General features: G+C 44.8%; 1 protein-coding gene across 3 annotated transcripts; it reads right to left on the bottom strand.

Moving 5' to 3' along the window:
- Nucleotides 1-18,803: 18,803 nt before the first annotated feature.
- LOC132829551 (ubiquitin carboxyl-terminal hydrolase 2-like) lies at nucleotides 18,804-114,667 on the bottom strand. Of its 3 annotated transcripts, none has more exons than XM_060846792.1 (13): nucleotides 114,393-114,667; nucleotides 77,208-77,953; nucleotides 41,372-41,422; nucleotides 38,477-38,600; nucleotides 37,831-37,942; nucleotides 37,527-37,637; nucleotides 36,462-36,526; nucleotides 36,199-36,302; nucleotides 34,124-34,204; nucleotides 28,572-28,650; nucleotides 24,869-24,976; nucleotides 23,681-23,801; nucleotides 18,804-22,831 (listed from the first exon to the last, which is right to left on the bottom strand). In XM_060846792.1, the coding sequence occupies exons 2-13, from the start codon at nucleotides 77,910-77,912 to the stop codon at nucleotides 22,744-22,746; spliced, it is 1,749 nt and encodes a 582-aa protein (XP_060702775.1). In that variant the 5' UTR covers nucleotides 77,913-77,953; nucleotides 114,393-114,667; the 3' UTR covers nucleotides 18,804-22,743. The 3 variants fall into 3 exon arrangements, with proteins under 3 accessions (XP_060702775.1, XP_060702776.1, XP_060702777.1); XM_060846793.1 differs by lacking the exon at nucleotides 114,393-114,667 and adding an exon at nucleotides 106,670-106,706; XM_060846794.1 differs by lacking the exons at nucleotides 77,208-77,953; nucleotides 114,393-114,667 and adding an exon at nucleotides 48,489-48,661.
- Nucleotides 114,668-121,896: the final 7,229 nt, after the last annotated feature.

Raw genomic sequence — 121,896 nt, forward strand, 5'->3', positions numbered from 1 at the left:
CAGGAAAGCCCAAGGCAATAAGCTCATGAGGTTAGGTAACAGCACAGAGCAGGAATCAGTTGTGGGTCTTTCCAGTTCTTGAGCTTCAGTACAATACCAGGGAAAGGATTTTCCATGAATGAATTTCAAGAAGATCTTTCTAAATTAATAGTGTGTTGTGGGCATCACTGGCTGGGCCAGCATTTACTGCCAAACTCTAGTTGCCCCTTGAAGGTGGTAGTGAGTTGCCTTCTTGAACTGTTGCAGTCCACCTGCTGTGGGTTCACCCACAATGTCTGTGAGGGAGGGCATTCCAGGACTTTGACCCAGTGACAGTGAAGGAACGGTGATATATTTCCAAGCCAGGATAGTGAGGGGCTTGGAAGAGAACTTGAAGGGGGTGGTGTTCCCGTGTATCTGCTGCCCTTGTCCTTCTAGATGGAAGTGGTCGTGGGCTTGGAAGGTGCTGTCTGAGGATCTTTGGTGAACTTCTATGTGCATCTTGTAGATAGTGTACACTGCTGTTACTGAGCGTTGGAGGTGGAGGAAGTGGATGCTTGTGCCAATCAAGTGGGCTGCTTTGTTGTGGGTGTGTCATATTTCTTGAGAGTTCCTGCAGCTGCCCTGATCCAGACAAGTGGGGGGAGAGTATTGCATCATACTTCCCAACTTGGGCCTTGTGCAGGGTAACCTTGATCATCCGAACGACATGGGTGGGCAGTATTTTATTCGGATAATCAAATGTGCGGATAACACAGTTTACCCAAACATCAGGACCTTGCAATCTTATTCGGATAATCTGAAATTCGGATAATCAAGGTAGCCTTGTAGATGGTGGACAGGCTCTGGGGAGTCAGGCGGTGAGTTACTCACTGCAGTATTCCTACCCTTGGTCTCACAACATAGCCACTATGCTTATGTGGTGAGTTCAGTTGAGTTTCTGATCAATGGTAACCCCCAGAATGTTGATAGTGGGGTTTCAATAATGGTAACACAATTGAATGTCATGGGGTGGTAGTTAGATTTTCTCCTATTGAAGATGGTCATAGCCTGGCATATTTGTGGCATGAAAGTTACTTGCCATTTGTCAGCCCAAACCTGGATATTGTCCATATCTTGTTCCATTTGAACAGGGATTGCTTCAGTATCTGAGGACACACAAATAGAGCTGAACATTGTTCACCAATGATTGCACATCTCCCATTCCTACCCAATGATGGAGGGAAGGTCATTGATGAAGCAGCTGAAGATGGTTAGGGCCTAGGACACTATCCTGAGGAACTCCTGCAGAGATGTCCTGGAACTGAGATGACTGACCTCCAATAACCACAACCATCTTCCTATGTGCCAGGTATGACTCCAACCATGAGAGAGTTTGCCCCCTGATACCCGTTGATCCCAGTTTTGCCTGAGCTCCTTGATACCATACTCAGCCAAGTGCAGCCTTGATCCAAAGGGCTGTCTCGCCCTCCCCTCTGGAATTCAGCTCTTTTGTCCATGTTTGAACCAAGGTTGGAATGAGGTCAGGATGGCCCTGGCAGAACCCAAACTGGGCATCACTGAGCAGGTTATTACTGAGCAGGTGCTGCGTGATAGCCCTGTTGATGACCCCTTTCATCATTTTACTGATGACTGACAGCCAACTGATGGGGTAGTAATTGGCTGGGTTGGATTTACCCTGCTTTTTATATCCAGGACATGTCTGTGCAATGTTCCACATTGTTGGGTAGATACCAGAATTATAACTGTACTGGAACAGCTTGGCTAGGGGAGCACAAACCTTCAGTGCTGTTGCTGGAATGTTGTCAGGGCCCATAGCCTTTGCAATATCCAGTGCCTCCAACCATTTCCTGATATCACCCAGAATGAATTGAATTGGCTGAAGATTGGCATCTGTGATGCTGGGGATTACTGGAGAAGGCCGAGATGGATCATCCAATTGGTACTTCTGGCTGAAGATTACTGTGAAAGCTTCAGCCTTATCTTCTACACTGATGTGCTGGGCTGTTCCATCAAACAAAGAACAAAGAATATTACAGCACAGGAACAGGCCCTTCAGCCCTCCCATCCTGTGCCGATCCAGATCCTCTACCTAAACCTCTTGCCTATTTTCTAAAGATCTGTATCCCTCTGATCCCTGCCCATTCATATATCTGTCTAGATACATCTTAAATTACATTATCGTGCCTGCCTCTACCACCTCCACTGGCAACACATACCAGGTCCCCACCACCCTCTATGTGAACAGCTTTCCATGCATATTTCCCTTCAACCTTTCCTCTCTCACCTTGAAGTTGTGACCCCTAGTCATTGAGTCCCCCACCCTAGGAAAATGCTTCTTGCTATTCCCTCAGTCTATACCTCTCATGATTTTGTAGGCCTGAACCAGGTCCCCCCTCTTTCCAATGGAAATAATCCTAATCTACTTAACCTCTCCTCATAGCTAACACCTTCCATACCAGGCAACATCCTGGTGAACCTCCTCTGCACCCTCTCTATTGCATCCACATCCTTTTGGTAGTGTGGCGACCAGAACTGTATGCAGTATTCCAAATGTGGTCAAACCAAAGTCTTATACATTTGTAACATGATCTGTCAGCTCAATACCCCACCTGATGAACAAAAGTATGCTGTATGCCTTCTTGACCACTCTGTTGACCTGCGTTGCCATCTTCAGGGAACAATGGCCCTGAACACCCAGATTACTCTGTACATAGATTTTCCTCAGGACTTTTCTATTTACCGTATAGTTCGCTCTGGAATTGCATCTTCCAAAATGCATCACCTCGCCTTTGTCCGAATTGAACTCCATCTGCTATTCCTCTGCCCAACTCTCCAATCTAGCTATATTCTGCTGTATTCTCTGACAGTCCCCTAGACTATCTGCAAACTTGCTAATGAGGCAACCTACACCTTCCTCCAAATCACTTATGCATATCACAAACAACAGTGGTCCCAGCACGGATCCCTGTGGGACACCACTGCTCACAGGTCTCCATTTTGAGAAGCTCCTTTGCACTACTACTCTCTGTCTTCTGTTGCCTAGCCAGGTCTCTATCTATCTAGCTAAAACACCCTGGACCTCATGTGACTTTACCTTCTTCATCAGCCTACCATGAGGAACCTTATCAAATACCTTACTAAAGTCCATGTATATGACATCTACATCCTTGCCCTCATCAATCGGCTTTGTCACCTCTTCAAAGAATCCTATTAGATTTGTATGGCATGACCTTCCATGCACAAAACCATGCTGCCTCTCACCGATAAGCCCATTTTCTTCCAAATGGGTATATATATCTTATCCCTTAGTATATTCTGCAGTAGCTTCACTACCACTGACGTCAGGCTCTCAGGTTTATAATTACCTGGATTATCCCTGCTACCCTTAAACAAGGGACAGTATTAGCAATTCTCCAGTCCTCTGGGACCTGCCCCGTTTTCAAGGATGCTGAAAAAATATCCGTTAAAGCCCTAGCTATTTCCTCCATTGCTTCCTTCGGTAACCTGGATTAGATCCCATCTGGTCCTGGAGATTTGTCCACCTTAATGCCTTTTAGAATACACATTTCCTCCTTCCTTATGCTGACTTGACCGAGATCAAAGATCTATCCCTAACCTCGATACCCATCATGTCCCTCTCCTCAGTGAATACTGATGCAAAGTGCTCATTAAAAATCACACTCATTTCTCTGACTCCACACATATCTTTCCTCTTTGTCCATGTGTGGGCCAACCCTTTTCCTAGTTACCTTCTTGTTCCTTATATATGAATAAAAGGCTTTGGGGTTTCCTTAACCCTGCTCACTAAGGATATCTTATGACCTCGTGTAGCCCTCTTAATTCCTTGTTTCAGATTGTTCCTACATTCCCAATATTCTTCCAAAGCTTCGTCTGACTTAGGTCACTTAGACCTTATGTATGCTTCCTTTTTCCTCTTAGCTAGTCTCAATTTCACCTGTCACCCATGGTTCCCTAATCTTCCCATTTCTATCCCTGATTTTCACAGGGACATGTCTGTCCTGCTCTCTCATCAACCTCACTTTAAAAGCCTCTATCAAATGTGGATTTCCCTTCAAACAGCTCCTCCTAATCCACATTCCCCAGTTCCTGCCAAATTTTGGGATAGTTGGTCTTTCCCCATTTTAGCACTCTTCCTTTAGGACCACTCTCGTCTTTGTCCACGAGTATCCTAAATCTTATGGAATTGTGATCACTATTCCCAAAGTAATCCCTCTACTGAAATTTCAACCACCTGGGTGGGCTCATTTCCTAACACCAAGTCCATTACGGCCTCTTCACGGGTTGGACTACTTCCATACTGCGCTAGAAAACCCTCCTGGATGCTCCTTACAAATTCTGCTCCATTGAATCCTCTAACACTAGGTGAATCCCAGTCAATGTTTGAGGATGAGGATATTTGTGGAGCCTCCTCCTCCTCCAGTGAGTTGTTTAATTATCCACCACCATTTCATGACTGGATGTAACAGGACTGCAGAGCTTAGATCTGATCAGTTGGTTGTGGGATCACTTAGCTCTGTCTATCACTTACTGCTGATGTTGTTTGACATGTAAGTGGTCCTCATTTTCAGGTATGCCTTGTGCTGCTCCTAGCATGACTTAAATTGCTAGATCAATTAGTGGGTGGCACAGTGGTTAGCACTGCTGCCTCACAGCACCAGAGGCGTGGGTTCAATTCCCGCCTCTGGTGACTGACTGTGTGGAGTTTGCACGTTCTCCCCGTGTCTGCGTGGGTTTCCTCTGGGTGCTCCAGTTTCCTCCCATGATCCAAAAATGTGCAGGTCAGGTGAATTGGCCATGCTAAATTGCCCCTAGTGTTAGTGGTAAATGTAGGGGAATGGGTCTGGGTGGGTTGTGCTTTGGCGGGTCGGCGTGGACTTGTTGGGCCGAAGGGCCTGTTTCCACACTGTAAGTAATCTAATCAGTTTGAAGTCTGTCCCATTTAACACAGTGATGGTGTCACACAACACGATGGAGGGAATTCTCAATGTGAAGGTGGGACTTTGTCTCCACAAGGACTGTGCGGTGGTCACTCTTACCGATACTGTCATGGACAGATACACCTGCAGCTGGCAGATTGGTGAGGATGAGGTCAGGTCTGTGTTTCCCTCTTGTTGGTTCCCCCACCACCTGCTGCAGACCCAGTTATGACCTTTAGGACCCGACCACTGCTGTTGAGCCCCTCTTGGTGATGGGCATTGAAATCCCCACCCAGAGTACACTTTGTCCCCTTGCCATCCTCTAAGTGTTGTTTAACATGGAAGAGTATCAACTCATCGGCTGAGGGAGGACAGTACGTGGTAAGCTTCAGGAAGTTTCCTTGTCCATGTTTAACTTGAAACCATGAGACTTCATGGAGTCCAGAGTCATTGCTGAGGACTCCCAGGCCACTCCCTCCTGACTCTATCCCATGGTGCTGCCCCCCCTGCTGGGTCTGTCCTGCCAGGGGGACAGGACATATCCAGGTATGGTGATGGTGACTAGGGCACAGTCATACTCATGGAATTATACCTTCCAGAAAATATCAGGCTGTTACTGGATGAGCCTGAGAGACAGCTCCCCCAGTTTGAGCACTAGCCCCTCGCTGTTAGTAAAGAGGATTTTGAAAGAATATCAGGGCTGTTTCTGCCATTGTCTTTTCCAGTGCATAGGTCAATGCCTGGTGATCCATCCAGTTTCATTTCTTTAAGACTTTGTAGCAATTGGTACAACTGGTGGGTGGCACAGTGGTTAGCACAGCTGCCTCACGGCACCAGAGACCAGGGTTCAATTCCTGCCTCAGGCGACTGACTGTGTAGAGTTTACACATTCTCCCCGTGTCTGTGTGGGTTTCCTCCGGGTGCTCCGGTTTCCTCCCACAGTCCAAAAGTGTGCAGGTCAGGTAAATTGCCCATAGTGTTAGGTGAAGGGGTAAATGTAGGGGAATGGGTCTGGGTGGGTTGTGCTTTGGAGGGTCGGTGTGGACTTGTTGGGCCAAAAGGCCTGTTTCCATACTGTAGGGAATCTAATCAGGAAACTGAATGGCTGGTTAGGCCATTTCAGGGGGGCAACTGACAGTCAACCACTTTTCAGTGGGTCACATGTTGGCCAGACCAGGTGATGATGGCAGATTTCGTACCCTGAAGGATATTAGTGAACCAGGTGGGTTTTTCCAACAATTGACAATGATCTCATGGTCATCATTAGATTCTTAAATTCAATTTTTTTTAAAGATCAGGAATTAAGTTCCGCCATCTGCCATGGACTTTCTGGATTAATGGTCTAGCAATAATACCACTAGGCTATTTGTTTGAGACGTTTCTTCATTTGTCTGGGTTAGAGGTGCAGCAGTTAGCAGTATTAGAATCATCCTGGCAGGAATATAAATGCTGGATATTCGAACATCTTGTCATTCTAATGGTTGCAAACAATCTCTTACCAGGATTATCAGACCAGAAATGCTCGGCAAACACCTTGTCATACAGTCATAGAGACGTACAGCATAGAAACAGACCCTTCGGTCCAACCCATCCATGCCGACCAGATATCCTAACCCAATTGAGTCCCACCTGCCAGCACCTGGCCCATATCCCTCCAAACCCTTCCTATTCCTATACCCATCCAAATGCCTTTTAAATGTTGCAATTGTACCAGTCTCCACCACTTCCTCTGGCAGCTCATTCCATACATATATCACCCTCTGCGTGACAAAGTTACCCCTAAGGTCTCTTTTATATCTTTCCCCTCTCACCCGAAACCTATGCCCTCTAGTTCTGGACTCCCCGACCCCAGGGAAGAAATTTTGTCTATTTATCCTAAGCATGCCCCTCATAATTTTATAAACCTCTATAAGGTTCCCTCAGCCTCCGACGCTCCAAGGAAAACAGCCCCAGCCTGTTCAGCCTCTCCCTGTAGCTCAAGTCCTCCAACCCTGGCAACATCCTTGTAAATCTTTTCTGAACCCTTTCAGAAAGTTTCACAACATCTTTCCGACAGGAAGGAGACCAGAATTGCATGCAATATTCCAATAGTGGCCTAACCATTGTCCTGTACAGCTGCAACATGACCTCCCAACTCCTGTACTCAATACTCTGACCAATAAAGGAAAGCATACCAAATGCCTTCTTCACTATCCTATCTACCTGCGATTCCACTTCCAAGTAGCTATGAAACTGCACTCCAAGGTCTCTTTATTCAGCAACACTACCTTGGACCTTACCATTAAGTATATAAGTCCTGCTAAGATTTGCTTTCCCAAAATGCAGCACCTCACATTTATCAGAATTAAACTCCATCTGCCACTTCTCAGCCCATTGGCCCATCTGGTCAAGATCCTGTTGTAATCTGAGGTAACCTTCTTCCCTGTCCATTATACCTCCAATTTTGGTGTCATCACCAAACTTACTAACTATACCTCTTGTGCTCACATCCAAATCATTTATATAAATGATGAAAAGTAGTGGACCCAGCACTAATCCTTGTGGCACTCCACTGGTCACAGGCCTCCAGTCTGAAAAACAACCCTCCACCACCACCCTCTGCCTTCTACCTTTGAGCCAGTTCTGTATCCAACTGGCGAGTTCTCCCTGTATTCTGTGTGATCTAACCTTGTTAATCAGAATCCCCTGGGGAACCTTATTGAATGCCTTACTGAAGTCCATATAGATCACATCTACCGCTCTGCCCTCATCAATCTTCTTTGTTACTTCGACAAAAAACTCAATCAATTTTGTGAGACATGATTTCCTATCCATGCCCAAAGCTTACATAAGGTGGAGGAAGCTAGGGTCAAGCTCAGCTCTAGAGGATTACAGGCAGGCAGGAAAGGAGTTCAAAAATGGTCTGAGGAGAACCAGGAGGGGGCACGAGAAAGGCTTGGCAGAACGGATTAGGGAGAACACAAAGGCATTTTCTCTTATTCCTCACATAAGTGTAATGGTCAAAGAAAGAGTAGGGCTGATCAGGGATAGCATAGGGAACTTGTGTGTGGAATCTGAGGAGGTGGGGGAAGCCCTAAATTAGTTTTTTGCTTCTGTCTTCACAAAAGAAACAAACTTTGTAGTAAATGAAACCTTTGAAGAGCAGGTGTGCATGCTGGGATGGATAGAGATAGAGGAAGCTGATGTGCTGAAAATGTTGTCAAACATTAAGATTGACAAGTCGCCAGGCCTGGACCAGATTTGTCCTCGGCTGCTTTGGGAAGCGAGAAATGTGATTGCTTCACCACTTGCGAAGATCTTTGCATCCTCGCTCTCCACCGGAGTCGTACCTGAGGACTGGAGGGAGGCAAATGTAATTCCTCTCTTCAAGAAAGGAAATAGGGAAATCCCCGGCAATTACAGACAAGTCAGTCTCACGTCTGTCGTCTGCAAGGTGTTAGATAGGATTCTGACGGATAGGATTTATGATCATCCGGAAGAGCATGGCTTGATTAAATGCAGTCAACCCGGCTTTGTGAGGGGCAGGTCATGCCTCACAAACCTTATCGAGTTCTTTGAGGATCTGACTAGAAGAGTTGATGAGGGTCGAGCTGTGGATGTGGTGTAAATGGACTTCAGCAAGGCATTTGATAAGGTTCCCCATGGTAGGCTTATTCAGAAGGTCAGGAGGAATGGGATTCAGGGGAACATAGCTGTCTAGATACGGAATTGGCTGGCCAACAGAAGACAGCGAGTGGTAGTAGAAGGAAAATATTCTGCCTGGAAGTCAGTGGTAAGTGGTGTTCCACAGGGCTCTGTCCTTGGGCCTCTACTTTTTGTAAGTTTTATTAATGACTTGGATGAGGGGATTGAAGGATGGGTTGGCAAGTTTGCAGATGACACAAAGGTTGGAGGTGTCATTGACAGTATTGAGGGCTGCAGCTGCACATTGACAGGATGCAGAGATGGGCTGAGAGGTGGCCGATGGAGTTCAACCTGGATAAATGCGAGGTGATGCATTTTGGAAGGTCAAATTTGAAAGCTAAGTACAGGATTAAGGATAGGATTCTTAGCAGTGTGGAGGTACAGAGGGATCTTGGTATGCAGGTACATAGATCCCTTAAAATGGCCACCCAAGTGGACAGGGTTGTTAATGAAAGCCAAAACACCATATGCTTTCTTAACAGGGGGATTGAGTTTAAGAGTCGTGAGATCTTGTTGCAGCTCTATAAAACTTTGGTTAGACCGCACTTTGAATACTGCGTCCAGTTCTGGTTGCCCTATTATAGGCAAGATGTGGATGCTTTGGAGAGGGCTCAGAGCAGGTTTACCAAGATGCTGCCTGGACTGGAGGGCTTATCTTATGAAGAGAGGTTGACTGAGCTCAGACTTTTTTCATTGGAGAAAAGGAGAAGAGGGCTCCTAATTGAGGTATACAAGATAACGAGAGGCATAGACAGTCTCTGGCTATCGACTCTATTTCCCAGGGCAGAAATGCTAACCCGAGGGATCATAGTTTTAAGCTGGCTGGAGGAAAGTATAGAGGGGACGTCAGAGGCAGGTTCTTTACACAGAGAGCTGAGAGAGTATGGAATGCATTGCCAGCAGCAGTTGTGGAGGCAAGGTCATAGGGGACATTTAAGAGGCTGCTGGACATGCATATGGTCACAGAAATCGGAGGGTGCATACTTGAGGATCAATGGTCAGCACAACATCGTGGGCTGAAGGGCCTGTTCTGTGCTGTACTGTTCTATGTTCCCATGCACAAAGCCATGTTGACTATCCCTAATCAGTCCTTGCCTTTCTGAATACCTGTACATCCTGTCCCTCAGGATTCCCTCCAACAACTTGCCCACCACCAACGTCAGGCTCACTGGTTTATAATTCCCTGGCTTGTCCTTACCACCTTTCTTAAACAGTGGCACCACGTTAGCCAACCTCCAGTCTTCCAGCACCTCATCTGTGACTATTGATGGTACAAATATCTTAGCAAGAGGCTCAGCAATCACTCCCCTAGCTTCCCACAGAGTTCCCGGGTACACCTGATCCAGTTCTGGGGATTTATCCACTTTTATGCGTTTCAAGACATCCAGCACTTCCTCCTCTGTAATATGGACATTTTTCAAGATGTCACTATCTGTTTCCCAAATTCTTTATCTTCCTTGTCCTTTTCCACAGTAAATACTGATGCAAAATACTTGTTTAGTATCTGCCCCATCTCCTGCAGCTCTACACAAAGGCCGCCTTGCTGATCTCTGAGGGGCTCCATTCTCTTCCTAGTTACCCTTCTGTGCTGAAGGAGAAGTTTAGGAATCATGTCATAAAGTTCAAAATCACCTCAAATAAAGGCAAAATACTGCAAATGATGGGAGTCTGAAATGAACCCAGGAAATGCTTGAGAAACTCAACAGTTTGGCAGCATTTGTGGAGAGAGGAACAAGGTTAATGTTTCAGGTTTCAAGTGACTTCTCATTATTTGGCATGTTTTTACAAGTGGCACTGATTTGACTTTACATTTGGTTGTTGGTCTGTGTGTAGCTCCAGTCTGACTCTTAGTCATAGAGATGTACAGCACAGAAACAGACCCTTCAGTCCAACTCATCCATGTCCTAAACTAATCCAGTCCCATTTTTCAGCACTTGGCCCATATCCTTCTAAACCCTTCCTATTCATATACCCATCCAAATGCCTCTTAAATGCTGTAATTGTACCAGCCTCCACCACATCCTCTGGCAGCTCATTCCATACACGCACCACCCTCTGTGTGAAAACATTGCCCCTTAGGTCCCTTTTATATCTTTCTCCTCTCACCCTAAACCTATGCCCTCTAGTTCTGGACTCTCCGACCCCAGGGAAAAGACTTTGTCTATTTACCCTATCCATGCCCCTCATAATTTTATAAACCTCTATATGGTCACCCCTCAGCCTCCGATGCTCCAGGGAAAACAGCCCCAGCATGTTCAGCTTCTCCCTGTAGCTCAAATCCTTCAAACCTGGCAACATCCTTGTAAATCTTTTCTGAACCCTTTCAAGTTTCACAACATCTTTTCGATAGGAAGGAGACCAGAATTACATGCAGTATTCCAACAGTGGCCTAACCAATGTCCTGTACAGCCGCAACATGACCTCCCAACTCCTGTACTCAATACTCTGACCAATAAAGGAAAGCATACCAAACACCACCTTCACTATCCTATCTACCTGTGACTCCACTTTCAAGGAGCTATGAAGCTGCACTCCAAGGTCTCTTTCATGAGACTCCATCACCACACGGACACATCATAAACCAAGAACCTGTAAGCCCCAGAAAGGGAAGGTGACAATATCAAGGGCAATGATGCTTGCTGATGTCATAGGTCCCTATCCAATAATATCTTGACCATTCCCCTGGCCTGTGTCCAAAAGTGTTGATGTGAATGAGTTGTTCAGTGATGTTTGGGACAGAGTGCATTAATTGGGGGTGGGGGGAGAAAGGGAGCAGTGCATTTGGACGGCCAGGGATTAGGGACCTTGCAGCTGTGTCCTGTCCGGTTTGTGTGTCATATTTCTATTTGAAAACCCTCACATTGATGGTTTTGTGGCTGCCTCTTTCACAGGCAGACACACAAGTCACCCACTCTGGTTGTCTCATAGCTGTTTTCTTCTTCATGAGATGCTTCTGATTTCCAGCATGATAGAAGGTGACAGTGAGAGCTCCTTGACCTGCGACTTTCAGCCTCCACTGCTCCTGATGTTCAAGGCCTCACAGACAGTATTCATCAGGAGATTGACAGAAGGCATCATCAAGCTGACCTGCTCAGCCATAACCTGCTCAATGGCACACAGTTTGGGTTCTGCCAGGGCCACTCAGCTCCTGCCCTCATTACAGCCTTGGTTCAAACATGGACAGAAGAGCTGGATTCCAGAGGTGGGGGGGAAGAGGGACAGCCCTTGACATCAAGGCTGCAGTCAACCGAGTGGGGCATCAACGAGCTCTGGCAAAACAGGAATGAATCGGTATCAAGGGGCAAGAGTTGGAGTCATACCCAGCACATCGGAAGATGGTTGTAGTTGTTGGAGGTCAGTCATTTCAGCCCAGGACATCTCTGCACGAGGTTTTCAAAGGTAGTGACCTCGGCCCAACCATCTTCAGCTGCTTCATCAATGACCTTGCCTCCATTTAAAGGGCAAGTGGGATGTTCACCAACGATTGCAAAATATTCAGCACCATTTGCGACTCCTCAGATACTGAAGCAGTCCATGTTCAAATACAACAAGATCTGGATAATATCCAGGTTTGGGCTGACAAGTGGCAAGTCACATTCATGCCACACAAATGTCAGGTTATTATCATTACCAGTAAGGGTCAATCTAACCACTGCCCCTTGACAGTTAATGGTGTTATCATCACTGAATCTCCCACTATCAACATCCATGGGGTTACTATTGCCCAGAAATTCACCTGGACTTGCCACATAAACACAGTGGTTACAAAAGTTAGTCAGAGGCTAGGAATATTATGGCAAATAACTCACCTCCTGACTCCCAAATCCTGTCCAACTACAAGGCACATGTCAGGAGTATGACAGAATACTCCCCACTTACCTGGATGAGCACAGCTCCAACAACACCATCCAAGACAAAGCAGCCCACATGATTAGCCCACCTCCACAAACATCCACTCCCTCCACCACCAATCCTCAGTACAGCAGTATGTAATACCTACATGTGCAGACCCTCAGACAGCATCTTCCAAGCTGACAACCACTTCCACCCAGAATGACAAGAGCAGCAGATACATGGGAACACCACCAGCTGCAAGTTTGCCTTCAAGCCACTCGCCATCCTGACCTGGATATATATTGCCATTCCTTCACTGTTGAATTCTCTCTCTGATGACATTTTGGGTCAACCAACAGCAGGTGGACTGCAGCAGTTCAAGGCAGTTCAGTCCCACCTTCTCAAGGGGCAACTTGAGATGGGCAATAAACGCTGCCCCAGCCAGCTATGCCCACATCCCACAAATAAATATTGTTTAAAAATCCAAAGCCCTTTCCTGATACTCTTCCTATAAACCCCACAAGCTCTTCATCTCCCCAGGTCCCCACCCACCTACATAAGCATGCTCCTGCCCCTGACAATATGAGGTGACAATGTTAAATGTGGTCATATACTGTCTCCCCCGCGAAGCTTGCGTGCTCCTAACTATGGACAACAGCCTCTCACACAAACCCCTTCCTGTCCATGCTTTACAGATACAGCCACATTTACAGATACTGTTTTTCCCTCCCCCTCTACCCCCAAACTGCAGTCCCAGTGCTGAAGAATAATTTGCCAAGTCTCCTTCCCATGGTAACACACCCTTGGCAAACTCCCCACTCTTTACTTCCTATGGTTGGCCTCACCAATGACTGACACTTCTGAGAACCTTAACCAGACAAGCTGGATAGGAGTTGCTCAGACTGTTGACTGGTCACTGTACATGTCCCCAACTGGAATGGCCATTTCCACAGCCTTAGGACTAACCGTGACCCATTCTTGCAGAAACACAGAACCGTGACTGAGAACACCCCGAGCAGACATTGACTGGTATGGAAAGCTGCCCTGTTGAGACTCCCTGTTAGATTGTAGCTCTATGAATGAGGACTACTCATGGCTGCTCACTTGTATACGTGCAGTGTGTTTGTGTTGGCACTTGGGGCAGATGACATACCACACAGCTGTGCAGTAAGACGTGCACCACATTATCCAAGTTGTGTGACTGTGCTGTAGTGACCTAGCCATTTCTTCACCATCCTCCTACCCGCGATTCCTCCTCAATCCCTACTTGCCATTCTCTCCCAGTTATTTGCCACCTTTTTCAAAACTTGCCCCTTTCATCACTTCCTCCCATTTCTTAGCACAAGATTCTCACTGGAGGGAGATGAATAAGAATCCTTGAGGCATTGAGATTTCAGTTTCGTGCTATTCATACCTGACCTGTTCAGTGGATTAGCTTTCACATATTTCCCAGTCTCTTGATCCTCTTGTTCTGCAGACTGTATTGCATTGTCAGGCTGGTAGGCTGGGTTAACAAAATCGATCTGAAAGCAAGTGTTTAATTCAATTCATTTCAAAATGTACCATTGTTTTGGTCTTTATGTGCATTGTGGTATTCCAGAAGGTCCCAGGGGTGATGGTGGGGTAACACAACTCTGATTAGGAGTTACAAGTCAGCTTTGTCAGATTATGGATAGAATGAATTAGTGGGGGGGGGGGGGGGGGGTGTATGTTGTGGCCAGTATTTGATTTGCGCAAACGCTGAAGATAAGACAGAAATGGACTTGTCTGTGGACAAATCAATGTTGAACATCTTGTAGCCTGCAGTCTCTCTGGATGGATGTTTTAAAAGTTGGGAGGCTGAGGGGAGACGTGATAGAGGTTTATAAATCATGAGGGGCACGGATAGGGTAAATAGACAAGTTATTTTCACTGGGGTGGGGAGGAGTCCAAAACTAGAAGGGCATAGATTTAGGGTGAGAGGGAAAAGATTTAAAAAGGACCTAAGGGGCAACCTTTTCACACAGAGGGTGGTACGTATATGGAATGAGCTGCCAGAGGAAGTGATGGAGGCTGGTATTACTACACTTAAGAGCTATCTGGATGGGTATATGAATAGGAAAGGTTGAGAAGAATATGGGCCAAGTGCTGGCAAATGGGACTAGATTAGGTTGAGATATGTGGTCGGCATGGAGGAGTTGTATCGAAGGGTCTGTTTTCGTGCTGTACAGCTCTATGACTCTATGACCCTTGGGTATTGGGTTCAGGAATGGGGTAAACAAAGGCTGGCTGTAGGGTTGGACCTGCAAATGTAGAGGAAAATGACAAAGGGGCAATGAAAGATTTGACAGAGAGCAATACAACTTCAAGCAGGACCTGAGATATTTAGCTGGATTTTTAATCTCCACTGAGGCAGGAACAGAGGTTTAACAGCAGGGATTTTCAGGCTGCCAGTCAGCCTGTGTACCGGTTCCTGGTTCCATCACAACTCCTGGATCATCCCCCCCAAAGCAAGATTTGAGTGATGGTGAGGAAATGTGTTGGGGGGGGGTGCAGCAGGGCTAGCCGTCTGGACATGGCAGCTGTTATGTTGAGCTAATTAATGTAAAGTTTCCAGCTGGTGACCGATTCTTAGTGTGGCTTCATCTAATCTATCAATTAAGACATTTTTGAAGGGATTCCACACTTTAAATACCTGAGATAATGAGCCAACATCCGATTCAACTCTTACCTTACTCTCCTCTCTCCTGTGGTCTTCCAAGCTGATTTCTGTGAACTCCATTTTCTCCATCATTTGAAGAAACCCCACACTGATGACAAAAATCATCTAAAGAATTTCACTGAAAATTGGTTGCATTTTCCTAGCAAGACTTCAGTGTGTCCAAAGAAAGAATATTTAATTTTACAATTCAACTTCAAGATAATCTTACTCTATGTCGTACTTCGTTATAATTGCTACATGTAAAAAAAAGTTTGTTTTGCTGTCACCTCCCCTTTATCTGCTCCCTCTGCAACCCCCATAAATATTCAAGTTTCTGTATCTCAATCTTCATTACTCTCTCCATCTCACATCCTGTCAACTGCTTCTGTCTCTATCCGAGTCTCTCCGTGCTCTCTCCTTTTAGATCTTCCTGCTGTCTTGCTCCCTGTATCTGTTCAGCTGTATTCCATTTTTTCCAAGTCTCTGCTTTTTTCTCCCTCACTCAGTTTGTCTTGCACCTGACCTTCTCTTCCCGTGTAATCATCCCCTCCCCATCTCTTCCTCTTTCCTCACCACATACACACATCTGATTTTCTCCTCTACCTTCCATTAAATTTTAATTATTACTCACAGGTTCTCAAGCAGTTTAAAATCCTGGATCAGGTGCTCCTTAGCTGGCATCAGTTCAAAGACGACAATTCAACACATTTAATGATAAAAACTAAAAGATTCTAGCTAATGATAGGAAGATTCTCATGTTTGAAGTTCAGTGTGTAAATTACTCGAACTCTGCGTTCTGAGAGTTTAAGTCAAACAGCTGCCTTACTTGATCTCTATTCCAGTCACATGTGACACCACAGCCACATTCTTTGGGATTTATCGTTCTCTGTGTGAATAGCTTGGAGTTTTTCTTTAATCTGAGTGGAGTGTGATTTGAGTCACTAGAGCAGGAGTGTAAAAGAATCAGACCATTCAGAACTCAGCACAGTTCCAGCACTTAAATGATTCAGTCCTACAACATGATTTGACATGATGAACTCCAGTATTTATACAAAAAAGTGTGGTCACCTTTCTAAAACGTTCACAATATACCCTGAAACTACAATCAAATGTTTACCCTCACCAGAAGCATGATGGGACATGGAGTGAAGTGGGATTTGTTTGGACAACAAAAAGCAGGGGATTAGACTAGCTACAGGGAGGCCAAGTGGATAGGAGGGAGAACAAAAGGAGGAGAGAGCAAATGGAGTGAGGGAGAAGCACCAGGGATTTGACAGAGAGATTGACTCACTTAACTAACCCCATTTTAAAGTCTCTGCCAGGCTGAACCCTGAACAATTCCTGACCTTCCGAAGAACAAATTTACTTCCCAATTCTGAAAGGATGCCCAGCATCCACAAGACCAGAGATTTAGGCATGGTCAAACATGCCTAAATCTCAAGCATTCTTAATCCAGCCTTTTCTATTAAACGAAGCTCCTTCCTAGTGATTCTTTATTGTATGAACATTCCTAAGATAAACACATGCCTTGATCCCAGCAGAGGTATTACAAAGCATTGAGAACGTAGAGCTGTGATGTATTATTTCAGTCTCAATTGTAATATTTAAATATTACAAATGTTGGAAAATACAAATAATGTCTCCACGGATTCTCTAGTTTCATTGTCACCTCCTTTCCTTTTTGAATTGTCTGTTACATGAAATCACCATCATGCTAATTGATCACCTTCAGGCCAACTATAATTTTGGGGGGGGAAGATTTGGTGGGTGGTGCCCCTTTCTGCCACTAATGTTCCCATTTATCCAGACTGGGGACTGGTACCAATGCACACTTGCTAGTCTGTACCAATGACTGATTTTTCCAATAGCAGCTGCTCAAAAGCAGGAGAGTAACACACCAGGCGTTACCTGTACTGTGTCCCAGCCCATTGTAGGCATGGGATTCTCAATGGAGTATCAACACATTTTACTCAATGTATTCATACGTGTTTATGACAAATATCTGACATGGGCAGGACCTAGACCTAGGCACTGCCAACATAGCACAAGACCATAAGAAATGTATTTAATTTCAACCGTTCACATCAGAGCTAGAAATTTTCATTCTTTCATCAGGAATGGAGTACAGGCTGTGGCAGTGAATCTCAACAGGTACACACCAGGGGTGCTTCGAGTAACAATTATTCATCCTTGTACTGAGAATAGACATTGTCGAATAGCCAGTAAAAAATTCCCAATCTTTTCTAAACAGTCAGGATTAAATGCTATTATGTAAACATTCCTCTACCTCAGCTGATGTTTTAACTGGGAGTAATTCCAAGGTTTCTGTTTAATTAACATATATTCAAGTTACAAAACTGGCTTCTGCATTAATTGCAGTAAAGTCAATCTTCCTCTCCCCATGTATCTAGAGTACTCTTTCCACCTCTGTGGATAGACACGCTTGGGACTCTGTCCGTGTCTGTTGTATATAGACATGATTCTGGGGTTGGGGTAGTTCTATGGACATTCAGATACAGGAATACAAATCTAAAATTAGTCAGGCAAAAAAAGATCAAAAGACAGATTAATCTTTCAGAGCTCAGGCCTGTACCCAAAACATTAATGCTCATTTGCAGAAACTGATGGTGCTCAGATTATTTGCTGCATTTTTGATTTGTTTCTACAAACAGAAAATAGGAATAGATTTGGAGTAGATCATCTGAAAAATGTACAAGGATCTGCATAATTTCAGACAAGTTCCAGTGTTCAATTTATAGTCCCCACAAAGCAATCAGCTCAGAAAATGTTCATACTTAGTGATGCTGTTACAGTTGACTTATGTGCTACCAAGGGAACCAAGTTAGAGAATATCATAGAATCCTAACTGCTGAAAGGTCATTTGGCCCCTCAAGTCTACACTGATCTTCTTAAGTACATTCCTCCCTGACCCAACAACCCCCATAACCCTACACTTCCCAGGCCAATCCACCTAACCTGGACCTCTTTGGACTGTGGTAGGAAACAGGAGCACATAATGAAAACCCACGCAGACAAGGTATTTGGTTGAAATTGTTACTAGAACGTCCCACAGTACATTACTACCCTCAGGGGAGGGGGACAGATATTTATTGCCACTAAACTTGGAGATATCTGGTCTCCTTTGACAGAGACTGATTTCAGAGACCAGCCACCAGGCTCCAGTTCGCGAACTGGAAATCTGTAAAGCAGAGTCATATGATTTATTCTATTAACCCTCTGGTGCTTTTGAAAACAAACGTTTGTGGAAAAACAGCAAGTATTTAATAAAACATTACTTCAGTTATTTTATTGATATAACCAAACTGAGTTTGCCCAAGAACTGCTCAGAAAGCCCATTGAACTCCAGCCAATACCTGCTTAAAACACTGACCCACTATCTGAGCCCTGGTTGGTTCGTTTCAGTCCATACTGACTGGGATTTGTTTTGAGGTCCAGTACAGAACACCATGACAGAAAGGTTGTAATTCAGAGTTGTTGTTACCTTCAGAGGGAAGGCAGTTCAAACCAGATTTTCATTAAGAGTACAGTATATGACGACTATAACAGCAGCAACTGTCACATGGTTAGTCATCATGTGATGATTTATATCATTAATACAAGCCTCCAGCAATACCTCCCACGACAGCTGGCTATCAAAGCTAAACCAAAAGGAATGGCAAGAAACATTTTAATATTCACAGTGTTTTTATTCTTTCAAAAGTAGTTTCTTAAAAAAAAAGGTGCATGCATACACCCTTCAGTGAGCCCCGGTGATGCATTGAACCCACTGAGTAGCTCTGCAGAAAGCGCCGGTCCCGCAGCAATAAGAAAGTGCAGTCAGTTTTTGATTTTGTATTTGTTTCCCCCCCACCTCCCCCGAACATTCCAGTTAAAAAAAAAAGAGATAAAACAATACAAGAAATTAATACCAACAGTTGAGGAGGAGGAGTGTGGGCAGAGTGCAAGGAACCTCCAGCTCCAGAGAACTTGCAGCAGTTTCACAATATTGAGTAACCCATGCTCACAGCATCATTACAAACTCCACACTGTAGCCCCAGGTTCTTCCTATCCTTTCTCCATCCCCACTGTGCCACAGACTAAAGAGCTTGTTATTCTGTAACCAACCAGGGCAGAGAGAGTTTCCATCACCCTTCCTCCACAGGCAGGAGGGAGGCTGTGAAATTCTCCTGTCTGAGGAGGCTGGTCCTGACAGAGTTTAAGCTGGTGAAAGCATTTAATTGAATATAAACAAATCAAACTCACTTTGTTTAAACAGGGACAATCCCAGTGTGCACAGGTCCCTTGGGATTCTGTCCCAAGAGAACTTTTGAATGTCACTACACCAGGCGTATTGTGATATTTCAACTAACAACTCATCCCATCCCTAACATTGAGAAAGTGGTCGACCAAAACTGGCTTTGCCAGCAGCACTCACAACTCACGCAAGAATTTCAAAAATCCCTCTTGCAATTGTTCTGCTTATTGAATACTGTCACAAGCATTATCACTGAAGAGTCAGAATTCCCTCGACCTGATTAACAAGCCTGCACTTGAGTGGAGAACTTACCCAGCCTTTGTTCTCTAAATGATAATTTCACAATTAAAAAGAACCCAGGGCATTTGATCAAAGGACAAGTTGGTCACAAGAACAAAACTGGAAGTATTTAGTCCAAAACAAAAATGGGCCTGTTTTCCAAACCCAGATGAACTTAGGGGGAAGAAACAGATCAGAGTAAGGGAGATTTTAAAAAAAACTGTAGAGAAAATCAAGTGAGAATTCCACGCTTAGAGTTCAGCATGGCCTCGTCCTCTACTAGCAGAGAGAACAACATTCCTTTTATAAATTAGGCAATACTTCAAACAGGATTTCAGGCTGGACAAAAAGATCAAAGACCATTGCTTTGTACTTGCTCACCAGGCTGTCATTTCAAGGCATAGATTTATATATATTTCTCTTGTGCGTGTATACACACAGGTGTTATTCTATATATATACACACTATAGATATCTATTTAGTTAAAACCTCTTATGTACAACTCCTCACAGTACATAATAAAATATATCCATTGTTTGTTTACACAGTAAACAAGATCTATCCATAAACCCACAGCATATCAAAATAGAACAGTCATCACGTCTCCATGCATTAGTTTAGAATTTAAAATTAACATGTTAAAATTAGAGTTTTTTTTAAGACAAAATTAAAAAGCCCTATAGAACAATGGGTTCTGAGAGTACAGGTGTGAAAAAGACAGACTACGTTTATGATACATGTGTCAAGTCCATCTTGGGATGGTGAGCATCTGAACAATCAGCAGAGTATTACACTGCACTGGGGAATGCAGCATTACTAATTGGAGGGTAATACAAAGGGAGCAGAATGAACAGGAACAGGTCAGACAGGAGAATACACAGGAAAAGCTGGTCAGAGAAGCCAGGGCACTGCGTCAGATGGTCACTGTTTGAGGATCAGCTTTACTCAGCTATATTTATTTATGAAGTAAGGCAATTAAAAGGATGTAAAGACTTGGAGTGAGATGAAAGGAGGTACACTTGCTAACAGATGGTAGAGACTCCATCATCTGTCTGCATTTTTCCCTCAAAACCCCATATTTTATGAAATAATGATATTAAAGAGAGCCATTGGCTCAGAGGGTGATGCCAGAAAGTACAATGGACAGTGTGCGCATTTCAGAAATCATCCAGTTACATGTCGAGCAGAGAGAGAATACCAAATAAACCCAAATAACAGGAGGTTTGAAAATGTTCTGGGTAACATTCTCTACAATCCTTTAAATCACGAACTAATCAGGTGATTTTGTATCTCAGATCAAAGACAAAGACATATTTCCAACGTCAAAGCAGGGAGGATCTGGAGGCAAAATTAACAGTGGACAAATAGCAGGATCTTATTATTTGAACCTACAAAATGACCTAATTGATGTTTTCAGCTGGAAACCATTTTGTTATGGCAGACATCACAGGTTTGTTAGATGTACATACTACTCACCTCCTGCAATGTCACCACAGTAAATATATCTGCAGAACCTTTTATATTTTAAAGTAAACAACTGCTGTGCTAATAACACCCAATAGGAAGTTGAACCTCTTACCCCAGTATCCCCTTCTCCAGAGCTTGGCTCTACATGAAGAATAGACCAGAGTCGTCGTGTACTGGGGCAAGATGGGGGTTGGGATCCTAACAATGGCTGAAAGGGTTCACTTTATGATCAAGCAATCTACCTGTTTTAGTTGTGAAGCTGAAAAGGCCAAATTATTTAAAGATTACTATTAATACTGTCTCTCTCTCCAAGTTTAATTCCTTTCTCCTGAACATTTAAAAAAAGGTACATGTAAAGTGAGGAAGCAAATGAGAAATGACCTGGAGAAGTTGCAGTGCCCTTGAAGAAACAATGATAGAGGCAGGAAGATAGGAGGGAAACAAAAAAAAAAAAAAGGAAAAGTTAGAATGAATCAAGACAAGACAATGGAACACTACTCCTAACTTATCACTTTCCAGAGCATCAGCTGTAGGTCTGAGTCGCCTGAGCTCTACTGACCAACTCCATGGTGTTCAGAATACCCCAGAAACAGATTTTGTCAGGGATTTTAAAAAGTCTAGCACTGCAAACACAACGTGGTAGTTACCACTTGTTATCCTGGTGTTTCTAGGTTCTAAGAAGAGACCCTTCTCTAGTCAGGTTATAAAAAGGATTCTGTGCCAGTAACAAGTTAGGACTTATTAGCTGCACAATGTCTTCCCATTTAATTGTTTAACAAATAGGGATCACTTAGACATATCTCTGCAATTCAGATGAAGCTGATTAATTCCAGCAAGTAAAATGTGACTTGTCAGTCCTCAAGAACAGCATACAAATTCAGGCGATCAACACTAATTCAGAGCTGGCTAGATTCCTTAAATCTGAAATAACATTGCAAATTTTAAAATATTTAAAATTGCAGGTTCCTCATTGAAGGGAGCAGTTAGGGAAATTAAAAACGTCTTTGGACAGTGATGTTCAACCAGATGTGCCAAAGGAATTCAGGCAAGTCACTGCAACTAAACCAAAAAGTTAAATTAACACTTAAATAAAAATCCCCCCGAACCAGATTCCCTGGTTTGTAACTGAGGATCTGAAACAGCAACAGATCATCTCTATCCCTCTATGCAACAAAATTGTGGTTTTAATGTTTCAAAAGTCTTGCAAGAAAAATTCTGCAATTGAAAATAAACATACTCCAAGACAGTGTTGAGGAGAGATGCTGATGTGGAACCTGCAGCTCCAACAACTTACTGTTGTAGGCAGTATTTCATCAGCAAAATGTGGATCTAACCCAGATTCACTCTGCAGCAGATGCTGGTGTGTACTTTGGAAAATATCTGTCAATGACTTCAGGGTTGGTGACCCCTGAATTTCTGAAAAAGAGCCCTTTGTGTTGCCCCTCCCCCCCTTTGCCCCTCTTGGTCCTGGTGCAGTCAGTCATTCTGGTCATTGATTGGTTGAATTCCAAGTCAAGGACTTTGTGTTGCACCATGAGGACATATGTGATGATCATTTGAAAATGTCGGCATTGCTGAGACAGTTTAAGCTGCTTTGTTTTTCCCCTGTTCTCATGACCAAAAACTTATATCCGTGAGGAAGGACAGGAGAGTTCATAAAATAGCACATAGGCATCACTTGTCCGTATCTGGTTTGATGACATTGGAGTTACTCTGCAAAGAAAAAAAAGGAACATTTACGAATTATGCCTCATTCTCTTACCTTCCCACGCTTTCATTTGGGACTGCTCATTAAATGGTGCAATCCTACATTTCTTTGACTGTACAAGTAGCAGCAGGATTTTACTCCTGCCGTGTGTCAGAGACGTGCAAGCAGGGTCAGGAGCCCTGGCTGATCTTTACCACAGCTAGGGATAATTTTTATGAAGCATTATTTAACAGAATTGCTTCCTCCCTCTGCTTTCATTTGTTAAGTTGCTTGGGTTTCAGGGTCACCGCGGGCTAACAAACATGTTGGTGTAATTTGCAGTGCACCATCATATGTCCATGCAAATTAGCAGGAGTAGACGATGGTGGCCCTGAAGCCTAGTCTGCCATTCAGTACAATCACAGTTGTTCTGATAATGGGTGTAACATCAATTTCTAGCTGACCCTTAGACTCTTGACTAATAATAAAAAAAGGAAGAGACAACTCGCCTCTTAAAAATATTCAGTGACGCTGTCTTCATTACTCTCTAGGAAAGAGACTGGCATAGATTCACAAGCCTCTAAAGTCTCTTTCATCTCCCCCCAAACCTCGCCCCCCTGGTGCTACTCTCCTACAAGAGGAAACATCCTTTCAACATCCACCAAGTCAGGTCCCTTCAGAATCTTTTGCGTTTCAGTAAGATCACCTTGGATTCTTCTAAGTACCAACCTTTCCCGATAGCATGAGGGCCTATCCTAGGAATCAGGTGACTGAACGTTCTTGGAATGCTTCAATGCAGAATTTGTCCTTTCATGAACACGTGCGATTTTACGGAATTAATACTTTGGGTTACAGGCAGCATTGCTGGAACTCACCTGGAGTCGTTATAGTTGTACCACTCAACAGATTGTGGGTTCTTGCAGTATGCAGTGTAGTGTCCACCCATGGTGGTGCCCGAGTGATTGGACACAGCATAGAGATTGTAAACTGCATGAGCTGCCAAAAAAAAAAACATTTTCAGTGTATTTTAAATCATCGCTCTCATAACAAAAAGTTACTATGAGAGAGAAGCCTTACTAATTTTCTGTTTGTGTCAGAATATTCCATGACGCAGCAATGATGGACTGTGTACAGTTAAATCCTTTCCTTTAATGCTCTTGATTAAACTTTTATCCTTTTTCCATCTACATATGGAATGAAGTGGAACACTTCAGAGTCTAACCTTTCTCACCACTTATTTGAAATTTTAATCTCAATGTCTTTTTGCCTCTCTAACAAAACAAAAAGTCCATTTCAAAGAAACACATTTAAAGTCAACAATTTTTACTTTAAATCAATATGTTGTTCAGGGACAGAGGGAGATAGAGAACCAGCAGTATTGCAAGAAAATGTAACTCTATCCTAAATCATTGAATTTTCAACTTCTAAGACCACGAATGTTGAGCATACCGTTGACTGACTTGATTACAAAAGCAACAAACTCAAACAGAAGACAGACTCATACTAATATTGCACGCTTCACGATTACTGAACAGCACAAAGACATCCCATTTCTCTCTCCACCCCTTTGGCTCACAAGCTCATTCCTGATGAAGGGCTTTTGCCTGAAAGGTCAATTCTCCTGCCCCTCGGATGCTGACCTGCTGGGCTTTGCAACGTCAAGGTGCTTTTACAGCTAATGCAGTCCTTTCAGGATCTAGCCACTGTTGTAGTGTGGAAAGCATGTCAACCTATTGGTGTTTTGTGGATTAAAAGATAAATATTGGTCAAGATACGGGGGGGGGGGGGCAAAGAGGAGTTCCTGAGCTCCTCTTCAAAAGTAGTGCCATGGTTTAACATCTCACCTGTAAGATGGTGCTATCAACAGTACACCATTCTTTCAGCATTGCTCAGAGAAGATAGCCTTTGTTTTTGGGACTGGCACCTGAAATCTTAACAATCAGGATCACAAAGTGACTGAGCCATGGCCGAGATGCTGGAGGATGGCGCTGTAGTGTACCAGGACCACAAAGAGCATGTTGGATACAGATTCTGTACATACTAAGTACCTCTACAATACTCACCAGAGTTTTCAGATGAGAACTCTTGAAGGTCAAGGTCTTTCAGAGGAAAATTTACAAAAGTAGTGAGCTTACTGGTGCGGATCCGAGCTTCAGAGAATCGCTTCAAATCTGCAAGATGTTGAGTCAAGGTTCACAGAATTTTTTTCCCCTTCTTGTAAACAATCACAGGTTCTGTGTTTCATTCAGATATCAAATTGAAGAACAAAAAAGGAAAAATGACCACAGAAATCAGGAATTGCTGCATGGAATTTTGAGCAGGCTCATATCCCTCAGGTTACTTCGTAAACAATTCTGCTCAGGGATCAGGCTGGGAGTGATAGCATTTTTAAAAATTCATTCACAGGATGGGGGCATCACTGGCTTGGCCAGCATTTACTGCCCACCCCTAATAGCCCAGAGGGTAGTTAAGACACAACCACATTACTGCAGGTCTGGAGTCACACGCAGACCAGAGCAGGTAAAGATGACACAGTTTCTTTCTCTGAAGGATATCGATGAACCAGTTGGGTGTTTCTGACAATCAACAGTGGATTTGTGGTTATTTTTAGACTCTTAATTCCAGTTTTTATTCAATTCAAATTTCCACCATTTGCCATGGCAGGATCGGAACCCAATAGCCCAGAATATTACCCGAGTCTCTGGATTAAATGTGAAATGATAATACCATTAGGTCATTGCCAACCTCCTTCATTGGAATCAGGGAAATGTCAGGCCCAGTTTAAATTTGCTTTTGAATGACTGAATTGTGATCGGAAATCCACATTCCCATCTTTTCCTGATGACTTTTTAGCCCCTTGCTTAATAAGGATTGAACCAGCTCAACCTTTAAAAAATATCCAGAAGATTTTGCTTCTGCTACTTTTCAGGAAGAGAGTTCCAAAGACACAACCTTCCAAAATACTTTTGTCATCTCGACTGTTTTGAATGGGAATGCCCTCTTTTTAAAAAAACAGTAACTGCTCGTTCTAGATTGTCTCCACGTTTACTCGCCATTACAGCTATATCTCAACTAAGTCATCTCTTTATCCTTTTAAACTCAAGTAGATACAAATCCAGCCTGTATAAGCTTTTCTCAGAAGGCAACCCATCCATTTCAGTTACTAGTCTAATAAACCTTCTCTGAGCTGTTTCTAACAAACTTCATACATTTGTATTCAAATCTCCTTGCAATAAGTAATAACATTCTAGTAGCTTTCCTGATTAATTGTTATAGCTGCATACTAGCCTTTGCAATTCATGCACTAGGACACAGAGATCCATTTTTAGATCGCTCAGATGCAATCTTTCACCACTTTTAAAAATATTCTTTCTACCAAATGGACTAGAGTCAGAGATGTACAGCATGGAAACAGACCAGTCAGTCCAACTCTGCCGTGCCGACCAAATATCCTAACATAACCTAGTTCCATTTGCCAGCATTTGGCCCATACCCCTCCTATTCATATACCCATCCAGATGCCTTTTAAAATGTTGCAATTTTACTAGCCTCCACCACTTCTTCTGGCAGCTTATTCCACACATACATTACCCTTTATGTGAAAACGTTGCCCCTTTAGATCCCTTTTATATATCTTTCCCCTCTCACCCTAAACCTATGCCTCCTAGTTCTGGACTCCCCCACCCCAGGGAAAAGACTTGTCTATTTATCCTATCCATGCCCCTCATGATTTTGTAAACCTCTATAAGGTCACCCCTCATCCTCTGACGCTCCAGGGAAAACAGCCCCAGCCTGTTCAGCCTCTCCCTATAGCTCAAATCTTCCAACTCTGGCAACATCCTTGTAAATCTTTTCTGAACCCTTTCAAGTTTCACAACATCTTTCCGATAGGAAGGAGACCAGAACTGTACAATATTCCAACAGTGGCCTAACCAATGTCCTGTACAGCCGCAACATGACCTCCCAATCCCTGCACTCAATACTCTGACCAATAAAGGAAAGCATACCAGATGCTTTCAAGCTATGAACCTGCACCCCAAGGTCTCTTTGTTCAGCAACACTCCCCAGGACCTTACCATTAAGTGTATAAGTCCTGATTTGCCTTTCCAACTTTCCACCTCACATTTATCTGAATTAAACTCCATCAGCCACTCCTCAGCCCATTGGCCCATCTGGTCCAGATCCCATTGTAATCGGAGGTAACCCTTTTCACTGTCCATTACACCTCCAATTTTGGGGTCATCTGCAAACTTACTGACTATACCTATGTTCACATCTAAAGTTATTTATATAACGACGAAGTATTTCATATTTTTCCATATTAAACTCTATTTGCCCACAACCAACAAATTATCCTTTTGCAGCTTCATGGCCTCTTCACTATTTGCTTTCCTATATATCTTTGAGTCATCAATAAATTTGGCAACCATACTTTCTGTCCCTTCCTGAAGAAGGCCTTATGCCCGAAACGTTGAATCTCCTGTTCCTTGGATGCTGCCTGACCGGCTACGCTTTTCCAGCAACACATTTTCAGCTTCGTTTCTATCCCTTCATCCAAGTAATTTAAAACCATGAATAGCTGAGGCCTTGTGGTACACTGCTTGTTATTGTGCCAACTAGCAGTTATTCCTGCTCTCTGCATCCTATTACTGAGCCAGCCTTCTATTCATGAGATTAAGATTCTTCCAGCATATTGTCACGCAGACTCTACATTCCTTCCACTAATTGTTTTGTTGTACAGGACTTAATTGTTCACCATGCAAACTTAATGTTGAAACTGAGCACAAAGCCACCCACTGGCATAATGGCTACATTGATCAGAAGTGTTTTTTTTAAAACTTCTGTTGCACAAATTCATGGAAGTGGTGATACTTGCTCATGTAAAATGCTCTGTTGACTTCAAATTACCCTAGAAGGGTTGGGGAATCTTAAACTATTTAGTAATATGTGTTGCTAGCTATTTTGTGCTATTACTTTGCAGGAGCAACATGAATAGAGTTTGCCATTAACAGGATACTGTCAAGCTAAATAAGACATTCTATTACCACACAAATGAGCAATGTGGTTTAAAGCAGTTGTGTGCTTTTGTGATGCCAGGTATAATTGGAGATACATCTCAGAAACTGGCACATCATGTCAAATGACACAGCCTTTCAACCATTTGCAACAAGCAACAATGGTACTGACTGACCCCAACTAGCTCACAAACTCTGCACTATCCCAAACTACATGTAACTCTTCAATTGAAGAACATTTGCTCGATAATTATGAAGGTAAAGAATTAGACTTGCAATCTAGGATTGCCAGTCGATTTGCAATGTGGCACATTTGTCAGTACTGGAAAATACATAATAATACACAAGATCCTGTTCTTTGAAGAAAGAAAAAACATAAACACACTGCACTGGTTTCTACTTAATTGCTGGTTCATTTCTCAGGGCGCAGCCTTGACCAGAACCAGTCAACCTGCCTGGTTTAAAATTTAAACAAAGCTTGGCTACTGGCTGTCATTAACATCGATGATGCATTCTCAATGCCAATGCTGCTACCAAAGTCCACTTGCCAAATAATCAGCATGCCTTTCAACAGTGTAAGTGTTGGCTTCCCTTTGAATGGATATTGTTGTGAAATGTTCTGGTGAGTGCATGATTAAAAAGCTTTGACAACATGAATAATTTTCCAGCAATTCCCTCAATTCCACAATATACATACTAAACAAACATCAAGGTCGTGATTCGAGGTTTCTCAGAGAGCACAGAAGGATACGAAGCACAAGGATCTTTGGGAACTTCTGGATTGTGAATTTCTTGGTACATTTTCTTCGTGTTTTACACCTGTAGCAGGTCTGGAACACAGAATGCACACAGTTACAGGTAAAAAAAAATCGAAAGCCCACACCACAGAAACTCAGCACAATTCAGGAACGTCTTGCCAAATGGAAATCTATGCTGAAATAAAAGGAGGAACCACATGTTGGGTGTAGACAGCAGAGATCAAGTGAATCCCAGAGAAGAGTTCAAGGACAGTAGGAGTATATACTTGACAGGAAAATCAGGAGGGCAAAAAAAGGGACATGGGATAGCTTTGGCAAACAGGGTTAAAGAGAATCCAAAGGGATTCTATAACTACATTAAAGGACAAAAGGGTAACTAGGGAGAGAATTGGGCTCCTTAAAACAAAAAAAAAAATCAGCAAAGCCAACTATGTGTGGAACTACAGAAGATAGGGAGATATTAAATAATTTTGCAATAATGTTTACCGTGGAAGATTTAGAACTTGGGGAATAAATAGCAACATCGTGAAAAATATCCATATTACAGAGGAGGTGGTACTGGATGTCTTAAAATGCATAAGATGGATAAATCCCCAGGACCTGATCAGGTGTACCCTAGAACTCTGTGGGAAGCTAGGATTACTGGGCCCCTTGCTGAGATACTTGGATCATCAATAGTCACAGAAGACTAGAGGGGTGCCAGAAGACTGGCATTAACATGGTGCCAGTGTTTTAAAAAGATAGTATGGAAAAGCCAGGGAACTATAGACCTGTGAGCCAGATATCGCTGGTGGACAAGTTGTTGGATGGAATCCTGAGGGACAGGATGTACATTTATTTGGAAAGGCAAGGACTGATTACAGATTGTCAACTTGGCTGTGTGTGCAGGAAATGGTGTCTCACAAACTTGATTGAGTTTTCTGAAGTAGTAATAAAGGATTGATGAGGGCAGAGCGGTGGCTGTGATCTATATGGACTTCAGTAAGGCTTTTGACAAGGTTCCTCCTGGTAGACTGGTTAGACCACAGAATACAGGGAACTAGCCATATAGATACAGAACTGGCTCAAAGGTGGGAAACAGACAATCGTAGTGAAGGGTTGCTTTTCAGACTGGAGGCCTGTGGCCAGTGGTGTGCCACGAGGATCAGTGCTGGGTCCACTGCTTTTTGTCATTTATATAAATAATTTGGATATGAACATAGGAGGTACAGTTAGCAAATGACACCAAACAGGAGGTGTAGTGCACAAAGAAGGTTACCTCTGATTACAATGGGATCTTGATCAGATGGGCCAATGGGCTGAGGAGTTGCAGATGGAGTTTTATTTAGATAAATATGAAATGCTGCATTTTGGGAAAGCAAATCAGAGCAGAACGTATACATTTAATGGTAAGGTCCTCGGGAGTGTTGCTGAACAAAGAGACCTTGGAATGCAGGTTCATAGTTCCTTGAAAGTGGAGTCGCTGGTGGATAGGATAGTGAAGTTGGTGTTTGAGATGCTTTCCTTTATCGAGTACAGGAGTTGGAGGGTCATATTGCGTCTGTACAGGGTACTAATTAGGCTACTATTGGAATAGTCCACTCAGTTCTGGTCTCCTTCCTAGCGGAAGGATGTTTGAACATTTTCAAGTTTCACAAAAAGATTTACAAGGATGTTGCCAGGGTTGGAGGATTTGAGCTATAGGAAGAGGTTGAATAGGCCGGGGCTGTTTTCCCTGGAGTAGAGAGTGTGGTGCTAGAAAAGCACAGCAAGTCAGGTAGCATCTGAGGAGCAGGAGAATCGATGTTTCGGGCACTCTTGACTCTGATCTCCAGAATCTTACATCCTCGCTTTCTATTTTCTCTGGGAATGGAGGCTGATGGATGACCTCAGAGGTTTATTAAAACAGGAGGGGTATGGATGGGATAAATAGCCAAGGTCTTCTCGGTGATGGGGGGGGGGCTTCCAAAACTAAACGGAATTGGTTTAGGCGGAGAGAGGAAAATTTTAAAAGGGACTTAAGGGACAACTTTTAATTTCCCCAGAAGGTGGTACGTGTATGGAAAGAGCTGCCAGAGGAAGTGGTGGATGTTCGTACAATCTCAACATTTAGAAGGAATGTGGTTGTGCATATGAATAGGAAGGGTTTGGAGGGATATGGACGAAATACTGGCAAATGGGGCTATAGATTAGGTTAGGATATCTGGTCGGCATGGACGAGTTGGACCCAAGGATCTATTTCCGTGCTGTACAGCTCAATGACTCTGTGGACCTTTGGTACAGGGTGAGAGCATTCAGCCTTGTTCTGCTACTTCATTAGATAAATGGGTGGTGTTTCAACTCCACATCCCTTGATCAGAGTCTTGAAATACCTCAAGTAGCTTTGTGGGGGTGAGTTTAAATTTCTGTATGCAGCAATCCCTTTTATACATATCCCCAGCTCAAAAATGTTAAAATCATCCTTAAAATTGCCATAGAAGAGGAAATACTTTTCTCAAACAATACTAACGTTTTAAACATTTCAATTAGATCATTCTTTAAAATCTTCTCAACAATTACGCACAAGCTTATCCTCTGGAATCTGTCTTCATAATTGACCCTTCTAAATCTGAGATCACTAAATTACCATTAGCTTTCTCGAAAGCAATTCAGTTAAGGGCTTGTCAGAAACAACAGACTGGGGAAAGAGTCAAATTAGTCAACGTTGCAGTCCATGAATGGTGTTCAGAAAGCTGTGCTCTGATAGGTGCCTCACTACGTGCCTATCAGAGCAAAAAAAAATTTTTTTAAAAATCAGTCCTACAGAGGGAAAAAGTGAAGTAAGGGTCCATGGAGGTGCAGCACACATTGAACAGAACATGCAAGAAGGGAAAACATTTCTCAAGGAGTTTACTGTTGATTAAACTCATTCACAGATTTACTTTTATGTTTTGTTCTTGGAATGTGGGCAAAGCCCATTTTTATTGTCAATCCCAAGTTGGCTTCCAGAAGGTAACTAACTGTTTTCCTGAACAGTTGCAGTCGACATGGTCCGGCTAACGCGGTGTTTGCAGAGAGAGAAGTTTCAGAACTTTGGGCGGCACGGTGGCACAGTGGTTGGCACTGCTGCCTCACAGCGCCAGAGACCTGGGTTCAATTCCCGACTCAGGCGACTGACTGTGTGGAGTTTGCACGTTCTCCCCGTGTCTGCGTGGGTTTCCTCCGGGTGCTCCGGTTTCCTCCCACAGTCCAAAGATGTGCGGGTCAGGTGAATTGGCCATGCTAAATTGCCCGTAGTGTTAGGTAAGGGGTAAATGTAGGGGTATGGGTGGGTTGCGCTTCGGCGGGTCGGTGTGGACTTGTTGGGCTGAAGGGCCTGTTTCCACACTGTAAGTAATCTTAATCTTAGTAATCTTAGAGACAAAATTACACGTGATACTGCTGGGTGACATCAAAGTTACCTTTTGTCAAAGACAGCTGGCATGTTCCAAAGCAAGTTTGAACACTAATGCTGGTTTCTGTTGGTCACCCACATACCAAGTCCTGTAACATTCTTCAGCAACTAAAAGATTGTTGGTGGTTTTTAAAGTGAATAGTGTTAATCCGGTCAATCATGTAACTGGTGCTTTGATCTCTACTTTTCCTGGGATTGAGCGATTTAATTCTTTTTTTAAAATAAGGAAACAAAGCAGGTTTAAATTTAATCTTAAAAAAAAACCTTTCATTCAGTGAATAAAGCTTTCACCTTGCCAAATTTCAAAGGATTTACTGCACTGGTGCACATTCTGGATGTCAGGCTACCCCTTCACTGAAAACCAAGTTCATTCTTGTTTCAGCCATCAAGATATTCAGCAGAATTTATTTGCAACTTTATTCTACAGTCTACAAATGTTGAGACTTTCCACAAGGGAATCATTCTGATCACCTTGAATAGAACAGAATCCCTCCAGTGTGGGAACAGGCTATTCTGCCCATTGAAACCACAGTGGCCTTCCAAACAGCATCCCATCCAGACCCATATTCCGTCTCTATTTTCCATGTCCAATCCACAGAACCTGCACATCTTTGGAAAGGGCTGACCACTAAGTCAAAGCGGTTGTTTGTAGGTAGGTATATGTTCAGTATTCAGTGAGTTTAGCTTTCAGATCAATCCTATTTCTTAAGGCTGAAGACAAGGCAAATGACAAAGCTGATGTATTGACATCTTCAACCATCAGTGCCAAATGGACGATCCATACCAACTCCTTCCAGTGGCCCCCAGCATCACAGACATCAATCTTCAGTGCAACTGGATTCACTCCACGTGATAAAGAAACAGCTCAAGATACTGGATACAAACAAAGTCATGGGCCTGGATAATATTCCAATAATTGTACTGAAAAACTGTGCTCCAGAATAAACTATGACCTCAGCCAAGCTGTTCCAGTACAGTTACAACACTGGCATCTACTTGGCAATATGGAAAAAAAATTGTCCAGTGCATGCAAAGCAGGACAAATCCCTCCCAGCTCATTACCATCCTGCCAGTCTCCTACCTCTCAGAAGCAAAGCAAATGGAATGGAGACAGTGTTATCAAGTGGCATTGGTTTAGCAATAACCTGCTCACTGATGCTCCGGTTCTAAACAGGGCCACTCAGCTCATGATTTCATTACAGCCTTAGTCCAAAAGATATGAACTACAGAGAGACACAGCCCTTGACATCAAAGCTCTGTTTGAGTGCGTGTGGCATCAAAGGCCCAAGCAGGACAAAGGTCAATGGGTATCAGGGAAAATCTCTCATGGTTGGAGACATACCTAGCACAGAGAAAGACGGTTGTGATAGATGATTAACCTCTATCATGGTCACAGGACATCTCTGCTGGAGATCCCCAGGATAGTGTCCTAGTTCCAACCATAGGATTCATACAGTGCGGAAACATGCCACTCAGCCCATCGAGTGCACATCAATCCCCTGAAGAGCATCTCACCAAGACTCATCCCCTCTGTGTGACTGTTTCCCTGGCCAATCCACCTAGCCTATACATCCCTGAACACTACAGGCAATTTAGCATGGCCAACCCATTTAAGCTGTACATCTTTGGACTGTGGGAGGAAACCCATGTAGACACGGGGAGAGCGTGCAAACTCCATACAGACGGAAACAGTCTGCCCGAGGCTGGAATCGAACCAGAGTCCCTGGCACTGAGGTGGCAGTGCTAACCACTGAGCCATCGTGCTACAGGGATCAGTGCTCAGGCCATAAATATTTACAACGTATTGGTGACTTGAATGAGGAAAGTGAATGCATTATAGCCAAGTTTACGAATGCTCCATCATAAAAGACAGGTGGGGATGTTCACTGATAATTTCACAACATTCTGCACCATTCATGACTGAAGTAGCCTGTGTCCATGCGGGGTCGGAGTTGGAGTTGGGGTCGGGGTCGGAACATGGCTTCTGACTTTTGCACCAGTGCGAGGAAATTACCACAAAAAGAGAGACAGTTGTTTTTAAAACTGCCACCATGTGTATTAGTAATAAGCATTTTCCACACAAGTATTGACAGATCTTTCAAGTGACCATCAAAACAGAAAACATCAACTTACTGGCTTTTCATCGCCATCCAGAACATCCTCTTTTGTGAAGAGTCTTATACAATCCATTAGTGAAACTTCACCATAACCTTTCTGTAGAAGCAGTAATAGCTAGGAATTAATAAGCAACACCAAACATTTGAACTGTTATAACAATAAGACATTTGTTAAGACCATAAGAAATAGGAGTGGAAGTAAGGCCATTCAGCCCATCGAGTCCACTCCTCCATTCAATCATGGCTGATGGGCATTTCAACGCCATTTACCCACACTCTCCCCGTACCCCTAAATTCTTGACCTCTCAAGGAATTAATCAACCTCTGCCGTGAAGATATTTAACACCCTGGCCTCCACCGAGCTCCGTGGCAATGAATTCCACAGTGCCACCACTCTGGCTGAAGAAATGTCTCCTCATTTCTGTTTTAAATTGACCCCCTCTAATTCTAACACTTGTTTTTGGAAACCAACTTATTTTTGAGATGGAGTTGGGTATGGAGGGAGATGGATCACACTGGCCTTTGCATCCAGATCCTTGCCCTTAATTTCAATGGATCTACAAGGAACATACACAAAACATTTTTAGCTAAGAAACAAAAAAAAACCTGGCAAAGCAGCAGAGCTTAAGGTACTGCAGCATGCTATTAAAAGAAATGTTGTGATGGCAACAGAAAAATCTAATTAGTCATAACACTATTATTCCCTTTTACACTGAAGGAATTGGCAGCTCTAAAACATTAAAGCAAGGCTAAAGCCGTTAAAACAGATCTGCAACCTCCAAACAAGATTATTAAAAGCTAACAAAAGAATATATAATGAATGCTGGAAATCTGAAGTGGAAGAAAACAAAGTGCTGGAAATACTCAGCAAGCCTGGTATTAACTACTGACAGAGAAATTAGAGCAAACATTTCAAGTCAAGGTCCCTTCCAGGTCAAAAAAGAATCTGTTCTGAAGAAATAATGTCCTTTTCCTGAAACGTTCACTTTGTCTCTTTCCACAGGGGTTTGCTGGTAATAGGAGGCATTTCAGCACCTGCTCCCATAACACAAACTCCCAAATTAAAAATTTCCTACAGCTGGAGTTCACTCCTATTTTTGGGTCATTACCAGAAATGGTCGGCACAGTTTATATTAGATTTCAGAAATTATAACTAAAAGTTCAGGGCAGGTTTAAATCCCAACAGGTTCATTACAGAAATTCTAAATAAAAACCGGCCCCAGTACAAATGAGCATGAATTTACTCAAATGTCATAGGTAACCAGCTGATTCGTTATAACTGAAAAAGGAACACATGCTTCTGACCTGTTTTGGCTGATGTAGGATTCCGGTCCAACACAACATTTTGGGAAAGGAGGTGGACAGAGGTTTGTGGAGTGTATTTTCAGGATGGTCATCTGGGACTAATGGTGTGCTTGGACCACAAATATTTACAATATTAAATGAGTTGAATGAGGAAAGTGAGTGCATTATAGCCAGGTTTACAAACGATACCAAAAATAGCTCGGAATGCAAGGGTGAGGATCACACAAAGTCTGTAGTGGGATACAGTTGGGTTAAACGAGCAGGCAATACCTCGGTAAATGGATTATAATGTAGGGAAATGTGAGTCATGCACTTTGACAGGAAGAATCGAGGTGATGAACATTATTTAAACAGAGGAAGATTGCAGAAAGCTATAGAAGAGGGATTTCAGAATCCTTGTTCATGAATCATAAAATGCCAGCATCCAAGTTTAACAGGTGAAAATCGGCTACTAGACTTTATCTCAACTGGAATGGAGTTGGAAGTTGGAAGACTTTGCTAAAACTGTACAAATTAGTTAGACCACAGCTGGAATAATGAAGTGTTTTGGGGGCCCCCATTTATGGAGAACTGCACTGGCGTTGGAGTTGGTCTAGAGAAGAATCACGAGGCTGAGATGAGTTAGGAAGCAGAGGTTGATTGAAGTAGATTGGGCCTGTACTCATGGGATTTATGAGAATGAGAGGCACCTTATTGAAACATACAGAGGAGCTGGTGTTTACACTGTAGAAATACAGGAGTAAATCAAGATGGCTGCTGATATCAGCTGTAATTTTGGTAACGTACCTTTGAAATGGGCAGTGACAAATCCCAGAAGGGGTCAAACACTGTGGAACAATACCCACATTCACTGCAGGTCAGGGAACTTTTCAACTGGCCCACAAAATGATCTGAAAGGAAAGAGAAGAGAGAAAAAAATAAATCGGTTAGGTTGCAATTGATGTGGAAAAATAAATTAGGTATGCTCAATTTTCCCTGATATTGTAATTCTGATCTGCACAATTGCATGTGGCTGCGTTCATGTGAAAACCCAAATGTATTGCACTCACCCACAATCCAACTGTCCTCTCTCTCCAGGTATTTCTTCCACATTCTTCTCCCCTTTTCATTGTCCCTGGAAGTGGGGATGAAAATTTAAAATCAAGCGTCAACCCAAGACACCAACATAAAAATGATTTCAGCTTGTTGTGTAACAAAATACCACCCGCAATTGGAGATTTTCCTAATGCGTTAATTAATTGGAAATACTTGCCAACGCCAAACTTGAAAATGACTTTTTCAAATTAACAAGGCGCCACACAAAGTCAGTCAGGAACACTGACATATAGCAGAATGTGTGGGCGAAAGTCTGATCCAAGCAACACCTCAGTTCTACATTTCCGCACAACAATAGAACCCTTCCAGACATTAGCTACAATAATCAGGGTTACAAAGGCAGAGGACAATCACAGTCATTTGTCAGCAGTTTAAAAAAAAATCACAAAGTTGATTTAAGAACATTGTTGGGCAATGACTGGACACAGGTTGAGCTAAACTATGGGGTACATTTGGGGCACCACTGGCTCAGTGGTTAGCACCGCTGCCTCAGCACCAGAGACCCGGGTTCAATTCCAGTCTCTGGCCTCTGTGTGGAGTTTGCACATTCTCCCCTTGTCTGCGTGGGTTTCCTCCCACAGTCCAAAGATGTGCAGTTCAGGTGAATTGGCCATGCTAAATTGTTCACAGTATTAGGTGCATTAGTCAGAGGGAAATATAAGGTAGGGGAATGGGTCTGGGTGGATTACTCTTCAGAGGGTCAGTGTGGACTTGGAGGGCTGAAGGGTCTGTTTCCACACTGTAGGGATTCGAATGCTAATTCTCTGAAGGAGAGTGGGAATAAGCTCATGTGAGCCATTAACACCAATGAATAATCGGTTCTTGTGATGTAAATTCTAAGAAAGTTGAAACGTCAGGGAAATAAAACGGCCGCATCTCTCACAGTCAGAGTCAAAAAGTAAGATTGTAAACTTGAAACCTGCATTGAATGAAAACACTCTGTTCAAACCAAACTGCTTGAAGCAGTGTGCACACCAGCAACTCTGACTGATAAGCACCAGCAGATTGTTAACACTTACAGAAGATGGTCCAAGTCCTCCACGATAGCCTTGGAACGCACTGACACTCTGTTCACTTCGTTATGAAGCCCATCCAGCAAGAAACGCAAAAACTCCTGGGCATCCTGTTGACTAAGTGAGCAACAAAATTTCAAAAGGTCAGATAATGACTAACCAATAATCCTACATTTACACAGCTTTCACCATCACCCAGGACTTTCGATACAAGGGAGTGAATAAGTCCTGGGGTGGGGTCTGCTGGTACCAGGAACCACACCAATAGCTTTCAGTCTCAATTATTTTTGATATTTTGGACAGGACTTACTTGTATCCGACAAATCGTGGAGCGTATTTTTGAATTTGTGTTTTGAACTCTGATGGACTGATGGGATCATTGCTGGAGGATGTCCACATGGCCTGGAGAAGTTTTGCAAATTCTACAGGGGCAAAAATTGACAAATGAACTTTAGTGGTCTTGGTCAATGCAGGTTGAGAAACATGTTATTTTCATTATCATAAAGTCATTCAGCACATTATTAATTACACTGCCTTGGTAATTAATTCCTGTTGTAGTGGTTAGTTGACAGAGGTTAAAAGGTTGATCAGACATACACTTTTCTAGCCAGATACTCATTCTCTATCCACACACAAGCCTAGAGTTCTTAATTAATATATAATCCGTTCCCTACTTCCATTTGGTCTCAGACATTCCTGCCAGACCCTACTAGATAATGGTGAAAAATTAGTGCCATTTTATAACAGTATTCCAGATGATGTAAACATGGTGATATATTGGAGAGATCACACAAAAACTAAGAACATTTTATTGTCTTTGGTGGAAGGTTGGGGGCGTTGGTGATGGTGGTGGGTTGGGGGGGGGGGCGGTGGATACGGGGATGGAAGCACTGGATTCACTGTTAGAGACCGAATGACCTGGCCATAGCTCTTGATCAATAGCTGTGAGCACTGACCCTCCATGAGTGCGGTGTTGGTGCGGCCCCGGTTATTCAGATCTCGCCGATACGTGTTCTGAATACAATAATCTCTCAGCTCCCAGGTGTTGCTCAAACACTGCAGGATGGAGTTCATGAAACACTACAGCAACAACAAAAGGAGAGAGAAACAGGAATGTTAACAACCATACTTCAAGCAAACGAGACAAGGGGAGCAGATGAAATTCAGAAACTGGTAGGAATGCAAGTAACCGGAGACCAGCGCTTGTGTGTAGCAGAAAGTGGAGGCTCCTGACTATCTAACAAAGCAACAAGCCTGTAGCTGTCAAAACTACCATAGTTTTCACACTTACAGACAGATTAACAACTCTAAAAACAAAAGCCAAACTGGCTCTTTCAAACAGCAGTGTTTATGGTCTGCAGTTGACTTGATTTATTGTTGGTAAAAACAATGACTGCAGATGCTGGAAACCAGATTCTGGATTTAGTGGTGCTGGAAGAGCACAGCAGTTCAGGCAGCATCCAAGGAGCAGTAAAATCGACGTTTCGGCCAAAAGCCCTTCATCAGGAATAAAGGCAGTGAGCCTGAAGCGTGGAGAGATAAGCTAGAGGAGGGTGGAGGTGGGGAAAAAGTAGCATAGAGTACAATGGGTGAGTGGGGGGAGGGGATGAAGGTGATAGGTCGGGGGCAGGTGGAGTGGATAGGTGGAAAGGATGTTAGGCAGGTAGGACAAGTCATGGGGACAGTGCTGAGCTGCAAGTTTGGAACTAGGGTGAGGTGTTGGGGGAGGGGGGGGGTAGAAAGGGGAAATGAGGAAACTGTTGAAGCCCACATTGATGCCCTGGGGTTGAAGTGTTCTGAGGCAGAAGATGAGGCGTTCTTCCTCCAGGCGTCTGGTGGTGAGGGAGCGGCGGTGAAGGAGGCCCAGGACCTGCATGTCCTCGGCAGAGTGGGAGGGGAAGTTAAAATGTTGGGCCACGGGGCGGTGTGGTTGATTGGTGCGGGTGTCCCAGAGATGTTCCCTAAAGTGCTCTGCTGGGAGGCATCCAGTCTCCCCAATGTAGAGGAGAGCGCATCGGGAGCGACAGATACAATAAGTGATATTAGTGGATGTGCAGGTAAAACTTTGATGAATGTGGAAGGCTCCTTTAGGGCCTTGGATGGAGGTGAGGGAGGTGGTGTGGACACAGGTTTTGCAGTTCCTGCGGTGGCAGGGGAAGGTGCCAGGATGGGAGGATGGGTTGAAGGGGGGTGTGGACCTGACCAGGTTGTCACGGAGGGAACGGTCTTTGCGGAAGGTGGAAAGGGGTGGGGAGGGAAATATATCCCTGGTGGTGGGGTCTTTTTGGAGGTGGCGGAAATGTCGGCGGATGATTTGGTTTATGCGAAGGTTGGTAGGGTGGAAGGCGAGCACCAGGGGCGTTCTGTCCTTGTTACGGTTGGAGGGGTGGGGTCTGAGGGTGGAGGTGTGGGATGCGGACAAGATGCATTGGAGGGCATCTTTAACCACGTGGGAAGGGAAATTGCAGTCTCTAAAGAAGGAGGCCATCTGGTGTGTTCTGTGGTGGAACTGGTCCTCCTGGGAGCAGATACAGCGGAGGCGGAGGAATTGGGAATACAGGATGGCATTTTTGCAAGAGGTAGGGTGGGAAGAGGTGTAATCCAGATAGCTGTGGGAGTCGGTGGGTTTGTAAAAAATGTCAGTGTCAAGTTGGTGGTCATTAATGGAGATAGATTTATTGTTGTCATGTACCAAAATACAGTGAACAAGTGTTGTTCTGCAAACCCTACAGGCAGAGTGCTGCTGAATTAAGGAGGCAGAACAATACTGCTGGAATAAATTCCAGGGATTAGGAACATGTGCCCCTCTCTCACATTATCGTGTTGCTGTGCCTTCTCTCAATTCCCTATCTCCTATCCTTTGGAATCAGCCCAGTGACTTGGCTAAAACGACTATCTGCTGAATCAAAAGATCTTAACAAATGGACAGAGCTCCAGCTGGGAATTCTGGACTCCTCGCACCCAAATGAATTCTGGGAGCTCAAAGTCATGGACGCAGTTAAGGTTCCTTCAGGCAGAACCCGAGACAATATCAACTGTGCTGTGACCGACTTTCCTTCACTCTTTCTACAACTTCGAGCCCATCTGTCCCCGAGGACTTGCTTTGGTTAAACACAGATTAAAACGAACAGACCTCACAGCTCAGCTTGTTTATAAAACAAGTGTAAAGCCAGGTGTCTCGAATGGAGGTGTATGTTTGCAAATCCCATACCACTATTCCCACAACACAGGAACACCCATAAGCTGTTTAACCAACACACACTGTTTTGGGTTTGACTCTCTTGTACTTTCACTGCCTCCATCAAAACAACAGCACTGTTGAGAGAATACTTCAACTGCACATCAATTTCTGATACAATGTGCTTCACTCCATTTCATAACCATAATAATAAATCTTAAATGCACAACCAGCAGATATACTTCCCAGCATCTACTTTATGTTAACTTGGTAGCATAGAGTGGATCAATGACCAATTCTGTGTCCCATGAGAGGGGACAGAAATCTACCAAAGCTCCTGTTCCTGATCACTTCAGTAACCCTGGCTGGAAAACAAGAGTATTTCAGAACAAGATTATTTAGGTTGTGGTGCCCTCATAGTGCAATAGCCCATCAACATGTACTCTCTGTTCCCACTCTTGACCATTTTTTGGGCGGGGGGGGGGGGGTGTGAGAAGGCAAATTGAGGTCAGACAAGCCCTACACCACTCTATAACAACATTCAACCCTAAATGGCACAAAGCCCCTTTAAACCACACAACAAAATACTTGTAAGACTCTTCTTAACTAAATGCCAATTCATGAAGATTATCTACAAGTGGAGGTAAATTGATCTTTGAAAAGTGAGACTCACAGTGTTGCCCAGATTTCGAAGGCCCACAAGACCCTGGTTGGTTTTAGAATTCTGAAAAAAAAGAAAAAAAATTAAACAAGAGTTCTAAATATTGATATATAAATCATTTTCTAGAGTTGGTGTGGACTTTTGAATTAGTTGAAACTAAACCCTGGGGCACAGCTGGAGTACACATGAGCAACGCTACTTCGCCCAGCTCCAAATCACACAGAGGAAACTTCAGGGAGCATACTTTGACATGGATCATGGAGAATTGTACCTACCTTCCCCCTCACACACACACAAAACCAAATCAGGATCTAGTGGTATTGTTGCTAGACTGTTAATCCAGAGACTCAGGTAATGTTCTGGGGACCCAGGTTTGAATTCTGCCAAGGCAGATGGTGGAATTGGAACTAAGAATCTAATGATGACCATGAATCCATCATCAATTGTTGGAAAAACTCATCTGGTTCACAAATGTCCTTTAGGGAAGGAAGCTGCTATCCTTACCTGGTCTGGCCTACTTGGGACTCCAGACCCACAGCAATGGGGTTGACCCTTAATTGTCCCCTGGATGATTAGCGATGGGTAATCATTGCTGACCTAGCCAGTGACACTCATCTGTAAGTGAATTATTTTTTTAAAAACTAACAAGGATTTGACTCCTCTCATTGTCCAGGGCTCTCTGTCTGGAAAGGTATATCCAGGAGATTTTAAATGGTCAGCAAGCAATCATTCCTCCTGTATTAACTTACACTGGATATAACTATCCAGCAACTCCACTGTTAAAAGAGATTTATTAGTAATGATCACAGCATGGAACAATGCCCAAAATTGCTTTTCAATTCATTTCTGAAGCCCAAGCATTATTTTGCTAGTTTTTCCATACACAGTTATTTTTCAGATGTTCCTAAGTTTCTCATGGTATTGCTAGAAGGTTGAAGAATTCTGCATTCATTCTGTGTTCTGTGGATACAAAGATTCCACTTGAGACAGTAGATGGAGCCTTTACTTTATTGATATCACCCCAAAAAAAAGAGACAGTGGCAGTGTCCCTGAGCCAAGAGATTTGGGATCAACTCCCACCTCGTGGAGAGGTATGGTATAAGACAGCTGTCCAGGCTGATTAAAAAAAATGTGCAAAAACACCTCCAACCATGCAGCACCCCCTCAGTACTGCACAGAGTGACAGACTAAATTGTGCACTCAGGCCTCTGCAGTGATAACCAACCCATGATGAAACTAACTGGAGGGGAGAATGATCTATTTTTCCTACCACCAGGAAAAGGGAGGTGGCGACATAATGGTCATATCACTGAGCTAACTAACACCAGTTGAAATTTAAACTCAATTAAAATTTGGAATTGAAAGTTAAATCAGTAATTGTGGCCACTACCAATTGTCATTAAAACTATAGAGTTCCTGCTGTCCTTTTGGGGTGGAAACCCGCTATCCTTAGCTGCAATGCAACAGCACTCTTAATTGGATGGTCAAAGCAACACGAAGCTCTGTCACAGACACCAACATCGCAGAAAGGGATTTTTAAAATCCCAACAAAAGCCATCTATCTGAAGTGTCAACAACTTGTACAACCACAACTGACTACAAATGGAGAATGCAGCCCAGTCCCAATCACTCCAAACCAGTTCCCAAGATTCCAAAGCATGAGCTTCCCAGTATTGGGAAATGTAGGAGCTATAGCACATAATCCAGGAAACTGGAATCAGTAGCCCAGGAATGAAAGACTGAGAAACTACTGAAACATCTCAGGAAGCAGCTCCCAGCAGGAGGCGATATTGCGTCTGCTCCCTTTAATTCCATTTATGATCTTCTGTTCAAAATGTAAGCACTAACACTGTTGTCTCATACCCCCCCGCCAAATTGGAAATTTTAAACACACCTCTATAACCAGACAAGTAAAACTCCACTGTTTCAATGAAATAAGCTCCAGAAATCCCAGGTTTCAAAACAGGAACCTTCACATTGCAACCCTCTGTCCCCAAGCGTTCTAATCTCTCAACAGGCTACTGCCACCTAATTGTTTGTGCATCTTGGCATCTCACTCTGCAGCCTTTCTTTCAAATAACAATCATTCACAGGCTGTAAACAAGCGGGCCATCATAGTCGAGCCAAATCTCTCTCCACCCAGTTTCTGCAGCAGAGGCCACTGCGGGGAGTTCAGGGGAAAACAAAAGCCCTGCCAGTGTATTCACTCTCCCTACCCTGGAATGCTGCAACTAACTGTAACTGGGACAGCTTACACTGGCCCACACCTGCTTTCAACCCAATTTCAAACCCAGCACAGTCCAAATTAGGCCATTCACATTCTTGCCTGAACTGTATGAAAAAACACAATGACTAAACTCAGGTTGTGAGAAGAGAAAAAAACAAAATCACTGAAAAAAATTAAAAATTTGCATTTCTAGATATTTTTCTAGTTAAGTTGTTCTTGATGTTATTACACATCTTGGAACAGTTCAGACTTGAGCCCAGGCCTCCTTGTAGCATTTATAATTTATACCCCTGTGCCACAAGAACACCTCCCCCCCCCCCCCGGCTTTGTACTTGTATTGGGATCTTCATGGCCCCAAGATGTCAGAAAGCATTTTATTGCCAACTATGTACTTTTGAAGTCACTTTTATAATGTTGCAAATGCAGTCTATTTGTACAGCAAGATCCCATAAACAGCAAGGAGGCCACATAGGCTGTTTTATTGATGCTAGTAGAGGATAAATATTGGCCAGGACAATCAGGAAACTCTCTTTCTCTTCTTGAAGCTGTGACAGGATCTATTCCTGGCCCAGAGAGCACAAGGGTCTTTGCTTTAAACGGTTCATCTGAAAGAAAACCATGCCAACATTGCTGCATTCCCTCAGTACTACACTGGAATATCAGCCTTAAACTTTGTACCAAAGATCTTCACTTGATGTGATTTTGATTCAGCTGAGTGCACTACTAAAACAAGCAACATTTTAAGCCTTAACTGCTCCAGCAGGCTCTCTCTGCCTGACATAGTTTATGATAATTCTGATTTTGAAAGCCTCGCTATTTTGAATCCTGTTACTGGGGACCCTTCCTGGCATATTTCAGCAACTTGAAAGTAATATTCCACAACACATCCTGACATCTCAGTGCTTTGTAAAAATGATGCAGAGGCAAAAGTATCTTTTCAGAAGTTATATTAGTGTGATGGAATTTATTGTTGAGTGAACACTTTTGGAGAGAGTTGACTTGAGCCATTGACAGTGAAGGGTCTTTTGCAATTAAAAAGCACTGGGCTCATCTTAATCCTGTTCCTAAATGAACATAAAACAGCACAGAACACTGGGTTATACAAAGATGTACAGATCAAGCTATGGCTCAGTGTCAATAGTCTGACCTGAAATGCAAGGTCATGGGTTCTAATCCCACTCCAGAAATGCAAACACGAAACCTTGACTGATGCTCACTACAATCTAGGAGGGGTCTTCACTGTCAGAGCGGACCAACCTTTGCATGAGACATTAAATCAAAACCATGGATCTCACTACATTTTACATCCAATCCATTTGATCATCTACCTATGTTAAGTCTGTATAATTTCTTCAGTTGCATCCTCTCTCCTTTCAGGTATGGTGTGTGCCTGTCCACAGTTACACCGGTCAACGTACTGCAGTGCTTTACAACTGCCTTCTGTAGTGATTCACCAACATCCTCCCCTGTTCTTAATACCCACCATTGGCAAATGCTGGAAACTGTTGTAAGTTGATACTCAATCTTTTAGGCCACACTACAACATATCCTTCCTCAACCATCATGTCCTCTGGTAGATCTTGAACCAGGAACACCCAGCTCAGAGGCAAATACACTACACACAAGAGCTTCAAATTTAGTTTTATTAATTTTCAAATAAATCTTGCAGTAACCATTCTTTACTCACATCCACCGGCACTATAAACCCAACTTGTATGTGAATCAAAGATCAGACCAAGCACACCGTTAATCTTCCTGCAGTTTCTTGCATTTCATTCAGTTTTTATCCAAACTGGGACTATTCTACAACTACAGCATTGTTGTATAAAGGAGAGTGACAATGAAAACCTCAGAGAAACATCAATTTTATTTCTCATTTAAAATGACGCCCGAGAACAACACTGCAGTTTGAATCCCCATTTGCTCTCCATCCTATCAACTGACATCCTTTAGTCCTTTCTCACTCTAGTTTACATAACTTCCTCTTAGTGCACCAGTTATTCATCTCAGAGAGCCCCTTTGATAAGGAGTTCCACATTCTCTTCCACTTTCAAGAGGAAAAAAAAGGTGGGTAGTACAATTTCTAGGAGCTCACTGAGCTGAACCGTCTGGAGAGACAATGAGCATTTCCAGCATCGTTTCCTGGTGATATTTAACTGGTTTGCATGGACTGGGGTCATGGCAGCCTGGGGAAATCAGACTGAATAGAAATAACCAGGAGGCAAAATTAGATAGGAATTTGAGGGAGTTGACGATGGAGGCAGCCAGTCAGTAATGTACAGAGTCTGTCCGAAGTCAGGAGTCCAGGCTGATCAACAACATTTCACAGCAAGAATCGGGATTGGAAAATTGTCAGGTGCACAGAAACAAATTTGCTGGGGCAGTCACTGGCTCATTTCAGGGCAATGGGGGAAGTGGGTGGAAGAGGATTCACACCCAGAGTTTTGGATTGAAACAGGGTCTCAGTGACCAGATTTGTTCAGTTAAACTTAAATCAGAGTCTTATACTACTGCTTGCTTTTTTTAAAAAAGCCAATACCCATTCCTCTCTCTAAAGGCCAGATAGCTGAGCAGGCGGAGGACAGAAATAGCCGCGTTCATGTCGAGTGCCATCCCGCTGAGAATAGCGACAAACGTCGGGCCTTTTGCGATGATTAGCGGCTGGAATGACGTCTCAGAGACAGTGACGTGAGGTGGCTGTTGCCCTGACTCCCAGCTCCCTCTGATATCACACCAGACAGCTCCAGGGACGTTTGCTTCCCCTGCAGACTGCCGAGTAAAGGCAAATTAAATCAGCTCTTAAACACGACGGTGGAAGGGTTCTTATTTAGATCAGTGTGCAAAACAGAGATTTGCAAACCTAGCCACTTATAACACTCACATTTACAATCGCTCTGATTTATCTAAGCTATTAGACCAAGGCATTGCCCTCATTGGCTGATACACAAGATCCTGCAGAATTACCCCAAGAAAAACTGGGAACTACTCCCTGGCTGAAAATGTGTTGCTGGAAAAGCGCAGCAGGTCAGGCAGCATCCAAGGAGCAGGAGAATCGACGTTTCAGGCATGAGCCCTTCTTCAGGAATCTGCAAGGATGCCTTCCTTGAAGAAGCTCTCTTCCTCCCTCTACAGAGAATAGCCTGACCTGCTGCGCTTTTCCAGCAACACCTTTTTCAGCTCTGATCTCCAGTCCTCACTTTCTTCTCGAAGATAACTCCTCCCTGGCGCCTTGCCAACAATCACACCTCAAATCATCAACAGAAATCGATTTATCTCGTTAGTGTTACATTGTCATTCTGGGTTAATGTGTGCAAATCAATCACTGTGTTTCCTGCATTACAATAAATACGTACACTGCAAAATATCCCGAGCTCATGAAATTCCTGTGTGAATGTCTTCCATTTTCATTTATTTGGGATGGAACTGGCAAAGACTGATGGAGATTCTGCTGCATCTCCTTTCAGAGACTCATGCTGAAGTGTGTAGTGTGGATGGGATCAGCACTGACAGCTCACGGTTTAAATGCTTTGCCTTGCCATCTGGACTAACTGAAGATCCAGGTGAGGACCTGCATCCAGCGAGTATCCGGTTTGTCAAGTAGGACCTCGAACAATACCCTGACCCAGCCCTCAAACAAGCTGAAAACAATCACTTATACATTTGCTCAAATTACCAGCCCAGACAGAAATGTGATTAGCAATCCTGCAGATGAATCCGGCTGTAAGATCAAGGGGTACCGGCAAACTGCCACTTTTGAGGCTCACAGCTTCTCAAAGCCTCAGAGACCCCTTACAAAAATTTGAACTTCACAAAAAAAAGGTGCAGCGTGAGTGGGGGGGAAGATGAATGAAAAACAGGAGAGATAGAGAACCGAAGGAAACAGACGAAACAAGAGGTTACAGAACAGGAGAGAACCAGGCGAACATGATGGAGATGGAGAAAGGGAAAGGGGGTGTTTACATTAATAAAGAGGTCAGGAAATTTGGATCCAAGACAAAAGTGTATTGGTTCCCCCCTCACTGTAAGAGAAAGTGAGGACTGCAGATGCTGGAGATCAGAGCTGGAAAAGCACACCAGGTCAGGCAGCATCCAAGGAACAGGAGAATCGACGTTTCGGGCCAGAGCCCTTCTCCAGACCTGCCTGATCTGCTGCGCTTTTCCAGCAACACATTTTCAGCCCCCCCTCACTGAGCTGCAATCATGGATTTAGTTACTCGGGATTCAAAGGTTCATGTCATTATTAATCTGGTTTACCAATAGAAAAAAAATGATATTCCGGCTGGTCCGTGGAATTAGCCCCGAGGTCTCCTGAAGGTAGAGTGTGGCCCACGCCAAAGCAGCAGCCCCCCCTCCCTCCCTCCGCACATTAATTCCTAGCAGCTGGGACAGACACTGGCAGAGGAAGCTCTCTCTCACACACACACACGATTCACTCCCACACTGGTATTATACAGAACTCCAAATGAATACTGCCACCCCCTCCTGAAGGCGGATGATGGAAATTGCCCCAATTAGTATCACAGGCATTTCACGATGACACACGCAGAGGGTCCACAGATTAGCTCCTTTTGTAAAATTAAAGTACAGTTGATTGATTGAAGTCGACACAGGTCCCTCCCCGCTTCCCTGAGTTCACTTGTAGCCCAGAGTTGTTAGTAAATTCAGGGCAGACACAGATGAGCAATCCGAGAGCGGGAGATAGGGGTTTTAAAGCTGTACATTATGAAACATTTCATCACAACCCTCCACCTCTTCTCTCCGACCCCCTACTTCAGCCAGTAACCCTGTCATCCTTCCCCAGTGTCCCCTCTCCCAGATAGGGTCACAGCCTAACTCACCAAAGGCAGAGTCAGGGGCTAGTCAGCTCGGGCCGGGCCGAGCGGCCGGCCGGAATCTCCTTACCTTCGCCTGGTTGATGAGGAGCCCCACGAAGGTAGAGACGATCATGGAGCCCGACACGCTGGGAGTCTTCCTACGCAGCTCCTTGTTAAACAGAGTGAGGAGCGGCTCCTCAGTGACCGTCACCGTGTAAGACTGCCTCATGCTGGGCATAGCTCCTGGGGGCTGGTACAACACTCGACTGGCCGGCTCCGAGCCCGGCCCCGAGCTGCTTTTATAACCAAGCCAGAGCTGCCTCAAACGTCAGGTCCCGCGTGTGCGAGGGGAAGGAGGAGTTTAGTTTGTGTTTAACACACTCTGCTCCAGCACCTCCCTCACCACAAGCCATCTACTCCAAACACACCCTTACACTGCCTGGACAGAGTCACTCCAGTGTGAGGACTCAATCATTCAAATATAATGTGAACATTTCCTCCCCAAATAACATCTCGGATACATTTCCTGACACTGATATTGTCAATAATAGTTTCTAACTTCAATCACCACCTGTAAGGGCGACCACTAACCCTGGTTACTCACCCTACGTTAACTTTAATGATTATCTCCAAGTCATGAATGTCACTAGACATTGTCACATCACCCACTGTACTATTGACAAGGGGGGACCTTGTAACTCCAACAATATTTTGTGATATGGTTTATCATTAGTTGAAGCAAAATATAAAAGATAAAGATTTACATTTATATAGCACAATACCCATTTTTTGATAATGTCCACCATAGGAGGGTGTTAGCAAAATTAAAGCACCTCCTAAAGGGAGATTTTTTTCCTATCTACATCCCCCAGAACATTTTACAGATTCTCACTTTATTCTCACATTGGCAGTTTATGACTAATGGGGTATTACAAGGAACATGGTAGCTCAGTGGTTAGCATTGCTGCCTCACAGCACCAGGGACCCAGATTTGATTCTACCTCCGGTGACTGTGTGGAGTTTGCACATTAGTGGGCGGCACGGTGGCACAGTGGTTAGCACTGCTGCCTCACAGCGCCTGAGACCCGGGTTCAATTCCTGACTCAGGCGACTGACTGTGTGGAGTTTGCACGTTCTCCCCGTGTCTGCGTGGGTTTCCTCCGGGTGCTCCGGTTTCCTCCCACAGTCCAAAGATGTGCAGGTTAGGTGAATTGGCCATGCTAAATTGCCCATGGTGTTAGGTAAGGGGTAAATGTTGGGGTGTGGGTGGGTTGCGCTTCGGCGGGTCGGTGTGGACTTGTTGGGCCGAAGGGCCTGTTTCCACATTGTAAGTAATCTAATCTAATTTCTCTCCATGTCTGTGTGGGTTTCCTCCCACAGTCCAAAGGTGAACTGGCCATGTTAAATTATCCATAATGTTAGGTGCATTAGTCAGAGGGAAGTGGGTCTGGGTGGGTTACTCTTCGGAAGATCGGTATGGACTTGTTGGGCCGAAGGGCCTGTTTCCACACTGTAGGGAATCTAATCTACCCGAGTCCCAGCTGTTCACAATATATGTCAATTTGGAGGTGGGATCATATGCAATATTTCCAAATTTTCAAATGATACAAAGCTATGTGGGAAAGTGTGTTATGAGGAAGATGGAAATGAGCTTCAGGAGTAAGTGGACTTTCGCTAGAGGGTTGAAGAATGACAGGTGATTTCATGAAACATACAAAATACTTAAAGGAAGAAACAAAGTTGGTGCAGGTAAGATATTTCCCTTGGTTGAGGATTCCAGAACCAGGGACAACTTTAAAAATGAGGAGAATGCCATTTATGACTGAGATGAGATGACATTTTTTTACTTAGAGGGTTGTGAATCTTTGGAATTCTATCCTCCTGACGGCTATGGAGGCTCAGTCTTTGAATATGCTTAAAGATGAGGTAAATAGATTTCTGATTACAAATGGAGTAAAGAGTTACGGGATACTGGGGGTAAAAGGCATGAGTATTCGATCAGCCATGAGTAATGGACGCCAGAACACATCCACTGTGCCTAATTTTATTCCAAACTGCTTAAGAGCCAAAATAAAACTTAAAATGTGATGATTCCAGCTTTGTAGGAAACACAGCAGTCAATCTGCACATAGCACGATCCACTAAATTACTCTGGCTGAGGAGTAAAGAACAGCGAGGTCACCACGGGGAGCTCTACCTCACATAATACCATGAAATGTTTATCTCTACCTCAGAGGATGGATGGGGCAGCTGATTCAGATCTCATCAGAGAGATAACACTTCTGACAGTACAGCAGTACTGCATAGCTGGTGTCAACCTGAAACATGAGTTCAAGTCCCTGGGGTAGCTCCTGAACCTGCAATCTTCTGATTTAAAAGTTTTTCTTTATTTGAATGAACATTAGGCTTTAAAACTAAACCACTGAAATCCAGGGCCCTATTGGCAAAACAGTAACAGAAAAAACCGGAAACATTCAGCAGGTCAGCCGGTCAGTTAATGTTTCTAGTTTAAGAGTTCTGCGGAAGTCTTAGAAATATGGAACTGACTAGGTGAGTTTCAATGTCTCCATGGAAACTGCCTGACCGCTTAACTGTTCCAAATTCTTCGGTATCTGTGTTTTGATTTCCAGTAGTTATAGTGTGTTGTTTCACTTGGTGACAATACAGTGACACAGCTGCTGCCTGTCTTGACACTGTGCACTTTCTGCCCTGAGCTGAGTTTCATGTATGAGCCAATACAAGGAACTTCAAATCTTCCACACTTCAGATACCACATCCCCTCATTTAAGAGATTGCAGCCTAAAAGGTTGTTTTTATTAATTCACAGGATCTAAGTGTCACTGAGGTTTTGCCCATCCCTAATTGCCCAGAGCACAGTTGAGAGGCAACTACATTGTTGTAGGTTGGCTTCACAGAATGGGTGAAGATGTCAGATCTCCCTCTCTAAAACACATTGGTGAATAAGATGGGTTTTACAATTATCAGCAATGGTCACAGGATTGCCATTAGGTGTTTTTTTAAATTGATAAACAAATTGCTACAAGTAGCAGCTCAGGAATGTAAAAAAGCAGAAAGAGCACTGGGCTTCATTTCTAAGGAGTCAGAGTCAGAAAAGCAATGCAATCATATTAAATTCTTCCCGAAGCTCAGTACTTGCAGCACTGTACACAATTCTAGTATCCACATTAGAGGCGTTATTGCACTGAAAACCATGGAACATCAGGGCAGGAAACTTTGCTGCAGCTGTACAGGGCTTCAGTGAGCCCTCTCCTTATTTGAAAAAAAGATATAATTACGTAAGAAGTGATTTAGAGAAGAATGCCTCGGCTCCTTCCTGGAATGAAGGGTGTATTGTATGAAGATTAGTTAGGCAACTTGGGTGTGGACCCATTGGAGATGAAAGACAGATGATCTTTTGAAATGTATCAATCAGGGGAGAGTCGATTGTGGAGAAAACAGGAGGATGTCTCATTTTATGGGAGAGGTAGAACTAGGGAACACGGTTTAAAAACAGGTTTTCTTTTGCAGATAGAGGTGAAGAGATTACTTTTCCCTCAGAGGTTGTTAGTCTGTGGAATTCTGTTCCTCAGAAAGCCGTGGAGACGGTGTCACTGAAGCTATTCAAGGCAGTCAGATTAAATTGTTGATAAACGAGGGAGTCACCGATAATTGGGCATGGATATGAAAGTGGAACTGATGCCACAATTGGTTTAGTTATCATCTTTTATCAAATGACAGAGCAATCTCAAATGGCCAAATGACCTGCTGCTCTGAAATTCTAGATTCCTGTGGTATATCTTGATTTATCTGAAGGACATCCCAGTGAGTGAGTGACATTTGATATTTAAGACTCAGAGATATACAGCATGGAAACACACCCTTTGGTCTTACACAGCCATGCTGACCAGATATCCTAACCCAATCTAGTCCCATTTGCCAGCACTTGGCCCATATCCCTCTAGGTCTTTCCTATTTATATACCCATCCAAATGCCTTTTAAATGTTGCAATTGTACCAGCCTTCACCACTCCCTCTGGCAGCTCATTCCATACACGTACCACCCTCTGCATGAAAAACTTGCCCCTTAGGCCACTTTTAATTTTTTTCCCTCTCATCCTAAACCAATGCCCTCTAGTTCTAGACTCCCTCACCCCAGGGAAAGGATCTTGTCTATTTATCCTATCCACACCCCTCATGATTTTATAAACCTTCTATAAACCCCTCAGCCTCCGACGCTCCAGGGAAAACAGCCCCAGCCTGTTCAGCCTCTCCCTGTAGCTCAAATCCTCCAACCCTGGCAACATCCTTGCAAATCTTTTCTGAACCCTTTCAAGTTTCACAACATTTTTCCAATAGGAAGGAGACCAGAATTGCACACAATATTCCAACAGTGGCCTAACCAATGTCCTGTACAGCTGCAACATGACCTCCCAACTCCTGTACTCAATACTCTTGCAAACCAGTTTTCTTTTGAATCCAGTCAATTCACTAAAACAAGCAAAGTCATCATTTCTCCTGTGGAAGCAGAGTCTATTTATTTAACACAGAAGTGACTAAGAAAGCAAATTTTTGGTAACTTTTCACAAACACAGTACACCTTAAAGTGCCATACAGCTAATGAAGTACTTTCAGAAGTGTGGTCATTGTTATCACGTAGGAAACAATGAAAGCCAGTTTGCACAGAGCATTATTTGTGATTCTGTCAGGTTAGGGCTGGCACACCACAGAAGGCTGCTTTTCTTGTAAAATACCTTTTACATCCACCCAAACAAGTAAATGGAGCTCAAAGTTTGTGAGAAGATTTGTAGCTCGGGTGCTTGTTGTTGTGGTTCTGTTCGCCGAGCTGGGAATTTGTGTTGCAGACGTTTCGTCCCCTGTCTAGGTGACATCCTCAGTGCTTGGGAGCCTCCAGTGAAGAGCTTCTGTGATCTTTCCTCCGGCATTTGTAGTGGTTTAAATCTGCCGCTTCCGGTTGTCAGTTCCAGCTGTCCGCTGCAGTGGTCGGTATATTGGGTCCATGTGCTTATTGATTGAATCTGTGGATGAGTGTCATGCCTCTAGGAATTCCCTGGCTGTTCTCTGTTTGGCTTGTCCTATAATAGTAGTATTGTCCCAGTCAAATTCATGTTGCTTGTCATCTGCGTGTGTGGCTACTAAGGATAGCTGGTCGTGTCATTTCGTGGCTAGTTGGTGTTCATGGATGCGGATCATTAGCTGTCTTCCTGTTTGTCCTATGTAGTGTTTTGTGCAGTCTTTGCATGGGATTTTGTACACTACATTGGTTTTGCTCATGCTGGGTATCGGGTCCTTCGTTCTGGTGAGTTGTTGTCTGAGAGTGGCTGTTGGTTTGTGTGCTGTTATGAGTCCTAGTGGTCGCAGCAGTCTGGCTGTCAGTTCGGAAATGCTCCTGATGTATGGTAGTGTGGCTAGTCCTTTGGGTTGTGGCATGTCCTCGTTCCATTGTCAACGAAGGACCCGATACCCAGCATGAGCAAAACCAATGTAGTGTACAAAATCCCATGCAAGGACTGCACAAAACACTACATAGGACAAACAGGAAGACAGCTAACGATCCGCATCCATGAACACCAACTAGCCACGAAACGACACGACCAGCTATCCTTAGTAGCCACACACGCAGATGACAATAAACATAAATGGAGCCTCCGTTTAATGTCTCAAGAGTACTGTACCTCCTCAGTACAGCACTGGGAGTGCCAACAAAGACTAAAGGCTCAATTCTCTGGTATGGACTTGAAAGTCATAACTTCCAGATTCAGAAATTCCAATGCATTTATTGCATAAGCAAGTCCAGATTTAAATACAAGGCTCATTTTGGTTCTTTATCTCATTCCAAGGTCCTCTCCCACATTGCAACATTAACAGATTGGCTAACACACCAATGATAATTGAATTGGCAAATCATTATCATATAAAGAGAAATTTTACAATTAAACCCATAAAGAAATAAAATGCCAGAAACAATTTGCTGAGACAAATAAATTCAGCAGCTGAACTCTGGGTCAAAATCCTGGAACTCCCTTCCTAACAGCTCTGGGCATGTTCCTGATAGCAAGTGCTTTCAGGAACATTAGTGACTGCAGTGGTACAGGAGGCAGTTCACCCCCACCTTCTGTAGATCAATCAGAGAAGGGCAATAAATACCAGCCCAGCCAACAACATCCCACCTCACGAATTAATGGTGAATAATCCTCTCTGACCGCTGCTGGCCTCAAGAGTTTATTGTCCCTGAGCCGAGAGGCTGGGAGTAATTACTGGCAGGTATTACCAACTTCTGTCAGGTCACTTCTAAACCTGCTGTGCTTCAGTAAAACCAGTCCCAGCATTTCTTTATAATTCAAACCTTCCATACCCGGCAACATCCTGATAAATCTCTTCTGAACCCTCTCCAGCTTGATAATATCCTTCCTGTAACTGGGCGACTGGAACTGGACACAGTATTCTAGGAAGGGCCTCACCAACATCCTGTAAAACCTCAACATGATTCCCAACTCCTATAGTCAAAGGACTGAGCAATGAAGGTAAGTATGTCCAAAGGCCTTTTTAACCATCCCGTCTATATGTGATGCAAACTTCAAAGAATTCAGTACCGGAACCCCTGATCCCTCTGTTGAGTTGGTTTTCCTGCCTTTGAATCACATGATCACAGCATTAAACCTCAATCCAACCCACCCAGGGAGTGGGTTTGCCAACCAGCAGATACTCGTGTCTTATGGGCGTGCGCAACCTCCCCCTATCACGGCTTGTGAGAGCCCGAACAAACTCTCCTGTCATATAGGATTAGATTCTGCTGCTGAGATACATGTTATGACCCATATTTATGTGCAGCCTTTCAGATTGTTCTTCAACTGGAAAAAATTCCCTTGTTTTCCTGGGGCAGATAGCAGAATTACAAAATCTATAGCCAGCGTCAGTGACAGAAACGGTTACTTGGATAATGGGCTCAAGCAAGTTCTGATCAGGATGACAGGCAAGTTCCTGAACCAAACCTGGTCTCTGATCCCACCCCTTACTCAGTGTGGTTTCATAGATCTATTAACCTATAAATAATAGTACAAATGCTGCCAAGTCTATTGTAACGCATTATGGCATTTGTTAATATTTCTGACATTGGTCTCCAACCATTTGGGGAAGGTTCCTGCCACTGCTGTTTCCCTCTATTGAAAAATTCAGAATGATCTTACTTAAAAGATATTGTTACTTCAAAATTCTGTTGGGAAGGGGGATAGAACTGGGCAAGCAGAATGGCTGTAACTTACCAACCAATAGGAGGAGCACTCAGCCAATAGGAGGAGCAATCAACAATGGCTTGGAATTACAGAATGAAATAAGCAAACACTATCAGGAACATTAACTGTCCAGCACAGGACCAACCACATGCTCAGCAGTTTAGAATTATCACCCCACTGGCTACCAGAAACTAAAAAGTTAAAACAAAGAGCCTCTGCTCCAATATCTTCAAAGTTTTGTGGCCAATGATTTCTAAAGCTATACTATGGTGATCTTCAGCTGAGGTCAACAAGGCTAATATCTCATGAGTACAGGTTGGGAAACTAGCAGAATGCATTCTCTACATTTCTTTAATGCCTTTGCCTACTTTTTTCACTCACAGTACACTAATCCAAACAGGAATGCTCACAGCTTCAATCTAATCCCATGCTCAGTCTCTGCACTAGTGAGACAGGAAAGTCATGTTCTGAGGTCACACGATGACTGTAGGAAACTGATCTTGAGAACAGCAAATTCACTCCAAGATAAACCACAAATAATTACTGTAATTAGACTTGGAAGCTTGACCTCACAGCTGAGCATAAAGTGACAGGTCCCCGAGAGGAGAAATTTGCTTATTTTGACCTTGTTCCCAGTGGAATCAGATTCCTCCCTGTACACTGCTCATTCTTTTAATGGTGTGTCTCGATGACAGCTCCAATACAATCTCCCTGCACCATGGTGCTAGACAAGCTTCTGAATCTAAAGATTGTGGATTTCAACCCATAACCAGGCTTACATTCACAGTGCAGTACTGAGCGAACCCTGTGTAGTAGCACTCTGAGTGGGTCAATATTGACAGAAAGTGCTGTCTTATTAAAGAATCAGTACAGATGCAGTGCTGTCTTCTTGGAGGATCAATACTGAGGTGGTGCTGCACTGTCAGACGCACTGACGTTTTGGATGTGATGTGAATTGGTGCCTTCTCAAACGAATACAAAAGTCCCTCTCTGACTCTATTTGAAGATGGGCGAAAGTGAGGACTACAGATGCTGGAGATCAGAGTCAAGATTAGAGTGATGCTGGAAAAACACAGAGGTCAGGCAGCATCCGAGGAGCAGGAAAATCGACATTTCAGGCAAAAGCCTTTCATCATTTGTTGATTTTCCTGCTCCTTGGATGCTGTGTTTTTCCAGCACCACTCTAATCTTGACTCTATTTGAAGATGATCAAGAATCAAATTGCCTAGTCAATGCTTAGTAGTTGTTTCTGGAAGCTTACTGTGTGCAACCTGACTGCTATGTTTCCTGCATTATAATTATGGCAGCTACGTTTCACTTAGTGAATGTAGTGTCACCAAAGTGCTGGAAGTCTGTAGGACTATTCACTCATGAGAGACCACTGGTGGTGGTTTAACCTGATGACCCCCTTGCCTCCAGTGTGGGGAGAGGTTGAGAAAGAAAGTCCTTCACGGTAACCTTAACCATTGTGGGATCTAAACCCATATTCTTGGCGTCACTCTGCATCACAAACCCAGCCATCCAGCCAACTAAGCTAATGACTCCCACAGTTATCTCTGAATCATAAGGTGTTGGCTTAAAATCCCACTCCAGGGACAAAAATCAAGGATTGCATTCGAGTGCAGAACTGTGGAAGTCATAGGTTCCATCTTTTGGATGAGATGTTAAATTGAGATCCTATCCTTCTGTTTAAGTGGGATATGTTAAAGATTCCATGGCACTATTTCTGACAAGATCAGGTGACCTATCCAAAATTCTGGTCAATATTGGGCTCTCAATCAACATCACAAAAAAACAATGATATAGTCATTATCATGTTACTGTTTGTGGGAACATGTTGAGTGCAAATTATCTGCTGTATTTCTATTTTACACTCATGACTATATTTCTAAACAAAAGTACTTCTTTAGCTGTAAAGTGCCTGAAAGAGGAAATGTGTTATATAAATGCAAGTCTTTTCTTCAACTTTCCCTGGTTAATGCAAGGTCATTGCACTCCCGAATTTCAAACCAGTTCTGTGTTGAGTTGAATGTTGAACTTGTCATTGCTTTATTGTATAGGGCAGGTTTGAAACGTATTTTTGGATGTGGAGTAGGCTGGCAGTGTGCCACTCACAAAAGTTAGTATTTTAAACATTTATATTGATTTATTTAAAAATTTTATATTATACTAGCAACACTGACCTCGATATCCTGATGCCCTGCTAGGCTACTACAAGGGCCAGTCAAGGACAAAGTATCCTGGTGAGAGACTGGAATTATGTATAAACCCAGAAAGGGGACTGACCTTAAAAGGACATTAGTGAACCAGTTGATTATAATAATGATCCAATGGTAGCATTATTCCTCTTACTGAATCCAGCATATTTTACAGATTTTTTAAAAAATCTAACCACAAATTCCCAAGCTGCCCTGGTGGAACCTGAAATCCCATTTAGTTGATGATAAATGTTCAGCTCCCACCTCCTCTGGATTACAGCTCCAGCCCCTGCACAGCTTCAGTCTCAGCGGCACTGCCAACAGCAACAGCCCAGCTGGCATTCAGGAGCACAACGAGATTGGCAAGAAGTAGAATGGAAAATCCCAATCTCCCTGTCATCACCATGTCAACACCACGTGCCTCTCAGATAATGATGCAGATTGGTATCAGTCGTCTATGAGGGGAGGGGGACAGAGCTTGGGAGGGAGGCACAGCAAGAAAAACAGATTAGAGAGGGGGAGAGAGGGAGAGAGATACTTATGATACAAAGAGAGATGTGGGAGGAAATCAGGATGGGGCAACATGCTGACTCAGTGGTTCGCACAGCTGCCTCACACCACCAGGGACCTGGGTTCAAGCCCAGCTTTGGGCAACTGTCTGTGTGGAGTTTCTATGTTCTTCTCGGCTCTGCGTGGGTTTTCTCCAGATGCTCTGGTTTCCTTCCACAGTCCAAAGATGTGCAGGTTAGAGTGGATTGGCCAAGTTAAATTGTCCATAGTGTCCAGGGGTGTGTAGGTGTAGATGGGATAGCCATGGAAAACACAGGATTATAAGAAAAAGGTGGAAGGTTGAGTCTGGGTGAGATGCTCTTTGAGGATTGGTGTGGACTCAATGGGCTGAATGGCCTGCTTCCACACTGTAGGGATTCTATGATTCTGTATCAAAAGAAAAAGAGATGGGACCAATAGGCTACCAAAACATGTTACAGCCAATGCCCACAGCAACATTAAATAATGACTGTATAATAATCTGTCTTGTGGGTTGTTAATTGAGGGATAAATATAAACCAGAATAGCAAAGATATCTCCCCTGCTTTTCTTTCAATATTGTTATTAAATCACTTCCATTGACCTGAGAGAATAGACAAGGCCTCAGTTTAGCTTCTCACCAGAAAGATAGAATTACTGACTGAAAGCTTGACTTTTGGGCTGGAGTGGAACTTAAAGCCAGAAAATTTGCAATTAAAAGTGAGAGTGCTACCACTATACGTGTGTGAGAGAGAGAGAGAGAGAGAGTGAGAGAGAGAGACAGTGTGTGTGTGAGTGGGAGAGAGAAAGTGAGTGAGTGAGAGAGACAGACAGAATGAGTGAGAGAGAGACAGTGTGAGAGAGAAAGTGAGTGAGAGAGAGAGACTGACTGTTTTTGTGTGTGAGAGAGAGAAACTTTCTTGAGCAGTCATGCTACATGATTCAAAACATAATCTAAATAGAGAACAAACATTTGACATTTCTGTAAGAATGCACAGTGCTGACCCCTGAAAAGACTGCCAGCATGAAAAACCTCAATAAACCTTCATTTCAGTTCCAACTGTGTGAAGGTAATACAGACAGAGGTGAACTTAGGATAGTGCGAGGCTAATTACAGAATCTCAAAGCATCAAAAAGCAAAATACTGCAGATGCTGGAAATCTGAAATAAACGCAAAACATGCTGGAGAAACTCAGCAGGTCTGTTTTTCTGTCCGTAAATGATGCCAGAGTTAATGTTGAGTCCAATGTGACTCCAGTTCAAATCCTGTCCATACTTGAATTGAAACATTAAGTCTGTTTCTCTGTCCACAGATGCTACCAGACTTGCTGAGTTTCTCCAGCATTCATTAATTAAGTCACACAGTATGTTTAGACCATAAGATATAGGAGCAGAATTAGGCCATTTAGCCCATCAAGCCTACTCCACTATTCAATCATGTTCTGTGATATGCTGAAGAGAATCTTAGAAACCTCCATTCAGCCCGAGGCCATACCCAACCCTGTGAAGAGTATCCCAGCCCAAACCACACACCTCCCCCCGTCCCCAACCTATCCCTGTAACCCTGCATTTTCTCAGGCAAATCCACCTAACCTGCACATCTTTGAACTATGGGAGGAAACCAGAGCATCTGGGCAATAGTTAGAACCTCCTTTCTTGGAGGTGGTTATTGCCCGGCAATTGTGTGACATAGGTTTTACCTGCCACTTTGCAGCCCAACCATGAATGTTGTCCAGTTCTTTCTGTAGGACACAGACTGCTTCTGAGGAGTCATAAATGTCACTATACACTCCCATCATCAGCGACCGTCTGTACCTCTGACCTTCTGATGGAGGGACAGTCAGTGATGGAGTAGCTGAAAGTGGTTGAGTCTAGAATCTGCTGCAATGTCCTTGGGCAGGAGATAAAATTATTCTTAAAGAAATAGTCGAGGAAAGCAGTTGGTGTTCTAATCTCTCTCTATTTTTAGAAACACACTTTTCAGTGGGATAGTAAATAAAAGGATTGGTTTGAATTACAATCAGAGAATTTTTAGCAAGTTAAATTGCAAAACTCCCACTGGAACCACATGAATTCAGCTTAAAATCCTTACAGTTGTTTCAGTAAGCAAGCACCATAACTTTGAAGAATCAGATTACTTTGTACTGCATTCCTGTTCTCCAATTGTTTCCAGAACAACAAGAGTCAACTTTGGTTTGTCTGAGACTGGATGGCATGTTGAATTAGTGGTTTACGTCAGTTGCAGCCAGCTGAGAGAATTAGTGCAGGAACACAGAGGCAGGTGACTGATTACACCAATGATTCACAGGAGTGCAGGATCAAATGCTTTGCTGAAGGAACAGGCACACAAGGGCAGCCTGCAAGGAGAAAATCTATGAAAGGCAATCTGGGACAAAGGGGAACAATCGAGAGAGAAGTAAAAACAGAGGCACAGAGAGAGAGACAGACAGACACACACACACACACACACAGAGTGACAGGGACAGATACAGAGAGAGAGAGAGAGACAGAGACAGCGGGAGAGGAGAGAGGAGACAAAAAGTTGCAAAGAGATGGAAATTAAGAGAAAAGGACAGAGGTAGAGAGACAGGGAAAGATAGACGTAGCGGTATGGAAAATAAAAACCATTTGACTTTCATGACCCACAGACTCTGAACACACTTTAGTTAATGGCTACTTCTTAAAGGCTAGTCACTATTATAATGCAGAAAGTATGGCAGATAATATTCATACAACAATCTCCCATAAGCAGTAATGTGATAATGACTTGATAATTTTATTTTTTGGTTATATCGATTGGTAACTAACTTCCTTGTCCTTTTTCAAAATAGCTCCTTTACATTTACAAAACCAGACAGATTTTTTGGGGGGAAGGGAGGGGTAGGAATGAGAACGAGAGATTGAGGTGGATAAAGACAAACAGATGGGGGGATGAAGAAGAAAGACAAATATGGAGAGAAGGAGGGAAGGCAGAGACACACAGAAAGTGGAGAAAGAGAGTAACTGAGTGGAGACAGGGAGCTGCAATAGGAAGAGATGATACATGCAGGGGGTGAAGTGAAGGAAGACAGCCAGCGTGCGAGAAAGTATCTACATAGAACCGTCTTTGTGAGATAGTTGACTGACACTGGATTTTGAATCAGTTACTGTTGAATTGGTTTGCAGGGGAATGTAGCAGATAATTCATACAGAAATTATGAAAGGAAAGTTTATTAAAGGTAACATCTCAAGGTAGTAACATTATGAAAGACAGATACTGGAATTCTCTATTTCATCATAATGTGTGCAACATTGGTACCAAACTATCAGCAGAATATTGAGGGTCAGACGGAGTTTGTGAAACTGCCATTTATGTGGAAACCCAAATCAAAAATCGTCTTAAAATTGTTTACTTTGTTTGCACAGTGCAGATTACATTGCAATATGAGTAAGTGTTTAAAATAGATGAGGCAGATAGATTCTTTCCAGCAGTTGAAAGAAATACAAGAAAGCTGCTGATTTGATTAAATATACAAGATTTAGAATAGAAGAGACAAGATTTCACACAGAGGTGTGAGGTTGTGAAATTCACTCTAATGATCAGACAGAAACTATGTTAACATTTGAGATTAGATTTTGGGGAGAGTTGAGAGAAAATGAATTATGGGAATTAGGTAGGGCAACATGATGACATTTATTTGCTTATGGACTGAAATGACTGAATGGCCTGTTTCCTTGATGCTTTGATGCATAACTGCAGGATAACTATGAAGAATCAATTTCTCCAAGTCAGGAGGATTGGATGCAAAGCTACATTGCAGTGTACTGTCCTGTATCAGCAGCTCAGTGGAGTATTCTATCAGGGCATTCTAGAGTCATAAAGCAGCAAAGGGCAGGGTTACTGTTGAACCCAGCAAAACAAGTCACCATGGAATGATTAAAAGGAGGCCATTCAATCCAACGTTCCTTTACTAGATCTTTAAAAAAGTCATCCACTCTGTCTTTCTCTAAATTCTTCTTTTTTGAATATTTATTAGTTCCCAATGAATCTACTTACTTTTTTTCAGGCAGCAATTTAACATCATAACAATTTAGTATGTTTTAAAAATTCTTTTCGCCTACCTCCTGGTACTTTTGTCAATCACCTTAAACCTGTTTCTGCCTGGTTACTGACCAGCCTGTCACTGAAAACAGTTTCTTCTCATTACCTCTGTCAAACCTCCTGAGTTTATATTTAGCTCAATCAAATCTTCCCACAATGTTGTCTGTTTTAAGGAAACCATTCACAGCTTCTGTAATTCCTCTTCAGTACTTACAACATTGAAACGTGTTTTAATAAACAGGACAAATATTCTCTTCTTTCCCCTAGTGATATATTCAGGAGATTGAAGGCTTTGTGATGTGGTGGTGGTATCCAAACCTCTGAATCAGGATTTGGAGATGCCGGTGTTGGACTGGGGTGTACAAAGTTAAAAATCACACCACACCAGGTTATAGTCCAACAGGTTTAATTGGAAGCACACTAGCTTTCGGAGCGATGCTCCTTCATCAGGTGATAGTGACAGTCAGACAATCACCTGATGAAGGAGCGTCGCTCCGAAAGCTAGTGTGCTTCCAATTAAACCTGTTGGACTATAACCTGGTGTGATGTGATTTTTAACTCTGAACCAGGAAGTCTGGGTTCAAGTCCTGCCTGTTCTAGTCATATGATATCTCTGAACAGGTTGATTAGAAGACATCTATGTTCAGGGGATTCGATTATAAGGGATGTCAGTGATTAAAAGGAACCGTTGGCACAAAAGGGGTCATCATTTCTCCCTTATCCCCCGCATCCTAAATTGCAGCTTCATGCACGTGGTTACTGGTTTATTATTCTCTTATTGAAAATAAGCATTTACATTAATTACAAAATATATCCTAAAACAAGAAGTTACAAATAAAAATAATAATAAAAATATAATTTGAATGCTATGCTGCCACTGTGTGGTGTGTCACACAAAGTTTAAACAGTAAGTATTGACAACTTATTACAAAGTGTAAGGATCACAGCTCAGGTCAGCTTTGTTCTTAACTGGAGGAAGGAATTACAACAGATTCTGCAGGGTGGAATGACTGTGCATATAACCATTGGGAATACACAACTGAGGAAGCATTGCACAAATCAAAGAGAGAACCACAGGTGCCCAAGGAGAACAGAAGCCATACTCAATGTTACTTGTTCAGTACTTTACACTGGGACCATATGTACAATGAGTTCACTGTAGCTCGCTTCGCTTACTGTGCTTCGCTGACAGCCCCATTGTCTGGAGCACTGTGCTGGGAGGGCCACACTGTAAACAATACCATGTGAGAACACAGTGTTACACAATGTAAACTTTGGCAGGGTCTCCTAAAAAACAGACACTAAAACTTTGTATCACCTTCTCCCATCAAAAGCTTGGACAAGTCTCAGGATTTCATCTTGTGTCTGCCCTCATTTGGAAACACCAAGCAAGAGACAGCCAGCAGTTCAGAATCTCATCTGTAAGACTTGAGGGAAGGGTGTTGACAGTGCCATCTTCGAAACAGACACTGCTGAAATGTTCACCAGCTTACACCTGGAAGGCAGAGGCCAACATAACCACGTATTACATAACTGTGTAATTTGTGTATTCTCACCTTCTGACTTACAGGGTGTGGCTTCAAGTCCCACTCCAGAACCTGAACACAAAATCCAGTGACAATCTCAGTGCAGTATTGAGAGAGTGCTACACTGTCAGAGGGTCAGTGCTGAGGGAGTCCTGCAATGATGGTTGGGTGGTACTGATGGAATGTCACATTGTTGGAGGTGCTGTCTCTTGGATGGGATATAAAACCAAGTCCCCCTCTGCCCATGAGGTCGATTGCATTATTTTGAAGACCAGAAGGTGAATTCTCCTTACCAGTAAGACCATAAAAGAGAAAAGGAGTAAGCCATTTGGTCCCTCACACTTGCTCCACCATCCAATAGCATCACGACTGATCCTCAAATCCACCTGCCTGCATTTTCCCCCATAACCCTCAATTCCTCTACTGATCAAGAACTAATCATCTCAGCTTTAAATGTACACAAGGGCTGTGCCTCCACACGCTCTCTATGACAAGGAGTTCCAAAGACTCTCAATCCTCGGAGAAGAAATTCCTCCCCATCTCAGTCTGACCCCAATATTCTGACACTATATGCCCTGGTTCTAGACTCTCCCTGAGGGGAAACATCCTCTCAGCGTTGACCCTGTCAAGCCCCTGAAGAATCCAATATATTTCAATGAGATCACCTCCCGTTCTTCTCAACTCCAGTGAGTCCCAGCTTGCTCAGCTTTTGCTCATAAGACAATTCTCCCAAAGAGGAGATCATCCCTGTGAACCTGCTCTGAACTGCCACGTAGATGTTCTTCTATATTGAAACCAGAACTGATCAGTTGCAAAGAATTCCCTACTCTTATACTCCAACCCCCCCTGAAATGAGGGCCAATATTCCATGACCCTTCCTGATTACCTGCTGCCCGTTTGCTGGGTTTTGTGCACAAACCCCCACCAAACCCCCACCCCACCCCCCGCCAAGTCCCTTCGTGTTGCAAATTTCTGCAGTTTTTTTCCTCATTAGGATATGTTGTTCTTCTTTTCTCCCTTCAAACATGAACAACTTCACATTTTCCCACATTACACTTTGTTTGCCAACCTTTTTGCCCATTTGCTGAACCTATCAATATCTCTCGAAGCTGTTTGTACCCTCTCACAAACTTGCCTTTCCACCCATTTTTGTGTCATCTGCAAATGCGTCACTTCCTTTCTCCAAGTGATTAATATATATTGTAAACAGTTGCAGTCCCAACACTGATCCCCGTGTAACCCCACTGGTTACAGGTTACCAATACCTCACTTGTTGCTTCAGGTCCATTAGCCAATTCTCTGTCCATGCCAAAGATACCTCCAACTTTATCTGATGACTTAACATTTTTTGAAAACCTTGTCAAACTCCTGGCCATTATTTTTCCAATCATCACTGAATTCATATTACTTGTTCATAAGCATGTTAGATGTGGGATCTTGCTGTGCATACAATTTACAAGACTGTGAAAACTTTTTTAACATAGTGACCTGTCAATCTGATAAAACAAGTACTATGGAGTGGAGTAAGAGAATCTCTTGCAGAGACAGTTGAAGGAACAACAATGGATGGGACGAAGGGATATAGATGAATGTGAGGGAGAAAAGACCTTTCCTCATATCAATAGTCTTGGTGCCCATCCTCACTTTGCATCAGTCAACCTCCTGCTTCCTCAAACTGTGAGACTGAGCTCTGGGGAGGTGTCCGACGGAGCTTCAAGCTGCTGAAGCTTCTCCCTCCTCATGGTACTCCTCTCTGGTCAGGTCAATAGATCTTTCTGTAAAAATTACATCTACAGTTCCTCCAAAACAACTCATTCCCCTACAATCCTCCGCCCTCACCTCAAACCATTATGCCTTCATCACCATCCTCCCATCCTCCTAGGCCCTTACCCTATCATTCATCTCAGTCCTTACTCCTCCCAATCTCTGACCATCCAAATGCCACACTCCCACCCAACTCCTTAGCCCAAACCTTCCCATGCTCCCACAAGCAACCCTTACCCCGTACACATCCCCAAACCATACACCTTCTCAACCCCCAGCTCAAACCTCAGTCACTGAAACCCTGATGGAAAGGTTAAAGCTCTTGATTGACCAAAGGCTCTTTGGAAAGCAACACTTCCATTATTCAAAGAATCACTTCAGCACTGGACATTCTTGAGCCAAGGTCACACTGAAGCCATGTGACTACTTATCACGTCCACTATGTCAGAGCAAAGTTATCCAACTGTCAAGTGATAGTAAAATTCCATTCCATGAGGGGCTGGTTTGGGAACAGGAAAGATTCCTGGAATCTTGCCATTCAAGCAGGAAGCGAGTGCAGATTAGCCTCCTCCTCTCCTCTCAGGCTCACCTTCTTTAGCCAATGTGAAGAGATGTAAACTCTGTTGAGGCTACAACAGATCAATAACCATTAATCATTAGGAGACCTTGACAGCCAGGACCTGAACACTAGGTGTACAGTGAGAGCTACCTGAGAGACTGTATAAGGACCTCCTCATTGATAGCTAACATAGGGATTTTACTGCATTGTCTCTTCTCCCAATAAACACCTTTCACAGAATCCTCATGTTCCCGGGACTTATTTCCACCCTGGCTAAGGTATTGCATCTCTCTCTTTCTTGGCTGAGGTCAGAACGTTGTGGGATCGAATCCTGCTACAAAGACTGGAGTACATCATTAAAGCTGATCCCCTAATGTAGTTTAGAGGAAATGGCATGTTGTAGGGTGTCTACCTGCCTCGTTCAACTCATATCCACCTGCCTGTCTTCCGACATAGCCAAACACTTGCTGCAAGCTTGATTTATTTATATTCATCCATGGAATATGGGCATCACTAATTAGGATGGTATTTATTTCCCAGCCCTAATTACTCTGGAAAAGGTGATGGAAAGCTAAAATAAAACATAGAACTGAAGATGTTGGAAATCTGAAACAAAAACAGAAAGTGCTGGAGAAACTCAGCAGATCTGGCAGCATCTGTGGAGAGGGAAACAGTGAACATTTTGAATTCAGTGACTCTTTGTTAGAATGGTGCTGGTGTGCTGTCTGCGTTCACTGCAGTGAGGTATTGGGACATCCCCAACGCTGTGAGGGAAGGAGTACGCCTCAACAACTGACTTCCCTCGCTGAGTAAAGTGGAGAAATAGCCTACTTGCAATTTACTGCGTTCGACTAGACCTCATCTGGTGCCTCTCATCTGTGGCAGGAGCAAGGCATTCTGTACCTTATACTGTGCTCACAGTCTGTAACTAATGGTCTACTAACTGCAATGTATTCAGTCTGCGATGATGAAATATAGACTGGTCCCTTGGACCCTGTACAAGATGGAGAAGATACCAAGCATTTGTGATGGCAAGGAGGGGTCCGTCTACCTTGGGTACACTGTTATGTTTTTGTCTTCAAGTACAGAACAGCATGTACCAAGGCTGAGCACTGACTCATTATACTGAGTGTAGGCCAGGTAACCAGGAGACCACTGCATGCCTTCATTACCTCAAAGTGTAGGGAGAAAAATAATTCTGCTATAAATAAGATGGAAATATACAGAGCAGGCATATATTACAGGAGAAAGACTTCATAATTAGCAAATAACAATGGGGCCTTTGACAGCAGTTTTAAGTAGATTAGCTTGAGGGAACCATGGCAATCCAAATTCATTTCAGAAAGGCATCTTCACCCTTTTCTACTTACTCCTTTCCCTGTTCCCAACCTCCAACCATGAAGGTGCTGACTCTCATTGGGGTACAGGGTACCCCCACCATACACACACTCACTGGGGTACAAGGTCCCTCTCCACCCCACACACACACACACTCTCACTGGGATATAGGGTCTCTCTCTCACACTCACACACACACTTATTGGGGTACCCCCACCACACACATACACACTCACTGGGGTACAAGGTCCCTCCCCAGCACACACACACACACACTCTCAGTGGGATATAGGGTCACACACACACACACACACACACACACACACTCCAAATGGTCATTCTTCATCCGTGTGCACAGACAATGAGCGTCCATCCACGGTTGAAATTGCAGCAGATATTGTACTGTCAAACCCAGTCTGACCCTTCCTTCTTTATCCAATGGTGCATAAGAGCAATAACCTTGGCATGGCTTCAACAAAAAGATTAAGGTTACAAACTGTAAAATACACAGAATACCTTATTCCGTTTCTATTCTCGCCAACGGAATCATTACCAATCACTAAGCAACTTCTAAATCACCCCCACCCATGTTACCCTTCATGATCTCCCAGGGTACTGACATCTACATGCTTCCCAAAGACACGTATTCCAGTCATAATCAGCCAAATCACTTCACCACATCTCAACCCTTCCACTGTCAATGGTTTCACCCTCTTTGCCCAATATCCAGTCTTGAATGAACTGCTATCAAACATTGTAAGAATGAAGCCATTGTCTATGATGCCGGCCCACTCTCCCAGGACCATTCTCAATTTTCTGTTTAACACTGAACTGTTTTCTATCGCAAAACTCTCTGGAAACTGCTCACTTAGATGTTGGTAACATTGCCCATCATTCTACAGCCACCTCCCATGTGATTTCAACAAATATTTTACATAAATCACAGTTCATTCAAAGATTCTGGTGACGGGATCATCACGTCACACTCAACCTCTGACAGTGCAGCTTATTACGGGCCCACTGACACTGCAGCATTCACTCACTACTACACTGGAGCATCAGCCTTGAATGCATCTTGTTTGTACCATCGTCTTACCCACAGGTGGCAGCACTGCACATTGTGCCCCACTGATATTTATGAACATATTCATGTGAATTCTTCAACCTTGATCTCAATATTTTTCCCAATGTGAAATGTTGCACATTACCTTTCAGAGCACATTACTTCTCATCACAATGAGACATGGCATTAAGCCAGAATGGGTCAGGAGCTGGTCTCAGAACATAGATGTAGGAGCAAAATGAGGCCATTCAGCCGATCCAGTCAGCTCTGTCTTCGATCAATCTGATGCGTTTCCTAATTCCATCCTCCTGCCTTCTCCCTGTAACCCTTGATCCTCTTACTCATCAAGAACCTTTCTATCTCTCTCTTAAATACACTCAATGACTTGGCCTCCACAGCGCTCTGCAGCAATGAGTTCCACAGATTCATCACTCTCTGCCTGAAGAAATTCCTTCTTCTCTCAGTTCTAAAGGATCATCCCTTTACTGTGAGGCTGTGCCCTTGGGTCCTAGTAGAAATATCATCTCCTCATTCACTTTATCCAGACCACTCAGTATTCTGTAAACTTCAATCAGAGTCATCCTCAATCTCTCCTCAAATCACACGAATCATTCACGTAACCCAGCTCTGAAACTAGTACATCCTTTCTTAAATACGGACCCCAAAACTGCTCACAATATTCCAAATGTGGTCTGATTACTGTCTTATACAGCCTCTTATATTCTAGCCCTTTTGAAATAAATGCAATTACCTTCCTAACCACCAACCAAACTGCAGGTTAACCTAAAGAGAATCCTGAACCAGAACTCCCAGGTCACTTTGCATTTCAGATTTTGAAAATAGACAATGGCTCTATTCTTCCAGCCAGAATGCATAACCTCAGCTTTGCTACATTATATTTCATCTGCCACTTCTTTATCCACTCTCCTAACATATCACTGTCCTTCTGCAGCCTCCCCCTTAACACTACCTACCCCTCCACCTACCTTGTGTCATCACCATAATTAGCAACAACATCCTCAGTTCCTTCATCCAGATCGTTAACTTATAACGAGAATAGTTACTGACCCCTGTGGTACATCACCAGTCACTAGCTGCCATCCCCTTTATCCACCTTCTCTGCCTTCTGCCAGTCAGTTAATCCTCTATCCAAGACAATACTTGCTCCTAACATCCTGGGCTCTTACCTTCTTTAGCAGCCTCCTGTGCAGCACCATGACAAAGGCCTTCTGAAAATCCAAATAGATCATGTCCATGAGCTCTCCTTAGTCTAATATGCTTGTTATCTCCACAAAGATTCTAACAGATTTATCAGCCATGATCTCTCCTTGATGAAGACCTGTTTTACCTTGCACTTGCAAGTTCTCCCGATCTCATCCTTAATAATGGACTCTAAAATCTTACAATGACCAAGGTCAGATTAACTGGCCGACAATCGCCTCTCTTCTCAAACATGGGTGTTATATTAATCATTTTCCAGTCCTCTGGAACCCTCCTTGCCTCCAGTGATTCCTGGAATATCACCACTAATGTCTCCACAATCTCCTCAGCTATCTCTTTCAGAACTCTGGGGTGTAGTCCATCTGGTCCGTGTGATTTATTAACCTTTAGACTTTGTAGCTTCTCCTTAGTGATGGCCACCACACTCATCTCTGCCCCCTTACTCTCAAAGTCCTTTTATGTTGTTGGTGAAACCTGATGTACAGCACGTATTCAGCTCCTGTGCCATTCCTTTGGTCAGTTTTGGCCAGTTTTGCCTCTCTCTTACCTTTCAGATATCTAAAATAACTTTTGCAATCTTCTATTATGAGCTAACTTATTCTTAAATGTCATCTTCTTCCCACCCTCACCCCAATGCTCTTTAAGTTATCTTCTGCTGGTTTTTAATGGCTTCCCAATCCTCTAGCTTCCCACAAATCTTCACCAGATTGTCTTCCTGACTTTATGCCTTCTCCGATTTCCCATGTCAGCCACGGTTCCTTCATTCTCCCCTCAGAAAGTTACTTCTTCCTTGGGATGAATGTCTGTTGTTCCTCATGAATTACCTCCAGAAACTCCTGCCATTGCTGCTCCACCACCTTCCCTGCTGGGCTCCCCTTCCAATCAACTCTGGCCAGCTCCTCCCTCATGTCTTTGTAGTTAGCTTTACTCAATTGTAATACCATTAGACCTGATTCAAGCTTCTCTCTCAAACTGCCAGGTGAGTGTATCACGTTATGGTCACTGACCCCTAGGCCTGGACATCATTCCCAATCAGATCTTTTTCTCTTTGTGGTTCCCCACACGCTCAGGCTCTATAATCCCTTCTTGCTATCCATGTAATTTTATTTTTGAACAGGAAGTGTACTTCACCTCCCCCTCCCACTTGGGTTTTGACGCCATTCACATTGAATTAAGTTACTGACATTCTATAGGCAGGGAAAGCCAACCCTGCATTAAGGCAAGGGTTAATAAATAACAAGGAACTATGGACTCTGCACAGCTGACAGAAATAGAAACACATTAAAGAAAGTCTCATCTCATCCCTTCACAATAGCAGTGCAATAAACACTTATACTACTACTGACACACACACACACACACACACACACACACACACACACACACACACACACACACACACACACCCCGCCGCGGAATGTCTAACTCAGCTGATATTCTCACCACAGGTATCAGTAATTATACAGTCACAGAGATATACAGCATGAAAACAGACCCTTCAGTCTAACTCGTCCATGCCAACCAGATATCCTAACCTAATCTAGTCCCCTTTGCCAACATTTGACCCATAACCCTCTAAACCCTTCCTGTTCATTTACCCATCCAGATGCCTTTTAAATACTGCAATTGTACTAGCCTCCACCACCTCCTTTCACCTTAAACCTATGCCCTCTAGTTCTGGACACCCCCACCCTGAGGAAAAGACCTTGTCTATTTATCCTATCCATGCCCCTCATGATTTTATAAACCTCTATAAGGTCACCCCTCAGCCTCCGACACTCCAGGGAAAACAGCCCCAGCCTGTTCAGCCTCTCCCTGTAGCTCAAACCCTCCAACCCTGACAACATCCTTGTAAATCTTTTCTGAACCCTTTGAAATTTCACAACATCTTTCTGATAGGAAGGAGACCAGAATTGCACGCAATATTCTAATAGTAGCCTCACAAATATCCTGTAATATTCTCATGATCCGAATAATCCCAATCACCCCAAAACAAAGACAGAAATAGAGTTAACATTGAGTCTAATATGACTTTTCAGAACTGAATATTTAACACAAAATATTAACTTTTGTTCTCTCTCCACAGATGCTGGCACACCTGGTGTGTTTCTGTCTTCCATTTCAGATTCCCAGCATTTGTATGTTTCCGTGAGTGAGGGAGGGAGTGAATGAGTGAGGGAGGGAGTGAATGAGTGAGGGAGGGAGTGAATGAGTGAGGGAGGGAGTGAGGGAGAGAGGGAGTCAGCAGGGTTGGGGGAGGTTGGGGGAGGTTGGTGGGGTTGATATGTTTGGGTGGTCTGTGTCTATATATGTGTATGAGACAGGGGTATCCATGTTGGTTATCAATGTCATCGGGGAAGAATCTTTACGCAGGTCTTTCCTCCCTCCCTCGACAACCATTCTCAGTCTCTCAGCTCTAAGTGAGAAGGAAACAGTTTGTAAAATTTCACTTGTCAGATCACCAGCTTGGAGAAAGAAATGCATATTTCTCAATAGCCGAGAGGAAACTTTCCATTGGTTTGTGACTCACTCAGCTCCCACCGTGTCAAATACCATCCCTTTCATCAGTCAAACGTGACTAAATCTTTCTACTTGGAAATACTTTTGTTTTGCAAAGATATTTAAAATAGAAATGACTGCGTTCCTGATGCCACATACCAGAGACTCAATGGTGTACTTCAAGCTTCTTCCCCTAATGTTCAGTGTGTGTAAACAAACAAGTTTACTGTAACATTTTCAATGGTTAAAATGACTCCTTATTAAGGGCCATCATTCTCCCTGTCGGCCCTTTGCTAGGGGAACAGCACTGATATATCCTTTACTGTTTCTACAGTGTCTTAGGGGCAGATATTACAGCTCAGAAGGAGGCTAATCCTCCACAGAAGGAAGCACATCGGCTTCCGAGCAGCTTTCCGCTGACCATTCCAACTGACCATCCTGTTTCCCTTGGTATTTCCCATGTCACAGCCCGAAAAGAGCCCAATAAATTCCTTTTGAAGTCATTAATTATTTCTGCTTCAACCACTCTCTATTACCACTGGCTGCATCACCCTAAGTATAACCCCTGGTCCGTTTACCATCAGCTGATTGGAACAGTTTTGTTTTGTCTGCCTTATCTAGACCTGTGATAAACTTGGATACCTGTCTCAAACCTTCTACACCAAAACGTGTGGCACTGGAAAAGCCCAGCTGGCCGGGCAGCATCGACGGTTGGCGCATCAGGAATGTGGGGGAGGGCTTATACCCAAAACGTTGACTCTCCTGCTCCTTGGGTGCTGCCTGCCTGGCTGGGTTTCTCCAGCACCACACTTTTTGACTCTGTTCGTTAGCGTCCTCAGTCCTCACTTGCTCCAAAGTTAATCTTCTATTCACCAGGTTCTCCAAACTAACGATGTCACTAAAACCCCTTACCCTGGAACCATTCTGGTAAACCCTTACTGGAAGTTCAGAAAGGATCTGAAATAACTCCACAGAGGCCAGTATCCATCACCAAGGCCCCCTTTATTTACATGGGGAAAGTCTCTGACACTGATCCAGCTCCCTCAGAGCCAGCTCTCATTGTGAACAGATTCTCTGACACTCCTGTTCTTATCTGTCAGCCCAGTGCTCCCTGATCAGACCAGATTAACAGCCCCAATCAGGGAACTCATATTCTATGAGGTCCACCTGACTGATCACATTCCAATCACTGCAGGACACTCTCACATTCCCAGCAACCCAGAAGTGTGAATCACTGAAGGTCAGTTGTAATTGGGTTAACTTTTGTGAAAATTAACCAAATATTTAGGTGAATTGGTCATACTAAATTGCCATAGCATGCAGAGATGGGTAGGTTAGGTGCATTAGTCAGAAGTAAGTATACATTAGGAGAATGGGTCTGGGTGGGTTACTCTTTGGAAGGTCAGTGTGGATTAGTTGGGCCAAAGGGCCTGTTTCCACACTGTAGGGATTCTCATTCTAATTTCCTTCTCCCTTATCATACGTAAGGTTATCTCTGAACTAATCTTGGGGTATCTGTCCCCTTGCCTGTCATGTGACAGGAACCAGGATTATGAATGGGCCCAGTTTGAAGGGGTGATATCCCAGACACCATCCCCTTATAGAGAGATGCACTGGACGGTGATCTGGGGAAGGTTTCACATCCCATCTCCAGTTTTGACCACATATTGAAAATTCACAGAACTTGAGGAGGCCCCTCAAGCTCACTAACCTGTATCACAAATCCATTTTCCTGCTTTTGCCAAATGCAGGGAAGTTATGCTGAATCTTTACAGCCCTCTCTGGTTAGGCTGCAGCTACAGGATCAGAGGTCTCAGGTTCGAGTCACACACTTTCAAAAGGCTATCGCTTCAGAGGTTAGTAAGAGCAATTGTCGTTGCTTTGGAGTCACATGGAGATCACATCAGATAAGGAAGACAGGTTTCCTTTCCTAAAGGACACTTGTGAACTAGATAAGTATTGCTAAGAGTCCAACAATTTGCTAATCATTATTATAGTGATTAGCTGTAAATACAAGATTAATTTAGTTGAACAAATTAAAATGCCTCATCTACGACTACGAGCGTGCGTGTGTGTGTGTGAGAGAGAGAGTGTGAGAGAGATAGAGAGAGACACACAGAGAGAGAGCGAGGAAGACAGGTTCAATCCAGTGTCTACCTGAATGAAAACGTTTTTGGATTTGTGCAGGAATGATGCAGTTTATTGAATTTCTCGTGGTTTGTTCTGTGTGTTTTGAGGTTTTCTGGTAAATTGAGTTTAGAGCTGAATGGTGAACAAAGAGAAGTGATTCGGGTCACTGAACACTCTTCAGCTGAAAGCAGCCCAGACTGATAGCTGTTGGGAAGGATCAACGTCAGGCTCCACACAGCCAGGAGCAAGCAGAAAGTCAGTCAGGCAACCCACCACTACACCAGATTACTTCATACGGCTACCACAGCCAAAATAAAACAAGTATAACCATTAACAGAGGAAATTGATGCTTTTAATTTTCTTCAACGTAACAGAGATTGGGAGAGGAGATTAGAAAGAAAACAATTTCCAGAAAGATCCTGGAGACAAGCTCAGAATAACTGTCCAATGACACTAACTGGAAGAGGAACAGGTCAAGAGGGAGGGAGCTAGATTAACATCAACAGAGTTACAGTCAGTCAGATAGTGTATGGGGGGGTTACTGAGTGACTGTGACATCGTGGTGGATTATCATTAATAGAAATACAGTCATAAAGGTGCTCAGATCTGAACAGACTGGTGAGGCTGAATGGCCTCCTGTTCCTAGGTGACCAACACAGCAACAATACACAACCTCACAGGACACAAACATCACTGTACTGTTTACCCTCGTACTCAAGTTAATACCAGGGTCGTGCTGTGACCTTGTCGTGTCCTGCAAGTCAAACTCATATCCTTATCCACTACACTAATGAGATATTGTGGCTGTTTTAGGTTCACTTGAGATTGTTGAGAGCTATGGTTGGATGTTTAATTCATTTTTGGTTGTTGCTAGCAGATGACTGAGTGCCTGGAATGCAGAACGGGACCGACGAAACCAGGTTAGATGGATTACTGTTGGCCCAGGGCTAACAGTCCCAGGCGCTGTCACTCCTGTAGGGTAGCTGGGGAGCCATCTGCTGTTCAGTGAGTAGCATTATCATCTCAGAAGGTTCCCACGCCAGAGACTTGACACATAATGCAATATGACATCCTGGCTCAATACTGAGGGAGTGCCGCACTGTCAGAGGGTCAGCACTGAAGGAGTGCTGCACTGTCGGAGGGTCAGTACTGAGGGAGTACCGCACTGTCAGAGGGTCAGCACTGAGGGAGTGCCACACTGTCAGAGGGTCAGTGCTGAGGGAGTACCGCACTGTCAGAGGGTCAGCACTGAGGGAGTACCACACTGTCAGAGGGTCAGCACTGAGAGAGCGTCATAATGTCAGAGGGTCAGTGTTGAGGGAGCACCGCTCTGTTGTAGGGTCAGTGCTGAGGGAGTACCACATGGGCCAACATCTTCTGCCTATCTCCAAGGTTCTTTCTTTCTGGTATCAATTGTTTCCCTGGATTACAGCTATCTGAGTAACGCTGCGATGGTTACATCCCTGCACACACAAGCAACATTTCAATGGGATTGCTTATGTTTGAGGCTCATCAGCTACAAGAGAAAATCTCTCACCAGGAGTTGCTTCTACAAACTGTTTCCCAAAACATTGCTATTGTGTCAGGACGGGACGCCAGTTTCACAGTGAACCTTTCATCCACAACACAGCACATACCTACATGTGCATTACACGCACCTCACATATCACCAGGTCATCTCTTCCCAGCTTATTACACAGAACAAAGAACAGAATCTTATTTTGTAAACTTGTAAAATGGCATCATCTCCTATCCCCACCTCTTCCTGTAAGCTGCTGATATATTTCACAGCTCCTTGTTACTTACACAGTGAGTTACGATGATCTTGAACTTGCTGCCTATAAGAATGGTGGAAGTTAATTCAATCATAACTTTCTACAGGAGGTTGGATAACAACTGGGGAAAATTTGCAGAAACATGGGGAAAGATCTGGTCAGTGAAATGATTTGGATAGTTTTCAAAGGATCAATCGAGGTACCCTGGGCTAAACAGCCTTCTTTGATAAGAATACACTCCCAGCACTCTGAATGTTTTGGTCTCTTTATCTAAAGGAAGATCTACTGGTTTGGAGGTGATTAGGTTAAGGTTCACAACATTGATACCCAAGATGAAAGTGTCTGTCCTATTGACGAGAGACTGAGTAGCAGATACCAATACCCTTAGGAGTGGAAGGAATAATCTCATTGAAAACTAACAATCTTTTGGATGGTGTTTGATGGTAAATACTGAAAGACCAGTTTCTCCAGGCGGTCAGTCTAAAAGAAGGTGCCTTCGACCCAGGGGAAAGTCCTAATCATTTATGACTGGGCTGAGGAGACAATTTCTTCACGAACGATGTTGTGTATTTTTGGAATCCCTTCCCCAAAGAGTTGTAGATTTAGTTGTTGTTATAGTTCAGTCATGCAGTATATTCATGGCAGTGATCAGGATAGTTTTGGAGACTTTGGGAATCAAAAGGAATTTGGGATGAGTACTGGAAGGTGAAACAGAGGTAGATGATCAGCTCAGATCTTAATGAAGAATGAAAAAATAGGCTTGAGGAGCCAAATGATCCCCTTTTACTCGTATTATTGATGCCTTATGCAAGGTCCCATGATCACCTCTGGTCAACGGTTTAACCTCACGACCCTTCCACTGACCCCACACTTACCGGTGTGTCTCGAACAGGTGAAGTACACCTCCCAGTCCTCTCCCATGCTGGGCTGAAGCGATCAGTATTTTTAAACGAAGCAGTAATGGTTTCCTGTGTCATGCTCCGTGGTAAGCTGTAAGTTCCTGAGCCTTTGGTACAGCAGCCCTCGGTAATGTCAGTCCGAGTGCAGCCTCTGTAGCTCTCTGCCTGGGAATCCATGGCGTGTCGGGTGAGCGTAGGGCTCTTTGTGGAGGTTAACTGGTATGTGTCTGCCATGTGGAGGTTCAGCAGATCGCGGTTCAGGTCTGTCTGACTGATGGACTTCCTGCGAGTTAGAGACAGCCGAGGAGGAGGGTACACTGAGGTACTGCTCACTGTGCTGTAACCATAGTTACCACAGTATCCGCCAGTGAGTCCACTCGGAAAGGCTTTCAGGGGAACACGGCTCAAACTCTCACTCCGCCTGGTGAGCATGTCAGGGCGAGGGATCTGCCGCCCTCGGTCAGCCTCCACAGTACATTTGCTTGCTGCTCGGTTCGAGTTGGTGTGGGGAATATAGTTGGTGTAGCCTGGTTTATAAAGCAGCTTGCCCTTGTCTGTGTAACTGCAGCCCAGGCTGGGAGTGTAGCTATGGTACGTGGGACCATAGTGAGAGCTGGAGAGGGAGCTGCCCGGGTAGTTACCAATTCGCTTCACTGTAGATGACGAGGAAACTCGAGACATATCAAGCTCAGCCTCACACAGTAGGCCACGTCTGGCATTTACTGAAGGGGAACAAGAAATTCATTTTAGACTCAAATTAATAATTACTTTTAATTGTAATTTAAAGCTTCCCTCAATTCAACCTCCCCAGCACGATCCACTAGTTGCTGTATCCACTGACACTTCACAGGGAACAGACCCAGGAATTCCTATCCTTTACATCCAGCCTTGACTCTTCCTGGTAACCAACCTCGAATTGTCATTGTACTGGAACATATAAGTGGGACTGAACTGGAGAGATCCTGTGAGATTTTGCTGGACACAGGGAAACAACGCGTAACCTGGTGCCACATTCTAAACGCTGGTGCAATTTGTTTGAACAAAACAATGTAAATGTGCCCACTCCAAACCCGTATCACCACCCTCACTACTTCAATTTATAAACAGCATGGTTTAACATCTGGCAAATGGGGCAGAAGTCGTATGTGTAGGTTGAATGCATCATTAATTCTGGGCTATGAACGGAAATGCCCTTCCTGAGCTGTCAATCACTGTGCCTGGACCTGGTCTCCAGCGGAATCAGACCACTGACCTGACTGACCTTCAGGTGAATGTGTGTCCTCAGACCTTCTCTGTTACAAAGAACACTGTAATATCTGTTGCCTCCACAACTGCTGCTGAAATACCTGTTTATGCTGCTGTTTAAAACTTCTGGACTTATCTACTCTAACCAGCAAGGAGAAAGGGAGGCGTGCAGATGCTGGAGATCAGGAGTGGAGCGTGTGGTGCTGGAAAAGCACAGCAGGTCAGGCAGCATCCGAGGAGCAGGAGAATCAACGTTTTGGACATAAGCCCTTCATCAGGAATTGACCCTCACCAGCATTCCAGCTTCCACCCAGAGTGACATTCTTATCGCACCTTTCACAATCTCAGAAGTATAAGACAATAGCTCAATAATCAAATGTTTCTGGAATCACTATTGACAAATGAGTGTCAATGTCTGACCATATCACAGGGGCTGCTCTATTGTTAGAGAGAGAGAGAACTGGTGCTGGTTTAACCTGAGGGCCACCATATCTCAGGGAAGGGGAGAAGATGAGAAGGACAGCCCTTCATGGTAACCTCAGGGGTTGTGGGAATTGACCCCACACTGCATCACAAACCAACCTCCCAGCCAACCGAACTCAGGTGGAACCACTAACGCACTTCTTCAATATAACAGAGTGACCCTCGAGGGGGGAGCCAGTCCCTCAGCACTGACCCTCGAGGGGGAGCCACTCCCTCAGCACTGACCCTCGTGGGGGGAGACATTCCCTCAGACTGACCCTCCGAGGGGGAGAGACACTCCCTCAGCACTGACCCTCAGGGGGGAACGCTCCCTCAGAGTGACCCTCACGGGGGGGGGAGACACTCCCTCAGAGTGACCCTCACGGGGGGGAGAGACACTCCCTCAGAGTGACCCTCGTGGTGGGAGACACTCTCCCTCAGCACTGTCCCTCAAGCGGGGAGCCGCTCCCTCAGCCCTGGCCCTCAGGGGGAAGACACTCCCTCAGCACTGACCCTCAGGCGGGAGACACTCCCTCAGAGGGACCCTCGCGGTGGGAGACACTCTCCCTCAGCACTGTCCCTCAAGCGGGGAGCCGCTCCCTCAGCCCTGGCCCTCTGAGGGCAGAGGGGCTGTTTTTGGTTGTGCTCTATTCAGTTCGATTGGACGACAGGTTTACTTCAGGCCGAAAGGCAATAAGAATTAGAATGGGGCTTTACTGTCATGTGTACTCAATCACAAAAGTAAAGTGAAAAGTTTACAAAGTTGCCATTCTGTGACTCCATCTTCTAGAGGAAGGATTGGTAGACAGGTTTGTTCACCAAAAAGATTTACGGGTATGAAGTTGTAGTTGAAGATTACAGGATGCATTTCCAACCCAATGGGACATGTTTACCATCAGAACCCTTCAGCAGCTCCATGTGAGGGAATCACAGGTAGTTCCTGCCACCTTGTGGTGGATTATTGCATTGACAGTGTCACCCAAACACCAAATTTACAAAATCTGTCCTTGTATTGTAGCCTCTGTCTGTATATTGTACACTCACCCTGCCTCTTCCACATCAGCATCTCTCCTCACTCAGGGTTGTATGAGTGGGAGAGGAAAACCCCACGAAGGTGAAGAGATTCACCAACTTTGAAAAATATAGCTGATGAAGCAAGGTTCTGGTTTTGTTGTAGGAACATATTGAATTTATTCCAACATCTTCCTTCATCTTCAAACACAGAACACGACAGGCCCACATGACAGTGACTTGGTATAGATTCAGGTCACAAGCACTCTGTCTCCTGTGTTGCTTCTAGAATAGGGAAATGGCACAAAACTGCCACCTTTCAACCACGAACCTCTGTAAACAAATAGGGGGATTGGGGAAGAGAATATCATATTGGATACATCCGATGCTTTCAATTCATGCTGGGACAGTGCAGACAAATGCTTTACTCTGTATCTAACCCCGTGCTGTCCCTGTTCTGAGGGTGATTGATGGAGGACAGAGATCAGGGAGCTTTCCTCTGTATCTAACCCCGTGCTGTCCCTGTTCTGGGAGGGTTTGATGGGGACTGAGATCAGGGAGTTTTCCTCTGTATCTAACCCCGTGCTGAACCTGTTCTGGGAGAGTTTAAATCTATTTCATACGGCACTGATAGCTTCACAATGTGCGCAAAACAACTTAACAATACAATACAAGGCAACACAAGAAACAGATCTTTTAAGACAGAACTCTGCAGAAGTCTGTGCAGATGAGTGAAAGTACATCAAGAGCTGAAGGTAATAATAGGAAAACAAACAGAACAAAAAACAATAAAAACAACCTACTTCCATTTTTCACTATTCTGGTCTCAATTTCAGGCCATTTGCTTGGTATCCCCCACATCATTGAGCAGCTTCCTTTCCTCACCATGGTAACGGCTTTGATTACAGCTATCCCACACTACACTGCAAAACAACCCAACACAGAGATCTGGCAGGAAGAGGGAAGCTAGTGTTCACAAGCAAGTCTAGACTTGTTCCTGACAGGGTAGTGACAAAAACACATGGACACAGACAGTGACAGACCTCTCCAGAGAAACACACAGACACAAAGGCAGAGACAGAGTATCACACACACACATATACAGAGAAACACAGACTTGGATACTGAGGTTTGAAGGTAGAAAGGCTGAAAAAATGCTGGGCTTATTGAAAGTTTTTTGTTTTCTACGTATGGGGTGTGGGCATTGCTGGCTGGGCCCAGTGTTTATTACCCGTCCCTAGTTGCCCCTTGAGAAGGTGAGGGTGAGCTGCCTTTTTGAACCGCTGTAGTCCATGTGCTGTGGATTGACTCACAATGCCATTGGGGGGGAATTCCAGCATTTAGACCCAGTGACAGTGAATAAATGGCAATATATTTTCCCAAGTCAGGATGGTCAGTGGCTTCGAGGGGAACTTGCAGAGGGTGATGTTTCATGTACTTGCTATCCCTGATATTCTAAATGGAAGAGTCGTGAGCTTCGAAGGTGATGGCTAAGGATCTTTGGTGAATTTCTGCAGTCCTCTTGTAAAAACAAACCAATGATACGATCCAAGATCTCTGGAGAGGTCTGTCACTGTCTGCGTCCATGTGTTTTTGTCAATACCCTGTTGTGACTGAGTGTTGGTGGTGAAGGAAGTGGATGTGGTGCCAATCAAGTGGGTTACGTTGTCCTGGACGGTGTCAAGCTTCTTGAGGGTTGTTGGGGCTGCTCCCATCCAGGCAAGTGGCAAGCATTGCATCACACTCCTGAGTAGTGCCTTAATGAACAGGCTTTTGGGAGTCAGGAGATGAGTTACCTGCCACAGTCTTCGCAAGCTCTGACCTGCTCTAGGAGGTGTTGATGTGGTCAGTGCAGCTGACTTTTTGGTCAGCAGAAACCCCCAGGATGTAGATAGTGGGGGATTCAGTGATGGTAACATCATTGAATAGTAAGGAGTGATGATTAGATTGCCTCTTATTGATGACGGTCATTGTCTACTTGTCAGCCCAAGCCTGGAGACTGTCCAGATCTTGATGCGTTTGAACACGGACTGCTTCGGTATCTCGGGAATTGTGAATGGTCCTGAACATTGTGTAACCATTGGCGACCTTATGATGGAGGGAAGGTCATTGTTGAAACAGCTGAAGATGTTGGGGCCTTGGACACTGCCCTGAGGAACTCCTGCAGAGATGTTCTGGAGCTGAGATGACTGACCTCAAACAACCATCTTCCTATGTGCCAGGTATGCCTCCAACCTGTGGAGTGTTTTCCCCGATACCCATTAACTCCAGTTTTGCTAGAGCTCCCTGATGGCACTCTCAGTCAAATGCAGCATTGATGTTACGGGCTGTCTCTCTCTCTCCTCCCCCCCCCCCCCCGCCCCTTCCCTCTGGAATCCAGCTCTTTTGTCCATGTTTGAACCAAGGCTGTAATGAGGTCAGGAGCTGAGTGGCCCTGGGGGAACCCAAACTGGGCATCACACTGAGCTAACTGTCTTTTTTGACAGCATCACTGATGACAGTAATGGATAAGTAGTAGGTTAGATTTGTCCTGCTTTTTACATCCAAGTGATACCTGGGTAATGTTCCACATTGTCGGGTAGGTATCAGTGTTGTAATTGGACTGGAACAGTTTGTTAGGGGCGCAGCAAGTTCTGGAGCACAAGTCTTCAGTACTATTGCCAGAATGTTGTCAGGACCCGTAGCCTTTGCAGTATCCAATGTCTCCAGCTGTTTCTTAATGTCACGTGGTGTGAAGCCTGGTATCTGTGATGCTGGGGGCCACGGGAGGAGGCTGATATGGATTATCCACTCGGCATTTCTGTCTGGAGATTGCTGTGAAAGTTACAGCCTTACCTTTCACACTGATTAGATTAGATTCCCTTCAGCCCAACAAGTCCACACCGACCCTCCAAACAGTAACCCACCCAGTCCCATTTCCCTAATGCACCTAACACTACAGGCAATTTCCCATGGCCAATTCACCTAACCTGCACATCTTTGGACTGTGGGAGGAAACTGGAGCAACCGGAGGAAACCCACACAGACACAGGGAGAATGTACAAACTCCACACAGACAGTCGCCTGAAGCCGGAATCGAACCTGGGACCCTGGTGCTGTGAGGCAGCAGTGCTATACACTGAGCCACCGTGCTGATGTGCTGGGCTCTTCCATCGTTGAGGATGGGGATATTTGTGGAGCCAGCTTCTCCTCCAGTGAGTTGTTTAATCATCCATCACCATTCATGACTGGATGTGGCAGGACTACGGAGCTTAGATCTGATCTGTTGGTTGTGGGATCGCTTAGCTCTGTCTCTCACTTGCTGCTTCTGCTGTTTGACATGTAAGTGGTCCTGTTTGGTGGCTTCACCGGATTGACACCTCATCTTCAGGTTTGCCCGGTGCTGCCCCAGGCAGGCCCTCCTACACTCTCCATTGAACCCAGGTTGATCCCCTGGCTTGATGGTAATGGGTGAGTGGGGGATATGCCGGGCCATGAGGTTACAGATTGTGCTGGAGTACAGTTCTGCTGCTGTTGATGGCCCACAGCACCTCATGGATGCCCAGTCTTGAGCTACTAGATCTGTTTGAAGTCTTGTCCCATTTAGCACAGTGATAGTGCCACACAACACGATGGAGGGTATTCTCAATGTGAAGGTGGGACTTTGTCTCCACAAGGACTGTGCAATGGTCACTCTTACCGACACTGTCATGGACAGATACACCTGCAGCCAGCAGATTGGTGAGGATGGGGACAGAGATGTGTTTCCCTCCTGTTGGTTCCCTCCCCACCTGCCGCAGACCCAGTCTAGCAGCGATGTCCTTTAGGACCTGACCAGCTGCCGAGCCCCTCTCGGTGATGGACATTGAGATCCCCCACCCAGAGTATAGTTTGTTCCCTTGCCATCCTCAGTGCTTCCTCAAGGTGTTGTTCCACATGGAGGGGTACTGATTCATCACCTGAGGGGAATGGTACGTGGTAAGCAGCAGATTTCCTAGCCATGTTTAATCTGAATCTAGAAGATTTATGGGGCCCAGAGTGGACATTGAGGATTCTGAGGGTAACTCAGAATCCCACTGTGCTGCCTCCTCTGCTAGATCTGTCCTGCCCCTGATACAAGACATATCCAAAAATGGTGATGGTGGTGTCTGGGACATTGCCAGTAAGGTATGATTCTGTGAGTGTGGCTGTATCAGACTGTTGCTTGACTAGTCTGTGAGACAGCTCTACCAGTGTTGGCACCAGGCCCCAGATGTTAGATGAGGAGGACACTGCAGGGTCAGACACTGCCTCCAAACTCATAGTCCCCCAGGCCCTGCTCTGCCTGGGTTCTATCTGCTCCTCAAGATCCACAAGCCCAACTACTCTGACCGACCCATCGTCTCAGCATGCTCCGGCCCCACCAAACTCACCTCGTCCTACCTCAACTCCATCCTCTCCTCCTTCCCACCTACACCCGCCACACTGAACACATCGTCCACCTCTGCAGCATCTTCCAGTTCCCCGGCCCCCAGCACTTTATCTTCACTATGGACGTGCAGTCCTTATACACGTCCATACGCCACAAGGATGGCCTCCAACTAGCCAATTTCTGATCCAAACTGCTAAATTACCTCAGTCAACAAACTCCATATTTTGTGCCGTAGCCTACCGTAGGGAACCTTATCAAACGCCTTACTGAAGTCCATATACACCACATCAACCACTTTACCTTCACTCACCTGTTTTGTCACCTTCTTGAAGAACTCAATAAGGTTAGTGAGGCACGACCTACCCTTCACAAAACTGTGTTGACTATCCCTAATCAAATTATTTCTTTCCAGATGATTAGAAATTCTATCTCTTCCAACATTTTCAACACCTTACCCATAAGTGAAGTAAGTACAAAATGAGGTCTGCAGATGCTGGAGATCAGAGCTGAAAATGTGTTGCTGGTTAAAGCGCAGCAGGTCAGGCAGCATCCAAGGAACAGGAAATTCGATGTTTCGGGCATAAGCCCTTCATCAGGAAGGGCTTATGCCCGAAACGTTGAATCTCCTGTTCCTTGGATGCTGCCTGACCTGCTGCGCTTTAACCAGCAACACATTTTCACCACCCATAAATAAAGTAAGGCTCACTGGCCTATAATTATCGGGTTACCAGGAAATACTGCATCTAACATCTGAGTCAGATATAAAATCACAGCCACATTGGCTCCTTCAGGTCTCAGCTCAGTTATTTCAAAGTCCCCATGGTATCTCTCGTCTGAGAACCTTAACCATATACATATTCCTAATGTTGCTGTGTTTCCCATTACAGTGAGTGACTGTATTTCATTGCCTGTGAAGTCCTTTGTTAGTTCCCAAGATGACAGCAGGCACAGTGGAACACTTCCTCAACCTGAAGTCAGGTGAGCTTTAAAACAACCAGATTGCATCTTAATGTTACCGAACACAACACAGGACATTCGGAGGCCAGATAGCTCAGAAAGCTACTGAAGATGACAGTAAAGCAACATGTGCTGGGGTTTCAAGGTAAACCAACATAAAGAGAGGGACAGGGCATCACAGAGAGAATTCCAGGCTGTAACACAACAGGCTGTCAGCTGCAGAAACAGGACAAGGAATGAGATTGGAGAGTCACACCAAAATGGTGGCTGCACCCAAAGGCAGTGAAGTTGGACAAAGAGATGAAGCTCCTCCTTTAACAAGGGTATAATAGAACGGTGGGCGGCACGGTGGTTAGCACTGCTGCCTCACAGCGCCAGAGACCCGGGTTCAATTCCCGACTCAGGCGACTGACTGTGTGGAGTTTGCACATTCTCCCCGTGTCTGCTTGGGTTTCCTCTGGGTGCTCTGGTTTCCTCCCACAGTCCAAAGATGTGCGTGTCAGGTGAATTGGCCATGCTAAATTGCCCACAGTGTTAGGTGAAGGAGTAAACGTAGGGGAATGGGTCTGGGTGGGTGGTGGGTCAGTGTGGACTTGTTGGTCCGAAAGGCCCGTTTCCACATTGTAAGTAATCTAAAAACATCGAACAGTACAGGCCCTTCAGCCCTCGGTGTTGTGCCAGCCTTTATCCTACTCCAAGATCAGACTAACCGACATACCCTTCATTTTACTATCGTCCATGCACCTATCCAAGAATCCCTTCAATGTCCCCAATGTCTCTGACACTACCACCAACACTCGCAGTGCCTTCCACGTAGCCACCACTCTCTGAGTAAAGAGCCTGCCTCTGACATCTCCCCCAATCTTTCCTCCAATCACCTTAAACTTATGCGTGACAACCATTTCTGCCCTGGGGAAAAGTCTCTGGATGTCCACTCTGTGCAATTCTTGGCTTTTTTTTTCCAGAGGGGTCATAATCGACATAGATTCTGAAAAGTCTGGGAGGTGAAGAGTTTTAGGGCCCAGTTGATAATAACTAACAGATACTGCCTCAGGCAGAAGGTATTCAAATTTTTTTCTAAAAACTGACTTGTACGATGAAAGGGGAGTAGCCAGTTCCCCCAGCTCAGCTGTTCTCTGGTTTGGGTTGGGGTTTAGCAGCTGTAGTGTGAGGAAAGGTAGCTGGACCCACAGAAGCAGCTCCAGGCTAGTCCTCTCTCTCTGCCTTCTCTCCTGGAAGACCCTGTGTTTAATTTTACCTTTCGTGCTAAGGGGTGTTTATGGGGATTTTTGCAAGTATTTTGCAAGGATAAATGGGAGGTGATGCATTTTGGAAGGTCGAATTTGAAAGCTGAGTACAGGATTAAGGATAGGATTCTTGGCAGTGTGGAGGAACAGAGGGATCTTGGTATGCAGGTACATAGATCCCTTAAAATGGCCACCCAAGTGGACAGGGTTGTAGAGAAAGCACATGGTGTTTTGGCTTTCATTAACAGGGGGATTGAGTTTAAGAGTCAGAGATCTTGTTGCAGCTCTGTAAAACTTTGGTTAGACTGCACTTGGAATATTGTGTCCCGTTCTGGTCACCCTATTATAGGAAAGATGTGGATGCTTTGGAGAGGGTTCAGAGGAGGTTTACCAGGATGCTGCCTGGGCTGGAGGGCTTATCTTATGAGGAGAGGTTGACTGAGCTCAGACTTTTTTCATTGGAGAAAAGGAAGAGGAGAGGGGACCTAATGGAGGCATACAAGATAATGAGAGGCATAGATAGAGTTGATAGCCAGAGACTATTTCCCAGGACAGAAATTGTTAACACGAGGGGTCATAGTTTTAAGCTGGTTGGAGGAAAGTATAGAGGGGACGCCAGAGGTGGGTTCTTTACACAGAGAGTTGTGAGAGCATGGAATGTGTTGCCAGCAGAAGTTGTGGAAGCAAGGTCACTGGGGACCTTTAAGAGACTCCTAGACATGCAGATGGTCACAGAAATGTGAGGGTGCATACAAGAGGATCAGTGGTCGGCACAACATCGTGGGCTGAAGGGCCTGTTCTGTGCTGTACTGTTCTATGTTCTATGTTCTATTTGGAACAGCAGCATTAAGTTCGGGTTATCTGTTGGGTTTTCGGATAGGTTATTCGGTATCCTGTCTAGTTTGTGTTTCACTTGGTAATCTTGCTTCTGCTTTGTTTAAAATGAAACGTTTTGACCAGCAGATTCTCTCCTGGAATATCCTGCTTAAAACAGCTCGCAAAGTTAGGGCCTGGGCTACTTCCTTGAAATGTTTTGAGAGGTCTGGCCTGCTTCATAACAACAAACCTAATCAATGACACTGGAAAGGTATTGTCTGGAAGACAGGCCTGGGCAGCTGAAGGGACAGTTGCTAAGAGCAAAGTGGTTAGTACAGAGGGTGAAAACCGGTCTGGAATAGACAATTCCAGGTTTCCTGTGTGAAAGAAATTCGAAAGACAGAGGGCCATGGAATTAAGACAAGTCCAAACAATGATGGAAATGTTTTACATTCCTGGAAACTGTCTTGTATTGCAGCTGCCACCTGAGCAGCTTCTGTAAATCCATGACAACCTGAAATAGGTCAGTCATCTCTGGATCAAAGTGAAACTTAATCCCAGCTGTTGCCATGCCCCGTGGACTGACATCCAGCACCAAAGAACAGCTGGAATCGCTCAGGGCCCAGAAACGTAAAACTGGCATTTGCTACTTTAAATTAAAACCCAAAAGACTTTTCCTGTCAACAAGCAACACCGCTCACAAGATTATTAAATCAAATACTGGTATTTCTCCACCTTTAGCAGGTTTTCTGATGCACACATGGAGTCCTCTCCTAAAGATGGAGTGCCACACTGTCAGAGGGTCAGTACTGAGGGAGTGCCGCACTGTCAGAGGGTCAGTGCTGAGGGAGTGATGCACTGTCGGAGGGTCAGTGCTGAGGGAGTGCCGCACTATGGGAGAGTCAGTGCTGAGGGAGTGCTGCACTGTCAGAGGGTCAGTGCTGAGGGAGTGCCGCACTGTCAGAGGGTCAGTGCTGAGGGAGTGCCGCACTGTGGGAGGGTCAGTGCTGAGGGAATGCCGCACTGTGGGAGGGTCGGTGCTGAGGGAGTGCCACACTGTCAGAGGGTCAGCACTGAGGGAGTGCCGCAGTGTCGGAGGGTCAGTGCTGAGGGAGCGCCGCGCTATTGGAGGGTCAGTGGCCGAGGGAGTGTCGCACTGTCGGAGGGTCAGCGCTGAGGGAGTGCCACACTGTTAGAGGGGCAGTGCTGAGGGAGTGCTGCACTGTCGGAGGGTCAGTGCTGAGGGAGTACCGCACTGTCGGAGGGTCAGCGCAGAGGGAGCTCCGCACTGTCGGAGTGTCAGCGCTGAGGGAATGCCGCACTGTCGGATGGTCAGCGCTGAGGGAATGCTGCACTGTCAGAGGGTCAGCGCCGTGGGACACCAGGTAATTATTTATCGTTTCACAGTTTACAAAATGCTTAATTGGTTGCAAAATGCTGTGGGGCACTCTGAGGTTGTCACTGGTATCACTGAAATGCAAGTCATGTTCTCTTCATTGGTTTGTGCAAGAAACCAGCCAACATGAACTGACAGTGAGAGTCAGAAACTATTCAAGTGAATATCTGTCAAACGACCCGATGAGGTCAGAGTCATTCTGACTGCAACAAAATCGCTTGAATTCAACGATCCAGTTGAAGGTAGAACCTCTTTCAAACTACGAGACTTTACGGGGTTTCTCTGCCTAACTCTAGATTACTTCGGTATATTTTCTCCCTGCTTTATTCTTTGAGTCTGCTCCAAGTGGTAGAGATTGTACACAGGAAGCTGCAGTGCCTGACAGTGGCCTACGTACAGGCTCCACAATACCTGCTCACTTTGCCCCTCTGCGCCAAGTTACTTGCTTGGCCTCCCTCCGTGGTGCTATGCCTGAGACCACAAACGCCCAGTGACCCACTTGGTGCAGTCCAGCTGTGATTTCAGTGCCACGCTCAGGGGACAGGGGAGTTACCGCCTTTTCGATTCCTAACCTTGTTGTCACGGTGTTGATGTTTCCGCACCTCCACACTGCTCCTGCAGACTGAGGGTCCCGGCTTTAAAGCAACACAATTCAGCTCTGTTCCCGACTGCTTCCCAACAGAGGAACAGAAGCCTGTGAAGGCCATGTAACCGTGGAAACAAGCTGTTGCAGAGAGAACATGAGGCAGAAGCCAAAGTAAAGCTGGTGAACGCTGCGTGCCCCTGTAACTGAGCCAGGAAACTGGCATGGGACCAGCAGCTCTAGTCAGCACAGAACTTTTTATCAACAGAGAGACAGCAGAAGTGGCTGGAAAATAGTGTTCTCCTTGGAATGTGTGTAAGACCGACAGAGTATGAGTGTAAGTGTGAATGTGTGCATGCGTGTGTCTGTGAGTGAGAAGCAAGTGAGAGAGACACAGAGAACCCAGGAAGGAGTCATCGTGGATATGGAGGACTCACTCAGACCCCAGGTTCCTCAGGAATTTAAAATACAATAAAAGAAAAGCTGCAAAATCTCTCCTGCGGCAGATGGCAAGGGGATGGAGTTTAAATGAAGTCCAGAAAGTTCAACGTCACAACTGAGACATGTAAATTTGGACTGAAGCTGATGGGGGGGGACAGTGGGGAAGAGTGGGGGACTGAGGGACTGAGTGGAGGTGGGGGAATCAGAGAGAAGGAGATATAGATGGGCAGCTGCAAGTGTGCAGCTTAGAGTCAGACAGAGAGAGAGAGACAACAGGGAGGATTATAATTCAACTGCTTCCAGAAATCTCATGGCCGCTAAAGCAAATAATAACAGTTGGAAATCTCAAGCTGGCTTTGGGATTTTGTTTGCTCTATCATTCACAACTCATTGTTGACACAAATAGACTGACCAGTGAGAAGGAAATTACTTGAAAAAAAACTTAGTTTTGTTGGAACGCAGCACTTGAGAAGTTGAACTAATTTTCATTGTAGGGTCTGAAAGCAAACAGTGAATCATGAGCAAGGGATGTTTGTCAGTATTGCAATAAAGCATCCAGTGTAGTGTAGATTACTGGGAAACCAGAGGATTAGACAGCCTTTAAAAACCAGCAGGAGAAAACTGAAACAAGCAACAAGGAGGGATGATAGAGAAAAACAGCTGCACAAAACAGGATCGCAAAAAACGTTTGGATATATGAACAGTACGTAAGAGTGGTCATTGGACTGGTGGCAAATGAAGCTGAGATATAGGAACGGAAATCAAATGAATTGAGGAGGAACTGAGTCGGCACTTTGCATCAGTTTTCACAATGCAAGACACCAGCAGCATAGCAGAACTTCAAGAGAGAGTCAGACTGGAGGTGAGTGGACTGCCATCACTTAGGAGAAGGTGCTGGGGAAACTGAAGAATTTGAAGCTCAATAAATCACCCGAACCAGATGGACGAGACTTCAGAGTTCTGAAGGAGACAGCTGAGGAAATAGTGGAGGCATTAGTGGTAATCGTTCAAGAAAATATTTTTTTTTTCCACGCACCACTTCCCTATGCTATCCCTGATCGGACCTACCTTCTCCCTGATCATTCTCTTAATCCTCACGTATGAGTAAACTGCCTTTCGGTTCTCCCTAATCATTCCTGTCAAGCCCCCTCCTGGCTCTCCTCAGTCCATTTCTGAGCTCCTTGCCAGTAAGCCTGGAATCCTCTATATGGCAGTAGACCAGTAGCCCAGTGTTATACAGCAGTAGTCCAGTAGCCCAGTGTTATACCACAGCAGACCAGTAGCCCAGTGTTATACAGCAGTAGTCCAGTAGCCCAGTGTTATACGGCAGTAGTCCAGTAGCCCAGTGTTACACAGCAGAAGACCAGTAGCCCAGTGTTATACGGCAATAGTCCAGTAGCCCACTGTTATACTGCAGTAGTCCAGTAGCCCAGTGTTATACAGCAGGAGACCAGTAGCCCGGTGTTATACAGCAGGAGACTAGTAGCCCAGTGTTATACCACAGTAGACCAGTAGCCCAGTGTTACACAGCAGTAGACCAGTAGCCCAGTGTTTTACCACAGTAGCCCAGTGTTATACTGCAGTAGTCCAGTAGCCCAGTGTTATACAGCAGTAGCCCAGTGTTATACAGCAGTAGACCAGTAACCCAGTGTTACACCACAGTAGTCCAGTAGCCCACTGTCATACTGCAGTAGTCCAGTAGCCCAGTGTTATACAGCAGTAGACCAGTAGCCCAGTGTTATACCGCAGTAGTCCAGTAGCCCACTGTTATACCGCAGTAGTCCAGTAGCCCACTGTTATACTGCAGTAGTCCAGTAGCCCAGTGTTATACAGCAGTAGACCAGTAACCCAGTGTTATACAGCAGGAGACCAGTAGCCCAGTGTTACACATCAGTAGACCAGTAGCCCAGTGTTATACCACAGTAGACCAGTAGCTCAGTGTTATACAGCAGTAGACCAATAGCCCAGTGTTATACCGCAGTAGTCCAGTAGCCCACTGTTATACCGCAGTAGTCCAGTAGCCCACTGTTATACTGCAGTAGTCCAGTAGCCCAGTGTTATACAGCAGTAGACCAGTAACCCAGTGTTATACAGCAGGAGACCAGTAGCCCAGTGTTACACATCAGTAGACCAGTAGCCCAGTGTTATACCACAGTAGACCAGTAGCTCAGTGTTATACAGCAGTAGACCAATAGCCCAGTGTTATACAGCAGTAGACCAGTAGCCCAGTGTTATACAGCAGTAGACCAGTAGTCCAGTGTTATACCACAGTAGACCAATAGCCCAGTGTTATACAGCAGTAGTCCAGTAGCCCAGTGTTATACAGCAGTAGACCAGTAGCCCAGTTTTGTACAGCAGTAGACCAGTAGCCCAGAGTTATACAGCAGATGACCAGTAGCCCAGAGTTATACAGCAGTAGACCAGTAGCCCAGTATTATACCACAGCAGACCAGTAGCCCAGTGTTATACAGCAGTAGTCCAGTGTTATACAGCAGTAGTCCAGTAGCCCAGTGTTACACATCAGTAGATCAGTAGCCCAGTGTTATACAGCAGTAGCCCAGTTGCCCAGTATTATACCACAGCAGACCAGTAGCCCAGTGTTACACAGCAGTAGTCCAGTAGCCCAGTGTTATACGGCAGTAGTCCAGTAGCCCACTGTTATACTGCAGTAGTCCAGTAGCCCAGTGTTACACGGCATTAGCTCAGTGTTATACAGCAGTAGACCAGTTGCCCACTGTTATACTGCAGTAGTCCAGTAGCCCAGTGTTTTTACAGCAGTAGACCAGTAGCCCAATGTTATATCGCAGTAGACCATTAGCCCAGTGTTATACCGCAGTAGTCCAGTAGCCCAGTGTTATACAGCTGTAGTCCAGTAGCCCAGTCACACGGCAGTAGCCCAGTGTTTTTACAGCAGTAGACCAGTAGCCCAGTGTTATATTGCAGTAGTCCAGTAGCCCAGTGTTACACGGCAATAGCTCAGTGTTATACCGCAGTAGACCAGTAGCCCAGTGTTATACAGCAGTAGACCAGTAGCCCAGTGTTATACAGCAGGCGACCAGTAGCCCAGAGTTATACTAGGTAAAAACAATGACTATAGATGCTGGAAACCAGAGTCTGGATTAGAATGGTGCTGGAAAAGCACAGCAGTTCAGGCAGCATCCGAGGAGCAGGAATATCGATATATCAGGAAAAAGCCCGAAACGTTGATTTTCCTGCTCCTCGGATGCTGCCTGAACTGCTGTGCTTTTCCAGCACCATTCTAATCTAGGCCCAGAGTTATACAGCAACAGACCAATAGCCCAGTGTTATACAGCAGTAGTCCCTTAGCCCCGAGTTATATAGCAGTAGTCCAGTAGCCCAGTGTTACACGGCAGTGGCCCAGTGTTGTACAGCAGTAGTCCAGTAGCCCAGTGTTACACAGCAGTAGTCCAGTGTTACACAGCAGTGGCCCAGTGTTGTACAGCAGTAGTCCAGTAGCCCAGTGTTACACGGCAGTAGTCCAGTGTTACACGGCAGTGGCCCAGTGTTGTACAGCAGTAGTCCAGTAGCCCAGTGTTACACAGCAGTAGTCCAGTAGCCCAGTGTTACACAGCAGTAGTCCAGTAGTCCTTGGATGCCTTGCTCTGTCGAAGCACCGTATGATAACTCGGTCCTTTTTGCTATGATCTGCCTGTGTAACTGCTCACAAAATGAAGCTTTTCGCTGTACATGTGACTACAATAAGTCAGACCTAATCAGCCTTCTCTGCTCTCAGGAAACCAGCTCCTGCCTATCCAGTTTCTCTTCATAGTTAAAGTGTGCGATGTCCGACAACATACTGATGAATCTCCTGCAGCCTCTGGCCTGGTATTCCAGCAGCCTGGCATAACGGTCTTGCAGCAATACTGTCTTTCCCATAGCTAGGAGCTGTGAATTTAACTAAGGTGGATTTATGTCTTAATTGTTTTTCTTATCTATGCGTTATGATGTTAATCCACACACCACTGTATGGTGACTTAAGCACTGTTCACTGTATTTTTATTGTAAAAAGTACAAGCGACAATAAATTACTAATCTATTCAATTGTGTACATTCTCTAATGCAATGAAATCCTTCCTGTAGTGCCGTGACCAGAACCACACACACTACTCCAGTTGTGGCCAAGCTAACAATATATAGAGCTCCATCATGTACTGTTATATACTGTAGTCCCAAACACACCACAGCAGATAGAGCACAGGTTACAAATTAATAATTATTGCACAAATTAAAATTCCCTTTTAATTGTTCTGTGATTCCCAGCACTCCCCCTATATTAGTCAGACTAACACACAATCTTAGTACTGATGAGTCAGTGTTGGATGATATGATGCAGGCAGGTTATTCAATTTTAAGTTGGTGAGTGAAGAATATGTGGACTATGAAATTAAGAACAAGTGTTCAAAGTAGAGGAGATATTGTTTGTAAGCCAGAATATACAGCAGCCTAACAGACAAGATATTTCGCCCCACAATAACATAATAACTAAAAACAGGTTGAGTAACTCTCTGGAGCAGGACAGCTAAATGTCAGATGGACCATGACAATTCAACAATGGTCAGAAAAATTCATAGTTAAAAATCACACAACACCAGGTTATCGTCCAACAGGTGTATTTGGAAGGACCAGCATTCGGAGGACTGAAAGCTAATGCTTCCAAATAATGCTGTTGGACCATAACCTAATGTTCTGTGATTTTTAACTTTGTCCACCCTAATCCAACACCGGCTCCTCCACATCAGAACAACTCATGAGAAGGGAAGCAATACACTACTGCAGATGGATGGAACTAATTATTGAGAGAATAGCCAATCACATAATGAACATCCCCCGTTTGGAAACATTCAGAGAGAGTTTATATGTTAAGATGTTCAGACGTCACAGCAACTGAAAATACTGATAGGCTGTTCTGAGGGCCAGAGAAAACATACAAATCCTAACATAAATGTGCCAGCCGTCCAATTCCACACTTTGACATGCCATCAACATGTAATTATCCATATACGTGTCCTCAACACAACCTTCCAAAGCAAACCGAACAGCAGAGGAACAACTTAGTAGCAGCAGCAAAATTCAATTTACTTCAGCCAATGGTTTCAGCCTTTTCATTTTCAAATTTCCAAGCGTGTTCCGAATTCTAAAGTTTTTCAAATAGGGAGATGATGATAAAATCTGGAATAGAATGTGATTCTCATTAAGTAGCTCAGTCAGATCTACAATTCACATTTTCTCTTACAGTTCTCAAACCAATGTCTCAGTAATGACACTGGACGAGAGAGGTGACAATTGTTCCATTCCCTAGTGACAGGATCTCTCCGGATGCTTGTTATGGCAGCAAAATGTTTGACGTTAAAGTATGTGAAAATGCCAGATGTTGTAACAGACTGATTGATCAGTAACTCCATCGCAGACAACAGAAAACACTGACAAGAATGATCTGAGTGTGAAGGTCCAGCGACAGCTCTGTGTGATGTGTTTTGTTGAGCCACGTTTATTTTGGAAAGTGTTTTGCCCAGGGACAGAATCCATAAAGAGACAACACAGTGAACATGAGCTCTCTGTTCATTCAAACCCCCAAGAAAACTGAGCCAAGAGAGAACTCGGAACTAGATCATTGCTCTTCTATTTGGGATCTTGGGAAATAAGGCAGGGCAGGTGACTGAGGGGTCAGTGGGGGAGCACTTTGGAGCCAGTGACCATAATTCTATTCGATTTAAAATAGTGATGGAAAAGGACAGACCAGATCTAAAAGTTGAAGTTCTAAATTGGAGAAAGGCCAATTTTGACAGTATTAGGCAAGAACTTTCAAAAGCTGATTGGAGGCAGATGTTCGCAGGTAAAGGGACGGTTGGAAAATGGGAAGCCTTCAGAAATGAGATAACAAGAATCCAGAGAAAGTATATTCCTGTCAGGGTGAAAGGGAAGGCTGGTAGGTATAGGGAATGCTGTATGACTAAAGAAATTGAGGGTTTGGTGAAGAAAAAGAAGGAAAGATATGTCAGGTATAGACAGGATAGATCGAGTGCATCCTTAGAAGTCTATAAAGGCAGTAGGAGTATACTTAAGACAGACATCAGGAGGGCAAAAAGGAGATACGAGATAGCTTTGGCAACTTGAATTAAGGAGAATCCAAAGGGTTTTTACAAATATATTAAAGACAAAAGGGTAACTAGAGAGAGAATAGGGCCCCTCAAAGATCAGCAAGGCGGCCTTTGTGTGGAGCCACAGAAAATGGGGAAGATACTAAATGAATATTTTGCATCAATATTTACTGTGGAAAAGGACATGGAAGATATAGACTGTAGGGAAATAGATGGTGACATGTTGCAAAAAGACCAGATTACAGAGGAGGAAGTGCTGGATGACTTGAAACGGTTAAAAGTGGATAAATCCCCAGGACCTGATCAAGTGTATCCTAGAACTCTGTGGGAAGCTAGAGAAGTCATTGCTGGGCCTCTTGCAGAGATATCTGTATCATCGATAGTCACAGGTGAGGTGCCGGAAGACTGGAGGTTGGCGAACGTGGTGCCACAGTTTAAGAAGGGCGGTAAAGACAAGCCAGGGAACTATAGGCTGGTGAAGCTGACCTCGATGGTGGGCAAGTTGTTGGAGGGAATCCTGAGGGACAGGATGTACATGTATTTGGAAACACAAGGACTGATTCGGGATAGTCAACATGGCTTTGTGTGTGGGAAATCATGTCTCACAAACTTGATTGAGTTTTTGAAGAAGTGACAAAGAAGATTGATGAGGGCAGAGCAGTAGATGTGATCTATATTGACAAGGTTCCCCATGGGAGACTGATTAGCAAGGTTAGATCTCATGGAATACAGGGAGAAGTAGCCATTTGGATACAGAACTGGCTCAAACGTAGAAGACAGAGGGTGATGGTGGAGGGTTGTTTTTCAGACTGGAGGCCTGTGACCAGTGGAGTGCCACAAGGATCGGTGCTGGGCCCTCTACTTTTTGTCATTTACATAAATGATTTGGATGCGAGCATAAGAGGTACAGTTAGTAAGTTTGCAGATGACACCAAAATTGGAGGTGTAGTGGACAGCGAAGAGGGTTACCTCAGATTACAACAGGATCTGGACCAGGTGGGCCAATGGGCTGAGAAGTGGCAGATGGAGTTTAATTCAGATAAATGAGAGGTGCTGCATTTTGAGAAAGCAAACCTTAGCAGGACTTATACACTTAATGGTAAGGTCCTAGGGAGTGTTGCTGAACAAAGAGACCTTGGAGTGCACTTCATAGCTTCTTGAAAGTGGAGTCACAGGTAGATAGGATAGTGAAGATGGTGTTTGGTATGCTTTCCTTTATTGGTCAGAGTATTGAGTACAGGAGTTGGGAGGTCATGCTGCGGCTGTACAGGACATTGGTTACGCCACTGTTGGAATATTGAGTGCAATTCTGGTCTCCTTCCTATCGGAAAGATGATGTGAAACTTGAAAGGGTCCAGAAAAGATTTACAAGGATGTTGCCAGGGTTGGAGGATTTGAGCTACAGGGAGAGGCTGAACAGGCTGGGGCTGTTTTCCCTGGAGTGTCGGAGGATGAGGGGTGACCTTGTAGAGGTTTACAAAATTATGAGAGGCATGGATAGGATAAATGGACAAAGTCTTTTCCCTGGGGTCAGGGAGCCCAGAACTAGAGGGCATAGGTTTAGGGTGAGAGGGGAAAGATATAAAAGAGACCTAAGGGGCAACATTTTCACGCAGAGGGTGGTATGTGTATGGAATGAGCTGCCACAGAAAGTGGTGGAGGCTGGTACAATTGCAACATTTAAGAGGCATTTGGATGGGTATATGAATAGGAAGGGTTTGGAGGGATATGGGCCGGGTGCTGGCAGGTGGGACTAGATTGGGTTAGGATATCTGGTTGGTATGGACAGGATGGACTGAAGGGTCTGTTTCCGTGCTGTACATCTCTATGACTCTACTGCGTCTGGGTAAAAACGCTGGAACTCTCTTCCGAACTCGGCTAGGTGTATACCATCACCAAGGGCAATTCAAGCTCAGCACCATCTAGATTAGAGTGGTGCTGGAAAAGCACAGCGGGTCAGGCAGCATCCGAGAAGGAAAGTCGACATTTCGGGCAAAAGCCCTTCATCAGGACGTCGATTTTCCTGCTCCTCAGATGCTGCCTGACCTGCTGTGCTTTTCCAGCACCACTCTAATTTAGACTCTGGTTTCCAGCATCTGCAGTCCTTGTTTTTACTGAGTGCAGCACCATCTTCTCAAGGGATGAGAAATAATAGCTCACCCAAGCTGCAATATCCACATCCTGGGAGTGAATGAGAGAGACAGGCTGGAGGTATCGCACAAGGAACACTGTCAGCTGCACGGAATGATTTCAAGTTGATTTCCATCCCATACATACACATGTATATATAGCCAGGCAGGCACATTATAAACACACAGACAAAATGATGGACACATGCACATGCACACACACAGATGGACATACATACATAGACTAACTGACGTGTACATGCACACAGACTCGCAGACAGACTCACAGACATGCACAAACAGACTGATGGACAGATATACACATATATGCAGACAGACAAACTCATGTGCACATAGACAGGTAGATGGATGTGTCCAAACAGACTGAAGGGTACGTATACACACAGATTACCAGACACGTGGACTCACACACAGACAGACAGACACATGCAAACAGGCGGACTGTAGGATACACAGAGACTCTCTTACACATAGACTCAAACAAACAGACAGACTGAAGGAGACACATGCACACAGACAGGCGTACACATAGTCTCACACACACACACAAACACACAAATGGACACAGACAGGGATGTACAAACATGGGTACACAGGCATATGGACATATCGCACACATTCATCATGGAAAGAGATTAGAAAGAGAGCAGTTCATCTGATCTCGACCTCAGTGTCTCACAGCATCTTACGGAGGTCCAGAAATCTGTGGGTAACTAACTGGATCGGACTGGCCAGCTGGTCGGTTGTGTTATGTTAGTATCCCATCACAATTGCAAGTGGACAACTGCATAATCATAGGAGACCAGCCCGTCCAATCATTATTCACATTGCTGGGTATGGGAGCGTGCTGTACACAGATTAGCACATCTCCACATTACAGCGATGGCTACATTTTAAAAGTGTTTGGTTGGCTGCAATATATTTTGGGATGTCCTGAGGTCATGCATGGTGCCATGAAATGCAAATGCCTTCTTTCTTTCATGGTTGAAAGAAGTTTTTTGGCGTTGCTGCTAGACATACTCATTTACTCAGACTCCTGATGACAGACACACACACTATGACTCTCAACAGCAACACAATCTAAACTTCCAATCAAATATTGATAAACCCACATTACTGATTGTGTTTCAATTCTCTGCCATTGAGAGGTCACCACAAGAACTCCAAGGAATAAACGAATTAGGGGCTGAATTAGGCCATTTGGCCCCTCTAGGTTGCTGCACCATTCAATTAGATCATGGCTGACCCGTTTCTGTTACAAACTCTAAATCACATCTGCTCTGATAAACACTGATTTGTGTTAGGCAGTGGAATTAATCAACTCCCCCAACCCCTGCCATCTTAAAAATATTTAATGGCCCCACTTCCCAAGGCAGAAAGTTTGAAAGTCAAGCAATCCCCGAAAAGCCCAGGCCACCCGGAGAGATCAGGGTTCAGGGTTAGCTTGGGAAGAAACTGCAAAACTTTAAACAGAGTCAGTGATGCAGATCTAAAAGGTTATTGTGAACTGTTGCAAAACCACAGAGCACAATACAACCCTGAATGATTATACCTGGACATTTATTTCAACAGTCCCAGGAACTCGTAAACTCGTGTGCTCACCAAGTTCCTCAGGCCAGTCATAGCACCCAGGATCAGGGTGACAGGTCAATCATTGAGGGCTGAGATGGGAGAATTTTCTCCACTCAGAAGATTATGAACTTTTGGAATTGGCTAACAGCTAGGGAGGGAGTTCTGGGGCTCTGACTCAGCAACACTGAAGGAACTGCAATATTTTCAAGTCAGGATGATGAGTGACTTGGAGGGGAACTTGCAGGTGATGGTGTTCCCATATACCTGTCACTATTGTCCTTCCAGATGGAAATGGTCATGGTTGTTGTCTCAGGTGTACCTGTGAAGCATTGTTTTCCACTGAGCATCACAGCCGAAGGGAGTGAATAGAACATAGAACATTACAGCACCATACAGGTTCTTCGGCCCTTGACGTTGCATCGACCTGTGAAACAAACCAGAAGTCCATCTATCCTACACCATTCCATTTTCATCCATATACCTATCCAATGACCTTTTAAATGCCCTTACAGTTGACAAGTCCACGATGGTTGTAGGCAGAGCGTTCCACGCCCCTACTACTGAGTAAAGAAACTACCTCTGACATCTGTCCTATTTCTATCACCCATCAATTTAAAGCCATGCCCCTCATGTTAGTCATCACCATCTGAGGAAAATCGCTCTCATTGTCCACCCTATCTAACCCTCTGATTATCTTATATGTCTCAATTAAGTCACCTCTCAACCTTTTTCTCTCTAACGAAAACAGACTCAAGTCCCTCAAACTTTCCTCGTAAGACCTTCCCTCCATACCAGGTAACATTCTAGTAAATCTCCTTTGAACCCTTTCCAAAGCTTCCACATCCTTCCTATAATGTGGTGACCAGAACTGTACACAATACTCCAAGTGCGGCCACACCAGAGTTTTGTACAGCTGCAGCATAGCCATCTGGCTCTGAAACTCAATCCCTTTATCAATAAAAGCTAACACACCGTATGCCTTCTTAACAACCCTGTCAACCTGGATGGCAACTTTCAGGGATCTATGTACATGGACACCGAGATCTCTCTGCACATCTACATTACCAAGAATCTCACCATTAGTCCAGTACTCTGCATTCCTGTTGCTCCTTCCAAAGTGAATCACCTCACACTTTTCTACATTAAACTTCATTTGTCACCTCTCAGTCCAGCTCTGCAGCTTATCAATGTCCCTCTGTAACCTTACATCATCCTTCGGCACCGTCCACAGCTCCACCGACCTCAGTGTCATCGCAAATTTACTAACCCATCCTTCTACGCCTTCATTCAGGTCATTTATAAAAATGACACAGCAGTGAACCCAAAACAGATCCTTGCAGTACACTGTTAATAACTGAACTCCAGGATGAACATTTCCCATCAATCACCACTCTCTGTCTTCTGTCAGCTAGCCAATTTCTGATCCAAGCCACTAAATCACCCTCAATCCCACACCTCCGTATTTTGTGCAATAGCCTACCGTGGGGAACCTTATCAAACATCTTACTGAGCTCCATATACACCACATCGACCACTTTACCCTCATCCACCTGTTTGGTCACCATCTCAAAGTACACAATAAGGTTTGTGAGGCACAACCCACCCTTCACAAAACCATGTTGACTATCCCTAATCAACTTATTCTTTTCTAGATTATGATAGATCCTATCTCTAATACCCTTTTCCAACACTTTACCCACAACCAAAGTAAGGCTCACTGGTCTATAATTTCCAGGGTTGTCTCTACTCCTCTTCTTGAGCAAGGGAACAACATTTGCTATCCTCCAGTCTTCTGGCATTATTCCTGTAGACAATGAATGTTGAAGGTGCCAAACAGGTGGAGTAAATGGAGTCAAGTTTGAAAGCTGTTGGAACTTCACTCATTCAGGCAGGTGAGGACTATTCCATCACACTCCTGACTTGTGTTTTGTAGACATTGGTAAGGCTTTGGGAAGTTAGGAGATGAATTACGCACTGAAGGATTCCCAGCCTTTGACCTGCTCTTGTGGTCTTGTATTTAGAGTCATAGAGATGGACAGCACAGAAACAGACCTTTTGGTCCAACCCTTCCATGCCCGAAACGTCGATACTCCTGCTCTATTAATGCTGTCTGACCTGCTGCGCTTTTCCAGCAACACATTTTTAAGGTCTGATCTCCAGCATCTGCAGTCCTCACTTTCTCCCAGCTCATTCCATACACATACCACACCCTTTGAGTGAAAAAGTTGCCCCGTAGGTTTCTTTTATATCTTTCCCTTCTCACCCTAAACCTATGCCCTCTAGTTCTGGATTCCCTGACCCCAGGGAAAAGACCTTGTCTATTTACCCTATCCATGCCCCTCATAATTTTGTAAACCTCTATAAGGTCACCCCTCAGCCTCGGACGCTCCAGGGAAAACAGCTCCAGCCTGTTCAGCCTCACCCCATAGCTCAAATCCTCCAACCCTGGAAACATCCTTGTAAATCTTTTCTGAACCCCTTCAAGTTTCACAACATCTTTCCAATAGGAAGGAGACCAGAATTGCATGCAATATTCCAACAGTGGCCTAACCAATGTCCTGTACAGCCGCAACATGACCTCCCAACTCCTGTACTCAGTACTCTGACCAATGAAGGAAAGCATACCAAACACCTTCTTCACTATCCTATCTACGTGCGACTCCACTTTCAAGGAGCTATGAACCTGCACTCCAAGGTCTCTTTGTTCAGCAACACTCCCCAGGACCTTACCATTAAGTGTATAAGTCCTGCTAAAGTTTGCTTTCCCAAAATGCAGTATCTCACATTTATCTAAATTAACTTCATCTGCTACTTCTCAGCCCATTGGCCAATCTGGTCTAGATCTTATTGTAATCTGAGGTAACCCTCTTTGCTGTCAATTTATATGTTGATAGTTGGATATTCAATAATGGTATTGGCATTAAATTTCAAGGGGCAATGGTTGGCTTCTCTCTTGTTAGAGATGGCCATTGTCTGGCTGTTAAGCAGCATGTAACACTTGCCCCACCTATCTGGCCAACACCCACACATCGCGCTGCATGGCTGCATATAGACATGGATTGCTTCCATATCTGTGCAGTTGTGAATGGAACTGAACATTGTGTATTATCAACGAGCTTATGATGGAATCCCATTCCAAAGGCACAGGAACAAGACTGGCTCTGCAGTGTCATATGGAGATGACCCACTGAGGTGTGTTCCTTTCAATGAGAAGGTGAACTGAGGCTTGATTTATCCCTTTGAGGAACCTCAAAAAATTTTATCACACTTCAATTCCATTTTGAAGAACAACTGAAGAGCAATTATTTCCCCAGTGTCTTTGCCAATATGTATCTCTCAATTAACATCTGAAAATGGTCATTATCATCTTGCCGTTTGTGAGGTATTGCTCTACACAGACTAGCTACATGCTTTCTTCATTTCATCAGTGACCATTCTTCAGAAATGCTTCATTGTCTCTGAAGAACTTTGGGGTATCTGGATCTTGCAAAAGGCGCTATAAAAATGCAAAACTTTATTTCCAGTCTTGAAGTAGACCAGATGAGAAGGGAGTTGTTGGAATTGATGCTGAATCTCAGAAGGTTCCAGACAATGAAACAGCCAAGACTCATCAGATTAGAAGGGTTCAGGCACCCAAGCACCAAAAGCAACAAGTAAGCCAGTCTTCCGTCAAATATATGAATAATGTTCACAATCAGATTCTGGTTACATTCCAGTTGGTTTCAGATGCTTTTGATGATGATTGGAATCTGGGCAGAGCTAGTCTTTGAAAAGCAAAGGCACACATGAAAAATCAGGTAAAATTCTCAATGACTGATCGACCTCATTTTGTCGAGAGTGACTTACCCCAAGTCAAAGTGACTGAGGATCACGGCCTGAAAATTAAAACCTCAAACTTGTGGGAATTTCTTTTTTAAAATTATATCTCTAGGGCTGATGAAAAGATACTATTTTGCATTGCTCATGATCCAAGTGGAACACTCCAAGTTTTAAATAAATCATATACAGCAGATCCACTTCTATTATTTAAATCAATTTGCTAATTCCTTACAACCAGGTACTGAAGGTTAATTCTTTAAACATTACCAAGAGATTGTAATAACCAGCAGATATTCTGACACAGGGAGGTAACCATTGCTAATGACAAGAGATATTTCATACAGACAAAAACAAGACAATAGCGTGCGGAGGAATCCAAAGTCAGAGAAATAGATTACACATTAAATACCAAACTCACAATTATACATCAACTTTCACATCTTCAGCAGATCCCAACCTAATTCACAACCACTGACTGTGCCACAGGAATCAGTGCTGGGCTACAATTATTTACAATTATTTATTAACGAGATGGAAGATAAAAGTGAATGTTCCATTGCCATGTTTGCAGTTCATACAAAAATAGGTGGGAAGGTAATTAGTGAAGATGACACATGGAAGAGGAATGTAGAGAGGCTAAGTGACAAAAACATGGCAGATAACTGTGGGGTGATGCACTTTGGCAGGAAGAATCGAAGAAAGGAATGTTATTTAGACAAAGAAGAACAAAGAACAGAGAAAATTTACAGCCCAGGAACAGGCCCTTCGGCCCTCCAAGCCTGAGCTGATCCAAATGTAAACCTGTCTAAACCTGTCGGTCAATTCCTAAGCATCTGTATCCCTCTGCTGCCCACCTACTCATTTAAATGAGGAAAGGCTGCAGGAAGTTGCAGCACAGAGGGTTTCAGGGTTCTCATATGAGAGGACATTCAGTTTGTAATAGGGAAGACAATTGAACCGGCGGCCTTTATTTCAAGGAGAATGGATTATAAAAATAGGGTGCAGACATAGAAAATACTGGATCAATTCAGCAGATCTAGCACTATTTTGGACAGAGAAACAGAGTTAACACGTCCAGATAAAACATTGTTTAGTCTGAGAAACTCTGTTTCTCTCTCCTAAGACGCTGCCAGATGAGCTGAGTTTCTCCAGCATTTCCATCATCCTCAGTATTTTGCTTTTCTAAAAATAGGGAGGTCTTGCTAAAATGTTGGACTACATCTTGAACACAGTGAATGGTTTTGGTTATCTGCTCTAAAGAAAGATGTACTAGCTTGGAGGCAGTCACTAAGTTGATCCCGGGTACTCAAGGATTGTCTTACAAGGCCATACTGAGCAGATTGGATCTGTACTTATTGAGTCTAGCAAATGAGAGGAGACCTTATTAAAACTTAGAAGATTGCTTGAGGCGAGGCATGGAGAAGTTGTTTCACCCTGTGGGAGAGTCTAGGACCAGGGGGCACCTCTCAGAATAAGGGGTCACCCATTTAAGTCAGAGAAGGAGGAATTCCTGCTCTAAGAGGGTGGTGAATCTATGAAATTCTTTACCACAGAAGTCTGGTGGGGCTGAGTCATGAAGTATATTCAAGCTAGAGGTAGACAGACTTTTTTTTTTCAAAACAGTGAGGAAATCAATGGTTCTGGGGATAAGGCAGGAAGGTGAAGGTGAGGATTGTCACATCAACATGATCTCCCGTGACTCAATGGGCTGAATCAGCAACTTCTGTTTCTATGTCTTGTCCTGTTATAAACTAATCAAACAGTTAGTTCTGAAGCCATTGTTGCTTTATAGGCAAAGCCCTGCAGTTAGTCTGCACAGAGCATGATCACATCATAGCTTTACTGTCATTCTCAGGAGTTGGGTGAACACAGGGAGGAGGTAAAACTTAAAGATTCTGGATCAGAGTGGTGCTGGAAGAGCACAGCAGTTCAGGCAGCATCCGAGGAGCAGTAAAATTGACGTTTCAGGCAAAAGCCCTTCATCAGGAATACCTGAAACATCGATTTTACTGCTCCTCGGATGCTGCCTGAACTGCTGTGCTCTTCCAACACCACTAATCCCAAATCTGGTTTCCAGCATCTGCAGTCATTGTTTTTACCAAAACTGAAAGACTGACAACAGTGCTCAGCATCAGTGTGGGCAGTTCAGAGTGACATGGTCCCAATGCAAGTAGCCAACTGCTGAGTGATACTTTCTTACAGTTTTTAAAATATATTTGCTTAAGTAAAGTTGGGGACTTTCAATTATAACAGAAGTGTTTGAAACTAAGGAAGGTCCCTGGCTCCATTAAATTCTCTGAAAGGGAGTAACTAGTTTAATCTAGAGGGGTCACGACAGGACACCTCAGGAATGTGCTGTGCTCCCCTTGTGCTCCTGGTGTCCCTGGTGATTGTGTGTGCAAGTGGCTCACAAATGATCAGAGCTGGAACTGTGGGTGGACTCACTGCGGAGCATCATGATGAGAGTGTTGTGGATAACACATATTGAGAGGTGGTTACGCCCCAGGTGAGATTTATTGAGTTGGGGGTAAGCATCTCTGGCACCATGGCATTATTTGGGAAGCTGGACTTGGTCAAGTCTGCCATCAAAGACTGGGCTTAGGCTGGGCTTAGGCTGGTCGAAAGAATGTGTTATTTTTCTGGGCAAATGACATTGGGGCAGATGAAAAGCGAAGAGTACGTTTCCTTACAGCATGTGGGCCTTCAGCTTTTTTTATTATTAGAAGCCTAACATTCTCTGAGGCCCAAGATACTATAACCCTTTCAGGAGTTCATTAATTTAGTTAAGGAACATTATGACCTCCCCAAGCCTCTACAATCCTGAGATGCTATCAGTTTTAACTCAGCAATTCGAGAAACAGGGGAATCTCTGTCAGGATTATTGACGAGGTTAAAACGACTGGCAGCAGCAAGTGACTCAGCTTTAATCCTTCATGAGATGCTGAGAGACCATTTGATACATAGAAACATACAGCGCAGTACAGGCCCTTTGGCCCTCGATGTTGTGCCGATCCAAGCCCACCTAACCTACACTAGCCCACTATCCTCCATATGCCTATCCAATGCCCGTTTAAATGCCCATAACGAGGGAGAGTCCACCACTGTTACTGGCAGGGCATTCCATGAACTCATGACTCGCTGAGTAAAGAATCTACCCCTAACATCTGTCCTATACCTACCACCCCTTAATTTACGTGGGATGAATGATGTAACCACGCAAATGCACTTACAATCTGAGGCCTAACTGGACTTCAAACAGACACGACAACTGGCTTCATTGGTGAGATGCAGGAAAACTGGAAAAATATAAATGTGGTTCAGTGATTTCAAAAGAGTACAGAGAAAACGCCAAACAATTACAGGCCAGTCAGTCTTACTTCGGTCGTGGACAAATTGTTAGAATCAATCCTGAGAGCTCGGATTAACTGTCACTTAGAAAGGCATGCACTAGTCAGGGAGATACAGCATGGCTTCGTTAAGGGAAGGTCATGCTTTATAAATTTGATTGAATTATTGAGCAAGTGACAAGGAGGGTTGAAGAGATTAATTCAGTGGATGTTGTCTACATGGATTTTAGTAAGATATCGGCCAAGCTCCCACACGGCAGATGGGATTCAGGGTAAGGTGTTGAATTTGATCCAAAATTGGTTTACTAACAGGAAACAAAGGGTAATTATCAACGGTTTTCCCTTGAGAATGGAAAGCTATTTCCAGTGGTGCTCCACAGGGCTAGGTGTTGGGACGCCTGCTGCTTTATACACTAATGATTTTGACCTCAACATGAGGGGAGTAATTTGGAAATTTGCAGACGACGCAAACACTGGCTGTGTAGAAGATAGCTGTCAGCTCCAAAATGATAGAAATGGGTTGGTGGAGTGTGCAGGAAAGTGGCAGGTTAAGTTCGTTGCATTTAGAATCCACCTCACAGGGGAGATGCCGGAGTTTAGCTTTGCGTGCTATACTGGCAGATTGTATCATAAAATGTTCATTAGTGAGCAGGACAGAACGCCACGGTGGCATAGTGGTTAGCACTGCTGCCTCACAGCGCCTGTAGACCCGGGTTCAATTCCCGACTCAGGCGACTGACTGTGTGGAGTTTGCACGTTCTCCCTGTGTCTGCGTGGGTTTCCTCCGGGTGCTCCGGTTTCCTCCCACAGTCCAAAGATGTGCGGGTCAGGTGAATTGGCCATGCTAAATTGCCCGTAGTGTTAGGTAAGGGGTAAATGTAGGGGTATGGGTGGGTTGCGCTTCGGCGGGTCGGTGTGGACTTGTTGGGCCGAAGGGCCTGTTTCCACACTGTAAGTCTAATCTAAAAACGCATATTACAGTATTACAACCGCAAAGAAGGTGCCGAGAGAGAAGGGTGGTCAGGAGCACAACTGGGCTGGGAGGGGTCTTTGATTATAACACATCTATTTAACATCTCATCCAGAAGATAAACATCCGACAGTGCCCACTTGCTCAGCACTGCCCATCCGACAGTGCAGCACTCCCTCAGTATTGACACTCCGACAGTGCGGCGCTCCCTCAGCACTGACCCTCTGACAGTGCAGCACTCCATCAGCACTGACCGTCCAACATTGCGGCACTCCCTCAGCACAAAACATGCCGACAGTGCGGCACTCCCTCAGCACTGACCCTCTGACAGTGCAGCACTCCATCAGCACTGACCGTCCAACACTGCGGCACTCCCTCAGCACGAAACACGCCGACAGTGCGGCACTCCCTCAGTACTGACCCTCCGACAGTGCGATACTCCCTCAGCACTGACACTCCTACAGTGCGGCGCTCCCTCAGCACTGACCCTCCGACAGTGTAGCACTCCCTCAGCACTGACAATCCAACAGTGCGGCGCTCCCTCAGCACTGACCCTCCAACAGTGCGGCACTCCTTCAGCACTGACCCTCTGACAGTGCGGCGCTCCCTCAGCACTGACCCTCCGACAGTGTAGGGCTCCCTCAGCACTGACTCTCCGACAGTGTGGCACTCCCTCAGCACTGACCCTCCCACAGTGTAGCGCTCCCTCAGCGCTGACCCTCCAACAGTGCGGCGCTCCCTCAGCGCTGACCCTCCAACAGTGCGGCACTCCCTCAGCACTGACCCTCCGACAGTGCGGCGCTCGCTCCCTCAGCACTGACCGTCCAACAGTGCGGCACTCCCTCAGTACTGACCCTCTGACAGTGTAGCGCTCCCTCAGCACTGACCCTCCCACAGTGTGGCACTCCCTCAGCATTGACCCTCCGACAGTGCAGCGCTCCCTCAGCACTGACCTTGCTACAGTGCAGCACTCCCTCAGCTCTGACCCTCTGACAGTGCAGCACTCCCTCAGTACTGACCCTCTGACAGTGCGGCGCTCCCTCAGCTCTGACCCTCTGACAGTGCAGCACTCCCTCAGTACTGACCCTCTGACAGTGTGGCGCTCCCTCAGCACTGAGACTCCCACAGTGCGGCGCTCCCTCAGCACTGACCCTCTGACAGTGTAGCACTCCCTCAGCACTGACCCTCCGACAGTGCGGCACTCCCTCAGTACTGACCCTCCGACAGTGCGGCACTCCCTCAGTACTGACCCTCCGACAGTGCAGCACTCCCTCAGCACTGACAATCCAACAGTGCGGCGCTTCCTCAGCACTGACCCTCCAACAGTGCGGCACTCCCTCAGCACTGACCCTCCGACAGTGTAGCGCTCCCTCAGCACTGACCCTCCGACAGTGCGGCGCTCGCTCCCTCAGCACTGACCGTCCGACAGTGCGGCACTCCCTCAGTACTGACCCTCTGACAGTGCGGCGCTCCCTCAGCATTGACCCTCCGACAGTGTAGCGCTCCCTCAGCACTGACCCTCCGACAGTGCGGCGCTCGCTCCCTCAGCACTGACCGTCCGACACTCCCTCAGTACTGACCCTCTGACAGTGCGGCGCTCCCTCAGCACTGACCCTCCGACAGTGTAGCGCTCCCTCAGCACTGACTCTCCGACAGTGTGGCACTCCCTCAGCACTGACCCTCCCACAGTGTAGCGCTCCCTCAGCACTGACCCTCCGACAGTGCGGCGCTCGCTCCCTCAGCACTGACCATCCGACAGTGCGGCACTCCCTCAGTACTGACCCTCTGACAGTGCGGCGCTCCCTCGTCACTGACCCTCCGACAGTGTAGCGCTCCCTCAGCACTGACCCTCCCACAGTGTGGCACTCCCTCAGCATTGACCCTCCGACAGTGCGGTGCTCCCTTCCACAGCACTGACCCTTCGACAGTGCGGTGCTCCCTCAGCACTGACTCTCTGACAGTGCGGCGCTCCCTCAGCACTGCCCCTCCCACAGTGTAGCGCTCCCTCAGTACTGACCCTCCGACAGTGCGGTGCTCCCTCAGCACTGACCCTCCGACAGTGCGGCACTCCCTCAGCTCTGACCCTCCGACAGTGCGGTGCTCCCTCAGCACTGACCCTCCGACAGTGCTGCACTCCCTCAGCACTGACACTACGACAGTGCGGCGCTCCCTCAGCACTGACACTACGACAGTGCGACGCTCCCTCAGCACTGACACTACGACAGTGCGGCACTCCCTCAGCACTGACACTACGACAGTGCGGCACTCCCTCAGCACTGACACTACGACAGTGCGGTGCTCCCTCAGCACTGACACTACGACAGTGCGGTGCTCCCTCAGTACTGTACTCTGTGCATTACCCTACATTATGTGCTAAGCCTCTGCGTACAATTTGAGTCCAAGTCTTTCTGATTCAGAGTTGACAGTACTATCCCCTGACTGTGAGAACAAGTTCAGCAGGTTCCTTTGAAACTATGCCTGTGAATCTACCCACAATCCACAGTGATGTGTTATTCCAAAGGCATGAACTGTAATATTTAATTTCCCACAGATCACACCCAAGATGAGGCAGTATGTGTAATGCAGTAACTCAATACTCCAGAAGCCGAAAGCACTAGGATTACAAAAATTAAACTCTCACCCATGGAACATTTAGTCAAATGTACGCAACACTGATGACCTCACCATGTTGTCAGTTTGATGCTGTTCTAAATGGAATGGACACACACAATCCATCTTCAGTGGCTCCTGAAATAGCACAGCATGCAGGAATTCATTCTACATTTGTAATCTCACTCCAAGATGCCAGAGCACTGCTGGATGTGGAAAGTGCTAAAGTTTTGACAGGCACATAGTTGGAACAGCATAGAAAGAACTTCACTCTGAGTGTAACCCTATGCTGTCCCTCTCCTGGGAATGTTTGATGGGTACTTTGAGGAGAAACCTTTACTTGGTATCTAAACCTGTTCTATATGTGTCCTGGGAGTGTTTGATGGGAACAGTGTTAAGGATGATTTGGAGATGCCGTGTTGGACTGGGGTGTACAAAGTTAAAAATCACACAACATCAGGTTATAGTCCAACAGGTTTAATTGGAAGCACACTAGCTTTCGGAGCGACGCTCCTTCATCAGGTGATTGTGGAGTATAAGATTGTAAGACACAGAATTTAGCAAAAGTTTACAATGTGATGTAACTGAAATTATATATCGAAAAAGACCTGGATTGTTTGTTAAGTCTCTCAACTTTTAGAATGAACACATTGGTTTCAGTTCTTTCGGATGTAAATTGCTGAACATTTTTAAAGTTACATTCTCGAGTGAACTTTAACAATTGGTGCCATGTTGGCTCAGAAAATGCATTGAAGGTGTGAGGTGCCCTGTGTGAGGCTGTCTGTGCCCCAATGTTCAGACTGATTCTAATCTAAAAAACGGATTTACAGAATCTTACATGGATTCATGCAGTTTTTGAGCAAAATAAAATGTAATTCTGCCGGTACAAATTCACCTCACAAACTTATAGGAATGTGTGTCTGTTGGGGGAGGGGGGGGTTATGACTGTCTGTGAGAGGGTATATGTATGTGTGTCACTGTGGGAGTGTATGTGTGAGCGTATGAGAGAGCACCCGCATGACTGTATGGTCTGTCGGGAATATCGGTGTCTGTTTGTGAGTATGCGTGTGCATGCGTCCCTGTGTGCATGTGTGTAGTGCAGTGGGGTCACCTGTAGTGTGACATGAACCCAAAGTCCCGGTTGAGGCCATCCCCATGTGGACCAAACTTGGCTATCGCTGCTGCCTGTCCCGAAGTCCACCTTGGTCACCCCAAGGTCCGAGGTTGAATGTCCTGGACCACGCGGAGGGAACACTCCTGTCTGGTGATTGTTGTGCGGTGCCCGTTCATCCGTTGCCGTAGCCTCTGCTCAGTCTCACCAATGTACCATGCCTCAGGGCATCTTTGCCTGCAGCGTATGAGATAGACAATGTTGGCTGAGTGCCTGCCATGTACAAGGTGGGAGGTGTCCCCACGTGAAATGGTGGTATCCATGTCGACACTCTACCATGTCTTGCAGCGTCTGCCGTGACAAAGCTGTGTGGTGTTGTGCTGAAAGCCGGGCAGTTTGCTATGAACAATGATCTGTTTGAGGTTTTGTGGTTGTTTAAAGGCGAGCAGTGGAGGTGTGGACAAGGTCTTGGCAAGGTGCTCATCCTCATTGATAATGTGTTGCAGGCCGTGAAGAACATGGCGTAGTTTGCCAGCACTTGGGAAGTACTGGACAACGAAGGGTACCCTGTCAGTTTCAGCACGTGTCTATCTCCTGAGGAGGTCATTATGGTTCCTCGCTGTGGCACATTAGAACTGGCGGTCGATGAGTTGAGCATCGTAACCCGTTCTTATGAGGGCATCCCTGAGCACTTCCAGGTGCCCGTTACATTCTGTCTCATTCTTGAACACGTGCATTTCCATCGAGGATGGACACCTCAGCCCTCACTCGACCACAAACCCAGACAACCTCACAATGCTACACTTCCCCAGCTTCCATCCAAAACATATTAAAACAGCCATCCCCTACAGACAACCCTGCACACGCACAGGATCTGTTCAGATGAGGAGGAACATGATGGGCACCTGGAAGTACTCAAGGATGTCCTCATAAGAACAGGGTACCATGCTCAACTCATCGATCACCAGGTCTGATGTGCCACAGTGAGAAACCATAATGACCTCCTCAGGAGACAGAAATGAGCCGCAACTGAGCACAGGCTGATTGCCAAGTTGAGTACCCTTGGGGATGGCCTCAACTGGGACCTTGGGCTCATGTCACATTACAGGAGACATACACACGCACACTCACAGACAGAAGCACACACACACACACTACATTTCCACACACTCACACAGACCCTCTCTCATACGCTCACACATACATTCCCACACACTCACGTACCCTCCACAGACTTATACCCCTTTACACTCACACACACACACACACACACACACACACACACACACACACACACACACACACACACACACACACACACACACACACACTATCTCACACACTCATAACCCCCCCCAAACACACACATACACACACACACTCATAACCCTCCCAAACACACAAACATACACACACACACTCATAACCCCCCCCAAATACACACACATATACACACACTCATAACCCCACCAAACACACACACACTCATAACTCCCCCCAAACACACACACTGTCTCACACACTCATAACCCCCCCCAAACACACACACTGTCTCTCACACACTCATAACCCCCCACCCCAAACACACACACACACTCATGTAGGTTTGTAGGGTGAATTTGTACCAGCAGAATTACATTTTATTTTGCTCAAAAACTGCATGAATCCATGTAAGATTCTGTAAATCCGTTTTTTAGATTAGAATCAGTCTGAACATTGGGGCACAGACAGCCTCACACAGGGCACCTCACACCTTCAATGCATTTTCTGGGCCAACATGGCACCAATTGTTAAAGTTCACTCGAGAATGTAACAACTTTAAAAATGTTCAGCAATTTACATCCGAAAGAATTGAAACTAACGCGTTAATTCGAAAAGTTAAGAGACTTAACAAACAATCCAGGCCTTTTTCGATATATAATTTCAATTACATTACACTGTAAACTTTTGCTATAAATTCTGTGTCTTATGATCTTATACTCCACAACTACCTGATGAAGGAGCAGTGCTATGAAATCTAGTGCTTCCAAATAAACCTGTTGGACTATAACCTGGTGTTGAGTGATTTTTAACAATGTTCAGGAAGTTTTACTTTCAATTTGTAAAAGTCAAGGGAGCTTTACGCTGGATCTAACCCTGTGCTGTCCCGTCCTGAGTGTGTTTGATGGGGAACAGTGTAGAGAGAGCTTTACTCCGCACCTAACCTAGAGCTAATGCTTCCAAATAAACCTATTGGACTATAACCTGGTGCTGTGCGAGTTTTAACTTTGTACGCCCCAGTCCAATACCGGCATCTCCAAATCATAACCCCACACTGTATGTGTCGTACAGGTTTGGTAGGATAGTTAAATGACAGCTTATTGATTCCAGCATTAACATCTTGTTATTTAACGACACACTTTGGGAGTTCAGTTTAACACAATAAAGACCATCACTTCTCCAGGGATCTGCAGACGATACCCAGAACATTGACAAACCTCACAGAGTCCCAATGAAGAGAGGGAAAACTGCAGTCAACTGTCACAGAATAGCCAAAAAAAACAAATCAACGAGTTTGTTAGAAACAAATTAGTAATGTTAATAAATAATTACAAGCTGCAATTTTAAAAACTTATCCAAATTTAGTTTCAGTCATAAACAATTACAAAATGAAATATATAAGTCCTTTGGTAGTATGACCAGCCCCATGATAAAGAATACAGTAAGCAAATTAAATAGACATCTGTTACTGAGTTAATGCTTATCACACCACAGTCTAAACAGGAGAGAAAATTAACAACACCTAAATGAAACAAAAACTAAAACTTCAATATAAGTTGTTCTTGCCGTGATTCCAGTGCATAAACAAAGACTTTCTCATCAACAGTTTGCAATTCCACAACACGAGGCATATATTGCATTTTTTATAAACTCACCAACTCCAAACTATTCTAAATTCATGCCTGTCGAGAGACCACTTGCTGTATAATACAAGACGATACAGAAAGCTTTCACCATCTTCGACTCTCTATGTTCATTTCTGCATTTTCAGCAGAAATGTTATATTCCTCAGTGAAGTATTCCCTGTCCCTGACCAGTACAGATCTGCTCCCAGAGCTTTAGCGACAGGAATCAAATCCTTGGCACTCGAACCACAAACTCAATCTACAACAGCGTTATCACCCAAAGCTCAGCACTGTCCTTCCTCCAACCTCCAATGGTTCACACTTTCAGCTCTCCCGGCCTCTGATGTTGATTGAGAATGCTGGGTTACATATTCCCATCTAGCAAGATTGGGAAAGCATTACCATGGGCTGGCTATCTTTGCACAGAATGGAATGTGAATCTAAAATTATCCTCTTTCTTCATTTCCTGATAAGGACGGCAATGACAGACACAGCCAGCTGGTAAAGCAGTAAGCCTGAGTACATTCCACTGGCAACAGCTGGGCCCTTGGAGCTGGATTCTCAATCCAGGATTCAGAACATGACCCCTCAATCATTTCTGGGACCCGACCCCATACCACATCAGTGATGCAATGCAATATTAAAAGCAGAGAAACAAACTGCATCTGAAGCAATTTTGGAGTCAGAGTGGAAAAGTGTGGCACTGGAAAAGCATAGCCGGTCAGGCAGCATCCCAGGAGCAGGAGAGTCGACATTTTGGGCATAGGCCCTTCATCAGGAATGCAGACTTTGGAGTCAGTCAGTGGTGCTGAACACTACTTGGAGATGGCATTTTACAAAGGCAGGTAGCAGACTTGATTGGGTTAGGAATGGAAGAGACAGGAGAATAAAATCCAGCATTTTGCCAGTCCAAGCAAGTCCCCAAACATTCATTTGTTCGGTACATAATCTGCTCTGATCAAACTTTGTGTCACTGCCTGAATACTTCACTTTGATGATTTTTCAAATGAGCAGCAGCAATAAAAAGCATCTCCTTTCTGTGCTCCCAACATGTGTCCACTAATATCTTCATGACCATTCACCCTTCTCATCCCTACCCTCTCCTGCCTGGTAATCGCTTCAACAAGCTTAACAGGTTAACTGGAAAATGAAAGGAGCTGGCTTTCTGCAGCTCCTTTTAAACACTCCAGGAATTTTGGAAGTCCTGACACACCACCCAGGACCACTACTTCCACAGTGCACCCACACGATATCCTTACTCCCGCGGGGTCCCAAGGACTGGATTTTCTTTGTCTGAAGAAACAAGTCAAACGTCTCAAAGTGGTGTACAGTTTGATAAGGAAAGCCCAAGCAACTTAGTTCAACATCGGGCCCTCTCACAGAGGAATAAACATACAAACCAGAGAAAACTGATTCCCAAAGATTCACAAGCCTGAGAAAAATTATTTTTCCTCATGTCTGTTTTAGAAGACACTTATTATTAAATTATGTTGCCTTATTGTAAACAAAAAAACCCCACAGAACTGTGTATGTTGAAAATCTGAAACAAAAACAGAAATTACTGGAGAAACTTGGCAGATCTGGAAGCATCTGTGGATGGAAAACAGAGTTAACATTTTGGGTCCAGTGACCTTCCTTCAGAACTCTCCACAGATGTTGCCAGACCTGCTGAGTTTCACCAGCAACTTCTATTTGTGTGTGCCATCTCTCCCATAAGATGAAACATTATTTATGCATCTACTTGTCAAGATCTTGTATATCTCGATAAGATCATCTCCCATTTTTCAAAATGCCAATGGGTATCAGCTCAGCTAGCCCAACCTTTCCATGTTGAATAGCTTTCATCGAACCCCCAATCTCAGGTTTCAGTCAATGGAACCTTCTGTGAACCTGCCTCTAATGCAATCACATCATTTCTTACATAAGGAGACCAAAACTGTACACAGTACTCCAGATGTGATCTCACCAACATGCCGTACAACTGTAGTAAAAGCCTCTTTTATATTCCAATCCCCTTACAGTAAGCATCAATATCCTCTACAGTCACCCAATTTGGTCTTATAGTGGGAGAATGAGATTGAGAAACTTATCAGCCATGTCTGAATAACGGAGCAGACTCAATGGGCTGAATGGCCTTACTTTCTGTATCTGTATACTACATTTATGTGATTCATGTCCCAGGACATCCAGATCGCTCTGTACCTCAGAATTCTGTAATCTCCCTCCATTTACATAATGTGCTACTTTTCTATTCTTCCCAGAAAAGTAGACAATTTGACAGTTTCCCACATTATAATCCATCCAACAAATCTTTGCCCATTCACTTAACCCACACCATGGAACCCACACCATGTCTTCTTTAAAACTCTAAACCAGAGTCTGCAATTGTAATACTAAGTCACTAGCTCCCAATACACAGTCACTATTTGTTCAATTTTGGATAAGACAATTAAGTGTTCAAATATGCTGCCCAGAAATATTTAAATTGTGAACCAAGCAGAAGGTTTTTTTTTGAAAAAGTCAGTTTTTTCCTTTCTTTGTCTCCTCATACAGATGATTCAATATCAATTGAAATCATTTTCACTAAGAATGAAATCACCCTTAGAGCTGAATTCATGGCCCATTTCCAAACCACATTCTGCATTTGGCTGAAAACACAAGCATCTCATCGAATCACAGAATCCTTACAGTGCAGACAGAGGCCGGTCTGACCCAGCCCCTCCTACACCATCCCTGTAACCCTGTATTTCCCATGGCCAGTCCACCAAACCCGCACATCTTTGGACTGTGGAAGGAATCTGGAGCACCCGGAGGAAACCCACGCAGACACAACAGAATGTGTAAACTCCACACAGTCAGTCGCCCAAAGCTGGAATCAAACCCAGGTCCCTCGCGCTGAGGCACCATGGTACTAACCTCTGAGCTATTTTGCCTCCCAATCCTCAAAGCAACACAGCATCTTGCATTTGTACAAAATTAGGAGGCAGGAGGAATCTAGTCATAGTCTGAAAATGTCTGACCTCATGTTGGAAGCTAAGAACGCTCAGGCCTGGTTTGTCTGTGGATGAGAAACTGATGAAGAATACTAGGAAAGGAGGCCATTCAGCCCCTCACATCTGTTCAAACATTCAATTACTTCACAGCTCATCTGTCCCTTAACTGCACTGTCTATTTTGGCTCCATGTTCCTTAATACTGTTATGTACCCAACAAAAATCCCTCAAACTCAGTTTTTAAATGATCAAAGTCCTGCCTCAACAGCTTTTTGGGACAGAGTTCCAGGTTTTCCAATCTCCACCTCTAAATGACTCGCCTCTAAATTTAAGATTCCAATCGCCACTCCTTACCAGGAAACAATTTCTCTCGGAAACAAATATAAATCCAAAGAACTGCAGTTGCTGGAAATCAGAAACAAAAACAGACTGAGGAAGAGATACTGTAACCAAAACTTTGAGTCTACTTCAGAGCTCCGCACAGATGCTGCCAGACTCAGAGTTTCTGATAACAATTTCTCTCTGTCCACGGACCCTATTACCTAAATCCTCGGTGTGAACGATGTGTTTCAGCATGTTCTCACATCAGTAAGTCTCCGAGTGACAGTCAGGAAGTGATCGGTGTTGCAGAGAGGGGTCAGCCCGACCCACGCCATTAACTGAGCAGCTGGGAGTCAGTCCCTGGCAGGAGTGAACACAGTGTGTGCTGGGGGACCCAACCACAGGCCCCCTGACACTGTCCCGACTGTTCCCAGTCTCCGCTTCCCGGGAAAAGCGCGCATTGCAACACAGCCTCGGGATCAGAAAGATTCCAGGAACTGGATCCTGGCTTGGAGAGAGAGAGAGAGAAACTCCCAACCTGAAATCCTCAGGAATTGGGACCGTCATTGTTTTCAGGAGGAGCCCTCTCAGTTTGAAATTAGAAACCGAAGAGGTATTGTCGGTTCAGGGTCATTTTGTGATCCCTCTCCTGCTGAGTGCTGGCAACATTACCTTTCATTGCAAAAAAATACTTTTTACATTTTTTTTAGATTACTTACAGTGTGGAAACAGGCCCTTTGGCCCAACAAGTCCACATCGACCCTCCGAAGCGCAACCCACCCATACCCCTATGTTTACCCCTTACCTAACACTACGGGCAATTTAGCATGGCCAATTCACCTGACCCGCACATCTTTGGACTGTGGGAGGAAACCGGAGCACCTGGAGGAAACTCACGCAGACACGGGGAGAATGTGCAAACTCCACACAGTCAGTCGCCTGAGTCGGGAACTGAACCCGGGTCTCAGGCGCTGTGAGGCAGCAGTGCTAACCACTGTGCCACTGTGCCGCCCACCATGCAGAGGGTGGTACGTGTATTTAAACAAGCTGTGCACATAAAGGGGTCGCAGGTAGACAGGATAGAGAAGGCGGCGTTTGGTATGCCTGCCTTTAGTTGGGAGGTCATGTTACAGCTGGACAGGACATTGGTCAGACCACTTTTGGAATACAGCACTGTGTACAGTTCTGGTCTCCTTCCTACCAGAAAGATGTTGTGAAATTTGAAAGGGTTCAGAAAAGGTTTACAAGGATGTTGCCAGGGTTGGAGGGTTTGAGCTACAGGGAGAGGCTGAACAGGCTGGGGCTCTTTTCCCTGGAGCATCGGAGGCTGAGGGGTGACCTTATAGAGGTTTACAAAATTATGAGGGGCATGGATAGGGTAAATAGGCAAAGTCTTTTCCCTGGGGTGGGGGAGTCCAGAACTAGAGGGCATAGGTTTAGGGTGAGAGGGGAAAGATATAAAAGAGACCTAAGGGGCAACTTTTTCATGCAGAGGGTGGTACGTGTATGGAATGAGCTGCCAGAGGATGTGGTGGAGGCTGGTACAATTGCAACATTTAAGAGGCATCTGGATGGGTATGTGAATAGGAAGGGTTTGGAGGGATATGGGCCGGGTGCTGGCAAATGGAGATAGATTAATTTAGGATATCTGGCCAACATGGACGAGTTGGACTGAAGAGTTTGTTTCCATGTTGTACAGCTCTATGACTCTGTGATAAGAAAGGGGACTAAATTCTTTCACGGTGGTAGTGGGGGTGGTGGCAGAGGAGGGGGGTTGGCGTGGGAGGGGGGTGGGGAAGAGGGGGGGGAAGAAGAGAGAGAGAGCACATGGAGGGGAAGGGGAGAGGGGAAGGGGGCAGGGGAGAGGAGGGAGGGGGGCGGGGGAGAGGGAGTGGGGAGACAAAGAGGGGAGTGAAGAGCTTGTCCACTCCTGTCTTCCATTGTTTTTCTGCTTTTTACTTTAACTCTTTTTCTTCGTTTGCTCTTCTTTAAGCCCAGAGATGGCAGGTGAAGGAGGGGGCGGGGTTCCGGCAGTAATACCAGGATGAGCCCGGACACAGCTCCACCCCGGGCTGAGGTCTCCAGTGAGCAAGGAACAAATGCCGGGGTGACTCCCCCCATGCCAGCTGGGCCAAGCCCTCAGGTCGCAGCTGGGTCTGGATGCCTGAAGGACAGGAAAGACAATCCCAACCCAACCGTGTCATCATCATTCCTTAATCAGCTTTCCCCAGTGCAGGAGCCATTAACTGAACCTTGGTGAACTTTATCTTAATTTGCTTTTTATTATTATGTATGACCTCTCTCACTAATATAGGGACAATTTATCAAGCTTTTTCATTATTTTTCAAGTAAAGGTACTTGTGAGAATAAATGTTTATTTTATTCTAAAGGAGTTCTGTATAGTCTTTACATCTCAAGAAAAAACAAACATTGGAATTTGACATTCCCTGCAGTTGCAAACACAAAAGGCATTTCCTATTCATGCAGATACTGGTTACATTCATTTGAGACAGAGAGAAGATCTGATACCTGAACTGACCCTTGTTGTACTTCGACAAAGTATTGTTTTACCGAAGAACACTGTGTAAGAACTTAGAACATAGAAAAGTTCAGCACAGAACAGGCCCTTTGGCCCACGATGTTGTGCCGAGGTTTAATCCTAATGTAAAATATCGTAACAACCTACGCATCCCTCAACTCACTACTAACCATGTGCATGTCCAGCAGTCGCTTAAATGGCCCCAAGGACTCTGCTTCCACCACCACATGCATTCCATGCATTTACAACTCTCTGCATAAAGAACTTACCTCTGACGTCTCCTTTATACCTTCCTCCTAATATCTTCAAACTATGACCCCTTGTACCATCCAATCCTGCCATGGGGAAAAGTCTCTGGCTATTGACTCGATCTTTGGGCGGCACGGTGGCACAGTGGTTAGCACTGCTGCCTCACAGCGCCTGTCGACCCGGGTTCAATTCCCGACTCAGGCGACTGACTGTGTGGAGTTTGCACGTTTTCCCCGTGTCTGCGTGGGTTTCCTCCGGGTGCTCCGGTTTCCTCCCACAGTCCAAAGATGTGCGGGTCAGGTGAATTGGCCAAGCTAAATTGCCCGTAGTGTTAGGTAAGGGATAAATGTAGGGGTATGGGTGGGTTGCGCTTCGGCGGGTCGGTGTGGACTTGTTGGGCCGAAGGGCCTGTTTCCACACTGTAAGTCTAATCTAATCTAATCTATTCCTCTCATTATCTTGTACACCTCAACCAGGTCTCCTCTCTTCCTCCTTCTCTCCAGAGAGAAATGTCCGAGCTTATTGACCCTTTCTTCATAAGGCAAGCCCTCCAGTCCAGGCAGGATCCTGATAAACCTTCTTTGCACCCTCTCCAAAGCCTCTGTATCTTTCCTATGGTAGGGCAACCAGAACTGGACACAATATTCCAAGTGTGGTCTCACCAGGGTATCGTGAGCTGTAGCAAAATCTCACGGCTCTTAAACTCAATTCCCCTGTTAATGAAAGCCAAAACACCACATGCTTTCTTAACAACCCTATCCACTTGGGTGGCAACTTTAAGGGATCTATGTACTTGCACACCCAGCTCCCTCTGTTCCTCCACACTGCCAAGAATCCTGTCTTTAATCCTATATTCAGCATTTGAGTTCGACCTTCCAAAGTGCTTCACTTCGCATTTATCCAGGTTAGACTCCATCTGCCATTTCTCAGCCCAGCTCCGCATCCTGGCTATGTCGCCCTGCAGCCTGCAGTAGCCCTCTATACTATCAATGACATCCCCAACCTTTGTGTCATCAGCAACTTTACTAACCCGCCCCTCAACCTCTTCATTCAAGTCATTTATAAAAACTACAAAGAGCAGAGGCCCAACAAGAGCCCTGCGGGACCCCACTCAACACTGTCCTCCAGGCAGAATGCTTCCCATCTACAACCACTCTCTGCCTTCTGTCAGCCAGCCAATTCTGAAGCCAGATAGCCTAATCTCCCTGTATCCCATACTTCCTGACTTTATGAATGAGCCTACTGTGGGGATCCGTAGGTGAGGTGAACTGGCCATGCTAAATTGCCCATAGTATTAGGTGAAGGGGTAAATGTAGGGGAATGGGTCTGGCTGGGTTGCTCTTCGGAAGGTCAGTGTGGACATGTTGGGCCGAAGGGCCTGTTTCCACAATGTAAGCAATCTAATCTAATCTAATCAAATGCCTTGCTGAAGT

The sequence above is a fragment of the Hemiscyllium ocellatum genome, chromosome 29 (assembly GCF_020745735.1).
Source record: "Hemiscyllium ocellatum isolate sHemOce1 chromosome 29, sHemOce1.pat.X.cur, whole genome shotgun sequence".
NCBI classification, from domain to species: Eukaryota; Metazoa; Chordata; class Chondrichthyes; order Orectolobiformes; family Hemiscylliidae; genus Hemiscyllium; species Hemiscyllium ocellatum.

Coding starts and splice junctions, on each gene's coding strand:
- LOC132829551 (XM_060846792.1), bottom strand. CDS start 77,912: ATGTCTCGAGTTTCCTCGTCATCTACAGTGAAGCGAATTGGTAACTAC. Junction 36,303..36,461: donor AGAGGACAGTTGGATTGTGG/GTGAGTGCAATA, acceptor CTTTCCTTTCAG/ATCATTTTGTGGGCCAGTTG. Junction 22,832..23,680: donor TACAACTATAACGACTCCAG/GTGAGTTCCAGC, acceptor TTTTCTTTGCAG/AGTAACTCCAATGTCATCAA.